Source organism: Aedes aegypti, chromosome 2 (assembly GCF_002204515.2).
Source record: "Aedes aegypti strain LVP_AGWG chromosome 2, AaegL5.0 Primary Assembly, whole genome shotgun sequence".
NCBI classification, from domain to species: domain Eukaryota; kingdom Metazoa; phylum Arthropoda; class Insecta; order Diptera; family Culicidae; genus Aedes; species Aedes aegypti.
Window position 1 is genome coordinate 203,982,709 of NC_035108.1, and position 144,179 is coordinate 204,126,887.

The 144,179-nt window shown below is 38.1% G+C and overlaps 4 protein-coding genes across 9 annotated transcripts; 1 reads left to right on the plus strand and 3 right to left on the minus strand.

Annotated features, from left to right (window-relative positions):
* Positions 1–1,794: 1,794 nt before the first annotated feature.
* Positions 1,795–73,858, minus strand: LOC5575930 (protein wech). 5 transcript variants are annotated; one of them, XM_021843751.1, is made up of 7 exons: positions 73,712–73,858; positions 73,122–73,426; positions 58,133–58,161; positions 13,105–13,311; positions 11,160–13,047; positions 5,152–5,304; positions 1,795–5,091 (listed from the first exon to the last, which is right to left on the minus strand). In XM_021843751.1, the coding sequence occupies exons 3-7, from the start codon at positions 58,144–58,146 to the stop codon at positions 4,921–4,923; spliced, it is 2,433 nt and encodes an 810-aa protein (XP_021699443.1). In that variant the 5' UTR covers positions 58,147–58,161; positions 73,122–73,426; positions 73,712–73,858; the 3' UTR covers positions 1,795–4,920. The 5 variants fall into 5 exon arrangements, with proteins under 5 accessions (XP_021699443.1, XP_021699442.1, XP_021699441.1 ...); XM_021843750.1 differs by having other exon boundaries at positions 73,122–73,386; positions 73,497–73,858; XM_021843749.1 differs by having other exon boundaries at positions 73,122–73,858.
* A 12,947-nt stretch (positions 73,859–86,805) lies between these two features.
* LOC5575929 (gastrula zinc finger protein XlCGF53.1) lies at positions 86,806–88,299 on the minus strand. Of its 2 annotated transcripts, none has more exons than XM_021843755.1 (2): positions 88,165–88,299; positions 86,806–88,098 (listed from the first exon to the last, which is right to left on the minus strand). In XM_021843755.1, exons 1-2 carry the CDS (start codon positions 88,179–88,181, stop codon positions 86,868–86,870), a joined length of 1,248 nt encoding a protein of 415 aa, XP_021699447.1. In that variant the 5' UTR covers positions 88,182–88,299; the 3' UTR covers positions 86,806–86,867. The 2 variants fall into 2 exon arrangements, with proteins under 2 accessions (XP_021699447.1, XP_021699446.1); XM_021843754.1 differs by having other exon boundaries at positions 86,806–88,113; positions 88,165–88,298.
* Positions 88,300–101,376: 13,077 nt separating this feature from the next.
* Positions 101,377–103,025, minus strand: LOC5572404 (zinc finger protein 2 homolog). The gene is made up of 3 exons (XM_021843756.1): positions 103,007–103,025; positions 102,802–102,913; positions 101,377–102,655 (listed from the first exon to the last, which is right to left on the minus strand). The coding sequence occupies exons 2-3, from the start codon at positions 102,822–102,824 to the stop codon at positions 101,437–101,439; spliced, it is 1,242 nt and encodes a 413-aa protein (XP_021699448.1). The 5' UTR covers positions 102,825–102,913; positions 103,007–103,025; the 3' UTR covers positions 101,377–101,436.
* A 32,729-nt stretch (positions 103,026–135,754) lies between these two features.
* Positions 135,755–136,306, plus strand: LOC110675159 (putative zinc finger protein 840). Its single transcript, XM_021839549.1, has one exon. It carries the CDS (start codon positions 135,755–135,757, stop codon positions 136,304–136,306), a length of 552 nt encoding a protein of 183 aa, XP_021695241.1.
* Positions 136,307–144,179: the final 7,873 nt, after the last annotated feature.

Here is a 144,179-nt window from a genome sequence, read left to right on the forward strand (position 1 = left end):
TATCGTGCGAACAGTTCAGTTCGTTCGGATCCCGCCAGGGACTTTGAATGGGGGATTAACTGTCGTTCCTGCTGTTCAACATCGCGCTACAAGGTGTCATGTGGAGAGCCGGGTTTGATAACCAACGCACGATTTTCACAAGATCCAGCCAACTTGTTTGCTTCGCAGATGATATGGATATTGTCGGCACAAACGGTGGTAGATCTGTACACCCATCTGAAACACGAACTAAAGTTGGTTTGGTGGTGAATGCGTCAAAACCCTAGGAAGTGTTACCTATGTGAAAGGTCACAAACTTGTATTTGCTTTTTTTGTATTTTCTTTTTTTCGTTTTGTTGTATTTTTTCCTTTTTTTTTTTTGTGAATAATTATGCTTTAACCCTAGTTTAAATATAACGAATGAATTAAATTAAAAAAAATGAATTTGTAAATATAAATAATTTAAATTTGAATTTCCTATAAAACCTCTGGTATCGCCATTTCCTTTATGCACAAAAAACATGGCGCGAGATACCAACCATACGGAAGCAAAACTCTCCCGGGAAATGTTCCGTATACTATGCTTCGTCATGATTTCGAAAAGTGAATTTTACATATAAGGCGATGCAAGAGGAGCCAATGGGGCTTTCCGGTAACTAAATTCCAATAGTTCGGTCCGTTTATGACCTAAACCTTAATTTAATCCAAATAGGAACTACATTTACAACTCGAGTCGTGAGTGCAACCTAGAGCCATAATAGTGTCCTTAACATAGGCTATGAATATTTGTTCTATTGGAGCTAACACCCAAGTGAAGAAGAGAGTGGAGCAAAGGCATCTAGATCCGGCATAAGGTGGTTCAGAGACGAAGTTACCGACGCAAGGATGCGAATCGACAGAGCGGTCAGGTGATGTTAATTGTGCCTCCTTAATTACCAAATCAGCTCCCTTCCAATTTGTAAATATTAAATAAATTAATTGATTTAAAGTTTAAATTGAAATTTGTAGTGTTAAAGCCTAATTATTTATTTAAATTGTAATTCCTTTCCTCCCTCTTTCGTTGTGGATACATTGATTTCGCGAAGCAAGTGTGGGTTGTTAGTCCGCCCCTGAACGATTCTCCCGGATAGACCCTGAGAGGGTTACAGTATAAATAGTTTTTTTTTAATTTGCTTGATTAATTAGTTTTTTTTTATTTTAAACTGAAGTTTTTTGAAGTTTTTTTCTTAGTCTTTGTTTTCTTCTTTTCCTTTTCTTCTTCTAATTATTCGTAAAATTTAAATGAATTAATGATTATATGAATTAGTTAAGTGAAAAGTAACAGAAGCAATATAACGATGGACGGGGATTGCTTCGAGGTGGTGACGAGTACGTCTATCTCGGATCCTTGTGAAAGTAACGAAAGCCTGAAGGGTGTGTTGGGCAGGGCATGTTACAAGACTACCGGACAACAATCCTGCAAAGATGGTGTTCGCGTTGAATCCAGTTGGTACAATAACGAGTGGAGCACAGCTCGCGAGGTGGCTTGATCAGGTGCAACACGATCTGGAGCGCGTGGACCGGAATTGAAGTTGTAGAGACACACCATAGACCGAGTAAATTGCCGTAACATCGATAACAAGGTTTTATCAAACTAATTGATGTAACACCAAGTAAATAAATCACGCGCTCTTCGAACTCGATGTGCTAGGTTTCAACTTGACCAAACGTATTACATAAGATGCCGTATGAAAAGTATTTGATATAAGTAACATAAGAAAATTTCCGAAATTACAGAATCCTCATGGCTTTTCTTTCTGAGTGAACTGACAACGGTGCCGGCTATAAACTATTTATTATGATAAAGAATAATATTTGCGGATGTTGTATATAGTGCGTTTCTGAGTTTTTCGCCAGAAAAAAATGCTATTTTATTTGTTTGTTTTACATTTTTAAAATAGATTTTCATAGAATTCATTTCTTCTCCTATGGTAACTATTTGCAATTATTCAGAATAATTTTGCTTTCAATAATTTTTCTATGTATATTTTGCGATAGCTTTTCTTGTATAGAGTCAGCGATATTAAAGAGAATGTTGTACTTTCGTGTCGTATTCATTACATATATTTTTAGCATCATACAATTTATAGTGTGTATATTTGATCTAAAATTTATTCAGTGTTTATGTTTACCACATCTTTCATCTCGAACACATTTTGGCGATTCTGAAGTGAAGCCGATCTTACACTCTACAAAAAGGAAAATGAATTTTAAAAAATGAAAAAATAAAATAAAATTCTTTACTATGTGTACATAAGTAGTAGCACAATTATACTCATGAGTTATAAATTTCAATTACATTTTATCCAAGCAGGAACTTGCATGTAGGTCAAACCAAATTTTTGCAGTTGTTTCGAGTATAGTAATAGACTATGGTGGGGAATATGATGTCTTTTTCAATGCTTTCTTTGGGTGTGTTTGTTTCGTTGAGGATTCGGAATAGTTTACTTCTGATGAACGTGAATGTTTTAAGTTGATGGGATGGTTTACAGAGTTTCGACTTTTGGATACAGTTTAAACCTATGCTTCAAAGTCATTAATCTTAGTATTGCTCCTTACGTGCAGCTTTTGTTTGTATTATATCCAATAATCAAGTCTCACTCTTCAGCAAAATCCAATTACTTGTCGAACTTTGTAAATTTCTTGCTAGAAAATTTGGACAATTTACCTTTTATCTTTGTATCTTCCGTTTTCATCCTCAGTCGAACTTCTCAGTCTTACTGGTTTCGATCAGTCAGCTTAAAACTAGTGTTTCGTGTTGTTGTTCTTGTTTTGGTTAACTTTTGTATTTTCGCTTCAACTGCTTTCATCCGAACACGGCCAGAATATATGCTTCGTTAGCGGTACTATAAACTAAATTGCATTTCAGTTGCATTTAAAGTTATTTTGAATGTCCAAATCCAATAATTAATTTTAAAAGCAATTTCGTATCTAATCGATAGAAAACCATTCTTAGCACACACTATAATTACGAGTTTTGTTTAGTTTTTAGCTTACTTTCCAAACTGGCTTCGAGTTATTTTAACTTATAGATACTCATTTGGAATTTTAATAAAGTACATCAAAGCACGGGAACACATACGATTAAGCTTCTTGAAGTGTGATTATTCAGAGATAGACATAGCAGTTATAAATTATAATAATGATTTTATATTATTTTTAAAATAATAATCAGGAAAGTGCAAATCGCAGATCATCTGGGCTTCCCAGATATTATGTCATTTGATTTAATTTGATTAAATAGGATCATACATTTCTTAAACGCAACGTTACTTTTAGCTAAGATGTTCTCTCATGTGTTTCATCTGCTCTACGGCTACCTTTTCGCTTCTGCACTGCATAGCTAAACTGATCTCGGTTTTAATTGATACATTATCAAATCAGATTTAAATTGTTTTCTTTGTCTTTGAGATTATTTATGGCAACATTTGCATGTTTGATTTATTTCCGTTTTATAGCGAATTGGATTCCTCTACATTTTTTTTTTTCGCATAGCCCTGAAATCGATTGATAATCGAATCACTGTCCTTCCTTTAAAAGAAATACCTTTTTTCTTCTATTCCATTCTACTGGCACTAGCCCTATTGCCAACTTCGCTTTTCGTTTCACGAGTGATTTGGGTTTTAACTGCTTGCTCACTTTGTTTCGCGTACAAAATCACAAGTCCAGTGGCTTTTTCAAAAACGCCGCAACTCACTCCTTGGAAAGAGTTTATGTTTGGTTTTATTATCTTCTCAGTTTTTACTGGTAAAGGTAGTTAACGTAATTTTCTTTGCTTTTCAAGTAGTATTTGTGATGCTTTTCGCAGATAAGAAGACATTTACATAAATGGGTAATTGTAAATTCAAGGTGTAGTTCATCTTTAAGTAGATGAGTCAGACTAACAGTCTCTGCAAGTCGTAGATCAATCTTAGTCATTTTCAATGCTCTGGAAAGTTACTTCCTCTATTTTTCTTTTTAACTTTGACTGGGACATGTTCGTACATGCATGCTTTTATGCTTTTACTAAGTAAAACATGTTTCTTCTTAAGCTAAACTAAATCACTAAACCGCTTGGCATAATACTCAAAATAATGACATATAGCTCAATAGCTGCCAGAAAAAAAAAAACTATATCAAGTGAACAGCACACTGTTCATAATCTACATTAAAATCTATTAAACTATATAAAATTAAAGTTAAATGCCTGCATTGCGCAAACTCATTATTTTCTCGGAAAACATTCAGTGTGGTTAAAATAACATTACATCAACTGTTTAAAGATTTTGTCGCATTCGTCGAGTTACTACTTCCAAAAAAATAGCACATAAAAATTTGAACGAAATAAACTGGGTTAAAACATAAAATAAAGTCACCTACAGAATACAATTACCATTGAGTAGTATTTGAAGTAAATTGGCTAGTAATCTTTTTTTCAGTCTTTTGTGCAAAGCCTCCCACTGAAAACTTCCTAGCACTCTGCGCATAGTCCTTCATTTCAGCATTGCTGATCTTCCAAATTGCCAGTACGATCCATCTAGATGACTCTTGGCTGCTTTCCAACAGGTCATGTCTCCCTTTTCCTTTCAATTAACGCGTTACACACTAACTTGTACTACGATTTACTCAACCATGTTCGTGTCCTTGTACTATTGAGATTTCCTACGTAAATTGCTTCTTTTTCTAGTGATAAAATGTATATAAAAAGTGGATGCTTGATCGATCGTATCAGTACTACACATGTAAAACTTTTAACGCAAATTATTTACGCTTTTATGCAAGAGGTAGCAACGTTAATCTTCCGTGTAAAATTTGTCTAGTAGATGAAAAAAACAGTTTGCTATTAAAAACAACTTCGTTAAAAACGAACATCAGAGAATTAAATAAAGAAGTAAAAAGTAAAATGAACAACTATAACTTTTTCTAGTAGATTTGGATGAAAGTCTTCTGAGGACTGCACTGGTCTCGGGCGTCCGGCGAGGTTTCCACCATCACCACTAAGCGGCCGTCGGGCAACAAAGCAACATCACTGGGGCGATCCTTCTCGTCCATGCCCATTGTGAGCAGGTTGTTGGACGATGGGCGTATTTCAACCTTATAATTAGAATACATTATACAACAATTTATTTAAATAAAGAAAAATAGAAAACTTACCGCCCACAGAAACTCTAGTTGTGGTGAAAAGATTAGTACTCTTTGATTCTTGGAGTCGGCCACAATAACGCGGCCATCGTCATCGCAGCATATTCCAGATGGACGACTAAACTCGTGTACAGCTGTTCCCTCATGACCCTTGGCGGCAAGTACCTATGTGAAATATGAAGGAATCATGATAAGTATCTTAGCTTGAACCTGAACCTCGAAGAAGCTAAATCATTTCGAATTCCATCTTTCAATTTCTTGCAAGAAATTTGCCACACATCGAGATAGGCGATTGCTTTTCTGTTGAAGTGCATACTTCCCATTATACGTAAAGATCGTAACACTTCAAATTGTGGTGTGTTAATTGGAATTCGTGAAAATATTGAATTCAAATATTTATTTTTTTCAATTTATTCAGAAATTGAATAAGTTGCAATTTTTGTTAAACATAAAGGAATTTTCAATTATTTGCATTTATATTCCTCCCCAAGCAGAATTCTCTTTGTTAGAGTTTAAATCTATTTTTAATAATATTCCTTCACCTTTTTATATACTAGGAGATTTAAATGCTCATAATTTGGCATGGAGAAGCCATAAAATTGATGGTAGGGGTTCATTAATTATGGACGTTATTGATGAATTAAATTTAAATATTCTTAATGATGGTGATCATGTGCTTATATTGATTAACATTCATAATCCTAATAATATACAATATAGTCAAGAACCTTCTGTTCCTGATTTAACAATAAACGTGGATTGGGCTAAATTTTCTGATTAAGTTTCCTTTGCTTTGCTAAGTTTTGACAATTCACTTTCTACCATTGAAAATTATAAATATTTTTCAAAATTATTAATTGATTGTTTAAAAAAAATCTTAAACTAAAAAAATGATCCATTCATCATCTAAGAAAAAAAATCTAGCATTTTGGTGGGATAATGATTGTACAATTGCTTTGAAAAGTAAATCAAACGCTTTCAAATTATTTAGACGATTTGGTTCTAGAGATCAATATACCGTCGTTGGGGGTGAGAATGGGTCAAAAAGGGATATGTACGATTTATTTATTGAATAACGATCGCAATTTAACTCCAATAAACTTCAAATTTGGTGTGTATGTACCTTGATGGTACATTAAAAACTGTTCAAAAAATAAAGAAATATATTTATTCACTGCGGCACCACAAGTGAATGAAAAATGACCCAATCTCACCCCATAGAGGGGGTGACATTGGGTCACTGTAATTAAAATACCTTGTTTTTGCGAATATGATTGCACAACCATTCCAGCTGAGAAATATTGATGAAATACGATGCAAACAAGACAAAAAGACATCTAAGATGTTTCACAGGTATGATAGACCCACTTAAAAGAACGATTATAGCAAAAAATTGAATATTGAATATGTAAACCCAACATTTATCGTCAAGTTTACATAAATTTTCTTGTGTTTTCCCTCAAATTGTCTTCAAAGTCTCATCCCCATTGCCACAAAGCCTACTCAGTTTCCCCAAAGGTGTACTGAAACAGTGATTATTCTAAACCTTCGCAAATAGTTAAATTTCGGTGCGACTTTCCACGATCAATACAGTTCAGGCAGATGTTGACGTCATAATCCCGGTATTTCAGCGATCGAACTCATTTGTACTTCCGCGAAATGTGTCTATAATATGGAAACACTGATAAATAATTAAATTCCAAAAAACAAATCCATTTGATAAACACAATTGCTGGTATGAAAAGTTGTTAAAATGCGTTCCGTTGTTATTCAATGCACGGAATCCTTAAGTAGACTTGTTTGATGTTTCATAAATGCTGTATTTAGAAAGAATGAACACATCTTAATGAAAAAAGATAACACCCGGCACCGAAAAATGTCAAAAAAGTGGACTTGCAATTTCAATTACTATCGTTTTTGCTTGACCCAATCTCACCCCCATTTTTAATGTTTTAGACACCGTACCGAAAAAAAATGATTTTTTTGTGAAAAAATCAAACAGGTTCCGGAAAATACGTGTGAAATGTAATAAAAAGACTTTCAACCTTCCACTAATATAACGATAAAGGTTAAAGTTCATGCGTGATACTTTGCACAGGAGAAATTTAATGTTGTAAATTGTATCTAGTTTCAACACACAAGTTTATTGATGTAGTAAACAAAAACTACTATTTCTAAAAATGGATGTTGCGATGAATTATGCGTAATAATATATTCCCTAACATATGAATTATAAATTTTAGTAATATCAGCGTTATTAGCTGAAATATTTCAAAAATCATATTTTTCCGTTTTGACCCAATCTCACCCCCTAGACCCATTGTCACCCCCATCGACGGTATGTTATATTGTAAAGCTGAAGCTCAATTTACTAGAGTTATAGAATTAAAAAAAAGGAATTATTGGAGAAATTTTATTGAAAATCTTGATCCTGATACATCACTATCAACATTATGGACTGTTGCTCAAAATATGAGAAATTATAATTTTTCTACTTCACCAGTTTTGGAATATTCGGAAGATTGGTTTGACCAGTTTGCTTCTAAAATTTGTCCTGATTTTACACCTATAGATATAAAACTTTAAAAAAATTCAACATATAATTTTTTTCTATTCTTTGTACTGAATTTTCTATTGAAGAAATGAATTTGGCATTATCAGTTACAAAAAATACTACTCCTGGTATTGATAATATTAAATTTATAGTTTTAAAAACTTTACCTATTGATGGGAAGAAAATCCTTCACTTGTTGAAAGTAGAAGACCAATTAGTTTATTATCATGCCTTCGTAAATTAATGGAAAGGATGATTTTAAACCGTCTTGAATTATGGGCAGAAAATAATAATATATTTTCTTCATCTCAATTTGGGTTTAGAATAGGTCGAGTCACACGTGATTGTGTAGCTCTTCTATCATCATATATTGAATTATCATTGAACAAGAAACAAGATGTAGTTTCTACATTTCTTGATGTTTCTGGTGCATACGATTCTGTACTGATAGATTTACTTTATAATAAAATGATTGATTGTAAACTTCCTTTAATAATTACAAATTTTTTGTGTAATTTATTTTCATTTAAAATAATGCATTTTTTTCACAACGGAGAATCTCAAATGATCCGTTATAGTTATTTTGATCTTCCTCAGGGTTCTTGTTTAAGCCCATTTTTATATAATTTATTTACTAGAGATATTATTTCTATTATTCCTAATGGGTTGAAGATACACCTGACCAATTTGCTGATGATAAGGTTATTTCTATCAGTGGTAAGAGTAGAGAAGTTATTCGTCATTTTATGCAATGTTGTTTGGACAACCTTGGTACATGGGCGCATAATAATGGTTTTAGTTTTTCAGTACAAAAAACAAAATTTATTATATTTTCTCGTTAACATTCTCCAATTGATATTGTTTTATATTTAAATTATCATCAGATGGAGCAGGTTTTTGAATATAAATATCTTGGAATATGGTTTGATTTTAAACTAAAATGGAACAAACATATTCAATACATTCAAACAATTTGTTCTAAGAGAATAAATTTTCTTCGAACAATCACTGGAACTTGGTGGGGAGCTCATCCCAGTGATTTGATTACCCTTTATAAAACAAATATTCGTTCTGTAATGGAATATGGCTGTTTTACTTTTGGTAGTGCCATTCAAACTCATTTTTCTAAACTAGAAAAAATCCAATTTCGTTGATTAAGAATTTGTACTCATACTAAATCTAATGAAGTTTTAGCTGGTATCATTCCTCTTAAATACCGTTTTCATGAACTAAATTGTAAATTTTTATTACAATGTTTCTCCAATAATCATCCAATAATTAATATATTAAAACCTTTGTTTGAAATTAATCCCACCAGTAGATTATTGAGTTCATTCATTTATTGCTCTGCTGAAAATGTCATGTTAGATTCATCTCCTGGTTTCTATGAATATAACATGAATGTTCATTCTTTTCGTCCTTATGTTGATTTCACCTTGCACGAAGAATTAAAACATATTCATTTTAGTGCTCGCTCATATTTTGCAAAATTATTATTTCAACGTAAATTTATTGGGGTGGAACCTGGACAAATTTATTTCACAGATGGATCTTTGATCAATAATATAGCAGGTTTTGGAGTTTTCACTTTTCATATCGCACATTTTTTTAAAATTAGAAGCTTCTTGTTCTATTTGCATTGCTGAATTAACAGCTCTCCAATTTGCTTGTTATTTAATCAGAAATTGTGCTCCAAATATATATATATATATATATATATATATATATATATATATATATATATATATATATATATATATATATATATATATATATATATATATATATATATATATATATATATATATATATATATATATATATATATATATATATATATATATATATGGTGTTTTCTAATAGTTTTAGTAGTCTTCATGCTCTGAACACAATAAATTTCAATTTCAAAACAAGTAAAATTATTTTATCTATTAAAGAAATATTGAATGATTCGTTTTCTAGAGGATTTGTCATTAAATTTGTTTTGTTCCAGCTCATTCTAATATTTATAATAATGAACAAGCTGACTCTTTAGCAAAATTAAGTGTTTCTCGTGGAATAATTTATAATCGGGCTATTTTTCCATCAGAATACTTTACTAAATTGAAACAAAATTCTATAAATAATTGGCAAATCGCTTGGAATACAAGTGATAAAGGACGTTATTGTTATTCCATTTTTCCTAAGGTGAAGCATTTCCCTTGGTTTCATCAATTATCGGTCAGCCATAATTTTATTTGTTTTTATACCAGACTTATGTCTAATCACTATATATGTAATAGTCATTTATACCGCATAAATATCAAGGACTCTAATCTTTGTGAATGTGGTGAATCATATGAAGATATAGATCATATTGTCTTTAATTGTACTCGTTTTGATTTACCAAGAAGAAATATTTTTGAAAAAATTTAAAAATTGGGTCTTAATGTACCTACATCTATTCGAGATATTTTGGCGCTTAAAAATTTAAATATTTTAAAAAAATTATATGGGTATTTTAAAAAGATTTCTAATTATAGGGTTTTAATGCTAGTAATGGACCCCTTAGTAGCTGAAATTCATTCTAGACGCTTTTCCGCAATGATATCTCAGACGCATATACGTTTTGTGGAGTCTAATAACAAATTCAATGTCTTTACTTCATAGTACGTCTATGAAACATACAAAGTCATTCGATTGTTTACAAATTTGACGTTGCGTATTATGGACCCTCCATTTGATTCCCATGTAATCCGGCTCGCTGCCGACGAGCCTATTATGGACCCACCTGGAAATGCGTATTATGGACCCTCTTGGGTGGTTTCATTTACAAAACTGTTCAAATATCTGTATTTATGCGTCTCAAACCAAATATTTTACCTGAAACTGCTGACTAACAATGTAATCGAGGTTCCCCCGGTGGATTTTTATAGGAATAAAGTTGCTTTGAGTGTTAATTTTATGTTTTTCTGTAGGGGGTCCATAATACGCAAAGGGTCCATAACCGGCATCGACTCCCTAGTTGATACTGCTCGCTTTTTTATATTTATTTTCAGATAACCAATCCTTTGTACCACTCGGAGTTTAAGTTGTTTTAACTCAAGTTACTTGGATATACGATGACCCTTATGATGACTCCAACGGCTCCGATATGGATCATTTCCGGATGAGCCTTTAGTATTTAAGAATTATTTTTGTAATGTTGTTTGAAAAGGTAAAGAGGTTTTGTGCCTTTTTGAGAAAGATTTCCAAAAAGAAATCACTCAAAGGGGTTTTTCCCTCTTTCAAAATTCAAGTTAAAATAAAAGGTAATAATAATAAATGCTGTGTGCCTCCCCTACGCAAGGATCATGACCCCCCTAGGTCTAATGTCTATATACCTGTGAATGACTACTATTTTCAAAGAATATGAGAAAGATAATTGAAAACATTGTATATGAACTAATATTAAATTATAATTCGGTCATATTTATTATTTACATACCTTAGTCAATGTTGCATCAATGAGCAACAAACGATGGTTTTCGAAATCCGATATTATCACATCGCCTTGCGGTGTGAAACAAGCTCCGCGGGGTGTTGTCAGTCCTTTCAAGTATCGGCTATGATTCACCCCATCGAAACTGAAGCGAGATATGAACTGACCCTCCGAGTTGAACAATTGAATCCGATGATTGCGAGAATCGGTAACCAAAATCTCGCCTTTGATATTGACAGCTACATCCCAAGGATACTGGAACTGGCCGCAGTCTTTGCCATAGCTTCCAAACTTAAGCAAAAACAGCCCATTAGTAGAAAAGACCTGAACACGGTGATTGTCCTTATCGACTACTATAATCCGATTTTGACCGTCGGTGCAGATTCCCGCAGGAAGATCGAATTGGCCGTTGGCAGTTCCCTTAGATCCGAACTTCAGCTTGAAAGTACCGTCCGGGTAAAACACTTGTACTCTATTATTGCGGCGATCTGCCACCAAAACATGTCCATCTTTGTCAACAGCAATTCCCCACGGTCTAGAAACTTGGCCATCCTCGTGTCCATCAAACCCGAAGGTTGTACTAGGGCCAACAGCCGGTTTAGCCGAAACATGAGAAGTACACCCAGGAATGCATTGTCCTAATACTGGCATGCCTGGAATCGGTCCGATGCCGATAGATGTTGGAGACGTCCCCAGTACGGTTTTCGAAGAAGGAATTTGATCCCACGAGGACGAGGAACTGAGCCGTTGGGCAGGGGTTGAACTACGAACTATAGGACGGCGAGTCAATATGTTGCCACTTGGTGGTTGAATGCATACATTTGATCCATTTGAAAACGAGTTGCTCCTTTGCCCAACAAGAAGTACGTCACCTTGCATACGGATGTCTTGCAGGAGTTCAAAATTAGGCGCTACGAACGTGATGAACTCCTCTTTTGGTTGCAAATTCTTATACATCGCGGCAAATTGTTCCATTTGGTTTTCTCCGGCAGTCAAGGTTTTTGCAATGTCCATATTGTTCATTGTGGCTACGGAGTCTAGTGCTTTTGTAAGCATATCTGATGTTTGTGAGAGTCCAGATAGCGCTGCTCGCAATCCTGCCATTTGATCGGAGAGTGATGTGAGTTTTTGTTGCCGAAATTTGTCAACACGTTCTAACAAAGTACGTTCGCGATCTTCGGCGGCTAAAATGAAATGTCGCATAGCCTTTCGGATTCTTGCTGAAGCCTCCATTGCATCTCTTTCAACTGCTTGTGAATATGTAACGGCCCGATCAATGCTAGCCTTAATGTATTTGGTTCCTAGCTTACCGCTCTCGATTATTGATAGAATCTTTTCGGATGCCCCTTGCGATACATTAGCTACCGGAATGCAGGAGTGATCCTTATGATCCCATAGGGTACACTCCTGGCAAACAATTTTTTTGCATGATTCGCATAAATAGCGCAGCACCTCGCCATGTACATCGCAATGCGGTTGATTAGCTAGAGGAATACTTTGTGCTCCAGCAGCCGATCCAATCGGTGAGATCGTGTGTATTGAGATAACACAGTGATCTTTAGCGAATGTGTTCTTGCTATGTCCATGTGTACAGTCTTCACATAGGACATCATTGCAATCTAGGCAACGACTGATTGCATGTGTATCACAGCGACCACAAACAGCTCCCAAAGATGATGCGCAGTGCGAGCTTCCGTTCGATGAGTTCGTCTGCGGCGAAGTACTTGGGGTCATGTGAGTACCTATTGCACCTAAAATATCATTGGTCGGGGCGCTTCCGCTGGATGTCCCTATTGCGCCTAGTACGTTGGAAAACAGTACATCATCCGTTAGGTTCAAGCTGTCCCTTTCCAGCGATGCTGGGTTGCTGAAACTCGTAGCACTGCTACTGGCACTGCAAGAAAAAGACAATTATAACATTTGATAACTCCTTTGAGACCTTAAAACGTACTACCTCTGCGGCACAGATACCGGACCGGAGCTAACCTTTCCAGGTGCGTCCCACCTTGGCAGCGCATTGAACAAGTTCGAGAAGAAAATGTGATCGTTCGAGTTGAAATCAACGTTGCCATCTTTGTTGCTGTTTTGCTTGGAGTTGCCGGACTGTGGCGTTATTTGCATTGATGAAGCACCATTGGATAAAAGTGCCATAGCGGTTCTGAAATGGAGAACAAAAAAAACAATCCCGATATAATGTTTATTCGAAAAAAAAGTCTTTACGACAGTACAATTTGAAAAAGTTATAATAGGAGTGAATCAGACTGGAGCATACGAAAAATATCTCATCTTCTTCAATATCATGTAGGGTGTATCACATATACAGTCAACTCTCCATAACTTGATATTGAAGGGACCATCGAATTAGGGAGTTATCGAGTTACAGAACACAAAATCAGTGCAACTGTGATCCAAAGGACCATCGAGGTAGCCATGAAAACCAACTATGACTATGGTTCTCTAGCTACAAAATATTGAGTAAGGAAGAGTTGATTGTAACTGGAAATGAAAAATGTGTGGTTAAAATTCGTAGTCCGTAAAAGTGAGTCATAATAATTTTCAAAAAAAAAACTTACAGGAGGTTTTCAGAGGTGAGATGTAGAGATTTTGAAGGAAGTTTAGTAGACGATATTTGGACAAAATGCAAAAATATTTAAGCATCGCTGATAAACTTTCAAGAACCATCAAAGTCAAATTTAAAACTCGTTAAAGTTTGAGTGATGAGGTTGTCTGATGAAAATTCATTGCGTTTCAGTGCATATCATTCGAGATAGAAAATAACACGTCTGTTTTTTTATATACAGTAAAACTTCCATGAGTTCATGATTTATGCTTCGATATCGACTCATGGAACCATGGACCAATGCACAATTTCACTAATTTGACGTTTGAACACAACCGCATTCACTCGTTACCATGGTCACATAAATTACACGGCACTGCTTAAACGTCAACGAGTGACCTCGTGCATTGGTCCATACAAAACCAAAATTTCATAGATAGGAGTACCTTGTACTTTTTAATTCCGCCATAATTGCTTTTACAGATACGCGTATTTCGAATACCACTTGCAGTCTCCTTCAGTGTCAGCTACTCGTATCCACTCCAATGGAACAGACACTGAAGAAGACTGCAAGTGATAGTCGAAATACGCGTATCTGTCAAGGATAAGCAATTAGGGCGGAATTAAAAGGTACAGGGTACTCCAATCTACTTTTTTGTTTCTCTACTGAGATTCTGCTCAGAGGATTCGAATACATTAAAAAGGCAAAATTTCATGGTTACTACGATGGTCTCCTGAAACAGCTTTCCAAAGCATTTCTGTTCCATCACTCGACATTTCTATGAGTCGATAGTCCGAATATCGACTCATTGAGGTTTCTAAATTATAATTTAGAAACACATTTTATTTTTTGATGGCAATGATATTTTTTATGTTTGCCACAATCATAGATATTCACAATTGAAATAGGAACACCAGTATTCTGTGGGCCACGCTATGCCAACTTATGATAAATTCTCTATTTCGATCGATTAAGAATTACAAAAAACTTTTTTGGCAAATTTGCTTGAAATTGAGTGGTATTTTTTTGAACAAGAAGGAAATCTGCAAACAGACCTTATACGTCCTGTACGTGCTATCCAACCGCTTTCTGTTTCTGTTCGTTCTAAGCGCTTTTGACCAGATTGGTCCTCCATACCTCAGTATGGATAGCGCCATGCCTGCCAGGAGCTTGCGTTTGCTGGCATTTACAGCAGAGCTGTTAGACATCATCCTCGAAAGCGCCGCTATAGCCGTAGATGCCCTCTTACAGACATATCCAACGTGTTTAGCGAAGCATGGGCTTGTCATCGATTTTTACCCTATTAGGGGCGGTCCATTAATTACGTAAGACAAATTTTGGGGGTTTTCAACCCCCTCTCCCCCCATGGTAAGATTTTTTGTATGAAAATCAAAAATAAATTGTATGGTGCGTAAGAAATCTCAGAACCCCCCTCCCCCCATAAACCCTTACGTAATTAATGGACAGCCCCTAAGATGCCTAAGGGATCGCTTGGACTCTATGATGCAGTCACCTACCGAGATAAGCGCCCGTTGCTCGGACTTGCGGTTATTGACCACCACCACCTCAGTCTTGTGATGGGCCAATCCTAGTTTTTTAGACATCATCCATACTTCACCTTGTAACGTTTTACGTTTTTTCTTAAAAAAATATAGTGAAAAGTTTGTGAACTTTTGACGTTTTTATTTTTTTAAGCAAAATCACTTGAATTTGAATTTGATTGAGCTCAGTGTAACGTAAAGTATCGATAAGGTTTGTGTCTTGGCTAAATGTACTAAATTGACGTCACCCAGTATGGGATACGTGTAGTGATGTGAAAACCTTTGTAATGTTTTTATTCGTTTAGCTTGTTCGTTTACCGAAGGCGCGAACTCTCGCCATTTCAAATTTAATTTGGGCGCAAAAAGATTAAAGAATAGGCTCTTTATGTAAGTAGGTTTCTTGTATGTTGTATAACTGAGACTCGGGCATTTCGCTTCCAAATCGGCTGGTATTCAGAAGTTTCGCGAGTTCAGGTCAAAGTTTCAATTTTATAATTTCTATTAGTAGTGACCTTTGTTAAAAACGTTTTTCTGTAGAGAGATTCGTTTGTAGTCGGTGAGTCCGATATTCGCGACTTTTGATTTTATTAGTGCAAGTTTACACTCAAAAAGCGCTTAGCGCTTTTTGGGTAGGGCTGGAGTTCGTGAGTCGACCGGAGTCGACGAAGAGTATTTTGTGGAGTTTACTGAGTCCGTGCAACCGTCAAGGCCCGCCCTTAGGGGTAGCTAAACGGAGTGTGGTGTTTCGCCAGAAAGAGGAGCGAAGAACGACCGTCGATCGCCAATCAATCGACGGAGGTCCCCTTTACGTCAGTTCTAGGACCACCATATTGGAGAGCGCAGATCGTGCGTTGCGTCGCCAATTGCGCACCACGATTCCGGACCTGAACCGACGGTGAGGGTACATTTCATCGCGGGCGGTCAGAGCGCCATACGCGAGGCCGCACGAAGGTACGTTGGCCCTTGTCCGGAGGAAGACGGTCAATTCCCGGGCCGCACGACAACAGTCGTCGCGAATCGCTCTCCGGAAGAAATCGGAGGCCATCCGTCCAGCCGCCACCCACTTCGCAACTTTAATTTCGGCCATACCAGCACGGACTCACTTCGCTGCAAGCTAATCAGGCAGCGACGGCGAATTGCTCCCCTTCGCCGCCATTTCAACGGAGGTTCTCGTCGCCATCGCTACGAAGGTTTCTGCCGCCATCGCCGAGGTTCCTGGCAACAAGCAACAAGTCGACGAAGAAAAATCCTGCGCAGGTATGTGTTAGAGTTAGACATGGCCATGATCTAGTAAATTGATATCCCTTCCAAACCCAACCTAAAGTCCAACCCGAAGTCAATAAATTAATGAATTATTTGTGATGTTTTATGAAAATCGAGTAGTTTCCGTTGTTATTCATTCCGTTTCCGTTTAGGTGCAATAGAGGAAGTCATTCCAATTGCTCTAAGTTCCGTTCCGTTAATATTCGATTTTCATCCTCATTTTTAGTTTTTTCTGTTGAGACCAGAGGGTTGAACGAGTTTCAGTGGGTTTGTAGTCCGGAGGGGGAAAAGCCAGTCTTTTTTAGTTTTGCGCTTTGAATTTGAGTTTGAGCCAGCGACCGTTCGAGGACCCCTGAGGTTAAAGGTCATCAGTAGTCGGGCAAATAAAAATCGGCCGGTGGTCTCTCGGATTCGAGAGTGGCGCTAAAGCCACCGGTTGTCACAACACCTCGAGCATTTCCGCCGAACGGTTACAGTTGCGCCCAACGTCAAAAGTTTACGTTTCATTCAGTTGGATCATAAAATAGAACGCTACCGTCACTTGTATTAAAAATTTGAATTCGAAATTTTAATTGATATTTTTGATTTTATTTTCTTTGAATTTTTTTTAGAATTACGTTATTTGAATTGAATTTGATTTAGCTTTAGTTGTTTTGCATTATCTTATTGAATTTCTATTGCTTTTCATTTTGAATTCCATTAGGTTTAGTATATATGAATTGAATTTGATCTAGTTTTAATTGATTTGAATTTGATTTTTTGTTTATATTTTGAATTTGAATATTTAGGATTAGGAATTTTGCTTTTTCATATTTTTTCTTTTGTTTATATCTTGGATTTGAAATTTTAGAATAAGAAAATTTGCTTTTAGATATTGTTTGCAGTAAATTAACTTAAAATTTAGTTTGTTTGAATTTGAATTTACTAATTGGTATTGAATTAAAGAAGGAGTTTTTGTTGAAAGTTTAAGTCTTTATTTACAGTTCTAGATTTTGCAATGGTATTTCCGAAAATGAAACCGCACTACTCTTTGCCAACGGCTGATCATCTCTTAGAAGATGAAGTCGATTATGAATTGAGATTACGAAATATGCGACCAGATAAAAGAGAAAGTTTGGAGGACAAGCGACGATTGTTGAGAAGGTTGGTAAATGAAGATAGAAAGCTTAAGCCATCTTATGCTCCAATTGTTAATATCATGGAGGACAATTTACGAATTGAAAAGAAAATTTTGGAATTGGAGGATATGTTGAGTAAGAAGATAGAACTGGCGACAGTTTCAAGGCTACGGCATTATTTGACCAGGGCCGCGAGAGCTGCCACAGCAGATGAAGTAGAAGTTAAGATTCAAGAAGATCTTTGCATTCGAATACTAGAAATGTTTAAAAGGTATAAGATAGAAATCAAAAATCCAGATAGTGAATCAGAAGAAGATCCAGAAAAGTTAAGAGAAGAGAAGGAGCAAGGTTATATAGGAAAGGAGAAAAAAGAGCAGAGTAAGAAAGAACAGGAACTGAAGATTAGGGAGAAAAAAGAAAGCGAGAAGAAAGAACGAGAGCAGAAAGAGAAGAAGAAGATAGAGCGCGAAAGAAAAGAACAGGAATACAGACAAAAAGAGGCTGAAAGGGATGAGAAAGGAAGGAAAGACAGTAAGGGAAAGAAGCCGGAATTTAGAGAGAGTGGAAAGGAACAGGGAGTACGATCCGAATACGAGCATGAAGAGCAAAATTTTGACGAAAGTGAAGATGGAAGGTTTATACGGCCTGTTGAAACTGATGAGGATCAGTATCACAGAGTTAAGAAACCTGTAAGCAATGCAGTTAATTCGGCAGCGAGGAAAGAATTTGAAAGATACGGTGAAAATAGGAGAGGTGATAAATGTCGGTATGGAGATAGGCAGAAATTCGATAAAGAAATCGAAAGGCAATGTAATTATCTGGAGCAAGAAAGGTACGGAAGACGCAGAGTAAATGACAGGTTTGGAAACAGTAAGGAAGAAGTGAGGCAGTATAGGTATGCAAGAGATGATAGAAGTTGTAGTTCTGAAGATAATCGTCATCATCATCAGAACAGAGATCGTTTAGAAAGATATTCGGATAACAGAAATGGTAATAGGAGGAGAAGTACGAGTCGTAGAAGGTCATATAGAATGTCGAGCCGTAGAAGTTCCAGCAGTCTTGAAGATCGGTCGAGAAGAAACAGAATGAATAACGATAGTAGCAGAAACAGGTTCCATTCGGGTAGCGAAAGCGAAAGAGATACACACAGGAATAGACGACAAGGTCATCGAAGACATTCGTCGTCTAGTAGAAGCCCTAGTTTAGACAGAAGTAGATATCGGCGGTCGAGAGTTCAGAACTGGGAATTGAACTTCTCGGGAGATAGTCGCTCGATTCAAGTAGAGGATTTCTTGACACGGGTAAAGAAATTAGCTCGCCATGAAGGCGTATCAGAAAAGGAGCTATTGATGAACATTCACCATCGCTTAAAAAGTGAAGCGTATGATTGGTGGTTCACGAAGGAGGAGCGGTTTACTTCTTGGAGAAAGTTTGAAGCGGAAATCCGGTTTAGGTACGGTAACCCAAATAGAGATAGAGGCATCAGAGGACAGATTAGGGAACTGAAACAAAGACGAGGGGAATCCTTTATTGCTTACGTCACCGAGGTCGAAAAACTAAACCAGTGTTTGGAAAGACCTTATTCATCAAGGACGTTGTTCGAACTAATATGGGAGAACATGCGGCCCCATTATCGTTCGAAACTGTCGGTAATCAACATTGAGGATTTAGACCATTTGATCGAAATCAATCATAAAATTGATGCTAACGATCAAACGCTCTATCGGACCGGTCAGGGTTCAAGGCTAGAAATTCATCATCTGGGAGCAGAAAATGATTCGGATGATTATTCTGAAGAGGACGATCCACCGATATGCACCGTCCAGAACAGGCAACAGCAACCAGGAAGGACACCTCAGCAACAAGCGGGAAATAATTTGAAGCAGCAACGAACGTTAGGAAACAATCCACAACAAAATAGTTCGAATGTTCGACAACAATCTCGTTTACAAACTCCAAGATACAGATGTTGGAATTGTCTTAAAGACGGGCATATTTGGAGAGACTGTAGAGAGCCCAAACGGGTATTCTGTTATGCTTGTGGAAACATGGGTCGCACTACAAGAAACTGCGAGAATAACCATCGAGTTATAGACTTACAGACTCGAAATCGTTCAACAAACTAGATGCGAGATGTCCGCAGGGGAATCTAAACATCTCGCTGAAGAAAACGATTCCCAAACCGGAGGGGAAGGGAAGACCCAATTTGCCCATTTTACATGTTAGGGTAAATCCAAGTGCTTGCCCTCATATCAAAGTAAATATATTAGGAACGGATATCTTGGCTTTGCTGGATTCAGGAGCTGGAATCAGCGTTATTAGCGAGCTGAACCTGATAGAAGCTCACGGTTTCAAAGTTTTAAAATCCAATGTAAAAGTTTGTACGGCGGATGACACCGTTCATACTTGTCTCGGATATGTAAATATACCGTTTACACTTGGGGATGAAACGAGGGTCATCGCTACGCTGGTAGTGCCAAACATCAAAAAGCCATTAATTTTAGGAATGGACTTTTGGAAAGCGTTTCAAATCAAACCCATGTTAGCTAGCCAAAACCAACTGAAGGAATTGGATTTAACATGGTCGTCCAAGTTGACTGGTGAAACTGTAATAAACCATTTGGAAATTGTGAAAAATATTGTTACAGTAGGAAGAGAACCGATTTCACTTTCGATCCACTTTCTTGACAATACAGAAGAACCTGAAGAAGTGTTGATCAAATCGCGTCCTGAAGAGGATGACTCGTTAGACGTTCCGACCTTGGACTTACCCAAAGATCCAAAGGAACTAATAGAGAACGTTGAAACTGAACACGAACTCTCAGAAACTGATCGAGAGAGGTTAAAAGCGGTGTTGAAAGAGTTCGCATGTACGAGTGAAAAGCAGCTAGGAAGGACATCGCTGCTTGAGCACCACATAGAGTTAATGGAAGGGACTAATCTAAAGGACCTTCCAATGTACCGTTACGCACCAAAGATATGGGACAAAATAGAAGCCGAGTTGGAGAGATGGAAGGAATTAGATGTGATTGAGGAGTGTGTTGCTGAATACGCCAATCCACTGGTTCCTGTGAGGAAAGCCAACGGCAAAATCAGGGTTTGCCTAGATTCCCGACGAATCAACACAATCACCAAAAAAGACGCTTATCCAATGAGGAATATGTCAGAGATTTTTCGCCGTTTGAAAAAAGCCAAGTACTTCAGCCTAATAAAACCTGGCAGTATGGTGAATATTTAGTCGATTCATGTACTGACGTTCTTATTGCATTAGCTATTTCTTGAATATTGTCAGTCCAGTTTTTATGACTTCCTTTTAAAGTAGCCCTAATTGCAGTCGTAATAACCCTATTTACGCGTTCAGTATTATTCACCTGTGGGTGATAGGCAGGTGTCAGCCAATGCTTTACTCCATATGCGTTCAGTAATTTCGCGAATTCTTTAGATGTAAATTGCGTGCCGTTATCGGTTAGTACCATTTCTGGTACACCAAACAGTAAAAATACAGCTTGTTCTAAAAATTGAACTAATGTTGTTGCTGTCGCTTGTCGGAATGGTTGGATTAACACGAATTTCGTGAATACGTCTGTTACAACCAGCATACAAGTATTTCTACCTTTTCCTGAAGCCGGAAACGGTCCAACATAATCAAGTGTGATAAGCTGCCATGGGTGATCACAAAATTTCTTCTGCGAACCCATTGGGGGTGTACTATTTACATTGACTGCCTTAGCCATCTTACACTGAACACACGATTTACAGTAAGCTTTCGCGTCAGCTGCCATTCCGGGCCAGAAGTGTTTTTCCTTAAGCGTATTGAGAGTTTTATCGTATCCTAAGTGGGCTGGGCCATGAATTAGACGAATTATTTCCGGACGGTCTGTTTCTGGTGGATAATACTTCCAATTAAATCTCCTATCACTGATTTTCCCCGGATTTTCAGTGTATTTGTAGATTTTTTCTCCTGCTATCATGAAATCTTTATACTTTTCCGGAGACTTTCTGATTAATTCCTTTAAATCTAAGTATGCTGCATCACTTGCATCAATAGCTTCAATTCTCGACAGGCAATCAGCTAAGATGTTATCCTTGCCTTTTCTGTACTGCAAAACGAAGTCGTAAGACTGTAGTTTCAGCGCCCACCGCAGTAAGCGTGAATTTGCGTTAGCTGCAGAAATCGAGAAGAGCCAAGTTATGCTTTTGGCATCTGTTATTACCTTGAAAGTGGTTCCTTCCACATAATGCCTGAAATTTTCTACGGCTAACAGTACTCCAAGGCATTCCTTCTCAGTTGCAGAGTATTTCCTCTGTGTGCTGGATAACTTTTTGCTATAATATCCGATTATGCGTTTCCCTTCCTCGAATTCTTGTAGTAATGCGGCTCCAACCGCTAGTTGAGACGCATCCGTTTCAATGATAAACGGCCTAGTGTAATCCGGATTTGACAAGACCGGGGCAGACGTTAGCACTGCTTTCAGCTGAGTTAGTGCTTCTTGTGCCTCCTCTGACCACTTGAATTTTCTACCCTTTTTTAATAAATCTGTTATGGGTGTTGTTAAATGACTATAGTGAGGGATAAACTTTTGATAAAAGCCCATCAAACCTAACAGTCTTCTGACTTCCCGAACTGTTTTTGGTGCGGGGTAATTTAAAATTGGTTCGAGTTTTGCACTGTCAATACTTAGTCCATTCTCGGTCAACAAATAACCAAGATATTTAACTTGCTTTCTGCAAAACCTACTTTTTTCTACTGAGATTGTTAACCCAGCATTTTTCAATCTCTTGGCCACTTCCTCCAGTAACCTGAAATGTTCTTCGAGAGTTTCAGTGGCTATAATGATATCATCTAGATATGTGAACACTTTGGGCTCTAAATCGAACCCAAATGCACGATTCATGAGTCGGTTCATCCTAAAAGGGGCATTTTTCAACCCAAATGGTACCACTTTAAACCGAAACAACCCTTTCGGGGTTCGGAAAGCTGTAAAGTCCCTCGACTTTTCGTTGAGTGGAATTTGAAAATAAGCGACCTTAAGATCTATAACGCTGAAGTACTTGGCTTTTTTCAAACGGTGAAAAATCTCTGACATATTCCTCATTGGATAAGCGTCTTTTTTGGTGATTGTGTTGATTCGTCGGGAATCTAGGCAAACCCTGATTTTGCCGTTGGCTTTCCTCACAGGAACCAGTGGATTGGCGTATTCAGCAACACACTCCTCAATCACATCTAATTCCTTCCATCTCTCCAACTCGGCTTCTATTTTGTCCCATATCTTTGGTGCGTAACGGTACATTGGAAGGTCCTTTAGATTAGTCCCTTCCATTAACTCTATGTGGTGCTCAAGCAGCGATGTCCTTCCTAGCTGCTTTTCACTCGTACATGCGAACTCTTTCAACACCGCTTTTAACCTCTCTCGATCAGTTTCTGAGAGTTCGTGTTCAGTTTCAACGTTCTCTATTAGTTCCTTTGGATCTTTGGGTAAGTCCAAGGTCGGAACGTCTAACGAGTCATCCTCTTCAGGACGCGATTTGATCAACACTTCTTCAGGTTCTTCTGTATTGTCAAGAAAGTGGATCGAAAGTGAAATCGGTTCTCTTCCTACTGTAACAATATTTTTCACAATTTCCAAATGGTTTATTACAGTTTCACCAGTCAACTTGGACGACCATGTTAAATCCAATTCCTTCAGTTGGTTTTGGCTAGCTAACATGGGTTTGATTTGAAACGCTTTCCAAAAGTCCATTCCTAAAATTAATGGCTTTTTGATGTTTGGCACTACCAGCGTAGCGATGACCCTCGTTTCATCCCCAAGTGTAAACGGTATATTTACATATCCGAGACAAGTATGAACGGTGTCATCCGCCGTACAAACTTTTACATTGGATTTTAAAACTTTGAAACCGTGAGCTTCTATCAGGTTCAGCTCGCTAATAACGCTGATTCCAGCTCCTGAATCCAGCAAAGCCAAGATATCCGTTCCTAATATATTTACTTTGATATGAGGGCAAGCACTTGGATTTACCCTAACATGTAAAATGGGCAAATTGGGTCTTCCCTTCCCCTCCGGTTTGGGAATCGTTTTCTTCAGCGAGATGTTTAGATTCCCCTGCGGACATCTCGCATCTAGTTTGTTGAACGATTTCGAGTCTGTAAGTCTATAACTCGATGGTTATTCTCGCAGTTTCTTGTAGTGCGACCCATGTTTCCACAAGCATAACAGAATACCCGTTTGGGCTCTCTACAGTCTCTCCAAATATGCCCGTCTTTAAGACAATTCCAACATCTGTATCTTGGAGTTTGTAAACGAGATTGTTGTCGAACATTCGAACTATTTTGTTGTGGATTGTTTCCTAACGTTCGTTGCTGCTTCAAATTATTTCCCGCTTGTTGCTGAGGTGTCCTTCCTGGTTGCTGTTGCCTGTTCTGGACGGTGCATATCGGTGGATCGTCCTCTTCAGAATAATCATCCGAATCATTTTCTGCTCCCAGATGATGAATTTCTAGCCTTGAACCCTGACCGGTCCGATAGAGCGTTTGATCGTTAGCATCAATTTTATGATTGATTTCGATCAAATGGTCTAAATCCTCAATGTTGATTACCGACAGTTTCGAACGATAATGGGGCCGCATGTTCTCCCATATTAGTTCGAACAACGTCCTTGATGAATAAGGTCTTTCCAAACACTGGTTTAGTTTTTCGACCTCGGTGACGTAAGCAATAAAGGATTCCCCTCGTCTTTGTTTCAGTTCCCTAATCTGTCCTCTGATGCCTCTATCTCTATTTGGGTTACCGTACCTAAACCGGATTTCCGCTTCAAACTTTCTCCAAGAAGTAAACCGCTCCGGAGAGGAGATAGAGTACGCAGCTGTCAATTCTACTTTCTCCATCGATTCGTCATATATCACTAGGGTGATGTCGTCGACAAAGCCAACAATCTTAACACCCGTCGGAAGGGGCTGCGTCAGTACTTCATCGTACATCGCATTCTATAACAACGGACCCAGGATTGAACCTTGAGGAACTCCCGCGGTAATTCGAACGCTTTTCTGTCTTTCTTTTGTGTCATACAGTACAACTACCTTTAGTGCGTTGGCTATCGCATCCCAACTTGCGCTGTTGAACGCATTCTTCACATTCAAAGAGACAATCGCGTGATTGACAACTCACGCATGAAAAATTAGGTGTAATTGTTTTGATTGGCGTGACAATCATGAACAAATTTAAAGATCACCTCTATGACAATGATTTATATGTTATGAACATATATTGCCACGCAGTAACAAATGCCGCTCCTTTTATGCTCAGCTGTCTGAACCTGAGACGAGACTCGCGGAGACGATCTTCTTTTTCAGCGATTGCTGAGTTTTTCTTATTCCACTCAGTGTTTACATCAATCATGCGCAAGCCGTTCAAACTTTCACATGAACATCTCAGCAAAAAATATATTGCGTTTGCATCACACCGAAGCCTTTTGAGTGAAATTTCAGGCCAGCAAACGTAGCAGACATTCTAAATATTTAGTTTTGTGTTCAGATTTATCAGCATCTTTGCTCCGCAAACTGAGGTTTTTATTAATAGTTTATTTCGAATGCAATACTTGTCACTTTTTCAGCCATAAAAATGACGAGCTGCATTTGACGTTTCGTGACAGCGGAATCAGGGCTGCATATGACGTCTCTCTCAGGTCTGAACGACCGACTGGATAGCATCCAGAGTAAAATTCCGTTTCTTAAATCAAAACTGGTTCTTCGATAAACGGGCGCACCTTCTGTGTACGGTACTATTCTGTTGAGGATCAACCTCTCCAACAAATTGCCCATTGTATCTAGTAGACGGATAGGTCTATACACCGACGGGTCACTTGGTGGTTTACCTGCATTTGGTAGTAGCACAGTTTTCTCTCGCTTCCATACATCCAGAAAGATTCCGAGATGCGTTGCATCGCGGTTCTGAACATGTCCGGATTGGCATTAACCGCTGTTTTTAGGACAACATCCGGGATACCATCGGGTTCCGGTGCCTTATTTGACGCGAATGATTTCTTGACTTCTGCCAGCTCTTCGTTAGTCACCCTCGCCACTTATTTCTCTTCATATGCCGCATACGGCGTCGGGGGCCATGGGCTGCGGGAAGAGTACGACGATTTTCGATCACAATAGTTCGGGCGACTTCTAAAAGGGCGCTAAGATCTTTGGTCTTAGCCATTACCACTCTATAGGGTCGTGGGTTCGAATCCCACCGGTCGAGGAAATTTTCTCGACTTCCCAGGGCATAGAGTATCTTCGTACCTGCCACACGATATACGCATGCAAAAATGGTCATTGGCACAGTAAGCTCTCAGTTAATAACTGTGGAAGTGCTCATAAGAACACTAAGCTGAGAAGCAGGCTCTGTCCCAGCGGGGACGTAATGCCAGAAAAAAGAAGAAGAGGAAGGCGTCACCCCACGGACTCGAGTTGGCATTCTTGCATAGACTATTGAGCCATGCCCGTTTTAGACTCTTGATTTCCTTTTTGAGAGCTAACTTTGCGTCTCTGAATGCTACATTAACTTTTTGTGCTTCTTTGTGTGCACGTTTCATTCTTCGACTAGCCAGAAGGCAGATTGTTCGAAGATTTACAATACATTTGCATCACCTGTACCTACACCAGCTTCCTGTTCTCTCTGGGATGGGCTTTTCTCTGCGTGGAAGCAACCATGGTGAATGGTCTACAACTTTGTATGGAATCTGTGTATCCTTGGTAGGCAGTTCCCTATAATTACTTTGGTGGCTTTTCATGGCCGTTTTGCTATGAATCGTAGCAAAATATTTTTGACATGATGTTTAGGAACTACTTATCTAATTACCATTGTTAGATTTTAAAAATTATTTTTATAGTAGCAAGAGAAACAATTTTTTTACTAATTAAAATAAAGGAAGAACATTTTAACAAAAGTCGAAAGCTTTTAATCCATTTCTGAAGGGAAAAAATATGAAAGTTATGTAAAAATACGATTTTGATTTGTGTTTTGCCTACGTTGTTAAGCGTGGACTGCTATAGAAACAGAAATTTTGAACAAGGGATACTATATATACTTGATAGGCTACAATCTGCTACGTTGAATCTACGCCGAATGGATAATTCTTCTCTTCTGGGCTCGGTCTTGAGCCAATCGCTTCCAGTCGCACTGAACGTAAGCCCTCTTCAACTGCAAAAAACCAACGTGTGCGCGGGCTACCATGAAGCCGACGGCCTCGTAATCCCTCGTGTAAAAACGCTGAGTGTGAATCATATTTATACAAATAAGAAAGTTGTCTTATTCGTGTTTATGAAAATGTGGACCTCCCTAATTTTGAATAACACCAAACAAAACGCATAACTAATACATATTACTTTGTAGAAGACAGTTTTCGTCTAATGTTTCATTCTAAAGCTCATCGATTTCAAAGTGGAGTATGATACCATCAACCGCGAAGAGCTATGGAAAATTACAATAAAGTACAATCATGTGAGAAGATACCGGGTGCGTTATCGGACCCGTTTGTATCACGCAATAGATTTCGACAAGATGGTGGTCTTTCCTGTGTAGCATGATAGACTTGCATTACAAAGTTAATATTCAAAAAACATAAATAATTCATCTCAAGCATTAGAACATGTTCATGTTCCGATGTTCATAAAGAATATCAAATTACAGAACGTTTCCTAGCTCTCACAAATCCTTAAGAGTGTGAAAAGCATAAAACAGTAAAACTAAATTTCACATCAACTGAAATGCTGAACCTTCCCACGATCATAAAAACCTTACTTCACAATTCCCAAGCATTCATATCATGCTAACATTCAAACCAAATTATTGCCAACCTTTTCCAAATTACAACTCAGGCAATGACCCATGTCATTGTCACTACACTCTGACGCCAACGATCATTCCAGACAATCGATATATGCAATAGCGTAATTCGATCTCCTTGCCTACGCCAAGTGCATCGTTCTCACGATGCAAGAGGCCAATGGTTATATTTCTTTTCGCTTATAATGCATAGTGCTAAATTCTGATTGGCTTATATTTACATACCAAAAGTTAACTCCAAGTACCGCCTCTTTTAGAACACTTTTAGAACATAAGCAATTCAATGATTGTAAGACTTCTTGTAAGTAAAAATGATTCTAAATAAAGATAATCTTGTAGACAACGGAACAATCAACAAGTCTAAAATTTAATACGGTAAAATTAATACGGTAAATGGCGACCGTGACAGGACAAGTCTAAAATTTAATACGGTAAAATTAATACGGTAAACCTGTCTCCTGTTCAATATTGCGCCAGAAACTTTTATGAAACTGGTGGGCTTCAACATGCGGAGCACGATCTTCAATAAATTCAGCCAGTTCATCTGTTTCGTTGACGACGTGGACAATGTCGGAAGAGCGTTCCAGGTGATTGCTGAGCAGTTTACCAGACTGAAACGTGAAGCAGAAAAAGTTGGATTGACGGTAAATACGTCGAAGACGAAGTATCGATTGGCTGGAGGAACCGAACGCGATAGATCACGCATTGGCAGACGAGTGACGATCGACGGAGATAAGTTAGAGATTGTGGATGAATTTGTATACCGCGGATTATAGGTAACGTCGGATAACTACAGCAGAGAAATTCGAAGACGTACGTTGCTGGAAGTCGTGCTTACCACACACTTAAATAATTTAACGGAGTATGGTAAATTTTTACAGTATTCGGTGAAAAATCACCGGAATCCGTCAAATTTCGACGGAATTACGGTGTTTTAGTTCACCTAACTATATAACCTAACAGCTATTGAGATTGCGGTGAAATTCACCGTAAGAGCTTAGTGTGTACGGACAAGACCTTGAAGTCTGATAAACTTCACCTCGTGAGAATGCCGGACAAAAATCTCGCAAAAATTGTGTTCACCTCGATTCCGGTCGGTGCAAGACGAGAGGAGCACAATGAACTAGGTGGTTCGACCAGATGGAGCAGAATCTTGGAAGTGCGGGACGATCGAAAAACTGGAGACAAACAGCCATGGACCGAGTTTGTTAGCGTAACATTGTGGCACAGGTATTGTCTTGAAGGACGTAGCGCTATAAAGAACAAAAAAAAGTACGTTCATTCAAAAGCTCTAAACATATATTTCCGTGAAAATCTGCTTTCGGGACCATACTCCTCAGATATCCCTACATCTCGCTTCCGCTGGTCTAACGATGACACCGCTGTTCTGACATCAGCTAGAGTGAAGAGGTGCGTCAGTTCACCAAAGAGGTTCGACTCAAACAGCGTCTGTTCTGACATCCAACGGCTGAGTATGAGATATTGTATCACGTAAGCTACACCTAATTTGTCAGGCTCATCAACGCGATGTAGGTATCGCAACCCCGATAAGGTTCATCGTAATTTGGGTAGTAGGTGAGCTGTGGAGAGAAGTGGATCATTCCCGTACCCAAACAATCGACTGTTTCCCCAAGGCCATATAAAGACACCATTTGAATAAATACATTCCAGTTTTGTTTTCTGAACCCAGTTTCGAGTTTACAAAGAGGTTAAAAATTAATTTCCAGAGAAAAAATATATCCTTTTCGTGAAATTTCCTTTGTAAAAATTGTTTTTGTTATTATGACAACATTTTGTCAAAATTACAAAATTCGATAAAGGGCAATTAACCTGTAGAACGACTAAAAATCTCGCCTGATGTTGAACAGTCCGTGTATTCCTTATGGTGTGTTCAACAATTAACTAGCATTTTATGACGTTCAACAATTGGAAAATTACTCTATATCCAATTAGTTTGAGTTTTAAACAAAATTTTATGATAATACATGCATCCCACAAGGTATAATAGAAAAGAATCTCTAAAAAGTCGCATTTTACGGTTTATATAGCTTTGTGTTCAAAATTGTTAAAAATAATAATTCAGACAGTGACAAAAGTAAGTACCAAATACTGATTTCCATGCAAAATGTCCAAGTTAGAGGCTCTGTATCTGGTAGTCCGAATTGGCTGAAATATGGATGCCGAACTACAAATAACTTGAAGTTTAGTGTATAGGTACTAAGCTCATTACATATCAGTCATTTCCAAAAGAGTTTCAGAGGGGTTTTCGAAGACAAAAGTAAGTAGCCAAGAGATTTATGATTTTGATTTTAAAACGGTAAGTTGTGGTTAATTAATTTGTTCAGCAAAGTTGTTCACTTTCAAAAGTTACCCAAACTTGTAGAACACACCAACCAATTTCAACTTTCCGTTTTTTAATTAAAGCGAAAACATCTCTCGATTACTGACTTTTATCTTTTTACAATCCTCTGAAATTCTATGGAATATGACTGAAATTGTATGAGCTCAGAATACTTTAGGTTATTTGTAGTTCGTCATCCAAATTTCAGCCAATTCGGACAAGAAAAATCTGATATACAGATCTCCAAACCTGAGCATTTTGTATGGCAAACCAGCATTTGATTACTAAGTTTTGTCAAAGACTGTATAATCAATACTTTAATGCTCATGGTGAAATATTTTTTTGATTACTAAGTTTTGTCAAAGACTGTATAATCAATACTTTAATGCTCATGGTGAAATATTTTAGGTAAAAGCGATTATTCCCACATACTTTAATTCGCATCTCCAATGATGTTATTTGCATGATAGCCTCTTCAAGATATGTAATTAATTAGAGTAAATTTTAAATGCGTTCAGTATTTGTTTTAAGTAAAACAATGATGCATAAAACAGTAATGATATTTGTTTAAAATTTAGCTATCTGAGTAACAACATGTCTAGTAGAGATGGTCGGGTTTCACATTTTTCAAACCCGAACCCGACCCGTACCCGACTTATTTTATTTCTTCAAACCCGGACCCGACCCGAACCCGAGACAATAATTGAAAAGCAAACCCGGACCCGACCCGAACCCGAAAAATTTTTGCTGTGTAAACCCGAACCCGACCCGAAACCCGAATTTTTTTTGTAAGAAAAACCCGAATAAAACCCGAGTTTGAAAAGATGGTAAATTCATCGTTTCTGATGCATAGGGAAGCTTTTAGGTTGTTACTCTGTTCACAATTCTCACCAAACCCGACCTAAACCCGACTCAAACCCGACTTTTTGTAAGCCCGAACCCGACCCGTACCCGATAGTTTTGTAGCCTCGAAACCCGACCCGAACCCGAACCCGAAAAATTTCAAATTTTCAAACCCGAACCCGACCCGAACCCGTCGGGTTCGGGTTCGGGTCGGGTTTCGGGTTTGAAAACCCGAGACCCGACCATCTCTAATGTCTAGTACTACTTCCTAAGAAATCTTCCTGTGGACATTTGAATTGCTTATAAAACTTCTACAACAAAAACCGAGCAAGTAGCCAAGTAAACATGTTTCGAATACGAAACAGAGGAAACGCTTATTCATTGCAACGATTGCACAGCACACACATGCATTAATCTTCTGCATGCTCCGTGCCATCCGTTCCCTTCGCATACTTTGTACCAATCCCTTTTATTCGGTTATGCTTTTCACCAAGTTAATTCAATAAAAAGAATAACAACATCAAAAACAGTGCTATATAATAGTGGTAGCGTGTATCGTGTATCGTATAGTCTGAAGCGCTGAGAGCAAACATAACATTGGGTGCCATGCTATCGAGGCACATGCAACCCAAAACCGAGATGGCTCTCTAGGTGGGCATAACATTCACAACTACGGAGCGCAGCATAAAGGGAACATATAAGCAGTACCAAGAGATAGAAGAGGAACCAAAATAATGCAGGGACTGCCTCAACATTTTTATTTACGTTTTGGACTTTTCTTCTTCAATACACTTCTTCCACCCTCATTTTTTACGTTCTTTTCACGACCATGTCTCTGTAGTCGTGCCATTCATCTACACAACGATTGTAGAGAAGGTACATACTTGCACCCAAAGCATTGGCAGGAAAACACCATTGCATCGCATCGTGATCTTCTCCGATACCCATGACGAGTGGGTAGTGTCGGCGAACTCATCCAACGATGAAACGACTTCCGCAAACCGCACTGCCGAGCGCTATGCAACCGAACAATGTAATGCAACCATTTTCAGCCGATCACCATAAAGATTTTCAACCATGATTAGAGTCGCGGTTTTGTTATCACTTTCTTGAAATATTTATATCGACTAACACCAATCAAGATCTCAGATAGGAATCTAAAGTTATCACCATCACGTTTCTTTTTTTTTAATTTTTCATTAGTTTCCTGTATTCATTTCTTATATCTAGTTATTTTATGTTAGACAACACTATCATCATAATTTAGTAAAACTAAATAAACCAATTTTTACCATTTTGTTAACAATATGTTGCTTTTCATTTGTCGTAGCAGTTCTGAATTAGTATAGTTGAATTGAAATTATAAAATATGAAAAATATTTAACACAATCTGTATGATAAATAACACCAACTAGAATTCCAATGCTATGAATACAAAATTGACATAAGCTGAGAGGCATAAGTAGAGACTTCCAAAACTGTGGACGTGATAACTTCATGTTTTATTCTTTACGTGCAAGTTCTTAAAGTAGGGTGCCGGATCCTATTCATGGCACTTTTGATTGGGCAGTGGGGTTTTTTGAAAGCTATTGAGGTTATGTTTGGCTACAATATGCTTCGTATTGAACTACTTCTTATTGCAAAGTTTCAGACAATTCGGCCGATAAAAAAAAACATGCTGAAGTGAATCATGGAAGTGCCCAAGTAGCTCTGCAGCCTACGAGCCTCCATAATTCGTTTGCGTTAAGCACAGTCCCAAAAGTTGGATATATGGTTGCCCCCGCAATTTGCACATACAAGCTTTTCAATTACTTCTTTCACAGGACGCACGTCCTTAGCGTGAGAAGAACCTGCACTAATCATGCATTCAGCATCCATGTGACAATGTTTGATATAATGGCCCCACTGTTGACACTTGTGGCACTGTGTGAGTTTCTGGAAATAACCACCAGGCTTCTTGAAACTTACTTAAGTCATGTGGACATAATTGTAGTTTTGTTCCTAATGTCGTTTTCGATTATTCTCGACGGTGCACCGTGCGAGTGTAACAATTGACACCGGAAAATAGAACGGTTTCGGTGCAATATTTTGACAGCATATGATGGTGTTAGTGAAGGCGTCAATCAAAACAAAATATCAATTTTCAAACAGATAGAACAGCTGTTTCTGTTATTCGTGATGTGCTGTAAGGGATTAAAAAACATTAGATTATTTTTTTTTTGGATAGTTTGTTAACGGTTCTACAGCACTGGATGAAAACATTACTATGTCGTGAACGAAAACAAATGTTTTATATACAAAAATAAATTTATTTTCCCTGGGAATTTATAACCATGATTTATGTTACGTGATTCAAAAAAATTTATTTAGAATTAAGAATGTTCATATATCAACACTTCACAGACCTTCTCTCTGGCTTATAACTTCATAAACATTAAATGTTTATTTATAAATTTATAAATTTATAAATTTTATACTTACGCAATGTTTCTAGCTCACGATGTAAAAGGTTAATCCGTTATTTTTTAATAATGCGAAAAGAGTAATGGAAATCGATCATTGCCAATAAAAAATCAATATCGAATTCTCGGCAATCGACTGTTTTTGAAAAATATAGTAGCAGAGATTTTGTAATCCGAGTTCAAAATATGGAAACATACAGCTCCAGCCGCTGCTGAATCTTTTGGCACGTTTTTTTTTCAGTTGAATTTTCTGAAATTTACTCATAGATTTTTTTTACTCATGCTTCATAGTTTCCCATATTATACTTATGTAATATGTATTTCTTGTAGTGATGTTCATTTATAAATGCTTAGAATATTTCTTTCTTTCTGAAAGGATCCTTTCTGAAATAAATCCATTTTATCCGCTCAGTCGGAAATAGGCCAGGAGAAGTGGATGAACTTGTCATTCATTTTTCTGTCAAATCTCATACAAAATCTACTTTTTCTCTGACAGAAATTCACTCTAGGTGAACCACTTCCCCTGGCCTATGAGCGAAAATGTAGAACCTTGCATGTTCGTTACCGAACGCAACAAAACCAACCAAAACAAGAATGCCACTGACAGCTAAGAACCATACATGTATTGGTAAAAAGAGTGCACTACCTGCTACACCCAGCTCGATCAGGGTGTAGAAATTTCTGCACCGTTTGCGATCGAGTGCAAAAACGGTGTGCTACCTGCGGAATAAAAGAACGGTTTGAGTGCAGTTTTTGCTACACCGGTGGGAAAACGGTGCAGGCGGTGCAAATAAAGAAAAACGACATAAGATTTATCATTATTGAGATCACTTTTTTATGGTTAACTAAACAAAATTCGTGAGAAAGTCCATTCCGTCGGTAACTAGAATAAATTTTCTTTTTATTTTGACTGGGAAAACCCCAAGTAAAACATTTATTTCATATTTTATCTCTTCAAGTAATGTTCAGCCACTTGAGATACCTTTCAAGACGAACTTTGACAATCGTTCAGTTGTGTCGTCATGAGTAAAAAAATGTGCTCCTTTTCTTCAAGATGTTTCAGAAAAAAATCGCGATCTTCAAGAGTTTCCAGCAAAACGCTTCTCCTCTCTTCGCAATTTCGAAGGAAAACTTGATTCTCCGTTTGGAGTTAAAGATCTCCTACCTAAATCCTCCAAATTTGGAACAACTGACCACGATAGGACACCGTTTATATGGTGGTAGGTCATTTGGCATAAAGTCGTTTGGCATAAAGCCGTTTGGCATAAAGTCGTTTGGCATAATGGTCATTTGGCATAATCGTCGTTTGGCATAATGGTCACTTGGCATAATGAGTCAGAAACCAAGAATTTCTTAAGATGACATTCGTTTTTCAATTGATACAAAATGTCACTTTATTCTACAATAATATGCTCTTGAATAAACTAAAGCACATTAGGAAACTATTTGCCAATAGAATTTTATTACTTTTCCAGAAATCCCATCTTTCAAATATTAATTCTTCCTTTGAGTTTCGCTATTAGAATAAATTTTTGCACTTAAGATTTCGATATATTAAGCATAAGTTTACCCTTCTTTCAAACATTCTATGTTTTTTTTATAATTATAGGTATTAAAAATTGTTGATTTGAATTTAAAAATTTAAATAAATTTCACCTTCCTTTATACACAGGCTGTTCTTTGGAGCTATATGTTTAGATATTTTTTGGTTCCAACTGACAAAAGGTCGGCAATCGATAACATTGATCTGCTTAAGTTATCAGCGAAAAGAGAAATCGATTACTGCAGTTACTTTGATGGGTTGTACTACTTTTACCCAAATGTCGGTTCCTCGAATGTTGTTACCCCGAACGCCAGTTCCCCGAATAGTCCACTTCCGCGAAAAGTTTGAGGTACTCATAATTGTCGTTATTTTATACACTTCAGGGTGGTGAACGAACTGGCCATCTGATATGCACCCTTCTTTATTTAATTGGCGGTTCTTTCGAGGTTCACCGTCCTCGTCCTCAGCATTTTTGCCAACATGTGTATAGCGGAGAATGACAAAATACCTCCTTCTTTTGATTGCTTTTCGTTCTTTCTCGTTCACCATCCAGCCACTGAAAACTATTATAGCACCTATTCAAACTGCACCACTTTTCGGGGAAACGGGTCATTCAAGGAAATGGCATTCGGGGAAAAAGGTCATTCGGGGAACTGGCATTCGGAGAACCAACATTCGGAGAAACAACATTCGGGGAAAAGTAACACAATCACTTCGATCATTCTGAACGCATTTTTTATGTCTTTTCGTTTTATTATGTTGCAATAATTGTTGGTGGTCAATCTTCTATTGGTTTAATCATAAATTTTGCCTTCTTTTAAAAATAGGCTGTTCTATTAATACTGTTTTAAATATTTAAGCTAAATGTTAACCATTTTTATATTTTGATATTTTATCAATTCTTGTAAGACGTGCTGTTAGAATGATAATTACTTTAGAACCTGTCAATATTCAACATATTTTTTTGCGAACACAAGATCTCCTTTCGGGATATGCTGGCAATATTATTATTTAAATCACAAATTTTCCCTTCTTTTAAAAATGTGTTGTTCATTTGACTTATATTGTGAGAAGATATTTTGCGATAACGTTTTGAATGAAAAATAATCTGCTCTCGTATATTTTGAAAAATAATCTGCTATTTTTGCATTATGCTGCAATAATAGATTTTTGAATAAGGGCTTTCAATATTTTGCAAATAAATTTTCCTTTCTCTTACCAAGTAATTTTTATCAAGTGTTACGTCCAAACTGGGAAAGAGGTTGATCTGCAGCGAAATATTCTATGAGCGTTCCCTTTATTAATAACTGTGAATTTTTTTGCCAATTTATTATTTCCAAATATGTATATCGCAACAAGCTCAACGAAACTCTCTGTTCTGGGATGAGGAGAAAATTATTATTCCGAAAGGATCTTCCATCAAACCCGTCACGAGTTTTATTAAGTTATGCTCTCTAATGGCACTACGGTTTTTGACATTCATAACTTGGAATATCTCTGAACGACCACCACGCTTATTGAGAACCTACGAAACATTTTTGCTATGGGCTCGGTGGTGTTGATCTCAGTAAAAGATTCGAAAATGTCAATATTCATTCTAAGTCATTCATTATGCCAAACGGCCATTATGCCAAACGACTTTATGCCAAACGACTTTATGCCAAATTACCTTATGCCAAACGGGGTACAATTGTTTATATATCTAGTTGAAAAAAAAAACAATCAAGTAATATATCGACTTTGAAATACTATGCAGTTAGACTGAACTCTCTCTTACCCACCGAGCATTTTTTTCGTCCTTTTGTCCTTTCGTTCTTTTATGTTTCGACCTTTTGTTCTTTCAACGTTTTGTCCTTCGACCCCAAACGTTTCGTCCCTAATCCGTTTCAAATTAATCCAATTCTCGATTACTTTTTCAAATCGACGTAAGTAACTTTCATTCAGAGAAAATTTGTAAGAAAGAATCATAGCCTGTCGTCTAGAACTGTTTTGAAAAAAGTCCCCTTTTAAACATGTTTTCGCCGTGTACTTCGCTTAAATTTTGCATGCAATAAGCTTGCGCTCAAAAACCAGGGAGTTCCTATTTCAACAAAAATCTTATGACAAAATGATACACCGTTTTACTCAATTAATTACGACGTTTTTGCAATGTTCTAAAATCGACTCAAGTAGTGTTTTGTTTTGATTCGTGATTAAAAGTGGAAACCAAGAAGGTTCATAGAACAATGAGTAGAATTTTGTCCGCAGAATAGGTTGAATCGATAATATAAGTTCGTTTACTATTCAGAGATATGGCTGTTTGAAAAAATTTTTCAAGAATAGCATATTCGCAAACCTATCTGAGTTCAAACAATCAACTCTTGAAACTACATGTCAATTTTTTCTTTGATTGTCTAACTACCATAAACTGTATGGATGTTTTTAACATTTGACAAGAGTAAGCATTGAGGTAGTGAAATCGATGTGAAGAGAAACAAAATTTTCTACAAAAAGACACACTGACGAAAATTTTTGGTTAAGGATAGGATATAACTATTATACTAAACAAAATTCTGGATTAAACACAAAGAGATAGAAACAAAAAGGTCGAAAGCACAAATGACCATAAATGGTTAACTTGGAGGAAAATTATACTTTTTTCTGGACCTGTCCGGGTTAACAGTTTTCTTGGCTTTACAGGACATAGTATCTTCATGATTGCCACACGATATACGAATTCAAAAAATGGTTATTTCACGAAAAATAAAGTGGGTGGGCTTCGTTGCCGTGCGGTTAGGGGCATCAGTCGTTTGGGCGTATCTGGAATGCCACAAAGTGTAGGTTCGATTCCCGCTCCAGTCTGTGGAAACTTTTCGTCGAACGAAAAATTCTTCACTGGGCTACATAAAATTGTACTTATTTTGCGCGGCTCGACTAACAAGACGAGTCGCTCTCACCGCGAGTGACGTGAGACGACTAATGTTAATCAAATGGGAGCGAGTCGACAATTGTCACCTCATTCGCCTTGTCTCACCTCACACGCCGCACAGAATAAGCACAAATATTATATTCATTAATTTAGAAATTCCATTTCTTCTCTTCTTCTTCCGTACCATGTGGGAAATCACAGTCCGCTAGAAGAACGAAAAAATATGTGCATATTGCTGCTAAATTTTATCATTTTGTGGCAACTTTCACCCACTGATCAATTTTACTTGCTGTTCGGTGTTATCACCTCCACCGCCATCGCTCTCAGTATGAGAGCGGATTTTCGTGGTCCAAGATGACATGAAAGCGGCACGATGCAAAAAAGTAGAAATCGAATCATGCCTTTTTCGTTCAAAAATATACAGCTTCCTTCAACTCCAACAACAATATCATCTTCAGTCAGCACCACCGTCACCTTGCTCGACTATGTACACACTCAAGAGAGCCGCGATGCTACTTTCGATCACGTTTTGGTGCATGAGAAAGCTGTTTGCTATCAGTTACTCAAACCATTAATCACATTGCATAATGGAAATGTTCGATTTGTTATGTTACTGAGGAGCATGGACGTCTTTGATCTTTAAGGAACGTTTGATTGACAAATCTGAGTTAAGTTTCAATTCATATTTTAGCATATTGTGGACGATAAGCATCACTCAACATCTTACATCCAAAGGAATACTGCCATCGTAATTGAAGCACTTATCGTGGAAATAAAATATTGCAACAATTGTTGGCTAACATCACACAGTGGAACAATATAACCTTCTTGTTTGTTTCAAAGATCAAATTTGTCTCTACTGAATTTTTCTTTTGGGTTCCTGAATCCGATACCGTTCTCATAAATGTTCCAGCATGTCACAAAGTTGCAGAAAATACTGGGTTTATTGTTGTGTTAAGTTAATTTGTGGTGATTAATGACTAATCATAGTATGATTAGTAATTATGATTAATGATTATGGTTATCTCTAACGTGCCCGATGTCAAATCTCAAAATAATGTTTCTCAGTCATCTTTAAAACGAATTTCCGTAAATAGTGCAGGGTCAATCACAAAAGGCTTTTAATTAGAAATATCTTTGAAACAATGTTTCAAAGGCATTTCCGCCTGTATGTTTTTATTGTATCTAGATTTCAGTTAAAAAAAAAAGGTATAGATGTGTTCTGTCATGAGTACACCAGAATGTAGAAAAGTTTTCGAAAAAATCTGCCATCACAAATTGATAGGTCGCAAGTTAGCTTTTAAAATCGTTGACAAAGTGGCCTCTTCTCCCTGGGAGCCAAATATTCAGAACATGCTGACCTAGGACCAAATCATCTGATATCTCTTTAACAGTCCTTCTTTAGAATTGGTTTGTTTGTGAATCAAAACTTTGATTTTTTGTTGTATCAAAGTTTATAAGATTTTTTAATGGAATTTATCGTTAATCATGAGTATTATTCACCATTACCTAGTGTTTAATCCGATTGTGTCATACTTCAAAGCAATTAGTACCGATAAATAATCGATTACATATCAATTATAAAAACAATGATGAATAAAAAATAAATAAGAAAGTAGTCCAAATTGGAAAATTTTAAAATAATTTAACACAGTCGAGAACAGAACACAAAATAAGGAGTACCGTAAATTCGGGTGAAATTGACCACTAATAGAGCATAGATCTGGGGGGGGGCAGATAGCCGTAGCGGTAAACGCGCAGCTATTCAGCATGACCATGCTGAGGGTCGTGGGTTCGAATCCCGCTGGTCGAGGATCTTTTCGTAAAGGAATTTTTCTCGATTCCCAGGGCATAGAGTATCTTCGTACCTGCCACACGATATACACATGCAAAAATGGTGAATCGGCAAAGAAAGCTCTTAGTTAATAACTGTGGAAGTGCTCATAAGAACACTAATTTGAGAAGCAGGCTATGTCTCAGTTGGGACGTAACGCCATAAAAAAGAAGAGAGAGAAGAGTACAGAAATCAATACAACCTGTGTAAATGGACGTTGTTTGTCTTAACTATTGTCGAATTGCATGTTGTGAAGCTTTTTGTGTTAAGGAATGTATATTTCTATGAAAATAATAGAAAATTCCATAATCGTGTTCTGTGTGGTATTGGCAGACATCAATAAATTTATAGTTTTAATCAAGGATTTGGACATGGTGCCAACCTGAATATTTGTAAGGATGCTTAAAATATATCCCCAAACGATTTTTAAATTTGTACCAATTTGTTAATTTTGTTATAATAATTGAATTTTTTATAGATATCAGAAGATTCCTTCGGAAATTGCCTATATTTAGACGTTTCCTGCGGTATTGGAGAAAATTGATTGTTTATTGTTTCCATAAATTTTGCATTGTTAAGAATTTGGCAAGCATATTTGGATTCAGGAGGCCCAAATTAAATAAATAAAATTGTTTTCAAAACTGACAATAATTATTTTGACAGGTGATCAATTTCACCCCGAATTTGTTTTTTTTTTCATTTTAGAGACGATTTTATGCACTAAAATCACAACTGTATGAAAATTGATTGATTGATTTGACTTTATTAACGAGATTTTTAGCCCTGGGCTAGTTCATCTCGGGACCAACGGCTTTACTTCCCTTCCGAAGGAAGTCGTCACTATAACTTTTTACGTCATAAGTGACTATGTCGGGGATGGGATTCGATCCCAGGTCCTCGGCGTGAGAGGCGAGTGTTCTTACCACTACACCAGGTCCGTCCCCTGTATGAAAATTTTAGTACATAAACCAATGAAAATCACCGTCGTACTTATTTTCCTGAATTAAGTTGTTTGGAATTGGCAACATCATAGAAAACAGTGAAAAGTGATCAATTTCACCGAAATTACTGTATCACACAAAATCTTACCTTAAGCTAACTATCTCAATTTCAACGAATACACTAATCTTTTAAGTCGAAATTTGTTACAACGACATCGTAAAAAACCGTCGTCAAAGAGAAATGTCATAATACACAATAGTTATAACATCAAATTATTTTTCAAGAGTATGATAAATGTATTTATTACGAGCTATATAAGATGTTGTTATAACGAGCTTAGGCTATATAATAAATTTATAGAGCAAATTCATGAAAATTTTCAAAACCTAGGCACAATTGTCAACAAAATAATTATTTTGAGATAAATTTTAAATTTTTGATGTACTTAATAACATAAAACCTTCTTGTATCATATTACATAGCTTTTCTTCAGTTTTTTTTGCATGCTTGGAGGCTTGGAGGATGGTAGAAAATCATTTACAATATTCATATCAACTTCTAATGCAAATACAGTGATTGCTTCATATACCGCAAATGGGGTAAAGAGCGATTCTATTCAATAAGATCTGGTGGGATGCATGTATTATCATCCAAATATTTTTATACGAGTACTGGTTGGATGCTTATCGAATAATGTGAAGGGGTTTTCGACAAAATGCTATAAACATAACAAAAATAAGTTTTGGAAATCAAAAATTTAAGTTTTTGATTCCAAAGTGAAGTTGATGATAGGCTTCCAAAAATAAAATATGGGATCGCTAAATCCGAAGCAAGTCTAAAAAATCTTGAATCTTTTTGATAAATCGGTAAATTTTGGAATTGAAGTTAAGTTGAGCTGTTTAAAAGTTGTGATTTTTTAGAAATAAAAAATCTAATGCGCTGAGACCTACAGTGTCTGCCGATAAAAAATGACTGATTTTTTATTTTCAAAAAAATATATCAAAAACTAAAAACATGCATCGCTGAAAATTTGATTGTAAACGTAACATTTTCTAAGCTTTCAAGAAAAAATGAGAATAACCCTTTTGGTCCCAAGGTCTTCAAAACACGAAAAAACGGAAATTTATGATTTTTTTTTCATGTAAAAAACAATTTGAAAATAAAATTTTATAAATTGACGCTTATATTGAGCTGTTCGGTATTCACCCATAATTTGTCCATCTTTACCACGCGTAATGAGTAAATTAATATAAAATTTTATATTTTTCTTGAAAAGTTTTAGCTTTTATTTCGTCCAAGAAAATTGAAAATCAGTCAAGTGATTCAAAAGTTATGATTTAAAAATAAAAATTTTGAAAAATTTGCGATTTTTCTGGTCATTTTATTTTGGAAATGGTCACCCTAATCAAAAAATCCAAAACACCCTTATTTCGGATAAGGAACATAATAGCAAATTTTCACGGAATTAGGTGAACCACTAGATCGGCTGAATTACAGAATAAACTACATTAAACGCCCAAAAGTATTCAATGTACTTCGAAACAAGACATTTTTAAGACAGTTTTTTTGAATGATGTTTTTTATATGGGCTAGGTAAAAGTCGATCGTTTAGAGAAGAACCCTTAAACAGTTCATCAAATTGACAGACTATACATGTGGGTACAGGAATGATCAACTACATCCCAAATTACGGTACTTGATGTTTTGACCAAATTGGAATGGAAACATCACATCTCAAATATCTTCTCTCATGGTCGTCATTCTAATTTAAGGAAAAGAAAATCTCAAATTTGGTGTAGTTTTCTTAACCCTTTGGGGCCGGCGCGGTCATATATGACCGCAGTACAAAAAAAGGATGTAAAAAAAGAACCAATGAACAAATGTATATACTGTCTTCGGCAAAGTTGTCCCAAATATACTCTTTTATCAGAGAAAAATATGAAGTATATGCCTTTATGACCTAATTGACAACCTAGAACATCCTGAACATCCTGAAGTTTGGAAAATTGAACTATAAGTACATACGAAGCGTGAAATGCTGTTTGTGAACATAAATGATGTTCAGGCTAGATAATACAGTATTACTCTTTTAACGAAAACACTATTTCACTTGCTTTGCTATGTCCTGGGATGTTCTAGGACGTCCAAACTGTCCTGAAGCACACTCTCTGAAATCTACAACCGTAACAGTTATTGTTTGGGTTAAAAACAATAACATTTCAAATTCAAATAGAATCTACCAACCTCTGAGAATCTCAAGAGCTATTTCAAGGAACGTTTGGGATATTCCAGGCCCTCCAAATTACCCTGGAGTTCAGAACTTCAGGTCTACACTTGTTCCAGTAGTTATTCTCGCTAAACTGAGTGAAGTTATATAATCTACAATGTTTACTGAACCTTGTCACGGATCCAAAGGCTACTTCAAGAAACGTTTGAGGTATTCCAGGCCCTCCAAATTACCCTGGAAATCTGAATTTCATGTCTACATTTATTCCAGTAGTATTTCTTGCTAAACTGGGTGAAGTTATATAATCTACCATGTTCACTGAACTTTCGTACGTATCAATGGGATGTTTTAAAGAACGTTTGGAGTATTCCGGGCCCTCCGAATTACCCTGGAGTTAAGAACTTCAGGGCTACACTTATTCCAGAAATTTATCTCGCTAAACTGAGTGAATTTATAAAATCTTTCCTTTTCACTAAACCTTCTCATGCATCAATAGGCTGTTTCAAGGAACGTTTGGGATATTATAGGTGCTCCAAATTACCCTGGAGTTCAGAACTTTAGGTCTACACTTTTTCCAGTATTTTTTTTTTTTGCTAACTGAGTAAAGATATATAACTTACCAAATTTACTGAACCTTGTCACGGATCAATAGGCTAATTAAAGGAACGTTTGGAGTATTCTAGGCCCTCCAAAATACCCTGGAGTTCAGAACTGCAGGTCTACACTTGCTCCAGTAGTTATTCTCGCTAAACTGAGTGAAGTTATATAATCTACAATGTTTACTGAACCTTGTCACGGATCCAAAGGCTACTTCAAGAAACGTTTGAGGTATTCCAGGCCCTCCAAATTACCCTGGAAATCTGAATTTCATGTCTACATTTATTCCAGTAGTATTTCTTGCTAAACTGGGTGAAGTTATATAATCTATCATGTTCACTGAACTTTCGCACGTATCAATAGGATGTTTTAAAGAACGTTTGGGATATTCCAGGCCCTCCAAATTACCCTGGAGTTCAGAACTTCAGGTCTGCACTTGTTCAAGTAATATATCTCGCTAAACTGAGTGAAGTTATAAAATCTAACATGTTCACTGAATTTTCTCACGGATCAATTAGCTGTTTCAAGGAACGTTTGGGGTATTCCGAGCCACCCAGATTACCCCGGAGTTCAGAAATTCAGATCTACAATTGTTCTAGTAATTTTTCTTACTGAACGATGAAGTTATTTAATGTTCACTGAGCTTTCTCACGATTCAAAAAGATATTTCAAGGAACGTTTGGAGTATTCCAGGCCCTCCAAATTACCCTGGAGTACAGAACTACAGGTCTTCCCTTGTTCCAGTAATTTTTCTTTCTAAACTGAGTGAAGTTATATAATCTACTATGTTACTGAACCTTCTCATGGATCAATATGCTGTTTCAATGAACGATTTAGTTATTGCAGATCCTTCAAAATTTCCCCAGGACTTCAGAACTTCAGGTCTACTATTTTTCCAGTAATATTTCCTTCTAAACTGAGTGAAGTTATATAATCTACCATGTTCACTGAACCTTCTCACAGACCTATTGGCTATTTCAAGGAACGTTGGTGATATTCCAGGCCCTTCAATTTACCCTGGAGTTCAGAACTTCAGGTCTACCCTTGTTCCAGTAACTTTTCTCGCTAAAATGATCAAAGTTTTCCCTTTGGGGCCGGCACGGTCATTTATGACCGCAGTCGGAAAATGGCTGTATAAAAAGAACCAATGAATAAAATTTACTGTCTTCGGAAAAGTCCCTGCAAATATACTTCCCTGTCAGGGAAAAATTTTAGGTGTATGCCTTAGTGTCCTACTTGGCAACCTAGAACATCCTGAACATGCAGAAGTCTGACAAATAGAATAATTAGTATAAAAGTAGCTTAAAATGCCTTTTGTAAATACAATTGATGTTCGTACTTGGTAATACATACCTATTATGTCAAGAAAAACGCTGCTTCACATGCCTTTCCATGTCCTGGGATATTCTACGACGTTCAGACTATCCCGAAGCTCAATTCTCGAAATTTACAGCAGTAGTTGCTTGCGCTAGAAATAATCAGCGATGCCAGATTTCTTTGGAAATCATTCCGTAGACGAAAAGTGATAAGCGGGGGGAGAGATCCCCGGCATTGCAATTCCGCAGATTTCCGTTGGAAAAATCCGTAAATTACCGTAGAATAATGAGAATTTCCGTAGCTTTCTGTAGAAAATATACATTTTCCGTAGAATTATCTTACGGATCCGTAGAAAGTGTTCAATTCCGTAGATCTACGGAAATGTCCGTAGATCTGGCAACGCTGCAAATAATAATATTTTCAACTCAAACGGAATCTATTGACCTCTGAGAATCTCAAAAGCTTTTCCAAACTATCCTGGAGCTCAGAACTTCAAATCTGCCCTTGTGGCAGTGTTTTTTTTCGCTAAATAGAGTTCAGTTATATAATCTACCAGGTTATATAGGGCCCCCATAGCCGAAGCTGTAAAGACGCGGGTATTCATCATGACCATGCTGAGGGTTCCGGGTTCGATTCCCGGTCGGATGTACCATGAGCTTCTCAAGAGTGTTATGTCTGTTTGTCTGTGACAGTACAGTAGTGACGCCTCTACACGGATAGTCGTGTTGCACGATTGCAAAAAAAAGTAGAGCTCGAGATTTGTATGACGATTACCGGATCTTTTCGTAAAGGAAAGAGTCTTGACTTCCTTGGGCACAGAGTATGGGCGCATGCCTGCCACACGATATATCCATGCAAAAAGGTCATTAGCTGAGAAAGATCTCAGGTAATAAATGTGGAAGTGCTAAACTAACACTAAGTTGAGAAGCCAGCTTCCTCCCAGTGGGAACGATATGCCAAGAAAAAAGAAGAAGATTCGTCGACAAGCACATATATTCAAAACGTGCTTCTACTCGTTTACGCATTTAGACTCTACTGACGTTTTCACAAATTGTTCTCAAACAAAAGGAGAAAAGCAGGGGGGTTGAAAATAGTATATTTTTACGTGACATAATTTATGGATGCTTCCCAATAGATGTCGCTAATTATGACTGGAAACTTTGTCGAATACACCATGTTTCGGAAGTGCTTCGTTTCGTGGTTATTAATTTATTACCACTAAATCCTGACTCTCATCGCGTTGTAGATCTTATGTACTGAACATCCCGACAAGCTAGATAATCTAGAACATTCGAAATGATCTGATAATATTTGCTGAACACTCAGAAGGTTCAGAATATACGGTAGATTACAGTTCATCACCTTGTATGATGAACAAGGTTGTTATTACAAGCATAGACTTCAAGTTATGAACTCAAGAGCAGTTTGGAAGACCTAGCACCTCCCAAAAAAATATTTGTCATCATTTCTTGTTATGTTTAGCATTTTGAGCACCAAAACTATTGAAAGGCGTTCAAAAAACTGTATAATAGTTCTTGGAAAGAATCAGGCCCCAAAGGGTTAAGCCATTAAAAAACAAATATTGGAAGACAGAAGATTTCTTCCCAGAATAATCAAATTCATATTTTTCTAATGTTCTGCCCCTAAAGTGAAATAAAATATTGGGATACACAAATTTTGGTGTTATGTTGATAGAAAATGTTTATATTTGCTTTTTGATTTGATAAAATTGCAGAAAATTCTAGAATTTAAGCTTAATGATACTGTTGCAAGTTACCCCACATGGGAAGTCAAAAGAGTTTTAGATGTTTTCTAATATTTGGTTGCTTTATAACTTTTATTAAGCCACTTTGTACATTATTCATAACTTCATATATTCACCTTTGAGTCGGAACGAAGAGCGATTTGTATGCCTCTTTATATACGATAAAATGAAAAACATGTATTTGCCTTCCAGCTAAAGCATAAAACGAGAATCAATACCAATATTTGTAATTAAACCTGCCATCTTATATCAAAAACCAATAACTGAAACAAAAGAGCATGCAAAATCTGAATACAATGCATGTTTCACTTTGACCATTTGATTGTATATATGTTTAACATTTGATTTGAATGCCCTCAATGTAACTTTTGAAAGATAAAATTTTATCTGGCATGAGTCCTAGATACTTAACTGTATCTGGCAAATTCATTGGAAACCCTTTTATTATGACAACGTGTCTACTTAGCGGTCTTAAATAAAGAGCCTTGGTTTATGTGGAAATATTATAAGTTGAGCTTCGGAAGGATTAGAAGAATTTTTTGCAGGTTAGAAGAGAACAATGTTCTCAGAACATATCCAAAGATATTTTTACATCCCCAAGATAACTCAGACATGTTAGACGTGAAAAAATGTACAATATTGGTCAACATGCTGCCTTGAGGAACTACTGCTATAAGGAATCTGTTAAGTTTTAATAATTTATGAGAAGTGTGCGATGTGACAAATAACTTTGAATTATTCTACCACCGTGCGTCAAACACTTGTTTTTTTAATTAATTTATCAATCAAACCTTCATGCCGAATGCTTGTTCAATGTCCAGAAGAAAAAAACCAGTTGAATAGCACCAATATTTATTGGAACGAATCAAATTTGTTACATGCAAAAGTGGTGGAACATCCATGTCGAGATCCGAACTATTCATTGGCAACAAATGAATTATCGTTGATTTAAATAATTATTCTATTTAAAAGACTTATCAAAAAGTTTACTGATAGTGATGATAATCGGTTTTATGATTGAAAAACTATGCTTCTATTGCTGTATGATCCCAAAAATGAGTTCAGTAGTTCACACCAAGGTTCACACCTAAGATTAAAACACACTTTAAACATTCTAAGTTTGTATGTACGCTTTGCAACAACGGATTGTTTAGTACTGACTTTTGTTATGTTTCAACTGTAGATATTGTTTACACCTTCCTTGGAAAATGTTCAAATGTGCCCATCAATTTTCGCTAAATCTACCTCCTTCAACTGCAGTTTTTCTTCAGTAGTTTTAATTAATAAAAAGATGTATACTCGAATCATATTTGAATTCTTTCCAATAATTTTAAAAATGCTAGTAATTCAATCATGTTCACAGTTTTCCAGCATGGTTCGCCAGTAAGCGTCACCCATTTGCAGTGTTAACTGATTTTCGTAAATTTTTCGCTATCGGCAACCCGCGTCACCCTCCCAGAATTATCGAGTAGTGGAAAATTTTTGGCCAAAACCGTAGCGCCTATTGGGGAATATCACCGTATCCTGAAGGAGCGAGTATTACGTTCTGGGTCGAAGATGGGTGGGCTGCGGCGTGAACTTCTGTAGGAGCGAGAAGCGGGACACCAGGATGGGAGAAGGTGCGACGCATGCGCCGATTATCAACCCGGGGTTCTTGAACTCTCCAAAATAGCGACAGATTCAGGATTCATTGACCCCGATTTCGTATACTGGTTGTTGAATTTTTGGGTAAGTTTCAGCATTACGGCAAAACTTGCTGCCGCTGTTGTTTTGTTCCCCTCGATTGCCTTGCAGAGTGATGAAATATCCTTCTTCCCCCTTGTGTGTTCCAGAAAGATATCGTCAGTTTTTTTTTCTTTGACTGTTCTTATCCCATACCTGCCATGCATAACGATTTAGAGAAATATATGCTCAATGCTTTGATCATAATTAGATTTTTTATGATCTAACTGGAATCTTAGCTAAAGTGGTTCATGATTCTAGTGAAAGAAAATGTTTTATTTCTAGAAGAGTAAAAAAGGGTTTCTTAGGGTAATGCTCTTAGCTAGAAACTCGTTTGCATAAACTGTAATTGGCTAGAGGAACTTTTAATGGGTACAAAAGAAAGCTTAAAAAATCAAAACTACTCTACCATAGTTGGCTATTTAAAAGTATTTTAAGGTGAAGTGAATCGAAGCCATACCTAATCTTGAAGATCACTAATCGAGAGAACCAGACAGCGATTCGAACTGATACCTTGATCAATTAGTAACCACAAGTGAATGACCAATCGATCATGTTTTAAGATATATCGAATTTCTGTTTCTCTTTTTGTGCTCTGGATGATTTGTGGTGTGTCTTCCATTCAACTTCACCTTAATATTACAACATGCAGTGCAATCGCATTGGTGTGAAAAAATGTACTTTCTTATTAATTGATTTAGTGTCTTATCTGCATGAAACAAACTCGACCACACGATCTACACTGTATTGTTATTATATCTACTGTTATTATCAATTTTGTTTATCTACTTTCTAAAAATAATGGATTTGGGAAAATGATCAAAGTATTTCTTATAAATAATTATTCAGAATGTCACGATGACCTCTTTTTGTGCGTTTTTGTAGGGCAGACATGGAAGATTTGGCACTTTTTTAATGTAGCTGTAACACTGCAGGTAAGTCAAAATTTGATGGCTTCCCTGTGAACATGATGTGCAATATCTTTAATTTGAAGACAATTTCGAAATGCTGTTATGGTATTCATGCTTTGTTTTAAGGAGCATTTCCAAAAGTTTGGCAACACTTGATCCCTTTTTTAGCAAATGAAATGCAAAGCATAATTGAGTTCTGTGAAATATAACGAATGTTAGGTTCGATATTAATTAAGCCTCAAATAAAATGTGAGAAATAAGAAGTGAGAAAGTATATTACACTGTGGAACACATTTTTATCTCAAGCACCAAAATACCGCTATTTACTCAATTAAGGGTTGCTGAATCCTTTGCCATTTTCAAAAATATCATAGACAGCGTCCATTTATTACGTAACGCTAAAATTGGAAATTTTTGACCCCCTCCCTCCCCTCCGTAACGCTTTTTGTTTGAAAAATTTCAAATTTTTGTATGAGCCGTAACGCTTGAGCCTACTCCCCCTCTCCCCCTGAACGTTACGTAATTTGTTTCCCATGCAATTTATTTGCTTTATTTGCCACAGAATTCGAACATAATGTGTATAACAATACTTATGAACAAGGTTCATAATACTTTCGATGATCAAAAGTTATTTTTTGGTGGTTTAGAAAAGTATTGTATTTTGCCATATAAGAAAAACATTTTGCATGGAGACTGCACTGCCCATAACTGTATATATGTAACATTCGATAAAAGTAGGCATTGAGTAAATGGAACACCAAGTGTGCATTTTATGGCAGTATGGGAAGAAACTAAAATTTCAAAAAATTACCAGGAAATCAAAAGTGCTTATTTGAGGCTAAAAATTTGTACAGCTCATGTCGTATATTGGTTGAATAGTCAGAAAATAATTCTGATAGAAATTTCTTTGCTACTGCATTACGAGGCTCATGCCTAATCTCAATGTGACTGTTATGCGGTTACAATTACCAATGTGACAAAACAACTTGGTATTTTTTTTCGAATTTTCTAGAACAAAATCACAGATTTTAATAAGTTGATCGAAAGTATACATCATTTGATGACTCTCCACGGTACTAACTCAAAGTTGTCAAAAATGTCAAATGTGACTGATATGCAGTTATGGGCAGTGCAAACGAGTTGAAAAAATCTTCTTAATGTAACGTTTATCTTGAAAACGGCATCAGATTCAGCGACCCCAAATTTACTAGACACATAATTTGATCCTTGAGACACGCATAAATGTAATTTTTGTTACGCTGTGTTATTTTCAAATCTAGGAGACTTGATTAATTTATATGTACTGAAGCAGAGCCCAGAATTAATTTTATAACATATTGATAATAAATTTTCGAGCTGTCCAATCTAGTACTATACCATTTAATTCCACTAGAGTTTGTCCCCTCTGACAGATACGCGTATTTTAATTTCAACTGTAATGCCGTCTTCAATGTCGTGTACTAGACTGGACTTCGGTTTTCCACTTATTTATTTACAACATATTTTATCGGAAAAAAATCATCACAATTCTGAGAAATTACATAATTCCAACTAGTATTCTGTTACATTACTAATATAATGCCTGTATATTAACAGTGGATCAAGTGCATCCTGCCTATAACTTTTATTTCAAATCTTATTCGACAGAAACACATCTAAAATGAGAAAGTTTATACTCGTGTGCTTGATTGAACATATTTATATATTCAAAAACTGAAAATTTGAGATATTTTTATGAAAATTAAGCAAATTTATTAGGATTCTTCAAATTATTCAAAATAATGGTTTTTTAAGTTCCTAAATACTATGTATTGAAGTATAGATGAAAGATTCGACAAAATTCCTTGGAACATTGGTGATATCAAGCCTCCTCGGAAATTACGTCTACCCACTCTCTCCTATAATCATAATTATGTTTGTAACATAAGGGAAACGTCCCCTAAAATAATTATGTAGTTAATGGATGTTTTCAAATTGCATCGAACGCAATTGCTACTAATTTCAGCGAACTGTGAGGAACTATACACGAAGAAATCATACTACCCAAAAATATGTTCTTCTAACTCAAACTTGGGTAACTGCAGTTAAGGCAAATTTGGATTATTCCACGGAAGAGCCGATTTAAGTAAAAATAAAGGTAAGTGTCCCAGAAACATTAAATTGAAGGATTACCCACTTCCAGTTCAAATGTAACACCGTTAAAAGCATAACGATAAACTAGAAGAAGAGCCCCACAATTCGTCCAGTTTGGGTGGGACAACGATGTAAGCAAGCAAACACAAAAATGATAAAAACTTGCGCAGCCAGTTTATCTCCAAAAAGCAGCAGATGGCTGTCCTACAGCTTTGTTGTAAGATATAAACGACAAAGAGAATACTCTTCGTACATTCGTTTCCTTTTTCGGACGACCCTTCGATGCACGTTTAGAATGCACGCATTCGACATCCTGTTTTTGTGCGTTTCGAACAATTGCATAGTTGCAGAGTTGAACCGATTTTGTGTCTCTACGAAATTAGTAAGGTAAGGGGTAAGAAGAAGAAGAGAAAGAATATCATGCGTGAGCTAAAACTACCACTGTTAATTTAAAAATCTTCAAGTACAAACGACAGTTTTCATACATTTTTCAAATACGATTATCACCATTTTCTGAAACAATCAAAATTATTGTTCCAAAATCATGATTTGTTTGAAATTATTTTGTCTAAAAGTCAATGTGTAATCTTTATTTGTTCAAAATGTGTAAAATATTTGTTTTGATCTTCGGATTTCACTTGATTTCCACAACCAACTTGTTTATTTTTACTGAAACAAGGCGTTGTTTGTTTCGCAGATTGTTTGTAATTTACAAAATAGAATAAGGGGTTGATTCGACAAAATAAACTGTTATTAGGGTGAAAACAACTCAAATCGTAGATTAAAACTGATTAACTTTATATGTTGTTTTTGCGTTCTTGTTTTTTGATTGGGTAACATGTATAAATGGCTTTTGCTGTTGCTTACAATATCTTGACATCTTTTTTATAGCAATTATCTTTTGATAATTGCAATACGATTGAGCTTGTTGTCAGTGGATAGCTTTTTGAATGCTATTTATTTGCGTGTAAAAGTAACTTGTTTGATTAATTATTCTTGATTAAATACAATAATTTTCTTCTTTCAATATCCTGAATGAACCATCACAGCAAAAGAAATTCACGAAGAACACGAAGAATGCTGGTGCTGGTTCTCTCATTTTATTTTTTTATTAGGGTGCCGGTGCCATTATTGGACTAGCTAAGCTATAAAAAAAATCATAACAAACTAACGAAAAGCATTAACAAAGGTCTTTTGGCGTCAACAGAAAGATTTCAACCTCTACTATATGGGAAAAATATAAAAAGAGTGATAAAACTATTGTTTTAACATAAAATCACTTGAGCCACTATTGGTACACGTGTTCCAGTAGTTGTGCTATTGCTCCAGTAGTAGACGTTCGGGAATGATACAAGGAATTTTTAACAAAATGGTAAATGTTTACATAGGTTTAACATTTTTCCCTCGGAACAGCAACTAATATCTTTCGTATGAAGCATAAAGATCATCTCTGGGGCTTTTCTTCATTTTTATACATCCATTTTAAAAACTGCTTTCATCCGTTGATCCACTACTGGAACACGACGGCGACTATTGGTGCAAGGGAGCTAATTTTTTGCAAAAAATAATTATTTATATGACTTTTTGATAAAATAAAAAGCTGAAATTTGGCAAATCGACTAGACTAGAGACGATCTATCCACCAAAAATAGCACATGTCGTTTTTAGCAAAATATGTACGTTTTATTCCATAGTCCAATCTACTGGTACATTACAATTATTAGTACCGGCACCCTATAGTGGTAAGACAAACCTTCTTATACCTATTTATTTGGATTTTAAAATATCACGAAATCAAATTTCAGAGTGGGGAAACATATTTCATGGTGTATAAATAGCGCCTAGATTTAGATCTTATTTCGGGAGTCATAATTATGATTGTCTTAAAAAAAACTATATTTTTTTTATTTTATGGAAGATGTTTGCCATCTACAATGATAAAAAAATAATAAGAAAAACATCGGCACCACAATCAATACCAAAAAGTTTTATGAATTAATCTGCGTATATGTTTATTTTTAATTAAGTTTTGATTAAATAAAACCGTTTTTCTTACAGAGAATCAACCTACGTTCTGGCTTGTTTCAAAATCTGTCAAATTATTTTTTTCCTTGGACTAGGATTTGTTGAATTTATCAAGAAGATTGTGACACAAACAACATGAGATCTTTGTTTGTTTTCAATCGGTGTATGTTGTTGATTTTAAGATGTAATTGTAAGGAGATGGACATATGGATATTTAGACGTTCGACATTTTTGTTGGATAACGGCGTCCAACCAAGAAACATCGAGGGCAGTGTGATTATATATGCAGACGGTTAAAAGCGAAAACTCAAGCTCTATCTGAGTGGTACTATGTGCAATATCACTATCCTGATTGATCACGGAGTAGCAGCTACGAAGTATATGTACCATTAGTTCTCGAAAACTTATTCATATAGACTCAAGTCAAAAAAGTATACAAACTTACTTTATCGATCCTACGTGTTTCGTTGACGAAATTCTACATGTTTCACTCTGGATCAACTCGATTTTTCACTTTTAGAATGTTTAATTTTCGGATTTACAAAACGACGAAAGTAACATTTTCAACTTTCGCAACCTAACCACTACTTTCGCCGCCCCGCTGTATGGAGAGACAAAGTGACTTAACCACGAATCAAAACAAAACACTACTTGAGCCGATTTTACACTGGTAGAAAAACGTCGAAAGTAACCGAATAAAATGGCTTATCATTTTGTCATGAAAATTCTTGTGTGAAATAATAGGAATCCCATAGTTTTTGAACGCGAGCTCATTGTATGCAAAATTTAAGCAATGTACACGTCGAAAAAATGTTAAAAATGTGATTCATTTTAAAACAGTTTTAGAAGACAGGTTGTGATTCTTCTGAATTAATTTTCTCAAAACTGTATAGAAGTTACTTACGTCGATTTGAAAAAGTTATCGAGAGTTGATCTCTTAAGCCGCCGATCAAAACCGAATAGAATATTTTTTTACCATTTTTTGTGATTTTTGGTCATCTTGTTTCTGATATTTTCCTATGATATCTGGGGTTACGTCACTTTTCTGTGACCCACATCAATACTTCAGACGACATTTTTTTCCTTTTGTGGTTATTTGATTTGAATACATTTATGGATATCATTATCCCATATGGCATACGGATGTTGGGCATATGTACGTTTGACCGAAAGGACGTTTAACGTGAAAAAGCGCTAGCAAAGCTTGAAATCACATAGAAAACTCAAAACTGTGATGTTGCAGATTTTGATAACTCAGTTTGTTGTCGTTTTGGTCGTTTTAACGGTTAAAATATCAAAACTTAGAGCAGAAAAATGTTCCCATGAAATCAAGTTGGAAACTATTTTTGCTGTCAGTGAAAGCAAACAGAAAAGTGTTTCTGCTATCATTGAGAGCAAATTGAGAACTTACTGAGATATACATTTTCGAGTTTGATAACAAAACGAGCCTGTTACAACATAAATACTTTATTAATATATTATTAAATTAAGAGAAATAGGGTTTCAATGCTAGCAATGGACCCCTTAGTAACTGAAATTCATTCTCGACGCTTTTCCGCAATGATATCTCAGACGCATGTACGTTTTGTGGAGTCTAACAAGTTCAATATTTTGACTTCTAGTACGCCTATGAAACACACAATGAATTAGCTTTCTAGTTTGTAAAAATAATGATATAAATGATTCTGCAAGTTACAAGTTATAAAACATTAAATTTCAAGCAAATTTCGCCAAAATATGTTTTTTTCGTTAGCAGTTAAGTTGAACGATTTCCTTCAAATTAAACCGTATTTTCTCAGCAAATGGCCAACTCTTCAAAATGCAATTTTTGCAATTTTAGATTTATTGCTTACGTTTTATTTCCAATGGAATCTGTGTGCATATCTTGTTTTTGAAGAACCATTGGAGTTTTCTAAAAAAAAAGTCCATCGGTCACTGGATCAAATCGATAGAAATTACCCCAACTTTTTTTTTCGTCGACATTTAATTTATTTTTCAATTTCTCAGCGACCGACGCCCTTCCAAAGATTCGCTTGCTTGAGTGACCTATTCTGCTTTGGTTTTTGGAAATATTCAATTTTGACACCAAACGGTGCAGGTTTTGTAAAAAAGTAAATTTGACCTATCTTCCTTCAATGAGGTCCTAAAAAGAATAGAAAAATTACCTAAAACCAAACGCAAGTAAAGTTATATAACAAAATGATAACAAATCTTGTTACCTGGTTATCATCATTTGATATCATCTTGGTTGAATTCACAGCCAACATAATAAAATTGAGAACTCAAATTTGTTCGTCGAATAACAAAGCAACAGTAAATTCTGTTATCACTGGGTTCAAGTTGATAACTAAATGCGTATTATCATTTTTTTTAATATTATGATCATAAACCACAGAAAATGTTTGATAAATGCTGGCTCAAACTTAAGCACCGAACAATTTAAAAAAAATGTATGATGAAAAGTCTTCGTTGTTTTATTTACACACGTTTTATAAAAACAGAATTAAGGAAAAGATGTGTGATAACATATTTTGTTATCAACTTGTTATCGAACATGTCTGTCACGGATACAATGATAATAGTTATTTATGCAACAAGTTTTTTTCAAATGTTTGTTTAGAAATGATGTTTTTTTTTTCAATACGAGTCGTACATTTATCCAACGAGGCTCGCCGAGTATGTCTATATAGAATCAGTAGCTGTGGCAAGTTATTAAGAAATTCTTTGATACTATAAGTAGCACTTTTCAGTACTGATTCTTTTGATACGAAAAGTAGGCCATTATGTCGTTCCTTCTCTCGTTAAAAAGTAGAATAATTTGTAAAGGAATTGTAAAAATATATATTTTTTTATCATTCAATTATCACTGATAACATAATAAGAAAACGGTAACAGCTATAATGAAACTTGTTATCAATTTGATATTATCTAGATATCAGAACTTTCTCTGGAAGCTGGCCCTATTGTCTAATTTAGTTCTCACATGACATCCGCAATCGAATATATAAAACATGTTAAATTGCAGTTAGATTTATACCGATAAGTTGGATAAGAGTTATTAAAAAAAATAGGAATATCAGACCCAATGACTCACCGGAATAACAGCGAAACGGTGGACATAATCGAAAACCCCAGTGCTCATCAAAACACTATGCATCCATTCCATTGGAGCTAAAGCAAACTGACAGAATTTTGCACATTTATCCATTTTTTGTCGGATACGGCTTAATATAGGAAGGTCCATTAAAACTGATCTGGTTTCAGAAATTTCAATTACATAACTTTATCATAGTGGAACCTATGATTCGCTTTCAGAGCTCTAAGAAACCACTAAGTCGCTCTATCTTCCGTTCTGGGATTATTGATTTCAACTCCTTCAAAGTTAAGTATTTGAGAACATTTTTTGCAAAAAAGTTAGGTTCTTCAGTTTATGTTGATTTTCCATGTACGAATCTTTTTTTCTGAGACAATAATCTATTTTCTTGTGATGAGCTAGTATACCTTTCAACACTATTCCCTTATTGGAACACTATAGACTACAGTGGAGTATACCCCTGCTACCATGTCGGAAACGCATCCCAAAATATTTAGAAATATAAACTAACTAAGTGGAAATTTCCACACTTCTCCACGAATCAGTTACACCGATGGGTTCACAGAACCGCTGCAATGCGTTTGCCCTCCAATAGTGTCTAAATGCCCTCGGTAGGGCTGTATATTGTTGGTAACTGCCAATCGTGTACCGTCATGCGAATCAACGCCCTCAGATACCCGTAGGGAACTCTCGACCGGGTCTCCACTTGGGCTGCTCCTCCAGTGAACGATATGAAGGCGAATTTTTGTTATTGTTTCAATGTTGGATGGAAACGGGAGAAAACACGGCCAAAGAAAGGAAAATAGCGTAAATAACAGATGGTGTGTAACATTCATCCGCCAGTCAAGCCGTTTTCTTTCTTCTACACTTTTGCGTTCTTTCATTCCCACCCGTTTCACTATTGCATTTTTCCTCAGAAAATCATCGGCCGTTTGGCTTGGAAGTCGTGTGCCCTGTTCGGGACGGCTGCAATGCAACAGCATCAACTTCCCTGTGGCATCGCAGCGCAGCATAATTGATACGATGTATATCAAAGATTGCAATTGCCGCATACGAAAAGGATATGTAGGAAACTAACTCTAAAGTATGAGTTTAGTGTAAATGCATACATGAATGCTTTTGCAAGGACAATATTTTAGGTATATTTGTTCTGTTAATATGTAAACATTATTCGCATATAGGGGCTAGAGGCATAATGAACACATGGGGCGAAATAGACACCCCATCATTCTTAAAATTCAAAATATTATACAAAACAGCATTAATGAACTCACAATACCTTTCCAGTGCCTATTTTTGGGGAAAAAAAGAGCAAAAACTCCAAAATTGAGTATCAATTAACATTGTTCTATTCAAATTTACAGGTTGCAGTTCAAAAGTTGACAATGCCAATTTGCATCTTATAAATTAAATTTAATCAATTCGACTCCGATTGGATGGTAACAAACGAATTGATTTTGATTGAATAAAAAAACTATATTTTAAAGCAAATGCAAGTGTTTCTAAATTTCCAACCGTTTTAAAAAAAAAAACTTACGATTTTGCATCATAATAGGCTGTTTTTCATCACGCCAATCTGTCATGTAACGGCTTACTTTCCTACAGTGAATTATGCAGTGTTATAATAGTCATTAAGCTACTGTAATCAATTACGTAATGAAGCGCTTTTTCCTCACGCAACTGTTTCGAGAAATTGCAAAATAATGGTGCATACATCCTTATATGATTTCTAGTACCCTCAAGTTATTTTCTACAAAATTGCACAAAAAGTTGTACGGAACTCGTTGCAAAATCTAAATTTTACAGCACTCGCCATAGTAATCTAACTCGGAGAGCCTCGTTGGACAAAATGTACAGGATAATGTTGGAAACAAAGAGAGATTTGGAATTATTTGAAAATCCAGTATGATTCTCTTACATAATCAATGGACGACCCCACTATAATCCACCAACTATCACCAATGCAATCCTTCATAGCGTAATGGAATTCATATTATACCTTCTTGCTTCCATCAAGTCATTGGAGCTCTGAAAAGAAACAATTAAGTAATGTGTTTTGAATATATTGTTCATCAGTTATTCACAAATATAAAGATATCAATAAAAATATTGCGACTAACTAAATCATAACAAATGTCTACAATGTAACAGCAATACCGTGTCAAAATGTATTCATTATTATCAATATCAATATCAATATCAATCTTAATTGAAGCATTTAAGCATTTTTATTAGAAAGCTAATTTCAACATAAGGAGACATATGTAATTATCAGAGATTTTATTCATCTTGTTTCACAGGATTTTTCTAATACTTATTTTTCTGAAAATAAGTCATAAAACTAAGTTCAAAACGAATCGTTTTTTTTTTTGCAAATCATGCAGGTCTAAGATTCCCACGTCATTTTTAGACGCATTGAAGAAAAAACAGTAGATGTAGATTTTCAGTATTTTTATATGCAGAAATATAAGTTATTATAAAAACTGAAGAAACTTTCAAAACTGCTGATTGTAAGAGTTCAATTACTGAATCTTCCGAATTATTTATTATTTTGTATTGTAGTATTTTTGGAAAATTAGTAGTTGTTTTTAACTATAATATATTATACTATATGCAGTGCCGTAGCATGCGGTTGGCCAGGTTGACACCCGCCAAGGGCGCTAGCCTAAAGGGGGCACCAAGATGCGTGAATAACGCAGTAAAATTTTTGAAGATGAATATAAAATTAGTAACAATTTCAAAAGAATTATTAGACACAATAAAGAAAAATATAAAACAATTTATGATAAACTTCCAACAAAATATGCAATAAGCATTTCAAAACACATTGTTTATTCCTTGTATTTTTAAAGTTTGATGTTAAAATATTAACAATAAACACATATACTAAGTTTATAAATGATAAGCAACAAAGATTTTCATTATTCAGATTTGTATGTATGCCGGAAGTTAGACTGTATGTATCGATCACTTTTTTCATTAATTAAAATTACAAGGCTCTTTGAGAAGTTGAAAATCAAAATTGAACATTATCCTAAACTAACTAAACTTAACTAACTCTGGGCAGAATTTCAACAGAAATTTGGGCAAGATTCTCAAAAAATCAAGACCGCTTCCTAGGTAGTGCCCTCAGTTTATCTTGATCGGTCTTTTACATAATTATAACTGTTATTCTGTCAGAATGTTGTGTTATTTTTTCATAACTCTGACCATTTTTAAAACTGGTCTTAACCTAACCGAAAATTCTGACAGCAGACATAATTTAGCAATCTGATATACATTTTTAGTAACCTACTCTCGTTTGGTTTTCCAAAAAAAATGTAGTAGAAAGGTTGACTGTAACTATTTAGACCTCTACAACATTGTTGTTAAAATTTGATCACGATTCTAAAAGTTTACCTGGTTAAGATTTTCCTTATTCATTTTGTGTGTTTTCAATTATATTCCAACAAAAATAGATATGGTAAACTTACTTTTGATAAATCCATGAAGAACCTTCTCTTCCGTGAATCTTAGTGTTAAAAAGATTTCAATTTCAATGGCAATAACAATTCCTTGGAAGTAAATTGAAAACTCTTTGGTGTGATTTATGTAATTTTTCATTGGTTAACAACAAAATTTGGGATTTCCACACTGCTATTTTGCAATAAAACTTCTACAGAATAAATCAACGCGGAATGTTTTTGGTATCCTATAGATTTGTTTTTTTCAATTTTAATTTTCGAAGAATCTGAACCATCGTATCCTATCACGGGAAATAAAACAAATTTTCCTTTACAATTTTAGTTATGAGGTGAGTCTTTGAAAAACATTTTTAACTTTTTAAGAAAGTGCTATGGCTTTCGAATTCTATTTCAGACATAAGGTGAATATGAATGGAAGCTAAACCTCAAATTTTCAAAAGCATAAATCTGAAGAACCGAACATGAGTTTAAGCTGAAAACTTGATCGATTAGACTCGCTGGAGATAACCAATCGATTTTTTAGGGGCCCAGATAGCCGTAGCGGTAAACGCGCAGCTATTCAGCAAGACCAAGCTGAGGGTCGTGGGTTTGAATCCCACCGGTCGAGGATCTTTTCGTAATGAAAATTTTCTCGACTTCCCAGGGCATATAGTATCTTCGTACCTGCCACACGATATACGAATGCAAAAAATGGTCATTGGCATAGTAAGCTCTCAGTTAATAACTGTGGAAGTGCTCATAAGAACACTAAGCTGAGAAGCAGGCTCTGTCCCAGTGGGGTCGTAACGCCAGAAAAGAAGAACCAATCGATTCAGTTGCCAGCTAAAACGGATGTTCAGTCCTCCAGATTTATGCTCTTAAAAATTTGAGTTTTGGCTTTGATTTATTTTCACAATAAGCTCTTGAATTCTTTCCAGCTCTTCAGGGCAAAAAGTGTTAAAACTCTATCTGAAAACAAATGGTTCAGAAATGTTTAGGAGAATTTCTTAAAAAAAATAATTCATGAAAACTATTTGTTTGTATTTATGAGTGAAACCTTGTTACGACTTTTACTTCCTCTAAATCATCAAGTTCGGTAAACTTCAGCGATTCAAATGTAATCCCGAGGGACTAGCAAATGTTCACCTTCAAAAGCGCTGAAATGGAGGTTCGCCAAGAGCGCCATGAGGCTACGCTATGGCTCTGAGAATATGTACGATCAACTGCGATAAATGTAGGCATCACTCAATGTAAAGGATAACAAGGCTTCTAAGCAAAAACAACCTTGTACAACCTTCAATTAATAAAAATGTTTGAAAATCCTATCTCCCATATCATTTTTTTAATTCTTTATTAAGAGAATAAAGTTCAGTCATAATTTCAGCCATTTCTGGTCGTCCAAATGCGATGTAAGTTATCATCTCTAAGTCTGAACATTTTTTTTATTTTTTTTTTTTCAAATTATAGAGAGGTTAATTCCTGAAGAGTGTAATACAATCTGAAGGATAGGAGAAAAAATCATAAATTTGTGTGTTATTTTTATTTACTTATAGGCATACAGATCAATACACTGCTACTAAAAATTCAAACAAAACAACTGTGTATCAAGCAACTTTCTTCATAAAAGCCAAAGATTTTGCAATGTATTTTATCATCAACGTGAAAATAATAGCTGTAACAGTGTTCAAGTATCATTTTAGGTTTTCATATAAATTTTCATGTTATAGCCTACCAGTCATTCCTCAAAAAACTCGGCTGAAAGTTTGACAGGATTCAATTTTGTTCAATAAGATTATGAGATAGATAGGGGAAAAAAGTCTTTCAAAACTTGTTATTATTCTTTTCACCCGAGTGGACATATGAAGTAAGCAGAAGGAACAAAAATAAATTTTGTTCATCATTTGATTCAGTCTGCTAATCAAAAAACAAACCTCACTGCCATAAAATTACATTACCCCTATACCTTTCCGCATGAAATGGCGTAGATGCAGGGGTACGGTCTACTGAGGGCCAATTTTAAATGCAACATCAATTCCTCCCCCTACTAGACCCGACACCACAAGTGTTTATTGAATAGTTGACGACTAAATACACCAAGAAAATGCTTCGTTATTTGATATTCGATTTGCGGATGGTTCCATTTTGTGTCCGAAGGAAGAGAGATGATATGAGAAAAATCCATGCAAATTCGGTTGGATGGTTTGTAACTGGTTGAAGCTACAAATGCCCAATTCTTGGTGAGATTTTTCCAATATAAACATATTATTCATATATATTTCCATTTTTTTTCTATGTATTTATGCGCCATTTGCTTCACCTCCTTCATCTATAGAAGCTGTTTTGGTTCCGAGCACTACTATACATAGATGAAGGACTATAAAATAAAAGCACTTATAAGAACGTAGCCAGGTGTGTGAAGCGAAGTGATTTTGCCACATTACACATTTTGACGAAATATGAAATTAAGTATATATGCTCGTTTTTGCAACTCCACCTAGGATTTGTGCAGATGTGCATGCTATGCTATACTTCAGTAAAGTTATTACCCTTAAATTTCAAGCAAGCTCTCAAAATATCAAAATATCTTATCACTACTTTGACTACCTTAGTCTTTCACTTTTAGAGCTTCAAAACCCTCGTTATTTGGAGCACCCACGCAAATCTCGGCCCCTCTTAATCCGGCCCTGCATTTTATTCGGTGCAGGTCGTTAGGCCGAATGCCGTTAGGCCGAAATATTACATTTGATACATTTGATCATTTACTACTATTTTAAATGGATAACACATTCACCAGTGTTTTTTCCTTATTTTAGTCAAAGACTGTTCTTTCTAGTTGTATTTCACAGCGGTTATTGTATGCTTCTAAGTGCAAATCGTCCTGATCTAATAACTAATAATCCATTCGACCTGAACATTCATCCGGCGGCTTCTAGGTGAACCTCACCTATCCCTGTTAATTGCCCATTCCACCTTACGGTTCATTAGAACTATCGGCCATTTTCGGCCTAACGGCATTCGGCCTAATAGGATAGGACCACAATAACACGTTCAGACAGTACTATCAAGGTTCCACCAAAATTTCTTTAAAAATACTCACAAATTTCTGCAGGCATCCTTAAAATAGTTATTAGTAGTATTCCTTTGAGAAATCCGTCTGAAACTGTCTAAGAAAATGTCTCGGGATTGCTGTAGATTTCTTCAGGATTTGATTTTAGTTATCCCTCGATTATTTATTATATCAAATGAAAAAACTACAAAAACACAAAGTATAAATTTAATGAATTTAATAGTAACCATTGTTGCAAAGATTTGCCGATAAACTACTCCAAGGATTTCTTGAGTTTTTTTTTTCTGGGATTCCTCTAAGTACTTTTCTAAGAGTTTCTCCAATGAAACATTTAATTTCTGAACAGATTCCTTCGATTATTTCCTCTTCAATTCCTCCAGAAATTATACTCAGGGTTTCAAGAAACTTTCAATGTTCACTTGTTTATTTTTCCTTTTAGTATTTTTTTCCTGGCGATCTGACATACATTGTTTCAAATTCTATCAAGGATTGATATCTTTTGAAGAATTTCATTAAAGAGTTTTCATGAAATATATCTGAAGATTTCTCTAATTTTTTTAGAAACTCCCAATAGTTATTTTCTCAGGAGCACCGCTTAACATTCTTAACATTACCTTAAAAAGATTAATAATACATTTTCTGATGATTTCATGAAAAATGCATCCAATTCTTTCATGAAGTCCTCCAAGGGTCTATCCAGGAATTTAGGATTTTGCAAATTAAGTTTTGGCAATGTTCTTAGAGAAATTCATAGATGAATTATAATTACAAAAATGAAACCCGAACGAATCATTAGACAAAATCCTTGCAAAATCTCTTAACTAAGTATTATAATGTATCCTTGGAAGAATTCCTGTTTCAAAGTTTTAATGAATTCTTGAAAAAAAAGTATTTTAAAGAAGTCACAGGATTAATTCCTGTAAAAACTTCTGCGATAAGTTTAGGATGAACTTTATTATAGAACCTGGAGGAAATTAAAATATAAAATTTAAGGAACCTGTTGTTAAATGCTTGAAACTTGAAACTCTTGAAAATTTCCAAATTTCGAAAATCTCTATATGAATTTTTTGAGAATTTTGTAAAGAAAAATCCTTAACTAACTCTAAAGAAAATTATTAGATTGAACTCTAGGGAAAATTGCTAATGGTATTCTAGAGAAATTGTTTCAAGAACTATTATATCTTCTTTTTATGTGAAACCTGGGGTAATTCACAGAATAATACGAACAGGAATGCTTGGAAAAATATATAGGGAAAATTCTTAAAGTAGCCTAAAAAGCATAAAAAAAATAAGAAATTCTTGCAAAAGCCATTTCTGTAGAAATTTCTAGGATAATATTTCAAAAACTACTCTGAAAGAAATTTAAGAAAAATGCTTGGAAGAGTTCTCATGGAAAGATTTTTAGAAGGAACTGAAGAAAAAAATCTCGAAGTGATTCTTAAAATATTAATTTTTAAAGCGTTTCTTTTGAGTTTCACATCATGTTTTTGGCAGATTCCTCGCAAGATCCACTGCGGAATGTTGATAAAACTTTCAAATGATGTTCGGTGAGATCTTTGACAGAAGCCTGATTTTGAGTTGGACTCCAAGTATTATTCAAATAGTTCATCATGATGCAATTTTACATTAACATGAATTCTTAGGATATTTTTTTTTTTTTAATTCAAGCAAAATATTATTTACCTTTGGAGCAAGTCAGTTATTTTTTCCGTCGGCCAGGGGGGGAGGGGGCAACGGCCCTCTCCTACTCCCCTATGGTTACGCCCGTAGAATTCTGAAACTGATTTCCATAAAATAAATTCATAGAATCCTGAAAGGGATGCACAAGAAGTCCTATACAGAATTATCTGAGAAAACTTGGCAAGATTATTAAATATCTCGCCAAGTTTTAGTAGAGAATCTTAGGTCGAACTTTCATTACATGAAAAAAACTAAAAATTAAGTTTGATAAATTGTTATTTTGGGAGGGCGTTTTGCTCCCGTAAAAAATAGCAAATTGCCTAAAATTCACATATTGCAAAAAAAATGCAAAAAAGCCACAAAAATTTCACATTTTTACTTAGTTTTGCGAAAACCAGTTTTTTTTTAGTATATTACAGTTAGCACTGTTATGTTTTTTTACGAACATAATATTGTGTATTTTATGCATATATAAGTTCATGACTGGAATAAAGTATGACTGTTAGAAAAATATCAATATTTGGTGTTTTGGCCAACGAACTTTTGCCCCACACCAGAAACTTGCCCCATCGGTGAGGCAATAGTTCGTTTAAGACTATCAGTTCTAATACTATCATAACTAAAAATGTGTTAATATTGTGACAAAAGTTTGCTCAGCAAAATTGTCGCCAAAATGCTGAAGGTTCACTGTGAGGTAATTATTTCTTGTCAAATGTTAGTTTTTCTGGACATATTCATTATTTTGCTTAGGTCGAACTTTTGCAAAACCCTATTCTGAATTATTTCCTAAATTTCATTTGAAATTTTGATCTTGTGAAAAGAAAAAACGACATCAAGATGTATTATGTATTATTAATTATGTACTGACTTTTGCTGCTTTCTATTCAGTACTGCATCGTAAATTGAACATCAAGACAACTTTCGACTCCTTCAGATTTTTAAAGGTGACCAAGAAATCACGTAGACCTATTTTTGGGATTCTAACACTCCCTCTTACGTTGTAGCTAATATTATGTGAACAACATTCTCATTTATTGCCTGCTCCAATCAAGGATCACTCGGACTATGCATGACCATCTTTTATTAGACAAGCACAAAATTGTAATATTCTTATAGGAAAACTCCAAAGTTCACTTGTAACGTGAAACCGACAAAATCAACATCTTCATTTACATCCAACATCGTTAGATAAGATAACGATCAATTATGGTACGACAGCATGCTGTAGTTTGCTCCACCGCCACCACCACCCTTTTAAATGCATCCCACCATTTTCTTCGTCGGTTTTACGAAAATGATCATGCCGTGTCTTCGTGTTAGGCCTCTCCATGCGTTGTGTGAATTCGATAGTTTTTCTCACTCTGCTCCTATTTCACTTCACTTATTTCGTATGCAATGTGTTGTCTGTGTTGTGCTTTGGTAGGTATACTACAATGAGTGCCAGGCGAAGAAGACGGAAGGAATGTTTGAAAAGTGCCATGAACGGAAAAATTGTAGTATTGTTGTGTATATTCACAGCAGTGGAAAGTGAATCGTGAAAACATGGGCTCTGCTCATGGAAGAATAGGATGGGGAAAAGCCAGTGCTGTCAGATTTTGCGAGGCGAATCGACTCAGGTTCGAATTGTTCAATAATGAAGAAGAAAAAGGTCAATTTATTCAACATGTTATTCTTATTTTTGGAATTACATCCCAAATGAGTTTACATTTTCAAGTTTGCATTAATTAAATCTTCGATACTAATATTAAACTCCAAACGGTGGTCACTATTTGTCTTGCTTTACAGTCACTCATGAGAGGCATGTTTTTTTTTTAGATTTCTAACTCAAAAACATTAGAACAAATGTTAGGAATGTGACGCAGGTTCGAATGCTATTCAAATAATCTACTTTGACTCTTAAAATCATAGAAATCTATGGTGGCTATTCGTTGTTTCTCAACGTAAAAATTGTAATTTTTGATCTAACAAAATAAAAATAGAAGCTATTTGTTCATACAGGCATCAGGTTGATCGTTAAGGTGCTCAAGAGTTTGCATAAATGTTTGGAAATTGTTTAGGCAAAATTTGAAGTCAACGTGGCGACGGTATAGGGCAAAGCTAAAGACATCATAAAATGTGCTTATTCTCTTGAAGTTTTGCAAAATATGCTTGATGAGGAGAAGAAGTTCATCAAAAATTCATGTTTTTACAACGTTTTTGCAAAAAAAAACAATCCGAATGCCGTTTGGCCGAACGCTATTTGGCCGATTGCCGAATGCCGTTTGGCCAAAGTTGACAACAACAGTGAACTACATTCAGCATGCATTTGCAAGGATGGAAATCTAGTGATCATGACAAAATCCGCGATGCATCGCGGTTGTTCTTTATCGTGCGATCATAGCAACAACCATTAACCTTTTGTCGTTAAGATATCACAACAATTTACGCTCCGCGATTTTTGCATCGTTCTGCGTGTGGGCTAGCGATTAAGTGTTCGCGAGCCATAGTTTTATTATTCTGAGGATTGTTCCATTATTATCAATTGATTTCCCTTCGGATATATTGTTTGCGATTCTAAAATCATTCGGGCATGGTTTTAACGAAAAATAATAGCGCGAATACGTCATGATTTAAGTTGATCGCTACTTGTAACATTATCCGATAAACTCTTTGTCCCACGAAAAACATTGCTTCGGATGCTTCTTATGTCGGTGCAATGCGCGCATGGTGAGGTTTTCAAATCATGCTGCTGCAAGAGCGACGGCCCTCTTAGACCGTTCGAATACCATGTTGTTTGTCGCTAGAGACGATTTTTTTCCATCCTTGTGCATTTGTAATGAATTTCAAAGCTAAATTTCAAAGAACAGTTTATTCTTAAAGATAAATCATTATTGATTTACAGCTTTTAAGTATTTAAGGAATAGTCAGTGCTGAAATAAGAACATTCTAAATGTAAGCTGAAATAAGAATGATCTAAATGTAAATTATTCACTTCTCTGCTAGCAGTAATAGCTGCCAGCGTAGGTTTTTACATTGCGTTGCAGTCAGCTTTTGACAGTTATTAAAACGGTTTACGACTTATTCGTCTTTCTGTATCATCGATTTGCTTCAATCCTTCTGATAGTTCTTAGCAAACTAAATAATTTCTAGAAACCACAAGTTTGGCTTCTTCGGAGAAACAGTTAGCTTCTTTAACGTAAGTGTTCACCGTGTCGTTCGGTTTAATCTTCTATAAGACTCTATGAATGTATAACAAGCCTTGATTCCATTAACTATGAAAAATATTGAAATATGAAAGAACAGCCTATGATCAAAAGTAGGAAAAATCTCTTATAAAATATTAAGCTAGTGTAATGCAAATAATCATTATATCAGTATAACTTTAAAAACTGCCGATGATTTGAAGAGGGTAAAATTTTCAATTGAAATATAAGCTGAATGATTGCCAATAATAATGAAACCAGTACAAGTTCAGTACAAGTTGAGAGAAAAGTCTATGTTTAAAAGAAGAGACAAATTCTTATGAAATTATCAAAAACATTTCAAACCCTAACACTCCGTTGGTAGCCAAGAGACGAACCAACCATGAGCTCAGAGTCTTGACACGAGTTCACAACTTCGTCCTGAATGAATGGATAGTTTTATCGTTACGTTCTTACGTTAGCACAAACCCCAAGAAATTGAGTGATAGTTTTATGCTGAGAGTTTTATGTATTCTCTTGGAGCACCAATATTGCGACAAACATGACGTCTTGCCACATCATGAAGATTAACAAGTTAACTAACAGATTAGTTATTGGTCCACAATTATGAATCCTACACATCAGCGTTGAAAAAATTTGTTTTTTTTTTGTTCTTGATTACATTCGGCCAAATGGCGTTTGGCCAAACGGCATCCGGTCAAATGGCTGTACACCATATTAGACCTAAACAAATTTGACTGATTTTTTATCAATTCCTCAGGTTGCTTAAGAAATTTTCAGGAAACCTTCAAATTTTCATAATTAATTTTTTAACTGTCCCTTCTGCTGCTAAATTCTAAATCTGGGATGAAAATTTTTAAGAGTAAAATAAGAGGAAGTCAAATTTGCTTCGGCCATATTACTTCTCAGCTACAATAGTTTTTCTGGAAGCATTGATTGTTCCACTAGAGTCAAAGTTTTGCTCAAACTAACTGTACATGATAATTTTCTTTCTGCACACCTAAATAGAAATGCCAATATGACTATGCAAATCTCGATTACTATCTCAGGGGATGGCAAGCTTAATGTTAGCGGCAGATTCTGCTATCAACAAACTCCATATTTTGCTGATATATCTACCAGATAAACTGCTGTTAATGAGCTGATCTTGGCAAAAGAAAGAAAAAAAAGTCAATCGAAGAAAAATGTGTAAAGTCTCATTATCATTGATTATGAAGTACACAATTATAAAATAATTTTTGCAAAATTATGTTATGTGATATTATGCATTCAATTCAAAACTAATTCATATCTGTAGCCGTAGTCGACGAAACGATTGGTTTGACGAGGAATGTTGGCAAATGCTGGAGGAGAAGAATAGATCGCTGGCGGTCATACTGCAGCAAGGGACCCAGCAGAACGTTAAAATGTTATAGACTTAAACGGCAACAGCAGACCCGCCTCTCTTGGGAGAAAAAAATCCGCCTGAAGGTGACGAACTGCGACGAGATAGAACTACTGTGCCAGTCTCCAGAAGCTCAACGCATCCATCAATGGCTTTGTGCAGGTATAAGCATGGGAGCATCCTGACGGACGAACGAAAGGTGATCGAAAGGCGGATGCAGCACTTCGATGAACACTTGAATGGTTCTGAGAGCGCAGGCAATGAAGGTAGAAACAACGGAGGAAATGCCATCGTCAGTACGAACAATAGAAACCAACCAGCCCCGCTTTAAGGGAGGTCAAGATGGGCCCGGAGAGTCTGGCCAATTGTCTACACCGGCTGTTAGGCACAATCTGAGAATGAGAACAGTTCCCGGGGTAGTGGAAAAAGGGATAACAAAAAAGGCAACAAGTAAGATTGCGAGGATTTCCGAGCGTTCACCATCCTAAATGCGGCCTACAAAGTGTTTCCCAGATGATCTTCCGCCATCTGTCACCTATAGGCCGAATGTCGTTAGACCGAAGGCCATTAGCCCGAATGCCGTAAGGGACGTTACACCGAAATAACATTTGATCATTTAATACTATTTCAAATGGTTTACTATTCATCAGTGTTTTTTTCTTCTTTTAATCAAAGGCTGTTCTTTCTAGTTATATTTCATAGCGGATATTGTGGGCTTCTAGCTAATGAAAATTATCCTGATCTAACAACTAACAATCCATTCGGTCTGACAATTCATTCGGCGGCTTCTAGTTAATGCAAATTTTTGTGACCTATCCCTGTTAGTTACCTATTCCACCTTGCGGTTCATTAGAGCTTTTGGCCATTTTCGGCCTTATAACCCTTTCAGCCTAACGACATTTGGCCTAACGGTATTCGGCTTGACGGGATAAAACCGTATCATGTACAAGACGCTTATAAGATCGGTAGTTCTCTACGGGCATGAAACGTAAACCTGCAAGCAGTTGGAGTCTTCGAACGTCGGTGCTGAGGACGATCTTTGGCGGTGTGTAGGAAAATGGTATGTGGCAGCGACTTGTAACATTCGGCAAAAGTAGGCATTGAGTAAATGTAGTAAGAAGAAACCAAAATTTTAAAATATTACCAAAAGCTAAACAATACTTATTTGAAGCTTTAATTGAGTACAGCCCATATCTGCTATTAAGTGATTGGACATAATATAAATCTAAAAGAAATTTCATCAATACTACATTATGAGGCCCACCGATAATCCCAATGTGACTGTTATGCGGTTATATTAAGCAATGTGAGAAAAACAACTTGGTATTTGTTTTTAGAAATTTCTAGAACAATGTCAAAGATTTTATTAAGTTGATCAAAAGTATTTATGATTTGATGGCTTTCGACGGTATTAACTAGGGCTGTGCAAATATCGATATTATCGATAATATCGATATTATCGGCTCGATTTTATCGATACGATATCCGAAATTTGCCGACCCGATATTTTCCGATATCGATAAAACTATTGATCGTCCGATAACTGTTAAATATCCGATATCCGTTAAATGTAACATACCATAATTACAAAATTCAAATATTTGACTTCATAATACAACAGTTGGTGTCAAATGAAGCCAGAATAGTCTACATTGCTTGAAAATCCCTTTATTAAAAATTATCGGGTATCGGTTCGATACCGATAATGTCAAATCCGATATATCGTCGATACCGATATTTAATCATTTGGATATCACCGATACCGATAAATCGTCCTTGTGGACAGCCCTAGTATTAACTCGAAATTGTCAAAAATTTCGAATGTGACATATATGCAGTTATGTGCAGTTTAGATGTTAACTATAAATGAAATGTAATCATCCCTTTGGCCTATAGCCACCCGATGGGAAAAGAATAACTCGCAATAACTTATGCATACCATATTTTGGTATCATACCACAATTAGGTATTGTTCAGTTATCAATACCTCATTTTGGTATTATATTAATATTTTAAAAAATGTTTAAAACACTTAAAAATACTTTATGTTGGTATTCGATAGCTATTGAGGACTGCTGCAGGTATTGTACTACTATGGAAAAATTTCACTTTTATATGAAAATCCATCAAGTATTATTGAGGTATTACAATACCTGATCTAATTATCAATTTGGTGTTCGTAGAATACGCTTGAGATATTATTTGAGGTATTTACCTTTTATGCAGGACTCATTCAAACCTCATTCAGGTTGTAAGTATTGGAAATTATCTGGTATGGAATACCTTAGTTTGGTATTCAGAACTTATTTTCTCCTGCTCGGATAGCCATACATGTGGAGTGGCTGTACGTATATATACGTCTTGTTAGTTGAACTTCAGAAAGAATTCCGAGAGTGAGAGTTTCATATTTGCAAGTCAAGTTTGAGATACCAATCGAAGTGTGTACAATAAGTTTGGGCTGTACTAATATTTAAAATATGAGAGATAGCCTTCGTTAAAAAGTCGAGCACTCGACACTGAAGAAGGCTGAAAGTCTTAGACGAAATAGGCCTATCTGTCAAGATAAGCAACATACCAAAGTTTAAAGTTATTTGATCGCGTTACTAGTGATTTTTAGTATTTTCTTTTTTCTTTTGCAAAAGTGAAGTGAGCTTGAGCTTGAGCTTGATTGGCCGCCCGTGGATGCTACTCCAGTATCTCCAGATCAGCTGTACTTACACAAGGAACCAACCGAATGACTGCTTGGGACTAACAGGCATCCTCAGTGTATAGGGTCAAATGGTCCAAAATGCCACTTTAAGGATTTGCGTCGTTTTCTCCTAATGAGATCCACATTTTAACGCCATCCGAAGTCCTAGCAGTAACTTTACAATATTTGCTAGCTACCATCATGAAAACATTTCCCAAATTTAATTTTTTTAAAGGGATTAAATCGAGTAGAAAAGTTGATTAAAAAATGGGGGTGGTTCAAAATGACCAAATGGATGGGGTAGAATGCCATTTAGTATGGAGAACTAGTAATTAACAACCATGTTTCTCCATGAGTTTGCTTTGTGGTATGGAAACGCTTATTCCTTAATGAAATCATCGGAAAACCTTAATGTTTAGGCAAAAAATGGGAAAATGTTGAATTTCACCGGAAAATTAAGGAAAAATCTATGAGTTTATGTCCAAGGGTTGTGGCGGCAACTCTTGGGTAAACATATTTTAACATCGTTTGGCAAAGAATACAAATTGAAACGTTCTAGGAATGATTTAATGAGGTGGGCCATTTTACCCCATCAGTGCGTCTTGGACCATGTTCGCCTAAGTGCTGGTGATCTTCTATTTTTAGGTGGTGCCTGCCACGTCAGAATGCAGACCAATGTGAGGAAGGGGGAGGAATTGATGATGCATTGTACTGGCTCCCACGCAGGCCGTATATACCACTGCATCTACGCCAGTTCATGCGGGAGTGTATGGATTGGGGGAAAGGCATGGCTGAGAGGTTTGCTTTTGTGGTTAGCAGACTGCCTATGAATCAGGCGTAAGGAAAGGCATGCGCGTAGAAGAATGGAAGCGTTTGGGAAACGGTTTCTTGTCCGTCTCTGGTTCTAGCGTTTGCTATGAACGAATAGTTTGAGTGTGATAGATTAAGAATGGAAGATAGAAGCAAGTGAGATATATACAACTACAAAGTACGAGGAAAGGGACGGGCCTGGGATTAAACCCATGACCTTCTGCTTATGAAGTAGAAGCGGTAGCCATCAGACCACAAACCCCGTCTTTCTTTTGCAAAAGTGAAGTAAAGTGTTAAAGTTCAATTAAGGGTTTTCTTCATTAACAAACTATGGACGAGAAATCTAAAATATATGAACATTGCCAATTTTGACAATTTTATATACTCTGAATGTCTAAATTAAAAACTCACAATATGTGGAAAATTACTCCATTACTGCGAACCGGACCAGATGCATTGTATATTCCATTAATAAATATTTTATTTTTTCACAATCTTAAAGCAAACTATAATTCATTATTAGTATACTTCTGGCATCCCTGACGACGGCATGTTTTACACCAGCAAGAAAGAGAAATGCTGAATCCACTAGAGAAAGGTAAAGAAGAACTGAATGTGAGAAGTGCGTTTTTTACGCAAGTACTTTTCCACTAGATTAGATACACACCCTAGAGCAATGTTGTAGCAATGATCAAACTAAAAAGTCAAACGTTAACCCATATACACAACTCACCTTATCACCCGTTTTAAGCTTCAAAAGGTCCTACACCTTATCTTCCGAAGGTGTTTTTTTTATCCAACACTGTCTGCGGATACTTTCACCTTAAGCTTGTTTCTTTGTCGTACGGTCAAGGCAGAAGATCTTTGTTGGCAATTTTTCTTTACTCGTGCTTCTGAGACTACACACTGCACTTTATCATAGTTGAGAAGTTCACTGTCCTCCGGTTTAAGTCACTACTGCAGTCGGTTTGCCCTACACGGCATCACGACACACTCGTCTTCAGTCGATAAAAATATACACTCAACATTTAGTTTCAGCTAAAATAAATACTTCGAGTACACATTACGGGACAAAAAACACACAAAACAACTAATCCGACAAACGTACACCCAGTGCGGTAAGAGTCTTTCTTCACTTCAACTTTCTATTGATTGCTTTCTAAAACATTGCAACCAATGCACCATTAAATATTGCCTTAAAATGCATCCAGGGACCCAAATAAGTGGCCGATCCCTTTTATTTCCCTTCGCTCTAATATGTTCCTTTCCCAGTCACTGCTCCTTCTTTATCTTATTTCTGGTCATAATCCTTCTTTTCTCTACCAATACACTCAGCTACATTAACAAACAAGATCCACAAATTCCCCAGCAAAATAACATGCAAACAGTATGTGGTCTCCAACGCGCGAAAAAAATCAAAGTGTTCAGGTCGAAACGAAAATAAATACTAACTCGGTTATGGCCTCTGTCCCGATCCCGTACCTCGGTTGAGCCAAGCAAGAACCGTTTTTCACAATTCCGCCTATCTATTTGGTTTACTTTCTCCCTGGGCATCGGTGTTGGTCCCATAAGATACCAACGATACCATACATCGAGCGAAACTCACACGACCCGGCTTTGTTTTGGTTCAGTCCTCTTGGTTTCTCTCGTATCAAAAACCAGGCATACCCAAACCCATTCAAACTTACGCGAAACAGAGTATGAAACACCGCTAACCTCTGCCCACTACCTGCGAACCTGCAGCCAAAGCCGGTACATGTAGTGGTGGCATGGGTGGACCGCATACAGGTCCTTTCCAACAGTAATGCTGCGTAGCATAACATTATCACGGCTTTCTTCTATGCTCTCTTTCTGCCGTACAACCAGCATAACCATGTAACTACAGAGAAACACTGGATGAAAAAGCATATACCTATCCGTAACGCTGGCTAACTGCACAATTTGAAAAGACTGATGGAAGTTTCATTTCAAAATGAATTCCTCATGGGTTCTTGCATGGAGAAGCATGGTACTTCGTAGCGAAAATGATACGTAAGGTGCCATGAAAGCCATGTGAAAACTTATAGCCGAGGTTCGGTAAAATCGTGAAATTCACTCTACAGTAGCCAAGCAAAGCAAATCTTTGTCAGCGAAGCCAGTGAAACTCACGCCCATGGCTGCTGTAGGCAAAAAGCCTTGGAAACAGCAAATCGCCCGTTGCTAAGGGCAACCCAAAATTACCATAGAATTTTTTTTGTTTTTTTCCCGCTGCATTTCCCGCATTTAGAGCCTTCAATGACACTACTGATTTAGAGAATTCATGCACCAAACATAGATTACTTGATGAGATTCACGTTTTCGAACTACTGCACTGGGAAGACCCACGGTAGACACGACAAGGTAGGCTATTCCCACGTTTAAACAACGATTTTCCATCAAAACATGTGTCGTCATTCCCTGAGAGAGACTCGCGAAGAGGAAAAATATCAACGTCATATGCAGCCCAGATTCCCCTCTCACGAAACGTCAAATGCAGCCCACCGTTTTTATGGCTGAAAAAGTGAAAAGTATTGTGTTCAAAGTAAACTGTTATTAAAAACCTCAGTCGGTGGAGCAGTTTTTTCCAAAGTTGCTGATAAATCTAAGCAGAAGATTAATTATTTCTAATGTTTGCTACGTTTGCTGGCATGAAATTTCACTCAAATGGCTATTTATGATTCGATGTGATGCAAACTTAATCATTTTTTGCTGAGAGGTTCATGTGAGGATTTGAACAGCATGCGCATAATTGGTATGCGCATGCGCATAATTGGTATGCACAAAGTGGAATAAGAAAAAAACTCAGCAATCACAGAAAAAGAAGACCGTCTTCGCGAGTCTCGTCTCAGGTCATTCCTATTGTCAAGCATGAGGCCTTGAGGATAGTAAAGGAGAGCAGGCCTTGCTTTCTTTTGCACTCGTTCAAGTTTGCGATAGGAATTACGTCACTGCTAAATGTCATTTCTCGGAGTATAATACCTTGCTTCATTTTACCGTGGGAAGAGCCACGTGAGTTTCTCGAAATTCAAGCCTACTACTATTACCATTCCCAGCACTGCTTATAGCTGTCAAAAATTGGTGAACTCTTTCTAGGCACGTAGTAATCCAAAAAGAACATGACTGCCCGCCCATCAAAGCATAACTGTCCCATGTGAATTTTCGAGCCGACGAGCTTTTTCATTGCAACACTCATGTTTCAATATATAGTTTACTATACATATAAAAATGAACACACTTTGTTCGAAAATGTTGTGGAAAATTTTGAAGTCAGTGTAGTCCCATATCGAAAAATAAAGGCATAACAGTCTCTATATGAACTTTCCACCCCAATAGCATCTGCAAAACGCGAAATACATTAAAGTTGATATTTTTTGCTTAACAATATACGCAAAATGTTATCTTTGCTATATTGATAATTAAATATGGCAAGCAGAAATGTACTGAAAAATCAAGAACATTTGTATGAGTGGACAAACTTCAATCTTTGAGCGCTATTTTCTCAATGCCTACTTTTTCCATATGGGACAGTTATGACTTTATGGGCAGATGAGCCTTTGAAACTATTTCACAGCACACGAGCAAACTTTTCAGAATACAGTTAACACAGTTGTTCCTATAGTAGCACTACTAATAGAAACTATTTTATATTAAACAAAATAACTGATCAATTAAAAACTTTTTTACATCAATCGAGAGCTTTTGATCCACACTTTAAGGAAAAATATAAAAGTTTTGTAAAAAAACGATTTTGATTTGTATTTTGCCTACGCCGTGAAGCTAGTGCTACTAAAGGAAAAGAAATTAAATTAGTGCTACTATAGGTACATGTGTTCCTTTAGTGGCTCAAGCCATAATAAATACACAAATATGAGTTTTCGAAGTTTTCATATTTTTTCCACAGAGCTAAGATAAACAGCTTTCAGATGATGTAAAATAAATGCCGCTGGCTTCATTTTTCGATTTTATACGAATATTTGTTCTTAGCTATGCGGCTATTGGTACATCGACCCTACCAAATTTCAATAGAATCGATTGAAAGACAGCTGAGAAATCGCGGTGGGCGTAAAGTGATTGAATCAGTTATGTCCATTCAATAGTGATGAATTGGCGAGATTTCTTGAACATATTTATTTCTTATAAAGTTTAGCTTTTTTTGTGAACAGAGGGTTTTCAATCATTCAAGAAACCATGTAGTTGAAGAAGGATAAAAAAGCAATGTAAAGAAACTTCAAGATAAAATAGCTCAAAATTGAAGAATCATAAGTTGAAATAGTAAGCCTTGGAGTGTTCAAGCATCATATTTCTAGAGCAGCAAAAGGTCAAAAGGGCAGTGCCGTAGCGTGCTATTGGTCGGATTGGCACCTGCCAAGGGCGCCAAATCGCGTAATGCACTTAGTAAATTTTGAAAGCAATTTATTAAATAGAGCGGCTTTTAAGTCACAAATTCAAAAAAACAAAATCCTTAATTTAATAATGTAATATTAAAAAAAAACCTGTGGTCCCTATAACAAAGCATGATGTTCAATTTTTGGTTCATATTTGGAATAAAAAAGGATTTTTTTATCATTACTCAAATTATATAATCATTATAAGGGTAATTTACGGTTTCGGCACCATTTGACTATTATCGGCAACCAATTTTCAAACGCCAAATACAAAGTATTACTCTATCAAAGCACATCAATGATAACAATTCAGATGATTCTGAATTATATTTCCAAGACTGAACATACAATTTCGTCAGAGATGTCATCAATTCTATTGAACACGCCTCAAAATACGTCTGATTTGGAGCTGCCGAACAGATTCGCCTGCAGTTCTATTGGGAAAGCTGCCGAAGAGAATGATCAGGCTCGAGACTGCCGACAACGACCACACTGGCAAGGATTTTCCTACTAGGTGGAATTCTCACAGCACTTTCTGGCCATTAACATAACACAAGGTTGGTTTTGGGCAGATTTCTTTTGGAAACTCTTTTAATGCTTTATCATAGACTCTTGCGCAAAGTTCTCAAATAAATTAGGCCTGGGAAAAAGTGTCACAGTATCCCGTGAGTTTCTCAGAATCTTGAGCAACATTCTCAAAAAATCTTATGGAACGGAAAAGCAAACATAAAAAGAAATCTAAAATAAATTAGACTTTGTTCCTAGAACCATGAATTTGTTCCCCATATTTTACCTGATTAGCAATCTGGAAATCTTAGGATACTAGAACAGTTTTTATGTGATTTTGAGATCAAATATGCTTTGATGCTGCTTTAGTGATCTAATCTACTCATAATGATAATAAATCTTCAAGCTGTTCAGTGGAATACCTATAAGTAAATGAAAACCGAATTCAGTACTATATCGTTAAATTCCAATATAAAATTAATATAAAAATCTTAATCAATGTTAGCACATTCTATTCAAGGTATTATGAAGAGATTCAGCAATTTTACTATCAATTTCTTTAATGTTGTGCTTTTCACTAAACTTTTCAGCGATATTTTTTGCAAACTACAACCAGTTGTTTCTGCAGACCAATATTTTGTATGAATTTTTTCAAATTATCTTTAGGATAAACTTCAATAGTTCGCACAGTTTCTTTAGAGAAGAAGTTCAAAATGTTTTGTATACCTCTTAGTGATAGTGAAAACGAAGTAGGTGACTTTTTAAATCGATCGTCTCTCCACCTCGATGAATGAAAAAAAAATCAGTCTGTACCAACCACGTGACGCGAACGGTCACTTTTGAATTCGCTCAATAAAGTATTCCTAAGTCAGTCAGTTGTATTCCGTGCCTTTTTCGGGTTCCGGTTAACCGAGATCCTTTAGGTTACGGGCACTTCAGTGAAGGATGGTGGTGGAATTTTCCAGCTGAACGGAACGAACTATGAGAATTGGCGGTTCCGAGTGAAACTTTTCCTGGAAGCTAGGGAAGTTGCGGAGACGCTTACAGAGGACGTGCCTGAAGCAGAAGGTGAGCCGAAGAACAAATTCTTGAAGACGGACCGGAAAGCAAAATCCTTGTTGGTCGGATTCGTGCCGATCGAGCGGACTACTCGATTGAAGAAAAATCTGCTGCGTTCGTTGGCCGAGCCGGCAGCGGTAAGAAGCAGAAGAAGTTCAATAGAAAATGCCATCGTTGTGGAAAAACTGGCCACATGCAGAGAGACTGTCTGATCAAAAAGCCTGACAGCAACGCTAACGCTGTTGTGGGAGGTAAATCTGTTACCTTCATGGTGAACCAAACCGAGTCATCGTATGAAAAAGAGAGTGCCGTTTTCATCGTTGATTCCGGGTTTAGCGACCACCTGGTGAATGACCGAAGTTTCTTGCGAGAGGTGCGCAAGCTCGAGAAGCCATTTGTCGTCGATGTTGCCAAAAATGGCGGGACACTGTGTAACGAGCATGTCGTTAAATCTTAAGTTAATGTTAATTTTATTGAATTATTATACTACAATTGAACACAGAGGATATAAAACTTTGAGTTCATTTCGTTCATTTTCCACGCTCTACTTCGTCGTTAATTGCTTGCTGTACATACGGCGAGCATTTGTACATGGGTGTGTTCCGAGGTTTGGCACCTTCTTTGAGCTCTATCTCGTGTTCAATTAAGCTCGTTCTCCCTAACTTCCCCACACAAGTTAGCTGAAACTGCTTCACGACGTCTGTTAATTGATTCCGCTGATCCTCTGTGAGATCGTGCTCGGTTTCTATCGTGTCTACATTGGGATCTGATTCAGTTGGTCCCTCGTATACGGGTATTTCAAGGGTTTCGTCTTCCTCGACTGTTTCACCTGGAAGTTCACCAGTCGGTTCAATCGTGAAACATTGTGGTCGATCATTCCGGTGTTCTACTGTTTCTAGCTCCTCTAATCCTTGGCCTAGGTCTATCATGGGTTTAATCCCAAAAGACTTCCAAAAGTCGGCACCAAGGATCAGGTGACGAGCGATCTCTGGGACCACTAACGTTGGTACTACTTTAGTTAGTCCTTTGTAGGAGAAAGGTACGTTAACGTAACCCAGACAACCGTACGCAGACCCATCGGCCGTTGTTACCCGAATTGCTGCTGGTTGAATTTTTAGCCTGTATTTGTCAACTACGTCTAGGGAATTCAATATGCTTATTCCCGCCCCCGAGTCTAAAAGAGCCTCAAATTCTGACTCAAAAATTCTTACTCTGATATGGGGACATTTTGTATGTTGAATTCTAATATGATAGATTTGGGAAAATGGGTTATAAGTTTCGTTTGATGGTAGTGGTTTGGGAATGTCGGTTAGGCGAGGGATGAACGAATTCCCAACGTCGCACAAGCTCCCAGGTAAGTTCCTGGATTTTTTAACTGGCTATAGAGCAACATCTGCTGGTGCTATTTCCCCATTGACAGAACCACCGTCTGCGTATGGCGACATTGCTGATCGTGACGATCGTGAAGCCTGGATGGATGCTGTCGAAGCTGAACTGACGTCGTTGAAGTCCAACGAGGTGTGGAAGCTGGTGAAGCGTCCGGTGTCGGTGAAACCATTGAGGTCCAAGTAGGTTTTCCGTTTGAAGGAGGACAAGAGTGGGACCACAGTTATGTGCAAGGCTCGGTTTGTTGTCAAGGGGTTTCTCCGAAAGCGTGGTATGGACCTGGGAGGGAGGTACAGATACTACACACGAAATATGACGTAAAGTTTTTTTCAAGCTGAAAGAAAACTCCAGCTTGCCAACCAGTGTTGCTCAGACTCATTTCCACGAAAATAACATTTTCCGAACTACGAAGCCACGAACTACTACAACCATGCTCTATCCTCCTAAGATAGAAGAGCAGATGGTTAAGCTTGAGTATTGCACACAAAATCGATCAATTTTGATCCCAGAGAGCCACAATTCAAGTTTCGGTGAAATGAGATGAGTGAGTGCGAATCATTTCACCGAAACTTGAATTGCGGCCCACCGAGATCGAAACTGTCGGATCCCATGTGCAACACTCTAGCCCAACCACCTCCCCCTCCATCTCAGGAATACAACGCACAGTTATAACAGTTCATGGCTTCACAGTTCGAATTTCGGGGAAATGAGTCTGATCAACACTGTTGCCAACTACAATCAAGGCAAACTTGAAAATCGCTAATTTTTTTTTGTTATGTACCTTCAATCTTTTCGGACAAACATGGAAAAAGGGCCTAAGATTTCAATGCATTTCATTTTTGTTTTTATTGGAAATTGTAAAATGATGCGTTTTGCAATACCGTAATCCGGGGTAACATTGATCAGCGGGGTAACATTGATCGGGATGACTCATCTTGTTAAACGTTCAAATAAAGATTTATTGATGAAGCATTTTCGAACCATGAATGGTGCCTCTCTTTCGTATATTCATAAGCTAATGATAATTAAGGTTTTTGCCAAAATTGCGTTTAGTTCATGTGCAAATTTGTCAACTTTTTGAAACAATGATTTCTATCATTTTCACTGACACTACCGAAAATTCATGTCTCACATGAGTTCTGCAAACGATGTGATCAAGGAAAATGCGGGTGTTACTAAAAATGGCATCGCCGAAAACGATTCCGTTGTCAAATCTTTCATAAGTTTATTCATTTAGGCAACATTAACTAAATACTATTACGAATGTAGAATTTCCTGAGGAAGTTGCCTACTTTTAGGCGTATTACGCGGTTCAAGGTGTTTTTAATTTTGAAATAACTCAAAAAGTAAATGACTTGTAAGAGTTTGGTCTTCATATTCGGCTTCAGGGGCCCTGATTTTAGTAAGTAACGACATTTCCAATATTAGCGAACGTTGTTTACTTGGGTGATCAATGTTACCCCATATCAGCTGAATCAAAAAATCACTTAAAACATTTAATTAAACATGTTTAAATCTTTCGAAAAACAAAATAAAGTACATAGCTAGGAGCAGTGGGTGCCAGTACTTGTTTTAAAAATATGAAACTTGTAACATTTGTATTGTGAAATGAAAAATTTAAGAAAAACTAAAAAAAAATGATCAATGTTACCCCGGATTACGGTACTTTATATTCAATCAGAATAAAAGGCGCTATCGTGACTTTACATTTGAATAAGCATGAGTTGCTCCTCAATCAATTTTTTGTCAAATTTGATGAAATACAAAAATATGTTTTGATCAATTATGCGCTTTTTTTCATGTTTGTCCATTGTTTAAGAACCGGGCTCACGGTGACAGTTTGTGACAGCAAAATCTCGGCTCACTTTGACGTACATAAATTTCGTATCGGTTTCTCCCTCCCAGGTATGGACTACCAGGAAACGTGGCCAAGCTCACCACTAGAGATGGGCAAAAAGAATCGGAGCCGTTCAAAAGATCCGGATCACTTCAAAGAACGAGAGATCCGTGGCTCTTTTTTTGGTGAGAGTCGGTTCATTTGATCAGCATGGATCAGACAAAAATTTGCACATTTGCTCCGCCCACTTGTATACAAGCAGATGATAGATAAAGAGAAAAAGTGCTCACTGCAATAGGCCAGGAGAAGTGGATGAACTTGTCATTCATTTTTCTGTCAATTCTCATACAAAATCTACTTTTTCTCTGACATAAATTCACTCTAGGTGAACCACTTCCCCTGGCCTACGGAAAAGCACATTTTGCTTCTTCCTTGTGGTTCGGGTAGGGGAAATCGGCCGAGTATATCGTGAGTTTCTGGGGAAGAAGGTAGAATGAGAATGAGAGAGAGTGAAAGATACTAAAGGTACGACGCATGTCGCGCATCAGGGATATATCCGCTCTTTTTCCGTTTGCTCGGATCAGTTCGCTCTTTCTTTGTGACCCGCTGTACCACTGAACCGTTCAAAAGATCCGGTTCACTAAAATGAATGATTCGGATCGGATCCGTTCCCTAAAATGAGCCGTTTTGCCCATCTCTACTCACCACTATCCGTATGGTCCTCGCTGTCGGCGTTCAATGGCGCTGTTACTTCCACCAGATGGATGTAAAAACGGCATTTCGTCATGGCGATTTGCGCCAGGAAATTTTAATGGAGGTTCCTGACGGTGTCAATGCTCCCCGATTTGCTGATAGTTGGCACCAATCTGAAGCAAATTCAGGGCTTGAAATCGAGTCACAAGTCTATGAGATGACCGATTGTGGCGCGATGAGGCATTTTCTAGGAATCAATGTTCGTTACGATCGGAATGCTGGTACTATGCAGCTGTCGCAAGTGGCCAACATCGAACGGATCTTGGTGAAGGTCGGCATGGCAGACTGCAATCCGTCGACAACACCTATGGAGACATAGAGTAAAGGATTGAGACTTGAAGCGAATAGAAGGAATATTGTTGAAGAGCCTTATCGTGAACTTTTGGGAAGCCTCATGTACCTCATGATGTCCACCCGTCCAGATATTTGCTACCAGGCTGGCTTCTTCTTCGTGGTATTAACGTCCCCACTGGGACAGAGCCTGCTTCTCAGCTTAGTGTTCTTATGAGCACTTCCACAGTTATTAACTGAGAGTTTTCTTTGCCAAAGTTGCCATTTTTGCATTCGTACATCGTGTGGCAGATACGATGATACTCTATGCCCAGGAAAGTCAAGGAAATTTCCATCACGAAAAGATCCTGGACCAACTGGAAATCGAACCCAGATACCTTCAGCATGGCTTTGCTTTGTAGCCGCGGACTCTAACTACTCGACTAAGGAAAGCCTCAAGGGCTGTAAGGCTCGAAGCATTTGACGCTGGAACTGAAGTCGAACGAGCGTGCTCTTGGGCGACCTTGGAATGAAGTCCGTAAAACCCGTTCCGATTTTCGAGGACAACAGAGGATGCATTGGGATGGCCAAAAATCTCGAAGGCAAACGGGCCAAGCACATCGACATAAAACACCACTTTGTGCAAGACCATATTGCTAAAGGCGACCACCTCAATCGATTGATTAGACTATAGGCAAGCATATTATACAAAATGCCGGGGGTTCAAAATTTATACTTTGAGGGTCCAAAATGTGTTGGTGTGTCTTTGAATCAAAAACAGTTCTTCACAATCCAATTATTTTCGACGTTTTTTGGATCCTACATAATTGTAAGGGCATTTTTATCTCGTAGAGGGTGTTTTTTTTTCTACATTTTGGCATGTTTTTTGACTTGGTTACGCTGTGCAATTAATTAATTGAGACAAACAACCAGTGTTGTAAAAAACTCAATTTCTCATGACTCACGCTTGAGATTTTTCATACGTGAGTTGTCAATCACGCAACTCAACCTCAAAAAATCATGCATGAGTTGGCTCACCTTTTTGACTCATTGTCTCGTATTTCCACAGTTTACTCACACATGGCAATAATTTATTGTTAGTCTGGTAAAATTAAAGTAATCCTTTCTAACGTAAACAACAACATTCGGGTTTCACAAGTTTTTGACGGGTTTTGCGACAGAATCATTTGTTTACGGTTTGAGTTGATTGAGTGATTTTGCTTCAAAATCTCAAGCGTGAGATTTGCGAAGCAGATCTCTAATGAGTTTGCTTTCACGGGAGAGCGCATTGATTGAGATTTGAGTGTGAGTCTATCAACACTGCAAACAACTTAAATTACTTCCTTAGGGGGTCCAAAATACGACCGTTACCCTACCAACCACGTGACGCGAACGATCACTTTTGAATTCGCTAAATAAATTATTCCTAAGTCAGATGTATTCCGTGCCTTTTTCGTTTTCCGGAAAACCGAGATCCTTTATATAGTATTCCCAATAATTGAGCCTAATAAGTGCTAAAGCCTCATAATAATATTTTTTGTGGATTTCAATGATAAATTCATCTAGTAGTCGTCAAGAATTTAAAAAGAATCTCATTTAAAAATTTTCTAAAATCACATGCAAACTTGCATCATGAAAAACTACAACAAAATTATTCTTTAACTAAGGGGCGCTCAAATGGCGGTTTGCCAAGGGTCTCATAAAAAACTATTGACTTGGATTTTCAAATACGAGTAATTTGGTTTTTGTACATCAGTCCCGTAGCACACGACCGTAGCCTACGAGTTAAGCCAACAACCATGAGATATTTGCAAGGACGTGGTCAGGGTAGTGGTAGGGTCATCATTATTCGAAGCCAGTCACTCAAAATGCCTCCTTTCCTAAATTTAGGCCTAAGGGTTCATTCAAATATTACGTAACGCAAAATTTGCCAATTTTAGACTCCCTCCCTCCCCCACGTAACAGCTTTTGTATTGAGAATTTTAAATTTTTGTATGGACCGTAACACTATCTAAGACCCCCTCCCTCCCCCTGTTGCGTTACGTATTATTTGAACGATCCCTAATCTGCGCGGCGTGTGAATCGAGACGAGTCGCTCTCACCTAGAATGTCGTGAGGGAGTCGACAATTGTCACCTCATTCGACTTAAGAAAAGTTTCTCAAACTGTTTTATTAAGCTGTTAGTTGCTTAACGATTGGCAGTACTAGAAGACGTACCCAATCTGAGCCCGAGTCGGACGGACATGGTAGTAACATTATAAGCGACTTTATAATGTTTATTCAACATTTAATCCACCAGGTATACAGCGAACATCCAGAGATGCTTATTAGACGTTTGTTTGACATGATTTCATGACGTGTTATTTCTAAATTGTCGAAGAAAAGTTGTAGATGCCATTATTACTCATGGTAACTAGTGTACAAAATATAGTAGACTTTGTTCAGCATTAGTTCAATAACAACACATGCTGAACACAGTCTGTTTAAGTGTTTGTTCAACTGAATTAGACATCATATTTATTTGTATAAATAATTGTTTAAACGTACAAGAAAAGGTTTGTTCGATGTTTCTTTAACATTTTTTTTATAATGGAAACAGCAAAAACATTGGTATTGCGCACTTCATCAAATACTCATATCTGGATGCCCAGGAATTTGGCACTTTATTATTAAATTTCAAATAATGAAACATTGTTGGGATGTCGAGGCTCGAACTCAGGATCTTCCGATTTACAGGCGCATGCTTCTCCACTGCTCTAACCAAGGTTATATAGAACAGCAGATAAAGAGCAGTATTTAAAGATAAAATAAGATAATCGAATAAACTATCGTACATATATTGTTTAAACATTGTCCAAGTATTTTGCTTGCCTGTGGTGTATGTAAACTTCATTGTTGAACATTGCTTGTGAATGGTCTCAAACGTAAGACTTATTCAAGCTATCAGTTTCATTATAGTTCAATAACAGATGAAAAATCACCTTATCAAAACATGCTGTTGAATTAACACTGTACAAAGGCTATTTGGAATGATGGTGATCATTAGTAATAAGGACTTCTTCAACTTTTCCTCCACAATTTAGTTATTACTCGTAATAAATCCCTGTTAGACAAACACTGAACAAGCATTTCTAAATTATCGATGGATAACTGGTGGTTTACTTATTGAATACAAATTGTAGAGTCTATTTATAATGTTATTCATGTTTAACAGCCAAGGTAAAGCCATTGATTAAACAAGTACTATACTGCCCATACTCGCATAACAGTCCTATTTATATAGGAAATCCCATAGACTATGGGTCTGTTATGCGAGTATGGGCAGTATGTTACGTTAATCAAATGGTTTATTATTGAATAGATTCTCCATTTCTGGGCGGAGAAGCTTGAATAATAGTTTTATTTTTATCAAGACAATTATTAAACAACCAATAAAACAGCTCTCAGAAACTTTTCCCAAGGAAGTAATTGTTTCTTGGGAAGTTGAATAATACTGGTGATTGAGAATTTTATTCTTAGTCGGTAATAATGGTTACTACCACACTTCTACAAGTTTTGTACATACAACTATGTTTAAGAGCTTTTATATTACTGGTGGTTGAAAAGTTGAATTCAAAGCTTTTCAAAACAAACATATTTTCACTGCCGTTTTGTCCCATTTAATGATTGTTGGAAAAGTGACGGAATAAGTGTTGCTAAGAATTGTAAAAGCTTGTTATTCAATTGTTTGTCGCATATGGAACGACAGAGTCTGGATCTTGAGAAACAGCACATCTTCAATTATTATAGAGAGGCTCTTAGACAACCATAAAAAATTATCAACCAACGTTGCTTCAACTTTGGTTCTACATGCTATTAAAATGCCATGAAAGTGAGGAACAACAGTGCTGCTAACAATATATGCAACATCTGATAATCACTTTGTACAAACTTATACTTTTGTTCAACTACCACGCTGCCCATACTCGCATTACAATCCCATTTATATAAGAAATCCCATAGAATATGGGACTGTTATGCGAGTATGGGCAGCACGGCTGCTGTAAAGCTTCAGTTAAGCAAGCAAGTTTATTAATTGCCTACAATTGTTTCTTGGGACGCCGCGCAGAATAAACCTAATTATCTTTTCATTTCATGAGCTTTTCATTAATAAAAAATCTTATCATGATTTAATTTTGAAAACCTTCGGATTTTGATAAACATTTTTCTAATGGAAATTCTTTATTTTTCATTATCACGTTGCTTATTTCCGGTAAGAACAGTATTAGGACATATTGGATTCATTTTCATTGTAAGAGTTGTCATACAAAAAACCATGGTCTTCAGCTTCAAATTTAATTGCAATTTCCGTTGCCCCATCATCAACATCATCCTGTCCCTCAGTCTCCTCGTGCAATACTGGCAGATCTTCTCCATTCTTCTGGTTTGCCCCAGCGAACTCGTTAGGATGCATATATTTCTGATGCTGTGTCAAATAATGGCGCTGGTCGAAAAACCGATTGCATAATTTGCATGATAACTTTTTCTTTGGTTCCAAAAAAAACGGAGACAACGATTTTTGTGAATCGGCCGGACTCGAATGGTGCTTGCCTCTGTGAACTAACATTCCTTGCTTTGTCGCAAACCGAATATCGCACAGTAGACAAACGAATTCCAACAATTCACTGTGCGTTTTGATGTGGAAATTCAGCGATGGCCGGTGTTTGAAAGTTTTTGGACAATATGAGCATTTATAGTCACCATCCGTTGAAATTGGCTGACGATTTGCTGGTTTTCTTTTTGCGGGAAGTTCCTGGTGGAATGTTCTCCGGTGACGAGTAAGCGATTTTGCATTGGCGTATCCCATTCCACAGTCCTTACACGTAAACCTTATCTCTCCAGTATGAGAAGACACATGATCTTCTAAATGGCTCTTTCGTTTGAAGGTAGCTTCGCACATATTGCACTTATGAGGACGACCACGCTCAGAATGTTGTTCTTTATGATGCGCATTCAACGATTGTCGCGAACTAAATTCGTGCTTACACAAGTGACATGTAGTTGATTCTGCAGACTGGAGTACTCTTTTCTTTCTAACCACCTTTTTACTCGATTTCTCATTGATAAGATTTGAACATCCTTCCATTGGTTCCAACAATGTTTTGTCTACACTCTTCTCCTCGATCATATTCGACTGATGATTCGATTCTATCATTTCCTCAAGCGGTTCATCTTTGCAATGCTCAATTATGAAGGTTGCCTTTGAGCAGCTATTTCGGATAATGACATCGTTTGCCAAACAGCGTTTCCGGAACAACTGATAGTCTTCAACAGCCACAGCACACCTCCAGCAGATAGAACAAGGTTGACTCTCATCTACTTCGATCTTGATTCCAGTGCAGTTGAAAATTTCGTCCAATAAATTTTGTCGCTGTTCTGCATCGCAATGAAGAAGAGTGACCAAGTTTCGATCAGAGAAACACAGTCGACAGTAATCGTTTGGGTTTTCACTGGGGCTAAAAAGAAATAATCTACTTGAATCCAACTACGACAAATATTCATTCACAAAAGTTAAATCATACACAACTTCAACGCTCATTATTGTTGATACGTTCAAATTAGCTTTACTTTACGATTAGCAACAACTCTCAGGCAACAACATTCGAATTCGGCAGTAGTTCACTGATTCAACATAATTCGGTGTGATGACATTTGAATGATCAGCTAGCGTTACATAAAGTACGTAAGTGTTACGCAGCGTTAAATTGTGGATGATGAGAGCAATGGGCTGAGATCACACTACATATTATGCGTTCTTTTTTTCTTTTTGAAGTACCGTAATCCGGGGACAAATTGATCACTTTTTCACAACTTTTTGTCATGTTATCCTTTGGAATTCATTGTCAAATTTATTTCGGTAAAATCAGTACTTGATTGATCTCTATCAGTTTGTGTAATCGATTTTTTATGAAATAAAATTTAACATTTCATAAAATTAGTTTAAATATAAAAATATGAAAATGGCACATTGGGGCGAAATTGATCACTATATAGTAAAGCATATTTTAGAATGTAAAATTTACCTATCTACTGAATTAGGGTCTCCTAAATCTGAAAATGAAGTCAAAATTCTTACAACTCGTGTATATCATCATTTTATTGCAAAATTAAACTTCGTAAATCTGCATAATACGCCTAAATGTATGCAATTTCCCTTGATATTGTTGGAAACAGCAATCTCAAGCAGCTTTTCCGGCAGAAAACAACAGCAGGGACATTCGCGTGTTGAGAAGATTCAGAAGAATAAAACTCCGATGGTTTCGAACAAAACTATAGTGCAAACTTATTTTATTACTCGCGAGAAAATTATAACAACTTTAATCTACACTCAAGAAAACAGCTCCAATGAGGGGTCGGACACTATTCCTCCAACACTCCTCCTTAGTGTCGACGCCTCTCCTTCAAACGTTCCCAAAAATCACTCATTTCTATCAATTTCAACTTGTATCGGTACTCCTCCTAGATTCAACATTCTCCTCCTGTCTGATATACTTATTTGGTTTCTCTAAGATAGAACAGTTCACCTCGCTTTTCTCCAATCAGAACGACGTCTTCGTTTTTGCAAATTTTACACTCCTTGAATCCAAACGTGACTGTGTATCCTTCTTGAAGTATGCGGCTCACCGAAATTACATTCACCGCCAAACCCGGTACGTAACACACATCATTCAGTTTTACATCGACTTTCTTGCCATTTTCGTCGCATCCAGAGAATTCACTTGTTCCACCGGCTACCGTAAACAGTTTCTTCCCATCTGCCAGAATGACATCTTGTTTGCATGATTTTACATTCCTCAAACGTTCCATTTCTCCTGTCATGTGCTTAGTACTTCCACTGTCGATCAACCATCCTTTCGTCCTAATGGTAACTGCAGTAAAGCACACGTTACGGCTGAAACCTCCTCTTGAGCCGCGTCCGGAATTCGATGATCCTTCGCTTTCTCTCGCTAGTCGTTCTTCATCAGCTTGCTTTGCCTTTGCCAATTTCGGACAATCTCTGCGGAAATGCCCTTCTCCGTGGCAATAAAAACATTCTCGCTTCACATATATCTCTGTTTGCTGCTTGGTTACTCTGAGTGCCGTATCATGACCACCATTCAAGTCGATCTCCAACTCACACCGCCTTCGCCATTCATCCAATAGCTTGCCTTTAACATATTCCAGCTTAAGTTCGTCTTCGGAACGACCCTCCAATGCAGTAATCAATGGATTGTAAGACTCTGGCAAACTTGACAATAGAATTGCCACAATCCAATGCTCTCCTAACTTCTCTCCCATGCCAAGCAAACGGTGTACCAATTCAGACACTTCTACCAAGTGTTTTGACATGTCACCTCTCTCGGTCAATCGCAAGGAACACAACTTTCTCAGAATATGTATCTTGTTGCAAAGGGATCCACGCTCATGGTACCCTTTCAACCTTGACCACATTTCATTTGCCGTCTCTGCTCCGATGACATGAGCTAATTGGCCATCGTCAAGTGCCAGTCCAATAGCCGCCCGAGCAGAAGCATCCTTCGTTATCCAAACAGCATCCGCTTCTTCCGGTTTGGGTTCGCTCACCACTATCCACAATCCGTCCTTCACCAGCAATAACTCCATTCGGAATTTCCAGCTGGCCCAGTTGAAATTATTCAACCGTTCCATCACCACTTTGGTCTCACTCATTCTCACGAGGATCACGACTACTTTTCCGAATGCAATTTAAATATCCTAGTTCCAATTACACGCTAATTAATTCGAATCAAATGTCCTACGTGTGGCTCCAAACAGCCGAACAAGCGCCGTAATACACTGCAAAGTGCTACAAATGTCCACTTTTCAAAGATTCACTAATCACTCTGACCACCTTCTCTTCCCTGGGCCCAAAACCTGTTGGAAACAGCAATCTCAAGCAGCTTTTCCGGCAGAAAACAACAGCAGGGACATTCGCGTGTTGAGAAGATTCAGAAGAATAAAACTCCGATGGTTTCGAACAAAACTATAGTGCAAACTTATTTTATTACTCGCGAGAAAATTATAACAACTTTAATCTACACTCAAGAAAACAGCTCCAATGAGGGGTCGGACACTATTCCTCCAACAGATATAAGCACGTTATTCAACAATAAACGGTTTTATGAGCAAAAAACTATTCTTGCAATGCTATACGATTTCAAAAATGAATTCAGCAGATCACACTGAAGCTTACACAACACTTTTAACACTCAAAGTTTGCATGCAAGCTTAGCACCAGCAGATTGTTAAGTATCGACATTTCCAACAGTATTGCTAACACCTTAAAAAAAACTGTAAATATTTCTATGCAAAACTGACCATAATAAAAATAAAATAACTTAAAATCATCATTAGGCATTTATAAACTAGAAAACATTGAATATCTGTGATGCCAACGAAGTATTAAGCATCCTTGAAAGGAAATGCTATTTGGTACCGACTTGATCAAATTCACCCCAGTGATCAATTTGCCCCCGGATTACGGTATTTGATTTTTTAAAAGTGAAATAAAAAAAAAACAAGGCTCGTGGCGTTCACGGAATGTTTTACGTCCTCATCTTAAGAACTATCAGAAAGTAGCAAGTCGTTAATGGTAAATATTAATATTCACCAGCAAAATGTAAAAATTCATGTACCAATAGGGTAACGACTGTTTATTTTGTTCTCAAACGCTAACAGTTGGCGCCAGCAGCAAAAATTACAGACAACAACCTTTCGAACATTCAGTTTCTCTTACCGGCCGCCGAGCGACGACACTGTTGTTTGTACGTCTCCCACTGATTGCGCTACGCTGGATTCTCAAATTTCTCAAACTTTCAACACAAGCGCATGGAAGAATAGGCCTTTGCAAGTGACGTTTCAAATCAGCTGATCTGGAAGGTCTTTGACAGTTCTTCTTTGCAAATGACAGACCCGTGTTAGCATCGGTCCTCCACCGATGTAAACAAATGCATAGACGGACCTGTCACATGAAAAGGCCTATGGTAGTCGGAGAACTGTCAAAACGTATGAAAAATAATGAAAATCGTAAATTGCTTGTAATTAGGAAACTGCATCAAAAAAATAGTGATTAGAAATCAAGTGTAAAGTGAATAAATAACTTTTTGTGTTTAGTTCATCTTCCATGGTGCTTTCTTTGCTTCAGGATTTCGTTTTTACTACCATTGAAAAAGAGCCATCTATTGCCTTTTCACTTTTGAATATCGCCCTATTCTAAAATCAAATAGGAATAGGATGCCGTTCAGTGGAATACAACAAAATTGTAGCACAATTGTATTAAGGTTGTATTTTGTTAGGAGCACTTTGATTTGATGGAGGAAATTATAACATAACTTAAACAAAATCAGTTAAAATAACAAAGGCTGTTTCAAATTTGTTTCAATTTAAAACATAATTTTAACATAATTTATTATAAAAAAAATTGAGAGCAATTGCTTAAAAAAACTGTCATGATTTAGTTATGGAAAATAATAAAATGAGTTATATTATTGTTTGGTTTGAAACATAATCAGCTTAATTTTTTTAAATTATTACATATTTTGTTTCAATTTTGCTTAGTGTAGAGGATATTGTGTTGTAATTTTTGTTATTATAACTACTACTACTTGTTAGAAAAAACTCGCAAACTGAGTAACAAAATCTGTTACAACTCTGTTGTAATCCACTGATCGGGTGACCTTCTCCTGGAGAATCTTAATCAAGACATTTTGCAATGGATCATTAAAATAACCAAAACGGCCGCTATGGAAAGCATAGATAGCGCCACCGTAGCCTTGTGTGTTTGACAGAACAGCAATGCGGTCACAATGTTAAATCCCATATACAGTGGTGCGTTTGTTCCATTTTGTCCCAAATTTCAAACAGCAGTGTGTGTGGATTTTTTTAATTCTTGTAATGTTAAAGAATTGAAGATCTTCTTCTTCTTCGGGATGGTACACAAATTATGTCACGCCAAATTTCAACTTTTTAGCCCACCCCCACCCCCACCCCATTATTACACTTTTTGTATGAGTCCTCCGAAAATTTTGTAAGGCTTGTCACGCTTGGCTTGACCACCTCCCGTCCCCTTGGGGCGTGACGTAATTTGTGCATGACTCCTTCATGGCATTACGTCCTCACTGGGACAGAGCCTGCTTCTCAGCTTAGTGTTCTTATGAGCGCTTCCACAGTGTTATTAACTGAGACCTTTCTTTGCCAAAGTTGCCTTTTGGGCCCATTCACAAATTTCATAACGCTGAAGGGGGTGGGTGGGTGTCCTCATGATGTTACAGCTCATACAAAACTTGTAGAGTATAGTTAGCAACAGCGCGGCCTGCATCATCAGTCCATCGATCCCACAATCTCATCAGACGACGGATGACATATCCCAGACCACTTTCTTGGATAATCCAAACAATCGCCGTTATTCAAATCACGCCGATCACCGATGTAGTCCGTTGTCTAGTGTGGTGCTTCCACTGGAAGCATTAGCGTGTTAGTGTTAAATCACAACTTTTTCACGTTTCCAAAGATTCTCATTCGACTAGTTAAGATTATATTACTAATGAGCTAAACAATACAAGTTTCTCCCAATTGGTCAGTATTCAGACAGACTGAACCAAGTGCTTCTTAATGATTTCAGAAAAATGCAACCCAGGCATTCGAAATGTAGAAATATTGGCATTATTCGCTGTAATAATGTAGCTTATCTATTTTATGATAGGTACATCTGTATCAAACAGCATAGGGAAAATCAAAATTGGTGTAGTCCTTAACGTATCTTTTGAACGCCAAAATATCATCTAGTCCAGTCTGTCTAAACACCGACCAATTAAAAGCCAATATTTCATCAAACAAACGTAGGGTCGATGTACCAATAGCCGCATAGATAAGAACAAAAATTAGTATAAAATCGAAAATTAACGCTAGCATCATTATTTTTCCATCATCTGAAAGCTTTTTATCTTGGTTTTGTGGAAAAATATGGAAACTACGAAAACTCATATGTTTGTATTTATTATCGTGTGTGCCACTATAGGTATACATGTGCCTATAGTAGTACTATTTCTAATTTCTGTTCCTGTTGCAAAATACTTATCAAAACCTTATTTGTGCAAAACTGTTATATTTTTCCTTCAAAGTGTTTATAAAAAGCTTCCGTTAAATGTAAAAAAAGTTCTAAGTTCATCAATTATTTCGTATAATAAAAATAGTATCGCTCAGTAGTGCTACTATAGGAACAATAGGTTTACTATGGGCGCAAAGGAGCTCAAATTTTAAGCAAAAGAAATTATTTCGATAATTTTTTGAACAAAATCAAGCTGTGTATCAATGATACTTAGATAAATAGCTCCTAACCTTCATGTCAAAAAAATGTTTTGAAAAGATGTATAGCGAAACGGCCGTAAAAAGCCACTAGTGCGACTATAGGGGACACCGACCCTATATGTACAGGAGGATATGCAGAAGACACACTAACGTTTTACTTGCTTCGCACTTTAGTTACTTCCAAAGGTTTAAAATAAACAAGACTAAGAATAAGTACCACTACCACAAAAGATCAAAGAAAACTGGTCGCAGTGGTTCATCCCGAACAGAAACAGAAGTATTTTATGAAATCCTAATCCAACATCGGTATATTATTAGAACAGTTGATTCCAAAGAAGTCAAAATGATGAAAACACATTGGTCAGCAATAAATGAGCATTACAAAAGAGGTCACACAGTAGCTAAATTTTCGAAAAATGGCCAAAATGTCCGAATTTCATGTTGAATTCCGAATGCATTTCAAAAGTCAAATAACAAATTTGAAAAAAGTTTTCATATACAATCATAACTGATGCTTCCTCAAATTAAATTATTGTAACTGTTTCAAAAAAATGAACTCGAAAAAGATGAAACTGAACTCGTTTAAGTATTTTTTAGTTTATTTGAATAACGATGACTGGCCATGCTGTACCAATATGGACTAGCTGTTGTAATACCTGGAAGAAAGCTCTGCAGAGGATTCAAAATAAAATTTTGAAAATAATTTTGAAGCTCCCTCTTTGGTAATAAGTTACATAGAATATCCAATGTTGAAACATTGGAACAAATGTCGAAAAAAATATGAATAATTCTAAACAAAAATCGTTGCAATCTTAAATTACTCTATTTTTCTCTTATAAATAAGCAGGTGAAATCAACTCATCTGTAAAAATTCTGAGCTGCTACGGCAAATGAAATGTAATATGTTGTTAAGGGGACACGGGAGACCGTGTTATTTTCCCTATCTTTCGCCTCACTCTTACAATAATCATCAAAACTTTGTGGAAGCAAATCTCGAGTTTTAGTGAACCGATGAAGCTGAAAATTTATCGGGTTGTGTACTACATATATAGAATCATAGTGATACATTTTCGCATCGATATATGGAGTGGTTCTTGAGATTTGCTTCTTGAAATGGATAGGGTGATTATGATGACGTCCCGTGTGGCCTTAACAAATGTGATCTATAGCACATTGGTCAATGGTTGCTACTCCGTTTTTTTTTTTTAATTCTTTATTAGTATCCCAAGTAACCACGAAGCTATATATGAATACTTCATGTTTGCTCTATAGTGTGCTATCAGATTTTGTTTTAAAAGTGATATAATCCTTAAGAGCTTTATAAAGCATAATTAAAGTGGGAAAGGGCCCCACAACAACCAAATTAATGCAATACTTTGTAAAGCAGTTTTAATGCACAAGCCCTACTAAAGCATTTATGGTTGTATTTTTAGGGTTCATGATGTATATTAGCTTAAAATAATGTATATGTAGGGCATGCGTTAAAAAAAAAGACAATTTACACCGTCTTCAGCCATGGGCTGCACAGACTGAACATAACTAACATTAGACAACGGACACACGAAACGACCAGTGGACCAGTGAAGAATTTTTCGTTTGACGAAAAGTTTTCTCCGACTGGGGCGGGAATCGAACCCACACTCCGTAGCACAATACGCCTAAACGACTGACGCCGCTAACCGCACGGCTATGAAGCCCAAAAGTAAACAAAATAATGAGTCCATTGGCTACCTTTCAATGGTTCTTTTTACCACATCAATGATTTTTTTTGTTGGAATCAGGATTCGAACCCACAACTAGGATGATGGTGTGCTGGATGCCTGGCGCGTTGGTGTCCTATTCTAAAGCTGCTGATGTGATAAGGTAGGATAAAAGTTCCTTATAAACGAAGCCAATGTGTGTGTTAACCATTACTATTCGCCCAGTTATTAACGAATAGAAAGAATTGTTGAAGAGCTAGTCCGCTAATACCACGCAGATCCTAGCGAGGCTAGCCCGTCCACTTCCGATTGCAAATCATAAAGAAATACAATACAGTAGATGTCTCCTTCAACTGGGCAGCTAACTGACTGATCGAAGTCAGGAGAAGCTCGGATGGATGACGGAGCATGTACGAAGTTCGGAACGAGGAGGAGTTTCGAGACAGGAGGAGACAATCGGGAGTTGAGGTTGCGACCCTAAGGAGGAGTGTTGGAATAGAGGTAGTGTCGAAGAATCTTCGGTTGAGAAGCATGCGTCGTCGTAGGTAAAAGTGTGGAAGATTTATCGAGAGGTATGATATTTGGATAAGTGTGATTGAATTGTAAATATAGAATAAAGAGAGTTGCAGCTGCTGATTGAGGTATCAGTCAGTTAGCTGCCCAGTTGAAGGAAACATCTGACTGTATTGTACTTCTTTATGATTTGCAATCGGATGTGGACGGGCTAGCCTTCGCTAGGATCTGCGTGGTCTTAGCGGACTAGCCTTTCAACAAGAATTCGCTTTGGCGATTAAACAACAGTGATTTCCTTTCCTCACCAAATGAAACATCAATAGAAAGAATTTGATCACTATTCTTTCTCGTAGAGGAAATAACAGGACTCAACACACAAAACAAAGCCCTAGCGCATTGAAAAGATTTCTGGGGAGAGAAATTGATCGACATTTCTTCTCGCTCATAGATAAAATACAATATAATTTTGAATGAATAAATATAATCTTAGATCATGAAATGGGCGATCGAGATGGAAGAAAGTCATTTAATTATAAAAATTGTTCTTCAATATCCCACAAAACGTAATGAGCGAGTGCGAACTTACTCGATCGTCTTACTTATTGATTACAGATTCGAGTGCGTTTAATGAGGTTATGTAATCTTGTATGACAGCATAACTGTGTATTCACTCTAAACGCTAAACATAACGCTGAATTAAAATAATGCTACAAAGCATTTAAAATGATACTCAAATGCATCATTGCTATGCATTTAATTGAATAAATGCATGATAACATTATAAATGCAAAAAATGTTGACTTTCGGTCAAATTAATGCAATGGTATAATGCTTGTGATTACTTGGGATCATTCCAAACGTTACATTCATTTCTTATATCTAGGTGTTCTGTGTTAGGCAACACCATTACACTTGTTTTTAATTATAATTCGTGGTTTATGGCTATCCAGCCGAGTGGAAGTTTAACAACTACCGAAAAACTATATATTACATATACTTTGCAATTGGATTAAATGGACAAATTGATGTGAAGTTTGCGAAAACTCTCGTGGCGTAGGGGTAACGCGCCCTATCTAGAGAACTGGGAGTCGTGAGTTCGATTCTCACCGAGAAGACGTGTAACTTTTTCGCAAACTTCACATCGATATGTAAATGGACAATTGTAAAGTATATGTAATGTTCAGTTTTTCGGTAGTTGTTAAACATTATCATCCTAATTTGGTAAAACAAAATTAAGATTTTATTAACATTTATAAGAGAAAAAAAAACTTGACCTAACTAAACCTAAACATATAACGCATTAATCGTGGCAATAGAAGATTGCAACGATTTTGTCTAAAATTATTAATTATTTTATTTGACATTTGTTCCAATGTTTCAACATTGGATATTCTATGTAACTCATTATAGTACCAATGAGTTACATAGAATATCCAATGTTGAGGGGAAGAAGGATCATTTTCAAAATTTTATTTTGAATTCTCTGCAGAGCTTTCTTCCTGGTATTACAACAGCTAGTCCATATTGGTAAAGCATACAACATGGCTGGCCTGAAAATTTGTTTGAATATCAAAAGCTTGTTCTTAATACAAAGTTTCGATTTTCTGTTAATCAGTGGATACAGACATTTCATACATTTCTTACATTTGACTTGAATGCCCTCAATGTGATTTTTAAAAGTTGACCAATTTAGTGGAACCCCTCTCATCGTGACAACATGTCTACTTGAAGGTTTTAGATAAAGAGCTTTTGGATTATGTGGGAATATTAATATTTGAGTTTTGGAAGCATTAGGAGAAATCTTCCATTTTTGAGAGTATGTAGAAAACATATCCAAACTTTTTTGCAATCGACTACAGATGACACGCAGGCTTCATCCTTTGGCAGAGAGGCCTGTGTCATCAACAAACATGGATTTTTTACCTCTCTGTGGTAATTCAGGTAAGTCAGATGTGAAAATATTGTATAATATTCAGGGGGGTATACGCAACGAAATGCGCCTACCGTTCATGTTTTGTGGGTGTATTAGTTTGGCTCACAACGCTGCTAGGCATCCCGCTGTTTGGGTGTTGAAATGCATCAGCATTTGCTGCCTGGCATGGCTCGCGTTTCGACCTGTGCTGTTTGGGTCGGCCCGCGTGAGAGATGATCGTTAGGCGAGCTTTGTTTGTAGTTGACAGCCGTACACCCACCCTGATAATATTGGTCCCTACATGCTGCCTTGGGGAACACCAGCTCTTACAGGAAGTCTTTCAGATCTGGAGTTCTAATAATTACCCTAAAGTGTACGATTTGAGAGATAACTTGGAATTATTCTAACAATGCATACATATATGTTGGAAAATTAAAGTTTTTTACTTTTACAATCAAGCCTCCATGTCAAACACATTTTCGATAACGTAGTAACTTGATTTTCTGATTTAACCTGAGTAACTTGATTTTCTATTGGACTACTTCTTCCTGGCATTACGTCCCAACTGGGACAGAGCCGGCTTCTCAGCTTAGTGTTCTTATGAGCACTTCCACAGTTATTAACTGAGAGCTTTCTTTGCCAAATGACCATTTTTGCATGCGTATATCGTGTGGCAGGCACGAAGATACTCTATGGCCTGGGAATCGAGAAAATTTCCTTTTACGAAAAGATCCTCGACCGGTAGGATTCGAACCCACGACCCTCAGCATGGTCATGCTGAATAGCTGCGCGTTTACCGCTACGGTTATCTGGGCCCCTTCTATTGGACTAGTAAGTCCTAAATTGGGGACGGACCTGGTGTAGTGGTTAGAACACACGCCTCTCACGCCGAGGACCTGGGATCGAATCCCATCCCCGAGATAGTCACTAAAAATTTCAGTGATGACTTCCTTCGGAAGGGAAGTAAAGCCGTTGGTCCCGAGATGAACTAGCCCAGGGCTAAAAATCTCGTTAATAAAGACAAAAAAAAAGTTCTGAATTAAAATTGTGCGCGTTTTCAAACTGCATAGCAAGTTTTTGAGCTTTTTCGCAATTAGTAATTTGATTTCCTCTTTCAATGCCGGTATTGGGTTCTGAGGTTTTTTTTTTCAAAATTTTAGATAATTTCCAACAGGGCTTAGAGCCAGTGAGAAATTTTATTTTCAAAATTTTTATTTCTTAATTGTGAAAATCATTTTTCAATTACTTTTTCTGCAGATCCTGCCATACAATTTTCATAGCAGGTTCGCGAGTGCGTTGAAATTGCCTTCTCCTCACGTTTTTAAGACGGATCAGGAGTTTAAGATCGTCATCTATAATCACGGATTCAAATTTATCACATTTTGGTATTGCAATGTTCCTGGCTTCAACAATGGATTTTGTTAAAGTTTCAAGAGCATCGTCAATATCAAGTTTTGTTTGTAAAAAATTTTAACATCAAGATTACTATCGATATATGTTTCATATGTATTCCAGTCGGCTCGTAAATAATTGAAAGTGGAGCTGATAGGATTGTGAATCGCTTCATGGGATATTTGAAATGTAACAGGGACATGATCAGAATCAAAATCAGCATGAGTAACTAATTGGCTACAAAGGTGACTTAAGTCGGTTAAGACCAAATCAATCGTAGAAGGATTTCTAGAAGAGGAAAAACATGAAGGGCCATCAGGGTATTGTATTGAGAAATATGCTGGAGAGCACTTATCAAATAAAATTCTGCCGTTGGAATTACTTTGAGAGCTATTCCATGACCGTTGTTTGGCATTAAAGTCACCAGACTTATTGCGAGTCAATTTTCGCAAGTCAGTTTGGAGCAAATCAACTTGCTGTCCAGAGCATTGGAAAGGCAAATAGGCAGCTATGAAAGTTTATTTACCAAGCTGTGTTTCAACTGAAACACCTAAAGTTTCAAAAACTTTAGTTTCAAATGACGAAAACAGTTGATGCTTTATGCACCTATGAATGATGATTGCACCTCCCCCCTATTAAGTCAATCATTACGATAAACAAAAAAGTTTGGATATCTTTTGAGTCTGAATCCAAGATTCAAATAAGTTTCAGTAATAACTGCTATAAGGGGTAGGTGTACCAGTTATGGCCATAGTGGTTCCCTATTTCGCCATACGTAAAAACTTGAATTTATAAACATTTAGAAAAATTTTGTGTGGTTTAGGAGTAAGATAAAGGATGTATCTTGATGTTAAAACATTCAAGAAGATTAAAAATGTAAAAGTTATTGAACTTTCACATATGGCCAAACAGGGAACCACTATGGCCATAACTGGTACACTTTCCCTGTATGTTATTAGCTGTTAGAAAATTATACAGCTCGTCCTCTTTACCATTCAAAGAACAAGCATTCCAATTTAAAATATTTAAAAAAATTGGATCCATTAGAGAAACGTAATCCAATGACAATTTTATTAGTAAATTTTACACCAACTTGGACTGCTTCAGTCAAAGTGGTGGTTTTGAAAAATCATTAGATTCAATTGTTCAGTAAGTAAATTAAAATCAGAGGGAGACATATTACTAGAAGTAGGTACATTATTCGATGATTTACCGTTAAGATTTTCGGTCGATGAAGATCTTAATAATGATTACTTGGACTGTGGAAGACTCAAGTAAATCATTTATTCCAATTTTGATCTCTTCAGGTGGTTTATAGTCACTTGAGAGACCTTTCATGACAACTTTGAACAAACGTTCAGTTTTGTCGTCAAAATAAAAAAAAACGTGCTTCTTCACTTCAAGATGTTTGAGAAAAAGTTCGCGATATTTGAGAGTTTCCGGCAAAACGCGACAGCCTCCTTTCTTTGCGATTTGGATGGAGACCTTGATTCCCCTAAAGGAGTTCAAGATCTCCTACCTAAATCGCTCAAATTCGGAACAACTGACTACGATTGGCGGCACTTTTAGGCTTCCTCACTTGAATCACAGAACCTGGGCTAGAGGCTACTTCGATTTGTTGTTCGGAAAATTTATCTAAAGCATCGAACTGATTGCTGATTTCGATGCAATTATCAACATCACGTTTAGTGACAGGTTAAATCCCACTTTTTGGAAGGAAGTTGTGAATTCAGAGATTTACCCTTCCTTTTGTTTGAAGTTGCAACCATGTTTAGTGAATATACTAAAGAAGAAGAGAAAAAAATCGTGTACGCACAGCACGAAGGTACGATGCGCACTCACCGTTTGTTAGATTATTTCAGCTACCATTAGACAACTTTCACACTACGAACACAAAATTTAAAACAAAAATATCTGGCTTTTAATTTATTTATTATATTAATCATGTGTTTACAAGCATTACGTTAGTATTACTAGGAATTGTCGGCTCCATACATATCATCGTTGTCCTCAACTTCAAATTTTATTGTCACTGCATCCGTATCCTCATGCACATCAGCATGTTTTCCAATATGGTCCGCTTCCGTCATCGTGTTCTCATCCTCCGGATTCTTCGACTCATCAATTTCATTGGGATGCATGAATCTCATGTGCTGTGACAAATATCTTTGCTGTTCAAAATACCGAGGACAAAAACTACATTTCAAAGTCTTTGTGGGCTCCCACGACGCAGGTGATGCTGTTCTGAAAGCATTAACCGTATCCGGATGGTGCTTGCCTCTGTGTATAAGTAGTCCTTTATCGCCGGCAAATCGAGCATTGCATGTTTCGCATACGAAAGGTAATAATTCGTAATGGGTCTTGACGTGAAAATTCAGCGACGGTCTGTGTTTGAAAGATTTTGGGCAGTATTTGCACTTAAACTGTCCTTCTGACAAAGATGACTGAATATTAGGTGGTTCAGTTTTCAAAGGATACTCCTTATGACATGATCGGCGATGGCGCATTAGCTGCTTAGCTCTGGTAAACTTTGCCTCACAGTATTTACAGGTATACCTGGTCTCACCAGTATGCGAAGACACATGATCGTCTAAATGGCTCTTTCGCTTGAAGGTTGCTTGGCAGAAATCGCACTTAAATGGTCGTCCATGCTCGGAATGTTGTTCTTTGAAGTGCACGTATAATGATTGGCGTGATCCAAATTCGTGCTGACACAAGTGACATGAAATGGATTTACTGATTTGTGATTCCTCTGTGTCCAATTCTTCTATCTTTTCACTGATAGATTCCTCATTGTCATTTCTTGAGCACATTTGCGATTTGACCAGTGGCTCTAACAGAGACTTGTCTTCGTTTTCGTCAACGCTCAAATCCGGCGGCAGCTCCGATACTGGTATCGATATAAGCCACTCAGCTTCGCCATGCTTAACAGTTGTTTCAGAATATTTGCTTCGAATGATAGCATCATTGGTCAAACATCGGTCACGGAATAGCTGAAAATCTTCTACAGCCACAGCACATCTCCAGCAAATGGAGCAAGGTTGATTTTCATTTGCTTCAATTTGTATCCCAGTGAAGTTAGAAATTTCTTTCAACAAATATTGACGAGGTCGGTCATCGTATCGGAAAAGCGCAACCAAATTACGCTCGGAGAAGCACAGCCGGCAGTAGCCGTTCGGGTTTCCGCTAGGGCTAAAAACAGATAAACATAAAAGGTGAAAATAATGCAAACAAATATTGCTTCTTCATTCATTTGAGCTAAAATCCATCTTTAAAAAATAAAAAGCCTTCAACTCTCATTAGTACGTAAAAGAAATCACAAGCTTTAGATTACTTACACAGATTTCACTGTTGTATTCATTTCAAATTAATAATAACTAGAAGGAACTTTGCATCAAAACTAATAAACAACAATTGGGTGCTGCTTTGTTCTCTACTTTCGGAGCATATCTGTAATGACAAATCGAATCGTAAAGCGTTACAAGCGTTATTAGATTTCTGTATATGTATATGGCATTAGCCGAGTAGAAGAAAACATCTTACTAATTTATGTTTCTTTGATACATTTTCTAGTTGATTAATTATTTCATGTATATTTGTATCTACTTAGCTAAACAGCATATTGAAATAATATTAAATTTGACCACACATCCATGTGTGAAACCTTGCTCCGCCAATGCAAATAAATGAGTAAAAACACTGTAAACGAGGGAGTGATAGATTGTACTTCAACACAAAACTGTGAAATTTTAACATATTCTCTGTGTAACAACATTTAAGAGTTTACATGTGAGTAAGTTACACTAAATCCAGACGACTATCAGCAGCTATCCATTTTTTGTCGCTTCTCGGTCGCTGTGCAAAAACTAGAGGAAATGTTATTGATAAATCATATACATTTCTTCGCTTGTGTCTCATACTTTTCTTGAAATGCATAGGAAACTTAGTGGTGTCGTATAAAAAAAAAGTAGCTTCCATTTGAAGCGAAAAAATGGAGACTATTTTAAATATAGCCACCATCTTGTATTTCATCAAAAAAACAAACGTTTTTTTTTCACTATTACCACTCCGCTTGCTTCGAATATCATCATCAGCAAGCCGAGAAATAACTGAGTAAAAACAGCAAGTAAAATCGGGTGGGCAATGCCCTATAAAATGTACGATTTTCTATAAATCATGTTCAACGATTTCGACGTATATGCGAGTGCAATCAATTTACATGTGTTTTTTGTACAACAAAACAACAAGTTTTCAAACGCTGATTCTTACCTCAATTCAAGTGAAATACGGGACATATGGCGGCCATCTTTGGCCTTCCTTGGCCGAGTGGTTAGAGTCCGCGGCTACAAAACAAGGCCATGCTGAAGGTGTCTGCATTCGATTCCCAGTCCGTCCAAGATCTTTTCGTAATGGAAATTTAATTGATTTCCCTGGGCATAGAGTATCATCGTACCTGCCAGCCACACGATATACGAATGCGTAAATGGCAACGTTGGCATAGAATATCAATATCGTCAGATGGGGCTTCTTTTGACACTATTTCGACATTTCTCAACCTTGAGAATTTGTAACTCTAACAATGGTAAATAGAAGTCAATATTTTTGCAGATACAGTCGTCTGTTCCCATCTCGATGTTATACATCTCGATATCTCTCCCTATGTCGATGATTTCTTCAGTCGCTTCATTCTGCATACAATTTCCCTCACCATATCTCGATATCCTGCTTATCTCGATATCTTCATATCTTGATGTGATTTTAATTCCCGATTTTCTCAAAGTGTGTCGATATGCCCAATATCAAAAGATATTGCTGTGTGCGTTTGAAATGCAAACAGATTTTCAACAAGGAAGGCGAAGTCAAAATTTGATTTTCTTTGCTAGGTTGGCGATGATATGCATCATGGTTGATAAGTATCCTTTGATTACTTTGTGTTACCGCATATGAAACTCATTTAGACTGGATTTGCACGTCAAACGAAAACAGCAATGAACCCATGGTCCAATGCACGCATTCACTATTTAACGTTTGAGCGGTGCCGTGTTATTTATGTGGCCATGCACGGTGTTTTATTTTCTCGATTTCATGCGCGTTTTGAATTGCGCCCAAACCGTTGATTTTAGCGATGTAGTTTGTTCGGAGAAGTTTCTTGGTGTATTAGAGCGCATCTTTTGATGCAAGACGTTTTGTGATCAATCCACCTAGCAGTGAGATAGAAAAACTATTTTTTCAAAACATTTAGATAGACATATGGTGTCTTCGGCATAGTTGTAGAATAGACCATTTCCGTAAAAAAATTTTATTGGTTTATATGATTTCTGACAATTTACTGAACAAACTTTCCTAAGGAACCGATATGTTTTGGAGCCTTTAACTATTATAAAACGATGAAAAACTTGCGGCACGTTAGTTCACCCCTCGGTCCCCTGCAATTTGTTTCACCTCGAAAAAATGCAGACCCCTTTTTCCCCTATGGTATTGCAACCACGTTGTGGTGAATTTAAGATCAGCTGGCATGACCAGATGATTTTTGTTTATGTTTTCCTTCATCATAATGGGCTCCGCTGGTTTCGCTCCCCCCCTTCCTTCACGGTTCCTGAATCACCGCGGTAACCACCTTCACCGCTTCGGCCGAATATGACCGCACCCGGCGAACACTACACGGTTCTGTAACGCAAGGATTGTAGTCGGCAGTGTTAGAGGAAAATTTGCAGATTAATTTTTCTTTCAATTACTGAAGATATCCGTGTGAAGATGATGAGTTCATTCTAATCTATATAAATAAAAATGGAGTGGTGTTTGTATGTCACGAAATAACTTCAGAACGGGATACCCGATTTGCACAATTCTTTCACTGTTGTCTTCTTGAAGGGCTCCGACGTGTTCGTGTGACGAAAAAGTTTAGGGAAGTTGTGGGAAAGTTTGGTCTAACGGGGGAGTACTAATAAATCATGTTGTGTGAGAGGTTCCATGACATTTTTCAACAGCCTACTTGATGGCAAGACGAAGTTTGCCGGGACCACTAGTTTTATATAAATGATATGCCTTACTTCCTGCATTGGATATTATGTATGGTGTTAGAGAATCGGATTCCACTAACAGATTTTCCTAGCTTTCAGCTTCGAATAAAATGAAACATGCTAATCCCGGGCTTCCCAAAACATGGATTTGCGGCGTCCCGCTTGTTGCTGACTCATTTGCTTGAAAAAAAAAACATCCAAGTGAGCTTGCAACAAGCAGAGGAGCCTCGAATCCATATTTTGGGGAGCAAGAGTTCTTCTATCAAATTTCTTCTTTCAATCTCATGACATTCATGTTCTATCACACATAACTATCTAAAGCCACTACATTTCGAATTCAATAAGCAATCAGTTGGTTTTCATGATATAGTATTTAGACATTCATGTTTGTTTCACATGACAACCTAATGTTGATACACATGTTATTATACCGTGAAGTCAATTACGAAATCCATATGGCTACCACACTCAAGTCATGTGGTTTTCCCCTTTGCGCAAATCTATAAGTAAAACACACGACCTTGACGTGTAGATTTTTCTCAGTGTAGCCTCAACGATCTTTGCCTCCTTAGTAAAACCAGAACATTGCGGAGAAATTCGTCGTTAGCTCAGATGCATTTCGGTATCAAACTGGCACCTCAACCATAAGGCCGCTTCCTCATTTATTTACCGGAATCAAGAGCGCATCCCAGTTTTATTTATCCCTCAGGCCTTCCTGAAGAAAAATTCATTCACGCCATTCCACCAAACTGATGATTTTCCTACACAACAAAAACTTCCACGACCACAACAAATATACCACACCCCCCCAACCGCTGCTTGATAGTTCAAAAGAGGGTTCTGTTCCCCACCGGCCTCGTGGCCGGCGGCAAACTGGAGGGAGCGACGAAGATTTCTCCACGCTAAGGCATTTTGTTCTGGTCACTTGCTACCCATGGAAGCTGATGGATGTGCCAATCGAGATTACCGCCTAGAGGCAGCAACAGCCCCGCAAGGAAATTTTGAGCGGCTGTTGCTGCCTCTAGGCGGGAATCTTCCAGCTTATTCAATCCTCGTCGGCAGAAAACAGAGAGATCAGGCATCTCAAAATTTCCTTGCGCGGCTGTTGCTGCTTCAAGGCGGAAATCTTCCGGATCAACATCCAACAGATAGATTTAGGCATTTGCCGAAAATAGCCTTCTACAGAACTAGCGGTACCGTAACTGTTGGGTGGATGAGAGATTTGTTGTTAGGGGGTGGTTTTGAATATTGAATATGTGGAGGAAAACATATTTTCCTAAACCTGAATCGGGTTGGAGTTGAAACTGTGATTCAGAACGGATTGCGCCAGTTCCAACCTGGTTTAAAAACGTTTGTTTGAGTACTTTCAAGTTAGTTTCGTTGGCGCTCCTGTTTGGGGTGCCCTGACCGGGATCACGGTCAGTTTGAGCGCGCACCTGATTTGACGTTTCCAAATGTAAACAAGCATCCCAATGCAGGGGTGGAATCGAAAAACTGTTGCAAAATCACCACGCTGATTCCCATAGGGTTGAACAAACTGTGCCGCATCTTGAATTATTTTTCAAAATGTGGTGAGTATCCATGTTTTCAAAAATGTGTAAGAAAATCAGGAGTGCATATAAACAAAATCTGAAAGCGTTAACATTCATTAAAAATAATTGCCTTTCGAAGAAAAATACAAAAACTAGGGGTTAGATCTGACGGAAATGGTCTATTGGCAATTTGAAACAACTTTGTCGAAGACACGATTTTTCTATCTCTTATACTTTTTGAGATGTATGCCGTTGTATGTGAATGGCCCCTAAAAGTCATACTGTTTATCATAACTTTTTTCAAAGATTTTTAACATTTTTTGTGTTTTCTACAAAGTTGTTTGTCATAGAAAAACCCGTGTTTTTTATGAACATATAATCACCCTATTTTTTTGAAGTAACAAAGTTATTCATGAATAGACCATTTCCGTGATTTTTTTTATTGGCTTATATGCTTCCTGTTAATTTACTGAACAAACTTTCCAAAGGAACCGATATGTTTTAAAGTCTCTAACTATTGAAAAACAATGAAAAACTGGCGGCACGTTAGTTCACCCCTCGGTCCCCTACCTCTTATTTCTCTCCGATTTTTATGCGACCCCTTTTTGCCCTATGATTTTTTCTCCACGTAGTGGTGAATATTCGATCAGCTGGTTCGGATCAATCATGACAGATAGAAGCGTGCATGGTGACATCACGGAAAACTTTCCATCTCTGTTCCTCTTCCATTTACCTCGATCGACTGTCCTGTACTTTGACATTTCTGCTGGAATTGTTTATTTTTTTATATGGAGTTGACATTCACTCCTGGAATTGTTGGCAATTTTTTATATGGAGTTTCGAGGTTGTATCAGACGTGCAACCACTTATAGCTTATTTATGTTTTAGTATGTTATTTTTAGATGCTGTTTTATGTTTTATGGTGATGGAAGCGAAAGATCACGACAAAATCTTTCACAATCACCATCGCCTGGGCCTGCTGTGATGCTGCAATTGGATATAAAAAGACTTTTGTTCTCTTCCGGTTTTGTGATCAGCCGGGGATGGCGATAAGAATTTTGCTGCGTAGCTGCATGTTTTGAACCTTTTTTCCCAAATGGGAACTGGAAGCCAGCAAGATGTCCTCGATTGGCACATCCATCAGCTTCCATGGGTAGCAAGTGACCAGAACAAAATGCCTTAGCGTGGAGAAATCTTCGTCGCTCCCTCCAGTTTGCCGCCGGCCACGAGGCCGGTGGGGAACAGAACCCTCTTTTGAACTATCAAGCAGCGGTTGGGGGGGTGTGGTATATTTGTTGTGGTCGTGGAAGTTTTTGTTGTGTAGGAAAATCATCAGTTTGGTGGAATGGCGTGAATGAATTTTTCTTCAGGAAGGCCTGAGGGATAAATAAAACTGGGATGCGCTCTTGATTCCGGTAAATAAATGAGGAAGCGGCCTTATGGTTGAGGTGCCAGTTTGATACCGAAATGCATCTGAGCTAACGACGAATTTCTCCGCAATGTTCTGGTTTTACTAAGGAGGCAAAGATCGTTGAGGCTACACTGAGAAAAATCTACACGTCAAGGTCGTGTGTTTTACTTATAGATTTGCGCAAAAGGGAAAACCACATGACTTGAGTGTGGTAGCCATATGGATTTCGTAATTGACTTCACGGTATAATAACATGTGTATCAACATTAGGTTGTCATGTGAAACAAACATGAATGTCTAAATACTATATCATGAAAACCAACTGATTGCTTATTGAATTCGAAATGTAGTGGCTTTAGATAGTTATGTGTGATAGAACATGAATGTCATGAGATTGAAAGAAGAAATTTGATAGAAGAACTCTTGCTCCCCAAAATATGGATTCGAGGCTCCTCTGCTTGTTGCAAGCTCACTTGGATGTTTTTTTTTTTCAAGCAAATGAGTCAGCAACAAGCGGGACGCCGCAAATCCATGTTTTGGGAAGCCCGGGATTAGCATGTTTCATTTTATTCGAAGCTGAAAGCTAGGAAAATCTGTTAGTGGAATCCGATTCTCTAACACCATACATAATATCCAATGCAGGAAGTAAGGCATATCATTTATATAAAACTAGTGGTCCCGGCAAACTTCGTCTTGCCATCAAGTAGGCTGTTGAAAAATGTCATGGAACCTCTCACACAACATGATTTATTAGTACTCCCCCGTTAGACCAAACTTTCCCACAACTTCCCTAAACTTTTTCGTCACACGAACACGTCGGAGCCCTTCAAGAAGACAACAGTGAAAGAATTGTGCAAATCGGGTATCCCGTTCTGAAGTTATTTCGTGACATAAAAACACCACTCCATTTTTATTTATATAGATTAGAATGAACTCATCATCTTCACACGGATATCTTCAGTAATTGAAAGAAAAATTAATCTGCAAATTTTCCTCTAACACTTTCAGCTTCAGAATTTGCTTCTTCTCTTTCGAACATGATGATGACTGTCGTTCGACACGAGATCCGACCGCAATTTAGTTCGCTATGGGTTGATCACTAACAATTTAGAAATTTGGAACACGGATATCGACAGCAAGCTCATCGATTCCAAATCGACCAACTTGAACATGATGAGCATGACACAAGATAACCATAAGTTAAACACACTGAATCCGTGTTGGGTGATGATCTATGCACCCATAGGTTGACACATACGAATTTGAAATGGAAAGCTTCAGGAACTTATGTGGAAAATTATGGAATTCATGTAGTCGGTTGATGAATCGGTCCATGAAGCAAAACTAAAGAATTGAATGTGTAACACACACGAAGTTTGTAAGAAAATCACAACAAATCGATATAGACGTTCATGAATCGATCCATAATTTTAAACACACGGATCAAACGTGTGGATTTTTCTCAGTGTAGCTTTCTTTTTATATTTCCGCTGTTATAACGTCACTATTTGCTCTGTATAAGCAAAGCGGAAGAATAAAAGAGAGATAAATAATGACATGCATCGATGATCTTCGCTACCTGAGTAGATTCGGAACAAGGATTTTTTCGTTTCTGTGTTGTATCCGATTTGACATTGACATTTCATCATGTCTACAAATACTCAACGCAGGGGTGAGATTGAAAGTTGTGGAAAAATCTCCTTTTTGATATCCACAGGGCTGAAACAACTGTGCCGCACGACAGTTTTCACATCAAAAAGTGGCGAATTTCTAGGTTTTCAAAAAATTGTACGAAATAAAGGAGTTCATATAAATTAGATTTTTAAACGCCAAGAACCATTAAAAATGATCGTCTTTCGAAAAAAAATATAAAAATAGGGGGTAAGATCTGACGGAAATGGTCTATTAATCTTTTTTTAAGGGGAAGTTTCACCCTCTATAACTGGCTTCGGCGCAAAATGGCGCAGACAACTCTTACAAATCATGAAAGTACCGTATCTCCCCTTTCGGCAGTTGATAAAAACTTTTGTCTATAAGCATCTTTGCATGGGTTTTTACTATCAAACAAATAAGCCCTATCAAAACGAATTCGACTGATAATTCTTCTCCTTTAAGAGATATAGAGGTGCGGTGCGATGTTCTTCAAAAACATGCGTTTTAAGATGATTAACAATTTTGTAGAAGAGATGAAAAATGTTAAAAAAAAGTGTGCCTGACGACGTAAGATTTAGGGAATCCTTTACTGGAACGCTGGGAAAAAGAGCCGCTACGTCGAAAGAAACCATCATCTCGTCATTCTCGATGTGCCCTAACTCTAATAGTTTCTGGGATAACTCCTGGGTGGCTTTAACTGACCTAGTGCGGAATGGATTCGGCATACTCTGGAATTCCTTGACTAACCATTTCAAACACCCAGAAGTTGTCCCAGAAACTATTAGAGTCAGGACACATCGAGGATGACGAGATGATGGTTTCTTTCAATGTAACGACTTTTTTTCCCAGCGTTCCAGTAAAGGATTCCCTAAATCTTCTCGAGGACTGATTAAAGGACGGACGCAGCATGGATAGGAAAGGTCAGGACATACATGAGGTTGGCAAGATTGTGCATGGACGAAAACTACTTTCAATTTCGAGGAAATTTCTACAAACAGACGAAAGGATCCCCCATGGAAAACCATCTCTCCCCGTTTTTTGTGCGAACTATTCATGGCGGATGTTGAGGAAAATTTAAAGAAACAAGAAGTATTACCGGATAAATGGTGGAGATATGTCGACGACATTTTCAGCGTTATCAAGCGGAACGATCTGGCTAAAATTTTGGATACAATCAACAGCGTACACAAGTTCACCCACGAAGAGGAGAAGGATTGAAAACTACCATTTTTTGATCTACTTGTCACCAGGGAAGAAAGTTCATCTTACAACTTCGAAATCTATAGGAAGCCTACAAAGCGAGTCGTCCCCTACACATCGAATCATTCGTTCCAGCATAAGATGGCAACGTTTCACCACATGATCCACACGATGCAGACTCCACCCCTCAGCGAAGACGGAAAGACCAAGGAACTGGAATACATCTACGAGACGGCAAGGATCAATGGATACAAGGAAAGGACGATAACTGGTATAGTACCAATGAGTTACATAGAATATCCAATGTTGAAACATTGGAACAAATGTCAAATAGAATCATTTCATCAATTTCAATCAATCAATACAATCATTTCAATCAATTTCAGGCAAAAATCGTTACAATCTTCTATTGCCACGATTAATGCGTTATATGTTTAGGTTAAGTACATTAAAAACTTTTTTTTTCTCTTATAAGCAGGTGAAATCAACTCACCTGTAAAAAAACTGAACTGCTACGGCAACTGAAATGTAATATCTTGTTAACAAAATGTTAATTAAATCTTAAATTTGTTTTACCAAATTAGGATGATAGTGTTGTCTAATAACACAGAACACCTAGATATAAGAAATGAATGTAATGTTTGGAATGATACTAATAAAGAAATTAAAAAAATAAAGAAAGGACGATAAAATCCATCATTGACAAAAAGGAAAGACAGCATATTCGGAGTGCTTTGACGACACTAACCCCTATCACCGAACCCATGAAGAGAGTCTCCATCCCATACGACATACACATCAGCAAACAGCTCCGCCCAAAGCTAAGGAATTTCAGATTCGATTTGGTGTTTTCCAGCAGAGATAACCAACTTAAGACTTCGTTAGGCTCTACCAAGGATCCGGTAAACACACTAAACAAGCCTGGTGTTTCAAAATCAGTTGTTCTTACTGCAACAAGGTCTACGTTGGTACACTCCAACCTCTTTTTACGACCGTTTTTTTACCGACGGTTCTTTTTCCGACCACTTTTTTACGACCGAAATTCAGATTAACGACCGTTTTTATAAATGATCATTATCTTGAAAAGTATTCAAAATAGAGGATCATGATGTTCAGCAAAATTGTTCAGTAGTTCAAGGGCTAACATATGGTGGTCATTCAATTGCGGAATTCTGCCACTAGGTGGCGCTAGTGAGCATAGAACTTTTGTTTTGCGGATAGCTCAGGATCCTGACCACTTAGAGAGATGGCGTCTTGGACAAAGTTGTTCAGTAGCTCAAGGACTATCATTATAAACGCTATGAGGTTCAAAATTTTGCCACCAGGCGGCGCTAGTGAGCATGAAACTTTTGTTTTGCGGATTGCTCAGGATCCTGGCCACTAGAAAGATGGCGTCTTCGGCAAAGTTGTTCACTAGCTCAAGGACTATCATTATTCTAGCCAAAAGATTCGAGATTTTGCCACCAGGCGGCGCTAGTGAGTATAGATTTTTTGTTTTCCGGATAGCTCAGGATCCTGACCACTTAGAAAGATGTCGTCTTCGGCAAAGTTGTTCAGTAGCTCAAACTATCATTATTCTAGCTAAGAGATTCGAGATTTGCCACCAGACGGCGCTAGTGATTATGAAACTTTTGTTTTGCGGATATCTCAGGATCCTGGGCACTTAGAAAGATGGCGCCTTCGGCAAAGTTGTCCAGTAGCTCAAGCGTTATCATTATAAAAGTTATGAGATTCGAAATTTTGCCAAGTGAGCATAGATTTTTTGTTTTGCGGATAGCTCAGGATCCTGACCTCTTAGAAAGATGGCGTCTTCGGCAAAGTTATTCAGTAGCTCAAGGACTTTCATCATTCTTCGGCAATATTGTTCAGTAGCTCAAGGACTAACATTATTCTAGTCAAGAGATTTGAGATTTTGCCACCAGGCGGCACTAGTGAGCATAGAATTTTTGTTTTCCGGATAGCTCATGATCCTGACCACTTAGCTGACTAATAGCTTCTATAATGATAGTACTTGAGCTACTGAACAGCTTTGCCGAAGACGCCATCTCTCTAAGTGGCCAGGATCCTGAGCTATCCGCAAAACAAAAATTATATGCTCACTAGCGCCGCCTGGTGGCAAAATTTCGAATCTCTTAGTTAGAATAATGATAGCGCTTGAGCTACTGAACAACTTTGCCGAAGACGCCATCTTTCTAAGTGGTCAGGATCCTGAGCTATCCGCAAAACAAAAAATCTATGCCCACTAGCGCCGCCTGGTGGCCAAATCTCGAATCTCTTGGCTGGAATAATGATAGTCCTTGAGCTACTGAACAACTTTGCCGAAGACGCCATCTTTCTAAGTGACCAGGATCCTGAGCTATCCGGAAAACAAAAATTCTATGCTCACTAGCGCCGCCTGGTGGCAAAATTTCGAATCTCATAACTTTTATAATGATAGCGCTTGAGCTACTGAACAACTTTGCCGAAGACGCCATCCCTCTAAGTGGTCAGGATCCTGAGCTATCCGCAAAACAAAAATTCTATGCTCACTAGTGCCGCCTGGTGGCAAAATCTCGAATCTCTTGGTTAGAATAATGATAGTCCTTGAGCTACTGAACAACTTTGCCGAAGACGCCATCTTTCTAAGTGGCCAGGATCCTGAGCTATTCGCAAAACAAAAATTCTGTGCTCACTAGCGCCGCCTGGTGGCAAAATCTCATAACCTTTATAATGATAGCGCTTGAGCTACTGAACAACTTTGCCGAAGACGCCATCCCTCTAAGTGGTCAGGATTCCGAGATATCCGCAAAACAAAAATTCTATGCTCACTAGCGCCGCCTGGTGGCCAAATCTCGAATCTCTTGGCTAGAATAATGATAGTCCTTGAGCTACTGAACAACTTTGCCGAAGACGCCATCTGTCTAAGTGGCCAGGATCCTGAGTTATCCGCAAAACAAAAATTCTATGCCCATTAGCGCCGCCTGGTGGCAAAATTTCGAATCTCATAACTTTTATAATGATAGCGCTTAAGCTACTGAACAACTTTGCCGAAGACGCCATCTTTCTAAGTGGTCAGGATCCTGAGATATCCGCAACTGCCTGGTGGCGCAATTTCACTTAAGCAGTGTTGCCAGCTACGAAAAAAATTTTGAACCCTTCATGAAAAACTGGATTACAGATGAAGAGTATTGCTATGTTGCTAAGCATTATATTTTTCTGTTCCGCTCAAGTTTGATGGTTTTGATCTTTACTTTATTCTTCCTAAACAGTGTTGCCAGCCACATGAACATTTGTGATTCGGCCGACTGTATGGCACGCAACACTTCCTTCAACTTTGGTGAACATTCGGTATCGTTATCTTTAATTTTTTTTGTATTTACATATCACACCCCCATAAAATTGGCTCTTTTGATAACAATCGATCAGTGTTGCCATCTATTACCAAAATATGAAAACTTGAACGGCCATTTTGGAAAGTTCTCAAACCATGCTTCAACTTTGCCGAATATGTCGAATCAGTATTTCCGCATCTAGACGTTGCATTTTTCAAAAACATAATTGACTGTTTAACGAGAAACTTGCGACGATCGACGCTCCTCCATAATTCATATAGCGGTGGGTATTAGAACTAAGTTGGAGGTGATGATTTCGCATTTTGGAGGTTAAAATCACCTCCAAACACTAGCGATTTTGCGGTGGGATGTTGACGTTTGATCACGAATAGGGCGATATTCAAAACTGAAAAGGCAATAGATGGCTCTTTTTCAGTGGTAGTAAACACGAAATCCTGAAGCAAAAAAAGCACCACGGAAGATGAACTAAACACAAAAGTTATGTATTCACTTTGCACTTGATTTCTAATCACTACTTTTTTAGTCCAGTTTCCGAATTGCAAGTAATTTACGTTTTTCATTATTTTCCATACGTTTTGACAGCTCTCCGACTACCATTCTTCCATGCGCTTGTGTTGAAAGTTTGAGAAACTTGAGAATCCAGCGTAGCGCGATCAGTGAGAGGGATACAAACAACAGTGTCGTCGCACGGCGGCCAGTGGAAGAAACTGAATGTTCGAAAGGTTGTTGCCTGTACTTTTTGCCGCTGGCGCCAACTGTTAGCGGTTATGAACGAAATAAACAGTCGTTACCCCTATTATAACCCTGATTTTTTTACGACCGATTTGTTACGACCCCCGATAACGGTCGTAAAAGAGGTTGGGGTGGTCCTCGAGGTTAGATTCAAGGAACACTAAGCGGAAATAGGAAAATCTCAGAAGACGATAGACAAATCTAAGGAACATGTCTTTTCAGAGGGTCAAACAATAGGGTAACGACTGTTTATTTAGTTCTTGATCGCTAACAGTTGGCGCCAGCGGCAAAATGTACAGACAACAACCATTCGAACATTCAGTTTCTTCCATTGGCCGCCAAGTGACGACACTGTTGTTTGTATTTCACCCACTGATCGCGCTACGCTGGATTCTCAAATTTATCAACCTTCCAACACAAGCGCATGGAAGAATGGTAGTCGGAGAACTGTCAAAACGCATGGAAAATAATGAAAAACGTAGATTACTAGCAATTAGGAAACTGGATCGAAAAAGTAGTGATTAGAAATCAAGCGTAATGTGAATGTATAACTTTTTGTGTTTAGTTCATCTGCCATGGTGCTTTCTCTGCTTCAGGATTTCGATTTTACTACCAATGAAAAAGAGCCATCTATTGCCTTTTCAGTTTTGAATATCGCCCTATTACGACGGCCAATATCAAAATTTTGCGAAATGTTTCTTCTCCTTGGAAACTGAATGTGGCGAAGAGTCTGGAAATGTGCAAACAGGTACCTATGACGCTACTCAACAGAGACAACGGCAATACATGGCTTTTCAACTTGATACCTACTAACCGTTCACTTTCAGTTCTTAAATTTAAAGTTTCAACAAAAGAGGGTTGGAATGTACCTAACAGCTATTAAATTATAAGTGGGTAGGGAATTACGTTTAAACCTAGTTTAAATATATAATGTGTGCATACGATGGTTTTCTTCAAATCGAGTCTAGTACACGGCACTAAAAACGGCCTTACAGTTGAGGTCGAAATACGCATATCTGTCAAAGGACACATACTCGAATTAAATGGTATAGTACTAAATTCGGTTTTCCATCTACTTATAGGTATTCTGCTAAACAGCTCGAAAATTTATTGACAGTTTAAAAAAGTCGCTTCATAGAATCCCTCCTGAAATCTTTCTGAAAGTCCACTACAAATTAATTTTCATAAGTTTTGCAATTTCCTTTTATAATCTTCCTTGTGTTCCTGGAATTCTTTCAGAATTTTTTGGAATTCCTTTGAGAATTTCTCAATATGTTCTTCCATGATTCCAGTATAGAACTTTCACGAGTTGGAACACTTTTCAGGACAATCATTCATGCCTATTAGACTCTGAATTATATTTCTCCTGAAACTTATGAGCTTTATGAATTTTCTTGCAATAGGGCGATATTCAAAACTGAAAAGGCAATAGATGGCACTTTTTCAGTGGTAGTAAAAACGAAATCCTGAAGCAAAGAAAGCACGGAAGATGAACTAAACACATAAAGTTACACTTGATTTCCAATCACTATTTTTCTGATCCAGTTTCCTTATTGCTGATAATTTACGTTTTTCATTATTTTCAATACGTTTTGACAGTTCTCCAACTACCATTCTTCCATACGCTTGTGTTGAAAGTTTGAGAAATTTGAGAATCCAGCGTAGCGCAATCAGTGGGTGGAATACAAACAACAGTGTCGTCACTTGGTGGCCAGTGAGAGAAACTGAATGTTCGAAAGGTTGTTGTCTGTACTTTCTGCCGCTGGCGCCAACTATTAGTGATCAAGAACGAAATAAACAGTCGTTACCCTATTGTTATAATTAAGTCTTGTAAGGATTCTCCTTTTGGTTGCACACAAAAGATCCTGCTGAAACATTTATTTATTTTTTCAACACATCTTCTAAATTGGATATGTAATTCAAAGGTCTCACCAATGATTCCTACCATCATTCTTTAAAAGATTTCAGAGTACCTGTAAGATTTTATCGTAGGATTATTTTATAAGTTTCATATTCGGCCAAAACATATTCAACGGATTTTTCTTGAAACAGCTTAAAAAATCGTACATACTTTCAGAAAACAGGCATTTCAAGTAGATGAAAAAATCGAATTTAGTACTATACCATTTAATTCTACTAGGCATTTCAAGATATTCGATAATTCATGCATTAACATTTTAATGTATTTCGTGGAATATTTCATAAATTTCTTAGAAGATTTTTTCAGAGATCAAAATTCAGAAATTTCATTTCTGGTGCTCAATATTACCTATACTCCTCTGAAATACACTTTATATAACAATTGAAACTATAATAGGCCAGAAGTTCTCAGAAAATGTATTCATGAGTATTCATCAAGGATTACTAACGAAGAAACATTTTAATACAAATATCGTTAACAATTTTTTTTAGGGTGAAGCTATATCAGAACTACCAAAAGTCTTACAACTGTTGCTATGAGGAATATGTGATTTAAATTTGCATGTATTTTTATCATAATTTTATTAGAAATGTTCTGCCGAATAATTAAAAAAAAAGAATAAATATATTCATACAATTTTTACGATGAATTCTAGCGGAACTTCTTGATAGTACCTGAAAAAGACCATAAGCAATGTGGAGCACAACTCGTCTACGTTATCAACATAATCTAAAAAGAATTTTCGATCCAGAGCTTTATTTGCCAAACTTGCCATTTTCGCATTCGTATCTCGTGTGGCAGGTACGATGATAACTATGCCCAGGAAAGTCAAGGAAATTTCCATTACGAAAAGATCCTGGAACGACCGGGATTCGAACCCAGACACCTTCAGCATGGCTTTGCTTTGTAGCCGCGGACTCTAACCATTCGGCTAAGGAAAGCCCCTATTCTGGTACACATATCGTAGTGCAAAGCAAATTTTGAGAGTTTCATCAAGATTTGAACATGTTCCAAATCTCTGGATTTTTTTAATATTCGTATGGAAAACGAGTTAGGAAACTTCAATGCCTACTTTTTACAGATGGGACTGATTTGCGATTCACGGCAGTGTAGCCTGCTCAAGTTTCCAGCAACACCAATAAGGTAACGACTGTTTATTTCGTTCTTAAACGCTAACAGTTAGCGCCAGCGGCAAAAAGTACAGGCAACAACCTTTCGAACATTCAGCTTCTTTCACTGGCCGCCGAGTGACGACACTGTTGTTTATATTCCTCCCACTGATCGCGCTACGCTGTATTCTCAAATTTCTCAAACTTTCAACACAAGCTCATGGAAGAATGGTAGTCGGAAACGTATGGAAAATAATGAAAAACGTAAATTACTTGCAATTAGGAAACTGGATCAAAAAAGTTGTGATTAGAAATGAAGTGTAAAGTGAACAACTTTTTGTGTTTAGTTCATCTTGCGTGGTGCTTTCTTAGCTTCAGGGTTTCGTTTTTACTACCAATGAAAAATAGCCATCTATTGCCTTTTCAGTTTTGAATATCGCTGTTAACCTGGGCGATGGAATAGAAAATCAACAAGCAGCCAGGCTGCTGTCAAACTAAAATTTTCATAAAAATGATCAGAGTACGCCTAGAAATGTACGGTCGTGATTCCGACACGCTAAAAATTGTTATACAAATTATGTAACACAAAGACCGCCAACTGTTAAAGAGTTGTTGTGATTCACACTTAATTTATAAAGACACGGACACCGTCTTCAGCCATTTAGCTGCACAGACTGTAACTTAACACTAGACAACGGACAAGCATGCTCCAGTGGCACAGCCGAGAAACATTGCTGACGAAAAGTTTCTATGGCTAAGGCGGGAATCGAACCCACACCCCATGACACGATGCGCTCACTGCCTGACGACACTAACCGCTCGGCCCGAGGCCGGTAAAATAAATCACCGGGAACCCAACAGCTGAGATCTCGGCGAAAATTTCGGTAAAAGTTCGAAGTGCCGACTAAACTGCAAAACGAGAAGACCAGCTCAGCTGTCAAAATTATACGAAGAGCTCGGCAATCCATTGCTGAAAATCTCGGTAATTATTGCCGAAATTCAGCATTTTGTTTTTGTTTGATCGATGGAAGAAAAAGAAGAAGTAGAACTAAATGTTACGACGGTGTTTGAATAATACTTTTATTTTGCAATTTCTAACAGCAAATGATAATGTATCCACAATTTAGAGTACAAAAACCTTCGAATAAAGCCAGCATCACTTCTGTTTTGCACGATGCATTGGAAATCAGATGTTTTGGGAAAACTATCAATCAAGTTTTCATGTTCCTAATTCGATCCATACCGTTCTTCCCTAAGATGAAGAGATGTTTCAGAGCATTACCTGAAAAAAGTAAAGCTATGAATGTCAAAGGAACTAAACAGATACGCTGAACTGAATTTTACGCACGATTAATTATGCTCTTCACATAAAAAGTAAATTACTTACTTGTTGGTATCCTCCAAACTTAGCAGCTCTTCATTTGCACATTAAACATTCAGAAGCACGTGTTAATGTGTGGCAGCGTTGTTTTCGATTTTGACAGATGCGCTTTGCCGAAATTCGGAGAAATCAATCATTTGCTGATTATTATGGCGAATTTATTTACCGAATTTCGGTTTTATATGTGATTTGCCGTAGTTCGTTAATTTTAATTTTAAAGTTTTTAAATTCAACGAGATTTCAGTAAAAATAAGCTTTACCGAGTGAATTCGTCATTTCATTTTACCGATATGAAATTCTGAGATTAAGTGTGTTGGTCCAAATTATGTATAAGTCTTGTACAACTGCTCAAAAATACTTTTCTAACTAAAATACGGCCAGAAACTTTCTGATCCAGTCTATTCGTTGGGTTCATTTCCTGCATTGAACTGATAGAACATTGGGTGAAGTATTTTAAGTGTGCATTTTGAATGTGGTTTCCTATGAGACAAGCAAACACACAACGACTAGCACTCGTGGAAAAGATTGTGTTCAATTTGAACAACCTAAATCTTCAAACCCGCACCCCCTAGATGTTAACGCTTTGGAAGTACAGCCACTGAACATCGGTGGTTTCCGTCAAACATCAAATTACTGTCGTCTCTTCAGTAGTATTCTACCCCATTGCCCCAAACCCATTACCCGAATGCGAAGATCGTCCTAAGCAACAAGTCGTTCAAAAACTCCTAGCGCTTGCAGGTCCTTTTCGAGCATTGTCCACGTCTCATGCCCGTAGAGGACTATCGGTCTTATAAGCGTCTTGTATGTACATGGTACACCTAATACGGAAGTGAAATTTACCAGACCGCAAGGTCTTGTGGAGTCCATAGCAAGCACGACTTCCGGCAATGATACGTCTTCGAATTTCTCTGCTGCAGTTGTTATCCGACGTTATCAATGATCCGATGTAGACAAATTCGTCCACCACCTCGAACTCATCCCCGTCGATCGTCACGCGTCTGCCTATGCGAGCTCTATCGCGCTCGGTTCCTCCAGCCAACAGATATTTCGTCTTCGACGTATTCACCTTCAATCCAACCCGATCTGCTTCAAGTTTCAGCCTGGTATACTGTTCAGCAACCACCTGGAACGTTCTTCCGACAATGTCCACGTCGTCAGCGAAACAAATGAACTGGCTGGATTTATTGAAGATCGTGCCCCGCATGTTGAAGCCCGCCCGTTTCATAACACCTTCTAGCGCAATATTGAACAGAAGGCAGGAAAGATCATCGCCTTGTCGAAGACCTTTGCGTGTTTCAAACGGGTCCGATAATGCACCCAATATTTTCACACAGCACTGTACACTATCCATCGTTGCTTTGATCAGTCTAGTCAGTTTCCCGGGAAAACCATTCTCGTCCATAATCTTCCATAGCTCTTCGCGGTCGATGGTATCATAAGCCACTTTGAAATCGATGACCAAATGGTGCGTAGGAACTTGATATTCGCGACACTTTTGGAGGATCTGCCGCAACATAAAGATTTGGTCTGTCGTCGATCGCCCGTCCACAAAACCGGCTTGATAACTTCCCACAAATCTGCTTGCCAGTGGCGATAGACGGCGGAAGATGATCCGGGAAAGCACTTTATAGGCTGCATTAAGAATGGTGATCGCTCAATAATTCTCACATTCTAACTTGTCACCCTTTTTGTATTGGGTATATTATTCCCTCCTTCCACTCCTCCGGTAGCTGTTCTGTATCCCAGAACCTGGCTATAAATCGGTGCAGACAAGTAGCCAACCTATTCGGGCCCATTTTAATAAGTTCCGCTCCAATACCATCCTTTCCAGCTGCTTTATGGTTCTTGAGCTGTTTGATAGCATCCTCAACTTCACCTATTGTGGGAGTTGGCACGTCTCCCTCATCCGCCGTACTGATGAAGCCATTCCTCCTGCTGTCTTGATCTTCCTCCTCTGCGCCGTTTAGGTGTTCATCGTAGTGCTGCTTCCACCTTTCAATCACCTCACGTTCGTCCGTCAAGATACCTCCATCCTTATCCCGGCACATTTCGGCTCGAGGCACAAAGCCTTTGCGGGATGCATTTAGTTTATTGTAGAACTTACGTGTTTCTTGAGAACGATACAGCTGCTCCATCTCTTCGCACTCTTCCAGGCGGCGCTTTTTATCTCGGAATAAATGGGTTTGCTGTCTTCGCTTCTGTTTGTATCGTTCCACGTTTTGACGGGTGCCTTGCTGCAGCATCATCGCCCGCGCTGCATTCTTCTCGTCCAAAACGTTCTGACACTCCTCGTCGAACCAACCTGTGTGGGGCGAGACAACGCTGGGCTATTACGGCCCGTATTATATACTACCTATGTGGTTGTAGCTCATGCAGTTGCTCGTCATACGGGAAGGACTTCCTCATTCGAGGTCAAATAGCTGACGAGATAACACGCGTGTTGGAGCTGCAAATTGTGAACCGCGCAATGGGTGATTTCCTCGTGGAGTTCTACACTACACATTTTGGCGACAGTGACAGTTTAATTATGTATTTTTGAGAATGGTAAAATATTAAAAAAAAAAAAAAAATAACCATGTGATCGTTCGTAGTTGATAATTTTTTAGGAAATCACTCATTGCGTAGCAAAAAATATAAACGTTGTAAAACGAGGTACAACCAGAGTTCGAATGGCCTTCGCATGTCATATGCGAACGCATTTGTTCATCAAAGCGAGTTGAGAGGAGATTTTTGATTGAAATGGCGAGTTGTGAGGACAGCCAAAAGTTTCATTCAGAATGGCGAGTTGTGAGGACAGCCGATATATCAAAGCGATGTTGTGAGGACCGCTTGAAACATTGATTGACATGGCGAGTTGTGAGGACAGCCAAAACTTTTAGATAAGATGGCGAGTTGTGAGGACAGCCGATATATCGAAGCGATGTTGTGAGGACCGCTTGAAACTTTGATTGAAATGGTGTGTTGTGAGGACAGCCAAAAGTTTCAGTCAGAATGATGAGTTGCGAGGACAGCCAATATATCAGAGCGATGTTGTGAGGACCGCTTAAGACTTTGATTAAAATGGCGATTTGTGAGACAGCCAAGATTCATTTTGAATGACGAGTTATGAGGACCGCAAATAGACAACGCGAAGGTGTGACGACCGCTTTGAATATTGATTATAATGGCGAGGTATGAAGACAGGAACTTGACGTGCAAAAAGTATGCCTTAGGAAAAAAAGATTATTCTGCCTATAGAAACATAAATCCTGAAACAGTAGGTGTGATCGAAGAACCACACATGAGAGAAACCACACACACACACACTGACAGAAGAGATCTGACTTCCTCTGAGCGAGCATGCCACATAACAATACACATAACGCAAATAAGTTGGCGCAGTGTATTCACTAATACACGGCTATAAAGAAAGACAAAGCGTGTGAAAGTAAATGGGGAGAGCGAGTTGGAACAGAGAAAAATATGGCAACAAGGCAATACTTGTTACATACACGGAGACGCGGTTCCACCCAATTTTGGTTATTTTTTTTTTTCACGCGATTTTGTAGTTGAACCCAATTACTCCATTCTGGCTAACAAGGCTAACTAGATAGTTAACCTTTGGTCCCGTTAGGAAAATATACTCAATTTTAAATTGATTCAGCGCAAATGAGTTCTTTAAAGCCAGGCTTAAGAAAAGTTGAATAACCGATATACTTAATTTTGGGTAATTTAAAAATCAAGGTATTTTTTTTTTCTCTCCGTGTATGGCTGCGTGTCTGACGCTTCGTGTTGTATTTATCTGACACATCGTCCCATTCTTTGGTAGTCTGTGTGGCATGGCAACCTTACAATACGCGGGAATTTGGATGCACAAACACGAATGAAAATCATCATTCGATAAAAAGATTTCGACCGAATTAGTGGTGATTGTACTCCGTTGATACCGAAAAACTTTGTTGAAAATTAACAAGTGAAATTTTCTCGAATACTCTCCAGACTCGTACCATATTGAAAGGTAATATGATTATTTTGGAAAATGTATTCAAGTAAGCTCTAACATAAATATATTTTCTGTTTCTTGAAATGAAGAAATTGTCACGACGCAACCATGTCCGCTTCCGGAAAATATGTTCGTGCGCCTCCAGCAGAGCCAAGTGACGATGAGGACACATCTTGTGATGAAGTTGAAGCGGGACGTTTCGTGCGTGCTCCTCATACCGAAGAAACTGATGATGATTACGCCGATTACTCACGCGTTGGTCCAAATTATCAAGAGGAAATGGAAGCACGGATTCTGCAGTTTCAGAACGCCTTGAAAGAAATGAGCGAAACTCTTGAAGCTTCTCGTAACCGTGCCCACAAGGAAAGTCCAAACATGGAAGTGACTAAAGCAGTGAATGTTCCGTTGACCACGCCGTCAGTACCACCATCGGTTCCGTCTTCCATCTCACCGTCTGCTCCTCCTACCAGTGGAAATGTGATCCGGTGGGACAACATTAAGCCTTTCCCCAAAAATGTGGCGGCAACCAAAATGTGGGAAGCTTGGATACACTTTCTGGAGGATTTTGAGATTGCTGCCTCTCTTTCATACCTTCGGGATCCAAAACGTCGGGTTGAGCTTCTCCTGTTGTGCATGGGTGATGAGCTCAAGAGTATTGTACGAGCCGCAAAACTTCGACCTAGTGAAGATGAAGGGGAAAATTATTACAAACAGATTGTTGACAACATCGATAGGCACCTGAAGGCGATGACGGATCCTGCAGCAGAACACGAAGAATTTTCAAGAATGGTCCAGGAAGAAGGCGAATCGGCTGTGAAGTACCACGCTCGTCTTACCGAAAAGGTACTCCTGTGCGATTACAATCCAGCGGACCAGGATCGATTCGTCCGAACTCAGCTCTTAAGAGGACTTCGCAATGAGGAACTGAGAAGAGCAGCACGAACGTACAGCCATGATTCAAACACGATTGTCCATGCAGCTACACGAGCCGAAGCATTTCAAGCGGAAATAGCGGTTCGCGGGAGCGACTCGAATGCCCTTGTAGTAAGCAGCAACAGATTCCGTCCGTCCGAACGTCAAATCAAGCGCAAGCAGGCTTTCCATCAGCCAACAAGCAATCCAGTGAAGCGGTCCAAGTTTGACAGGCCGCCTAGCTTCGAACAAAGAGCAGGCTCTAGTCGTCGTAATAGGTGTTCCAGATGTTTCAGACCTGCTCACCGAAGTGAAGAATGCCCAGCGCTGCGAAGAAATTGCAACTCTTGTGGAGAACGCGGCCATTTCGCAGTGGCTTGCCGGGTGGATCGCGTGAGCACGGTGAAGAACGAGAACTCAACAATGCCTGTGGATGAAATGGGTACAGAACAGGTAAAGAAGTAGACGAAATTATTCAAAGAATAAATAAAAAAGATACCTATGGCGATTTGGTCCAAAAAAAACCCTTATTTTCTTCTCGTTATAGTTTGTCAATGCCTTGTCCCTTGAAGATGTATTGGTAGAATGCCGAATCGGTTCATCTAGCCCAATCAAACTTTTGATCGATTCTGGAGCTGACGTCAATGTAATAGGAGGTGCGGATTGGGTTGTGCTGGAGAGGCAATTCAAGCTGGGAACAGCTACTCTTGACTTCAGCACAGCCTCGCCTAAAGCCAATCTTCGAGCCTATGCTACTATTGAACCAATGCAGGTACAATATAGCTTCAGAGCTACGGTGGAAGCAATTGGGTTTACCAAACCTATAATTGATGCAGATTTTCTGGTCGTTAAAGAAGGTAGGAGATCTTTACTCGGCAGAGTCACAGCGAGTGACATGGATCTTTTGAAAGCTGGAGCAATGGTTAATACCTGTGAAAAACCAACAATATTCCCGAAGATGCCTGGAGTGAAAGTGCGGTTCAGTATTGACCCCGCGATTCCTCCTGTTCGTAATGCCTATTTCAACATTCCGGCAGCTTACCGTGAAGAAGCACGTCAAAGACTTGAACAGATGGAAGCGAAAGGAATCATAGAGAGGGTCACTAGCGCACCGCAGTGGATCAGTGGCATGTCTGCCGTCCCAAAGGGTAAGAAGGATTTCCGCTTAGTGGTAAATATGAAGGCACCAAACAAAGCCATTAAGCGGGAGTATTTCCGCTTGCCGCTCATCGATGAGATGAAGGTAAAGTTACATGGTGCTAAATTTTTTACCAAGCTCGATCTTTCGGATGCATTCTACCATCTTGAACTAAGCGAAGAGTCCCGGGATCTTACCACATTCGTATCAGAAAATGGAATGTACCGATTCACAAGGCTAATGTTCGGCGTGAATTGCGCCCCAGAGGTGTTTCAGCGTGAAATGACACGTATTTTGAAGGACGTGAAAAACAAAATCATATATATCGATGACGTGCTATTGTTTGCTGAAACTATACAGGAGCTGAGAATAATAGTTACCCAAACGCTGCAAATCCTAAGATCGAATAATCTGACTCTAAATGCCTTGAAGTGTGAGTTCGACCGGACACATCTCAACTTCCTAGGGCACGAGCTGAGTGAGAAAGGTTTCAATATTGAGGCGTCGAAGGTAAACGATATTCGAACATTCCGTCATCCATCCACGTCATCTGAACTCCGAAGCTTCCTTGGACTTGCATCGTTCGTAAGTCCATATATCAAAAACTTCGCAGACATATCTGCTCCTTTATGGTCAGTTTCGACAGCACAAAAATGGAGCTGGGGTAAAGAGCAGGAAAGTGCGTTCGAACTCGTGAAACAGCGCATCATAGATTCGACAATATCACTTGGATTCTTCTCTGATTCAGACCGAACAATATTGTACACGGACGCGTCCCCTCATGCTTTGGGCGCCGTATTGATTCAAGAAAATAAGGATGGAAAACCACGAATCATAAGCTTTGCCTCAAAATCGCTGACAACGACTGAAAAGAAGTACGCCCAGAACCAACGAGAGGCGCTAAGCGCAGTTTGGGCGGTGGAGCATTTCTCCTACTTTTTGCTAGGGCGGCATTTCACTCTGCGCACGGATGCCCAAGGGGTAACATTTATTTTAAACCGATCCCGTGAATCGTCAAAACGGGCATTAACAAGGGCTGATGGATGGGCCCTGCGTCTCAGCCCATACGATTATGAAATCGAATATATCCGAGGAGTGGAAAATATAGCGGACCCGTCGTCGCGACTATATTGTGGAGATGATGACGAGTTTAGTGAAGAAGTCAGCCCTTGGGAAGTATGCTCCTTGGAAAAACGTAGTAATGAAATTCTCACTGAGAAAGAGATTCACGACTACACTCAGCGAGATGAGACCCTGATGAAGGTAATTACTCTTGTTTATAAAAATGAAAAATTTCTTACTTTAGTTTTTTTTCTTGTTGCGAACTTAGGTGGTTCATGCCATGCAAACTGAAATTTGGCCTAGAGATTTGTTCAAATTTAAGTCTATTGCGACTGAGTTGAACTTTTCCGACGGAATTCTCGTAAAGAATGGTTGTGTGGTCATCCCACACGCGCTTCGAGATAAAACACTGGAAATAGCGCACGCAGGACACCCGCTTGAGGCGAAAATGAAAAGCATTATGCGTAGACGAGTTTGGTGGCCCAGAATGGCTGGCGATGTAGAGAATTGGGTAAAATCTTGTGCTGTTTGTGCAGTAAATGGCCGTCCAGAAAGGCCACCCCCCATGCGAAGAGCATTCGCCCCTAAGGGTGTATGGGAAACCATCGCCCTCGATTTCAACGGGCCATATAATAAACTAGGAGGTATATCAATCCTAGTTATTATAGACCTTCGGTCTAGGTACGCCATAGCAAGACCAGTGAAGTCAACTAAGTTTGAGCACACAAAAGTCGTGTTGGATACTGTGTTTGAGAGAGAAGGTTTTCCAAAAGCAATCAAGTCCGATAATGGACCGCCGTTCAATGGCGAGGAATATGCAAGTTATTGCGCTGTACGGGGTATTCAAACCATATTTTCGACCCCGTTCTACCCCCAGCAAAACGGGTTGGTAGAAAGCTTTATGAAAGTCGTTAACAAAGCTATGTCTGCTGCAATATCATCAGAAGCAAACTATCAAAAAGAGCTGCAGGCTGCAGTTCAATCATATAATGCAGCCGATCATAGCATCACTAAACTCCCACCCGAGGAAGTAATGACTGGGCGTAAAATTAAGCGTGGGTTACTACTGGTTAGCAACGAGAGTTCTAGTAAGGAAGAGCAGTCGCTGGACGAAAGAGATCGCATCGCTAAATTGCTGTCAAAAGAACGAGAAGACGGTCGGCGAGGAGCCAAACCGTGCCGAGTCAAACCTGGTTATACCGTCATCGTGGAGCGTACATCTAGGGGTAAAGGTGACAGCAGGTTTGATCCTAAGCGCTTCACCGTGGTACAGGAAAACAACGGAAATTTGGTCATCTGCGATTCAGAGGGGCAGCAGCTGAGACGCCATGTATCGCAAACCAAGAAAGTCCGGCAGTGGCGAGATACAGTATCGCCTGGACGATCTAGTGGTTCTGTGACTTCCGTACATCCCACAAGTAAGAGCGGCGATGTAAGCGAGCGGCCCAATCGATTGAAGCGGCCTCCTTCGTATCTGGCGGAATACACCCAAGTAATTGAGTCTAATCTGGCAGAATAAATCACTCAGTCAGGGCTTTATTTTATGAATGTAAGTTGTTACTTACCATTTCTTTTCATAACAGGAGTTTTAATTTCTTTTATTCATGCCTGTTATTCTTGACTTTCGCTTCCTTATAGTAATCCGTGCACGAACATTTTTTCCTCCAGTCCTCGGAATTCACTTCTTCATGGCACCGGCTCTTGCAGGAAACTTATTTTTTTCATGACAGGAAGTGTCACGGCTAGCTACGATTTTTTTTTAAGGAAGGAAGATTTTCAATAGTCAATAAAGTTTTTGGCTAAGTTTACTTTGTTTAATTTTTTTCGATCGGAGAGAAAGGGGGATGTGTGGGGCGAGACAACGCTGGGCTATTACGGCCCGTATTATATACTACCTATGTGGTTGTAGCTCATGCAGTTGCTCGTCATACGGGAAGGACTTCCTCATTCGAGGTCAAATAGCTGACGAGATAACACGCGTGTTGGAGCCGCAAATTGTGAACCGCGCAATGGGTGATTTCCTCGTGGAGTTCTACACTACACACAACCGTTCCGTCGATTTGCTTCCACGAACCCAATGGCACCTTCCGCTGCGTTGTTTATGGCTGCTTTGAGACTACTCCAGCAGTCCTCAAGAGGGGCTTCGGTGAGCTCTCCCTCTTTCGGCAACGCTGCTTCAAGGCTTTGCGCGTAATCAGTTGCGACTTCAGGTAGCTTGAGTCGTTCCAGATTGTACCGTGGCGGGCGTCGGTATCGAATGTTGTTCACAACGAAGAGTCGTTGGCGCACTTTAACCGTCACTAGGTAGTGGTCCAATCGATGTTTGCGCCGCGATAAGTTCTGACGTCGATAATGTCCGAGAAGTGTCTTCCATCAATCAAAACGTGGTCGATTTGCAATTCAGTTTGTTGGGGTGATCTCCATGTGTACCGATACGGGAGGCTGTGCTGGAAGTAGGTTCTACGTATGGCCATGTTTTTGGAGGCGGTGAAATCAATCAGTCTAAGGCCGTTTTCGTTTGTAAGCTGATGAGCGCTGAACTTCCCTATAATAGGTCTAAATTCCTCCTCCTGGCCAACCTGAGCGTTTAGATCTCCGATAACGATTTTGACATCATGGCTTGGGCAGCCGTCGTATTCACGTTCCAGCTGCGCGTAGAAAGCGTCCTTATCGTCATCGTCACTAGGTGAGGGCTGTGCACGTTGATTATGCTGATATTGAAGAAACGGCCTTTGATCGTCAACTTGCACATTCTGTTGTCGATTGGCCACCACCCAATCACGCGCCTCTGCATTTCGCCCATCACGATAAAAGCTGTGCCCAGCTCATGTCTGTTGCCGCAGCTCTGGTAGATGGGATAACCATCCCTATACGTATGTACAGTCGACCCTTTCCAGCAAACCTCCTGCAGCGCTACGATGTCGAACTTGCGGACCCTCAATAATTCGGAAAGAATGCGGGTACCGTAAAACGGGGTATCTTTGATAATGCGGGTAACTTTGACAGTGCGTAACTCACCGCATACTAAACGAAATATCATAATTTCTGTTAATCAGTTAAGCCAAACGAATGCAAAACTAAAGAATATTAGTATGAAACTTCATGTAAGAGCTGTTTTCATTTCATTTGAAGCAAGAACATTTGAGGCTTTTTATACGAATATTAAAAATTGACACAATTTTAGAATTTTCGAAACGCTTACAAACAATCTGTTCTACGAATTCTATTTGATGTAGTTTTGAATAGTTGGCCACTTATCTTTGACAGCCTAATTATCATAGAACTTGAATATGGTCTCAAATCTCTTAGCGAAAAGCATTTTCACAAACTGGGACCATTTTTGTAATTTAATTCAAAAATTTCCATATAACATTAAACGCCTAGCGGTATGCAATGCCCTACAAATGTTCGATACCGTCGATGGGGGTGACAATGGGTCTAGGGGGTGAGATTGGGTCAAAACGGAAAAATATGATTTTTTAAATATTTCAGCTAAGAACGGTGGCGCGGTAAATGGCTGGGCATGGCGTACCATTGGTACCTCGTGTACCTGCAGGAATAAAATAGACCCCTTTGTGCGGTCCTTAGCCTCTTGCCCAGCAACTCCTATCCCTACCTCCTCGTGGTACTGGCCGGGGTACGAGTAACCTTGGGGAAGATCGGGTAACCAACCCCCGGTGGGAACTTTGGTCGTATGCTGACAGGGAAGGGGGGGTTTGCTTTTGCAAACCTGGAGCGTCTGTACTCCACGTTAGGAGCGGCTCACAACAGCGTCTGTTCCCCATGTCAGGGGCGGCTGATCATCGTCCGAGTGCCAGAGAAGGACTCTAAGCTAAACTGCGCACTATGGCCCTCCGAACATTTAGGGGGAATGGTCCTCCGGAAACCTAGGGGGTTGGTGTCAGGCCCTGCAAGCCAACCGTAAAAACACATCAGCACAGGAACGTCAACGAGAGAATACGGACCGGAACAATCGGCAAAGACCACAGCGACGAAAATGGACTAGCGATTGGAAACTCGGTACGTGGAACTGCAAATCTCTCAACTTCATTGGAAGTACTCGCATACTCTCCGATGTACTGAAGACCCGCGGTTTCGACATCGTAGCGCTGCAGGAGGTGTGCTGGACAGGAGCATTGGTGCGAACGTTTAGAGGTAATTATACCATCTACCAGAGCTGCGGCAACACACGCGAGCTGGGAACAGCTTTCATAGTGATGGGTGATATGCAAAGGCGCGTGATCGGGTGGTGGCCGATCAATGAACGAATGTGCAAGTTAAGAATCAAAGGCCGATTCTTTAACTTCAGCATAATCAACGTGCATAGCCCACACTCCGGAAGCACTGATGATGACAAGGACGCATTTTACGCGCAGCTCGAACGCGAGTACGACCGCTGCCCAAGCCACGACGTCAAGATCATCATAGGAGATTTGAACGCTCAGGTTGGCCAGGAGGAGGAGTTCAGACCGACGATTGGAAAGTTCAGCGCCCACCGGCTGACGAACGAGAACGGCCTACGACTGATAGATTTTGCCGCCTCCAAGAACATGGCCATTCGTAGCACCTATTTCCAGCACAGCCTCCCGTATCGGTACACCTGGAGATCACCTCAGCAGACAGAATCGCAAATCGACCACGTTTTGATCGATGGACGGCACTTCTCCGACATAACCGACGTCAGAACCTATCGTGGCGCCAACATTGACTCCGACCACTACCTGGTGATGGTGAAACTGCGCCCAAAACTATCCGTCATCAACAATGTACGGTACCGACGCCCGCCCCGGTACAATCTCGAGCGGCTAAAACAACCGGATGTCGCCAATGCGTACGCGCAGCATCTTGAGGCAGCGTTGCCGGATGAGGGCGAGCTCGATAGGGCCCCTCTTGAGGACTGCTGGAGGACAGTCAAAGCAGCCATTAACGACGCTGCCGAAAGCGTTGTCGGATATGTGGAACGGAGCTCAAGAAACGATTGGTTCGACGAGGAGTGCCAGGAGGTTTTAGAGGAGAAGAATGCAGCGCGGGCTGCAATGCTGCAGCATGGTACGCGGCAAAACGTGGAACGATACAGACTGAAGCGGAAACAGCAAACCCGCCTATTCCGGGACAAAAAGCGCCGCCTGGAAGAGGTGGAATGCCAAGAGATGGAGTTGCTGTACCGTTCTCAAGAAATGCGGAAGTTCTATCAGAAGCTCAACACATCCCGCAAAGGCTTCGTGCCGCGAGCTGAGATGTGCCGGGATAAGGATGGGAGCATCTTGACGGACGGACGCGAGGTGATCGAAAGGTGGAAGCAGCACTACGATGAACACCTGAATGGCGCAGAGTACACAGGCACAGAAGGTCAGGACAGCGAAGGCGATGGCTACGTCAGCACAGCGGACAGCGGAAATCAACCATCTCCCACGATGGGGGAAGTTAAGGATGCCATTCAACAGCTCAAGAACAACAAAGCCGCTGGCAAGGATGGTATCGGAGCCGAACTCATCAAGATGGGCCCGGACAGGTTGGCCGCTTGTCTGCATCGGCTGATAGTCAGAATCTGGGAAACGGAACAGCTACCGGAGGAGTGGAAGCAAGGCGTTATATGCCCTATCTACAAAAAGGGCGACAAACTGGAGTGTGAAAATTATCGTGCAATCACCATCCTAAACGCCGCCTATAAAGTGCTATCCCAGATTCTCTTCCGTCGTCTATCACCTATAGCAAACGAGTTCGTGGGAAGTTATCAAGCAGGTTTCATCGACGGCCGCTCGACAACGGACCAGATCTTTTCCGTGCGGCAAATCCTCCAGAAATGCCGTGAGTACCAGGTCCCTACGCACCATTTGTTCATCGATTTCAAGGCGGCATACGATAGTATCGATCGCGTAGAGCTATGGAAAATCATGGACGAGAACAGCTTTCCCGGGAAGCTCACAAGATTGATCAGAGCAACGATGGACGGTGTGCAAAACTGCGTGAAGATCTCGGGCGAACACTCCAGTTCGTTCGAGTCTCGGCGGGGACTACGACAGGGCGACGGACTTTCGTGCCTGTTGTTCAATATTGCGCTTGAAGGTGTCATGCGGAGAGCCGGACTTAACAGTCGAGGCACGATTTTCACGAGATCCGGACAATTTGTTTGCTTCGCGGACGACATGGATATTATTGGGAGAAAATTTGAAACGGTGGCAGATTTGTTCACCCGCCTGAAACGCGAAGCAACAAGAGTCGGGCTAATGGTGAATGCGTCGAAAACAAAGTACATGCTGGTTGGCGGAACTGAGCGCGACAGGGCCCGCCTAGGAAGCAGTGTTACGATAGACGGGGATACCTTCGAGGTGGTGGACGAGTTCGTCTACCTTGGATCCTTGTTGACGGCTGACAACAATGTTAGTCGGGAAATACGAAGGCGCATCATCAGCGGAAGTCGTGCCTACTATGGGCTCCAGAAGAAACTGCGGTCAAGAAAGATTCACCCCCGCACCAAATGCACGATGTACAAAACGCTCATAAGACCGGTAGTCCTCTATGGGCATGAGGCGTGGACTATGCTCGAGGAGGACTTGCAAGCTCTTGGGGTTTTCGAACGCCGAGTGCTAAGGACGATCTTCGGCGGCGTGCAGGAGAACGGCGTGTGGCGGCGAAGGATGAACCACGAGCTCGCTCAACTCTACGGCGAACCCAGTATCGTGAAGGTAGCTAAAGCTGGAAGGATACGCTGGGCAGGGCATGTTGCAAGAATGCCGGACAACAACCCTGTAAAGATGGTGTTCGCCACGAATCCGGTCGGAACAAGAAGGCGTGGGGCGCAGCGAGCTAGGTGGATTGACCAGGTACACCAGGACCTGGAGAGCGTGGGTCACAGTCGAGGATGGAGAGAAGCGGCCATGAACCGAGGGAATTGGCGAAATATTGTTGGCGAGGCTTTATCAAGATAATTGATGTAAAGCCAAATAAGTAAGTAAGTAAGCTAAGAACGGTGATATTACTAAAATTAATAATTCATATGTTAGGGAAAATAGTATTACTCATAATTCATCACAATATACATTTTTAGAAATAGTAGTTTTTGTTTACTATATCAATAAACTTGTTTGTTGAAATTAGATAAAATTTAAAACATTAAATATCTCCTGTGCAAAGTATCACGCATGTACTTTAACCTCTACCGTTATATTAGTAGAAGGTTTAAAGTCTTTTCATTACACTTCACACGTATTTTCAGGAATGTATTTGATTTTTCAACAAAAATTTTATTTTTTTCGGTACGGTGTCTAAAACATCAAAAATGGGGGTGAGATTGGGTCAAGCAAGAACAACAGTAAATGAAATTGCAAGTCCACTTTTTTGACATTTTACGGTGCCGGTAGTTCTCTTTTTCATTAAGATGTGTTTATTCTTTCTAAATACAGCATCTCTGAAACATCAAACTAGTCTACTTGAGGATTCCGTACATTGAATAACAATGCAACGCATTTTGCCAACTTCTGAATCCAGCAACTGTGTTTCGTGTTATAGAAACATCTCCTGGAAGTACAAATGAGTTGGAACACTTAAATATCGTGATTATGTCAACATCTACCTGAAATGTATTGATCGTGGAATGTCGCTCCGAAATTTAACTAATTGCGAAGAATTAAAATAATCACTGTTTCAGTACACCTTCGGGGAAACTGAATAGGCTTCATGGCAATGGGAATGAGACTTTGAAGAAAATTCGAGAGAAAAAAATAGAAAATTAATGTAAACTTGACGATGAATGTTGTGTTTACATATTTTTTTCTCATAGCTCTTCAATTTTTTGGTATAATCGTTCTTTTAAGTGGGTTTATCATACTTGTGAAACATCTTAGATATCTTTTCATCTTGTTTGCATCGTTTTTCATCAATATTCTTCAGCTGTGAATGGTTTTGCAACCATATTATCAAAAACAAGTTATTTTAATTACAGTGACCCAATGTCACCCCCTCTATGGGGTGAGATTGGGTCATTTTTCATTCACTTGTGGTGCCGCTGTGAATAAATATTTTTCTTTAATGTTTTGAACAGTTGTTAATGTACCATCAAAGTACATACACACCAAATTTGAAGTTAATTGGAGTTAAATTGCGATAACATGGAGAACAGACGCTGTTTTGAGCCGCTCCTAATATGGAGAACAGACGATAAGCTACACCCTCAGAAGAGAGGAGCTCCCCTTCCCTGTCAGCATACGACCAAGGTCCCACCACGGTTGGTTACCCGATCTTCCCTACGGTAACTCGTACCCCAGGCGTCACCACGGGGAGGTAGGGATAGGAGTTACTGGACAAAAGGCTAAGGACCACAAATGGGGTCTATTTTATACCTGCAGGTACGCGAAGTACCAATGGTACGCATTGTCCAGTCATTAACCACCCAAACTAAAAAAAAAAAGATTAATATAAAAAACTAAAAGCAAATCGCATACCAATAATTTAAAACACACAATTTGCAGAAAAAAAAACAAATGTATAAATTCTTCATTATAATTCTAAATAGTCGAATAAATAGTAAAAAAATATTATAATTAACAGAAGAAACATCTAAGAAAAAACAATTTATTCAATGACTTATTTATTAATTTTTAGATGTCAAAAATATCTTATTGATTCGAAAACCGCAACAAAATTTAAAATTGAACATTTCTAACCATTCTCATAATGCTAGTTGCGTTACGCTCCGACAGCAACCGGTTTTGATTACCATCATCTCCTCTTCTTCAAACAGGTAGATTTATTCTAATTATGTGTGGCACGCACAGGTGTCTGGCTACCCATCTTGAGCAGCAATTGAGCAAGATAATAATTGAAAGAGTCAAGCTTTCTGTATAAGACTGGATTGAAGGTGCAATAATTTGTATAATATTTTTACAATCAGCGAGCATTCGTAGAACATGGAACCTATAGAATATACCGTTATTGAAGATATACCGGTGACCCCACTGGTGTTCCCCAACAACACCAGCGAGCAAGGAAAGCTACCGTACGAAGTAGACATCAAAGAAGTTATACGGAACAACATAGTTTTCAAAGTGCACTCGCTGGTTTACACGTGTAACGATTGTGATCGTAAATTCAACAACACCGGTAACTTTGAGCGCCACGTGAAAACTCATCGAAACCGCCAACGAGCTTATCCTTGTGATGGATGCAGCAAAGAGTTCACCTCGTATGACAAATATCTGCAGCACAGGGACAGTCACAATATAACATGTTCCAAATGCCAACAAACGTTCAAAACTGCTACTCAGCTTGCGATGCATAGGCGCCAACATCACGAGCAGGATCGTCCGTTTAGCTGTGATAAGTGTGAGAAAACGTTTCAAACAGTTGGAAATCTCAAGCAGCATAATCGGTCACATCAGGTTGCTACACACTGTTGTGAATTTTGTCCCAAGACGTACAAGCGAAAGGAGGACCTGCTGAAGCACTACGAAACGCATTGATTTTCGTAGCCATAAGTAATAAGACTTGTTTTAGGCGTAGATAGACTGCAACTAATGTTTATAAACTACAAATGATTGTGACACACTACTGCGACACACTTAAAACGACATTATTTTCCTACTTCTATAGTGCAATGATTATACATGAATATTACAATAACTTATGGTAAAACATATAAAATACTACGATTTTTTTAGGGTAACGAATCAACAAAATCTTTTGTAGGAGTAGGAAGTTAAAACTTAGTAGTTCAACTGTTTTTTAACACCGTGATTTGTCGCTGTTAAGTCATAGTTCTTAAATATCTCATTTGTTTGATAGTTTCTGCTTAAATGTTAGACATATATGTTTATTTCGTAATAATGGTCAGATGAATTATGAAAAGAATGAATCAACATATTGTTCCAAAAACGATCAGAAAAAAAAAGGTATTTGATTTAATTTAAATAAAGTAATCTCAACGCAGGAGAGCCTTCCTTAGCCGAGAGGTTGCGGACTCTACAAAGCAAAGCCATGCTGAAGGTGTCTGGGTTCGATTCCCGGTCGGTCCAGGATCTTTTCATAATGAAAAACAAATCTTGACTTCCCTGGGAATAGGGTATCATCGTACATGCCACACGATATACGAATGCGAAAATGGCAACTTTGGCAAAGGAAGCTCTCAGTTAATAACTATGGAAGAGCTCATAAGAACACTAAGCTTAGAAGCAGGCTCTGTCCCAGTGAGGACGTTATGCCAAGAAGAAGAAAAAATAATAATAAATCTCCAATTTTGACAAAAAATGATAGGATTTTTAATTGGCAATAATGTTTAAATTACCATTTTTAGGAAGATTTCAAAGCAATTCTATTTTTTACAAAATTATAAATATGCGTTAGTTGGAAAGTTTGTCACACTATGTGACCAGCATACTGCAATCTTGCAATCGTTCAATAATAATATTAGCATGTTTAGGGATGGTACACAAATAATGTCACGCAAATTTTGGACTTTTTTACCAAACCCCCCTCTCCGACCTGTCATGTTTTTGTATGAGATCTTCAAAAATTTTGTAAGGCTTGTCACGCTATGACTTACCCCCTTCCCCTTGAAGCGTGGTGTACACACTTAGATTTTTTTCTCGTTGTTCGGTAAATTTTCTTACCGGAAACGAACTGTACAAAAATATTTAACTGAGGTTTTGGTAATGCAAACGAGATTTACCGAAAAACCTTAAATGTATACAAAAAAATGAAAACAATATTCCTCTACTGTACCGAAATCGTCGTTTTATTACCGAAAAAACTGTAAATCGTTTAGATCCGCCGTAGACTGTAAGTTTTTACCGTACTTCAGTTCAATAAGCTCAATGTTTTACCGAACAAATGGTTATTTGAAAATTCTGAGGTCACCATATTTGTCACTAAGTACTAATCAACAAGATCATATTGCATCTGTTTTTTTTTAACTACAATAGCGCGATGAGCGTCCGGTACGTGTTTTCTGTAAGTACGACCTGAGTGTTTCTATGAAAAACTTTATTTTTAAGATGGAAATAAATGTTTTCATTGTAGTATACCTACAACTGCCAATTTACGTTTCCGGATTGCAGCGTCGCATTACGAGCACAACTACCCATGACGGAATCGATGGCACCGGTTTTCTTCAAAAAGGGATAAACAGCCAGGATTTTTGTTCAATGTTCCACCTGAGCCTGCTGACGGTGTTCAATGGCATACCTTCATGTAAAGAAAACAGCAGAATTTATGAAATAATTCGATTCATTACATTTGATTCTAATATAAACTTCATTGTGTTTTTTCGAAGGTTCTATTATATTCCGACTGCGTTCGGTAATCTATTAGACATTTCGTTCGGTAAAATTTCACGAACATTTTTGAAATTTTTGACAGCTGTGTGTCGATTAACTCTCAAACCCCCAACGTCTGACTTTTCATTAAAAATGAACTTTAAAAAATCATAACTTGGCCAATTATTAATCAATTTTGGATCTTTTGGTCTCAAGCAAACCGCATACTCCTCAAGATTTATTGTGTTCCGGAAGAAATGGGATTGGCCACTTGGTTCCGGAGTTATTCCGGATTCAAATGGGGTATATTCGTTCCGGATGTGATAGTTCCCTTAGATTTTTCAAGATTAGCGGTAAGTAAATTATTCATAAGTGAAAAGCTGCCAGAAGGTCGAATGACATTGGTTCTCATTGATTCTGGCCATTTCGGATACCCGGTCACCTGGCACCGGTTCCTGAATGTACCCAGAGAGGACATTTTCTGAAACTCAAAGAATACTACCGTGCGACGGCTCAAAATTCCTGTTTTTTTTATCCGGAACATCATAGATATACTGCCAAAGACCAATATGAGGTTCTGGCCACATCCGGATACCCCGGAATCGGTTCCGGTGGGGCCTCAGTGGGACACTTTTGCAATCTTACTCACTCATATCGTGCGACGGCTCAAAATTCATGATTTTTTATCTGGAACATCATAGATATAATGCCAAAGACCAATATGAGGTTCTGGCCACATCCGGATATGCCCGAATCGGTCCCAGGAGGAGTAGGATTACGAAAGTGTCCTACTGAGTCATATCGTGCGACGGCTTAAAATTCATGTTTTTTTATACAGAACATCATAGATATAATGCCAAAGACCAATATGAGGTTCTGGCCACATCCGGATACCCCGGAATCGGTTCCGGCAGGGCCTCAGTAGGCCACTTTCGTAATCCTACTCACTCATATCGTGCGACGGCTCAAAGTTCATGATTTTTTATCCGGAACATCATAGATATTATGCCAAAGACCAATATGAGGTTCTTGCCACATCCGGATACCCCGGAATCGGTTCCGGCAGGGCCTCAGTAGGCCACTTTCGTAATCCTACTCACTCATATCGTGCGACGGCTCAAAATTTATGATTTTTTATCCAGAACATCATAGATATAATGCCAAAGACCAATATGAGGTTCTGGCCACATCCGGATACCCCGGAATCGGTTCCGGGAGGACCTCAGTGGGACACTTTTGTAATCTTACTCACTCATATCGTGCGACGGCTCAAAATTCATGATTTTTTATCCGGAACATCATAGATATTATGCCAAAGACCAATATGAGGTTCTGGCCACATCCGGATACCCCGGAATCGGTTCCGGTAGGGCCTCAGTGAGACACTTTTGTAATTTTACTCACTCATATCGTGCGACGGCTTAAAATTCCTGATTTTTTATCCGGAACATCATAGATATCATGCCAAAGACCAATATGAGGTTCTGGCCACATTCGGATACGCCGGAATTGGTTCCGCGAGGGCCTCAGTAGGACACTTTCGTAATCCTACTCACTCATACCGTGCGACGGCTCAAAATTCCTGATTTTTTATCCAGAACATCATAGATATAATGCCAAAGACCAATATGAGATTCCGGCCACATCCGGATACCCTGGAATCGGTTCCGCTAGGGCCTCAGTGGGACACTTTTTAATCTTACTCACTCATATCGTGCGACGGCTTAAAATTCATGATTTTTTATCCGGAACATCATAGATATAATGCCAAAGACCAATATGAGGTTCTGGTCACATCCGGATACCCCGGAATCGGTTCCGGGAGGGCCTCAGTAGGACACTTTCGTAATCCTACTCATTCGTATCGTGCGACGGCTCAAAATTCATGATTTTTTATCCGGAACATCGAAGATATAGTGCCAAAGACCAATATGAGGTTCTGGCCACAGCCGGATACCCTGGAATCGATTCCGACAGGACCTCAGTGGCACACTTTTGTAAATCTTCTCCTTCATATCGTGCGACGGCTCAAAATTCATGATTTTTATGCTGCACATCATAGCTATTATGCCATGGATCAATATAATATTCTGGTAACATGCGATTACTCCAGAATTGTTCTGATAAGACTCATATGCACTCTGTGTAAACTTCGTTGAATCCATTGAGATAGCTTTGGATCCATATCGATAAGTCCATGAGACATTTCTGGCTAACCGTTTTAGTCAACATAAAAAAAACACTATAAAAAACCGTGTTTTTATTTTATTTCTTTTATCTCGGTTTTAAATGTTGTTTTAGCGATTCGATTATCGAGTCCGACCTGTATTTGAATCTACGGACACATTAAGATTAGTTTGTTTTTCATTACACAATGCAACTAAATTATCTATTGGTACTACAGATCGGACTCGAGTATCGATTGTTTATCACTCCGGATAATCGAATCCTCCGGATAATCGAATCACTAAGAAATTGAAATCTTCGATAAAAGAACTTAAATATTATCTTTTTTTGTTGTTTTATTTGTATGATGCGGTGGCGCAGCCAGAAATTATTTCTAGGAACAGTAGGGGTCTTTACAAGAAAATATTTTTTTGAGCAGCATACACAAAAAAAAACTTTTTTAAACCTTCCTTTTCTTAAATACGTTCAAAACTGCAAAAGCATTCATATTGTATATTGCAATACCAAATTATCTCAGATTTTGCATAAAAATTGAAAAACAAGAACATCAAAAATTAATTCCGGATAATCGAATCCCGGATAATCGAGTCCCCGGATAATCGAGTCTCCGGATAATCGAGTCCGACCTGTACTGAAATTTATATACAAAAAAAATACATCATGTTAAATTTAATCCGTGTTTATATTTACAAAAGTATGATTAAAAACATCTGTTTGATTTTGACACGGTTCGATATTGGCAACATGATTTTTTTCTGGAATTCTGACAAAATCAAACGGCACTATACCTTATCAAAATTTATAGAGTCCCTTTCATAAATGTTGTTGAAAAAATTAAATATTTAGAGAAAATTCTAAGACATGTTCGCTACAAATTCTTTTGACTATTTCATCCTATATATCCTTTATGACAACATGTCGTTTTTTGGAATTCGTTCGCAATGCTAAATACATTCTTATACAATTTATTGTTAACCTTGATGCAATTGACTAGAGAAAAGTTTAATTTTATTAATTTGTATTCGTCTTTTAAATGAAGCCATTTTTTACACCTTGTATCCAAATTCACCTAGCATCAATTTCTCCAGACTACCAAGTTCCTTCCAACACTGTTGACCAGTTCCTTAGATGAGTCAGCATTCGCATCACGCTGAATTTGTTCAACGCGTATTGACCTTCAAATCTATATTAGATTTTCGTCCATGCTAACTCTTCCTCCAGACTACAGCTCAGCCTCCTGGCTATATCTCCACGAAGAGGTTCTGCTTCCGCGTCCAGGCTCTGTGTCTTAGTCCAGGTTCTGTTTCCTTCGAACCAGCCTCAGCATTTCGCTAAGATTTCAAGTATCTAGTCAGAACCTTTATATTGATTTATGGAGTGATGCTGTTAGATAAACAATTCGGGGTATCCGGATGTAACCAGAACCTCATATTGGTCCACGGCAATATAGCTATGATGTTCATGATGACAATTCATAAATTTTGAGCCTTCGCACGATATGAGTGAGTAGGATTACGAAAGTGTCCTACTGAGGCCCTCCCGGAACCGATTCCAGCGTATCCGGATGTGGCCAGAATCTCATATTGGTCTTTGGCATTATATCTATGATGTTCCGGATAAAAAATCATGACTTTTGAGCCGTCGCACAATATGTGTGAATAAGATTACGAAAGTGTCCCACTGAGGCCCCACCATAACCGATTCCGGGGTATCCGGATGTGGCCAGAACCTCATATTGGTCTTTGGCATTATATCTTTGATGTTCTGGATAAAAAATCAGGAATTTTAAGCCGTCGCACGATATGAGTGAGTAGGATTACGAAAGTGTCCTACTGAGGCCCTCCCGGAACCGATTCCGAGGTATCCGGATGTGGCCAGAACCTCATATTGGTCTTTGGCATAATATCTATGATGTTCCGGATAAAAAATCATGAATTTTGAGCCGTCGCACAATATAGGTGAGTAAGATTACAAAAGTGTCCCACTGAGGCCCTGCCGGAACCGATTCCGGGGTATCCGGATGTGGCCAGAACCTCATATTGGTCTTTGGCATTATATCTATGATGTTCCGGATAAAAAATCAGGAATTTTGAGCCGTCGCACGATATGAGTGAATAAGATTACAAAAGTGTCCCACTGAGGCCCCACCATAACCGATTCCAAGGTATCCGGATGTGGCCAGAACCCCATATTGGTCTTTGGCATTATATCTATGATGTTCTGGATAAAAAAACATGAATTTTAAGCCGTCGCACGATATGAGTGAGTAGGATTACGAAAGTGGCCTACTGAGGCCCTGCCGGAACCGATTCCGGGGTATCCGGATGTGGCCAGAACCTCATATTGGTCTTTGGCATAATATCTATGATGTTCCGGATAAAAATCGTGAATTTTGAGCCGTCGCACGATGTGAGTGAGTAGGATTACGAAAGTGGCCTACTGAGGCCCTGCCGGAACCGATTCCGGGGTATGCGGATGTGGCCAGAACCTCATATTGGTCTTTGGCATTATATCTATGATGTTCTGGATAAAAAAAAACATGAATTTTAAGCCGTCGCACGATATGAGTGAGTAGGTTTACGAAAGTGTCCTACTGAGGCCCTCCTGGGACCGATTCGGGCATATCCGGATGTGGCCAGAACCTCATATTGGTCTTTGGCATTATATCTATGATGTTCCGGATAAAAAATCATGAATTTTGAGCCGTCGCACGATATGAGTGAGTAAGATTGCAAAAGTGTCCCAATGAGGCCCCACCGGAACCGATTCCGGGGTATCCGGATGTGGCCAGAACCTCATATTGGTCTTTGGCAGTATATCTATGATGTTCCGGATAAAAAAACAGGAATTTTGAGCCATCGCACGGTAGTATTCTTTGAGTTTCAGAAAATGTCCTCTCTGGGTACATTCAGGAACCGGTGCCAGGTGACCGGGTATCCGAAATGGCCAGAATCAATGAGAACCAATGTCATTCGACCTTCTGGCAGCTTTTCACTTATAGAAAGTACACAATGAATAATTTACTTACCGCTAATCTTGAAAAATCTAAGGGAACTATCACATCCGGAACGAATATACCCCATTTGAATCCGGAATAACTCCGGAACCAAGTGGCCAATCCCATTTCTTCCGGAACACAATAAATCTTGAGGAGTATGCGGTTTGTTTGAGTCCAAAAGATCCAAACTTGATTAATAATTGGCCAAGTTATGATTTTTTAAAGTTCATTTTTAATGAAAAGTCAGACGTTGGGGGTTTGAGAGTTAATGTGTCCGTAGATTCAAATACAGGTCGGACTCGATAATCGAATCGCTAAAACAACATTTAAAACCGAGATAAAAGAAATAAAATAAAAACACGGTTTTTTATAGTGTTTTTTTATGTTGACTAAAACGGTTAGCCAGAAATGTCTCATGGACTTATCGATATGGATCCAAAGCTATCTCAATGGATTCAACGAAGTTTACACAGAGTGCATATGAGTCTTATCAGAACAATTCTGGAGTAATCGCATGTTACCAGAATATTATATTGATCCATGGCATAATAGCTATGATGTGCAGCATAAAAATCATGAATTTTGAGCCGTCGCACGATATGAAGGAGAAGATTTACAAAAGTGTGCCACTGAGGTCCTGTCGGAATCGATTCCAGGGTATCCGGCTGTGGCCAGAACCTCATATTGGTCTTTGGCACTATATCTTCGATGTTCCGGATAAAAAATCATGAATTTTGAGCCGTCGCACGATACGAATGAGTAGGATTACGAAAGTGTCCTACTGAGGCCCTCCCGGAACCGATTCCGGGGTATCCGGATGTGACCAGAACCTCATATTGGTCTTTGGCATTATATCTATGATGTTCCGGATAAAAAATCATGAATTTTAAGCCGTCG

What these genes read in the sequence shown, in the direction of transcription:
- LOC5575930 (XM_021843751.1), bottom strand. An exon ending in GTATCTGTGCCGCAGAGGTA is followed by an intron (nt 13,048 to 13,104) that starts GTACGTTTTAAG and finishes TTTTTCTTGCAG; the next exon opens with TGCCAGTAGCAGTGCTACGA. An exon ending in TTGATGCAACATTGACTAAG is followed by an intron (nt 5,305 to 11,159) that starts GTATGTAAATAA and finishes TATTTCACATAG; the next exon opens with GTACTTGCCGCCAAGGGTCA.
- LOC5572404 (XM_021843756.1), bottom strand. Translation starts at nt 102,824, where the DNA reads ATGAATACAACAGTGAAATCTGT. An exon ending in AATACAACAGTGAAATCTGT is followed by an intron (nt 102,656 to 102,801) that starts GTAAGTAATCTA and finishes ATCTGTTTTTAG; the next exon opens with CCCTAGCGGAAACCCGAACG.
- LOC110675159 (XM_021839549.1), top strand. Translation starts at nt 135,755, where the DNA reads ATGGAACCTATAGAATATACCGTTATTGAAGATATACCGGTGACCCCA.